Genomic DNA, 121,896 nt, shown 5'->3' with positions numbered 1-121,896 from the left:
TTTCTTTGTCTCAAGCATCTTCCCGATGAGTATTGTGCCCTCTCTTCACTTTCTCACAGGGACATATTTTGTTGTCTGGTTGACTTTTATTGGCCATTTCCATCTACCTGTTCTCTGATTCTGCTCCTACGTGTGCACATTTTTTTTCCAACTATACCCAGTGAAACTACTTATGTAATTTGGTTTCTGCGCTGACACATGTTTTATGCTTTGGGCAGTTCTTATGATTTTAGCTATTCCAAATTGAAGCTTAACTGCCTCTTGCCATTTATCTCAAATGAAAGGAATGGTCACCCCCATAAGTTTCAAGATTTAATCCACTCTGCTTAATGACAATGTTATATTAGTAGATGTGTATTAGTTAGGAAAAACAGATGTTGGCTGCGCAGCCACTTGCATCTTTCTTTCATCCTTTTCCACACCTAAATATGAAGTGGCAATCACTCTTGAGAGCAAAGTGTGAGTTCTAAAGTGTTTCAAATGCATCATTTCTGTCTTCCCATAAAATGGTATATTTTTAAGACCTTTACCAGTATTCCTCCCCACACTATTAGGGATGACCCTCACTCATGGCCAGTTGGAAGGACTTTAGTAAATAAAAACTTTGATTTTGGCCCTTCACAAAATCATTTGTAAAAAGTGCCATAATCAGAAGAGGTCTAAAGTGCTTAAATGAATTTCAGGTCAAACAAACAGAAGGTGGCTTTTTCTGTGGTTAGTTTAAAAAAAAGAATTACTCTACACAAAATGATAGCAATCCTCAGTAAAGGCACCATGTTGTGTTTCTAGTTCTATTTTTTTCCAAATTGCCCTTTGAATACTTGCAATCGAAAAATATTCATGTATTTAAGAACCCTTGACTTTCCTTTGTGTGCAACTATGTGTTAGCTGTTTTAACTTACAGAAGCAAGAGTACATTTAGAAAATGAATCATGTGGTCTTGTCAAGTAATTACCATAAATGATCTTTTAAGCAAGTGTAGAGAACAGCAACAAACACTGCATATGTTCCTTTAGGTTTTGCAGTAATTTAATGTGATTAAATACGTGACTTGTACAGAGACACCAAGGTTTCTTAACTATATGTATTTTAAATAGTCTTTTCAGAATATGTCAGTGTGACATTTCAGGTCCTTATCTTGCATCCTTTGTGGAAAAGGACAACAAAGATAATTAATGACCTGTATTACTTTGGTGGCAAGCTAACATTTAGCAACTGTCTTCCAGATTGTAACTGGAATAAATGGAATTCCACTTGTACATGTAGCTAGAATATAGCTAGGCTAGCACATTCATTCACAATCAAGTGCTCCCTTCATCCTTATGTTGTGGTTCTGGCCCTACTGACATGTTATTATTCGTCCCTGCAGATGTGAAAAGCAGTATGAAGTACTAAAAGAAAAAGCTAGCTTTTTTGCTTGTTGACCCACCCTTTACTTCATAAAGTCCAGTTCTTGAAAGCGGTTAAGCATGTGCTTAAGTCCCACTTAAATAAGGTTAAGCATGTGTTTATATACTGTGCTGAATGGGAACAGGCTCTTGTGAGGCCCGAGTTCTCTCAGTGCAAAAGTAGATTTCATAATCCTCTTCATGGTAACATGTCTCCTGCCTCAGAAACCAGGAAAATAAATAGCAGAGTACCAGCAAAATATAAATAATATTTGGTTTTCTGTAGAAAAAGCATCCACTGAAGAATGACATACAAATAAAATAAAAATGAAGTGAATACTCAAAAAATGTCAGGAAAGATATTATTATCTACGTGTAACATAGCAATTTTTTTCTTTTAAATAAGCTGTGTGTATCCAAGGGATGCTATTCTATCTTTTTATAATTTGCAAATTCACTGCTTACTAAAAGGTAGTATAATGGCAACCATCAGAATAGGAAGCTTTTATTTATCCAGAGAACAGACAAAGCAAGCTTCCTTACATAGTCTTTTCAAAAGGTGGGGAAATTAATTTTAATTAATTTTTAATTCTAGCATGAAAAACATGTCATTTTTTACCTGAACCAGTGACCAAGAGTTGAAAAGCCACATATTCCATTACCAGTCTGTGAGATCATGTATCTCTTTGCAGAATGGACCTAGTACTGATATATATTTTTTAATTCAGTACATTTCAAAAGCAAGCTGAAAACCCTCTATTCATTAGGTTTAAAATGTCTTTGGTTAATATTCAAAAGATTTAAAGATCTTATTATGACAATCTTTCACAGAAGGAACCTGTGATTAATGGGAATGTAACAAACTGAAAATTTTATTGCAGAGGCAGGGTGTGTTTTAAGGAATTCAGATTAAAGAACAATTTGTTAAATCAAAGTCTGATTCTTGACACATAATAAGTTATCCTTGCATTAAAACTTGAATATAACTGGATGTATCTACACGTGCACTGTTCCTGCGCAGTAACCCAAGTAACCGAAGTTACTGTACAATAACCGAAAATTACTACTCAGTATGAGTGTGCTTCTACATGTGTGTGCCTGTACTGCGTAGTAACTATGGTGACTTATGCTGACTTGGGAGTAAATTTGCTACCTGCATGAAGTCAACTTACTCCAACTTGGGAATAAATTTTCAACCTCCTGAGTAGTTACTGCGCAGTAAGGTATGTGTAGATGCCTTACTGCACAGTAACCTTATTTGTGTGGACTGACTTGGTCCCAAGTTAGTCCATACACAGCATTACTGCACTGTAAAGTCTGTATGCATAGATGCCAGTGTAAAAGCCACTTATTGTGCAGTAAATGGATGTGTAGACACACCCACAATGTATCATGTATTTCAAAATGTAATTCTATGCAAGTATTGTACTTTGTTTAAATGTCCATTCCCTATTCAAGTTTTCACACTTACCATGCACCTTAAAAAGAAGAAATGAGAATATATATTTGAGATCTCCCTTACCAGTGTTAAATCTTAAGGTGTTATTATTAGTTCTCCTAAGGGTGTCACAAGAGAATCTGAAGAAGACTAATGTCTTGACTTTCTGCATTTCTAGCTGATATTATGGTAGGCAGTGTCAGATGCATTATTCTTTTTTTAGGCCTGTATATCCTGAAAAAGAGAACAGGAATAATACTGAAAATCTGACATGGACATTTAACATTTTTTTAGGTGAATGTTTATGGAAACTTATTGAAAAATATATATTCCCTATATGTCCATGTTATCTTCTCTCCTAAGAATTGTCCTAACTAAACTGCATGAGATGAGATCACTCTTGTGCCTGAGAGCTGATGCTTTTAATTCTAACACGTTTATGCAAATTTGTAATCTACTGATTTTTGTGAGAGTATGTTAAACATATTAACCTTATCATCTAAAATTAGAATACACTTTTACTGGTATGCTAAACTGGATTCTGATCTCAGCTGGCACCTATTTTACAATGTTCTTTTGACTACAGTAGATTTACACTAGCATTTACATTGAAATGCTAGAGTCAGGCCATCTGTTTCAAATGCTAGAAATGATGAATTATTTTAAGTTTCATGGCCATGTAGCACATGTATCAGCTGTCCTTAATTTCACTTGGCATGTTTTATGTTAAGGTACAGGTTTTCATTTGAATTATATGATTACAGCAAAACAACAAGAATAAAGAAAGCAGAATGTCTTGTAAGTGTCCACTCAGGCACTTGAGAATTTTTCTTTAGCATCCTTGAAACAAGGACAAAGATTTATTAGTGCCCAGCACTTTGTAACTCATTGACAGAAGAATCTTATCTCAAAAATGATATGTCATAAAATCTTGCCTTCATAAAAAAAAGAATCCTTGCAAGATTTTTTTCACAAGTAAAGAGGTGAATTAAGTTCTTTGGTGCAAAAGAGAGACCGACTACTTTTATGAATGCCATAAAAATAAACTATTTTAATAGATACATAAATAAAAGGGTTTAAAGTAGACTTTCCCTCCCAAAAAACACATATAGGTGGTCTAGCTTCTATAAAGAAACTGAACAACATACTCCAAGTGACTACTAAGTAAAATAATCACTTTGATACATTCAAAATAACTGGAGGCAAATCCATAAAGAAAAAAGATGTACCCGAATCATTCTTCTTTTGCATTCTAGCAGTGTCTACAGTATTTTATGGTTTTACAGTTTACAGTACTCTGCAGATTTGGATACAATAGCTGAATAAAACTCTCCTAGTGACAGAGCTAAAATAAAACAAAAAAGGGTGACTTGCATCACCCACTGGTAAATGTTTCAATATGAATGAATTAACTAACTTGTGCTGTAAAAATAAATTATTTTTAGGTACTGCAGGATAATTATATTGAAGTATTTAAACATTACATTCATTTTGGTGGTGTGCTTAAAGACTCCATATCTGTCTAATCCTTTGGTAGGTAATATAAGGCACATGCTAGTTTTTTTCATGTGTATTTGGATACCAGCATTTTGATTTCACCAGAAAGAAGTATAGCCTAGCACACTGAAGGAAGAAAAAAATTCTTCCATTTATGTAGAACAGAGTAATGCAAGTTAAAGCAGCTTGTTCTTCTCCAATATTTGGGTTATTCTGGTAGCTTAATCTTCCGCTGCGCTCCATAAAAAATTCACAGCTCGATGATTATAACCCACTGTAAACTTCACTGATTGTCAGGGCCTTTTTAAAAATTTTTCCATATAAATGATGTTTATCAGCTTGAGAAAAATCTGTCATTAACTTTTCCATACCACTACCGAGATATTCAGTAGTTTAGTCGTGGAATTATTCCATTATGTGTGCTTCAAATATGGAATTACTGAAGTTGAGAGTCATTTCCATTGTTATCTGGAATGTAGCTGTGAAAGATAAACACTATTAGTAAAGGAGAGAAGAAAATGTTTTTATGTGGGTGTTTATATAATCTCCAGGTACAGTGTCAAGATAACTTGTGCTAGTGAAATGTGACAAGAAATCAGAAGAGGAGAGCTTTCACTCATAGTGCACATCTGGCATTTGTACTTTGGTGGAGTGTCAGAAGCTCAACAAAGAACAGCCAGACTTAGGTTTGAGCAAAGACAGTAGTCAAGCCTATCCACCAGCAAGCCAGGAGCGGCAGTTTAAGGACTGCCCTTTTTTCTGATTTGATTTTTTTTTGTTTTTCTTCTTCTTTTGTTTATTTTCTCCCTTTTTATTTTTCCCTGGTTTCTTTTTCTTCTCATCGTCCTTAAACCAGGGGCCCCAAACACCTCCATTGAGTTTAGGATTACTCCGAGGGTCTTTAGGTGGATATCGAACGGGAACTGCAGTCTTATTGAATTGTGAAAGTCTCCACAACAAATACTTTACTACCTCAGGATATTTTCCAGAAAGATCCACTCTTTCATATGGGTCAGCAGTTATGTTAAAAAGCCACACTGTTTTCCCAGCTGACCAAGAAACCCGTTCATTATGCCAGCGATTGGGACCAGCATTGCTAAAAGCCTGAGGGGGGACCCAGTCACTGTATCCTGGATTTCCTGTCAGTAGTTTCCAGTGGTTTACTCTAATGGCTGATTGAATAGCTGTGTTCCAGATCCCAAAGCCTGCTGCCCAGGAGCCGTTCTTGGCTTTGGTGTAAATAGGATCAATGTTGTGTAAGATATCCACCCTTGGGGAACGCCTACCTTCACTAATGGTCTCCCATATATCATAGCCGTCCAACTGGATATTCTCATCGATCTGTCCTTCTGCCAAGGTGATCAGGGTGGGGAACCAGTCTGTTATGTGCACGAGCTCCTTGCACACAGACCCCTTGTTTTTCAGAAGCGGGCTGTGAACAAAACCAACAGCACGGATTCCTCCTTCCCAATACGTCCCTTTGCTTCCTCTGAGGGGCCAATTACTTCCTCCAGCCATTGGCTGCCCACCATTATCTGAAGAGTAAATGATAATACTGTTGTCATAGTAACCATATCTCTTTAAAGCCAGGGTCACATTGTGGACAGCTTCATCCAAGCATGCCAGCATGGCGGCATATCTCCGCCTGTTTATATTATTTATTGATCTGTAATTTTCAAAATACTTGCCTGGTGCTTGTAGTGGGGAGTGAACAGCTTGATAAGCAATATATAAAAATATAGGTTTCTTGGGATTATGAGATTCTAAAATCTGTTGTACTTTTTGTGTGTACATCTGTGTTGAGTAGATGCCATTGTCATGATCCCATGCTGCATTGTCATTTTCATACAGGTCATAGCCACATATCCCTGGGCTATCACACTTGTAATGAGTATAATAGTCCCCACTGCCCAAAAGTGATCCAAAAAAGGAATCAAATCCTCTCTGTGTAGGCATGCATTCTTTACGGTAAAATCCCAAGTGCCACTTGCCAACCATGTGCGTTGAGTAGCCAACCTCCTTCAGCTTCTGAGGTAGTGTCATGTTATCCAGAGGTAAGCAGTTAGGCTGGGTAGGCCTTATAATAGAATGCTGAAGACCTGTGTGTATCTGGTACCTGAAGACAACAAGTAAAGGAGAAATACACATTAGAGGAGGAAAAGAAAGTGAGAGGGGAAAAAAAAGAAACCTATGACCACCCACTTTCAGAAAAGGAGACGTATAACAATAACAAAAGCTGTCTCTGCATAAAACAGTCTTTCCTATAAATGTTATGAAGTGTTATTCCCAAAGAATGATGAGGTCATGCCATGAAATTTACTGAAGCAAGAACTGTTATACTTCAAAGGTGTTTCTATGAAGCTACAAAAACCTGGGAGTCAGCCTTATCAAACTGACTTATTTTTTGACTATATTCTATGAATACTAAGAATGGTGAAAACAAAACATTTGACCATTTATGTTTGTTTATTTAACCACAAGCCTAGCTCATCAAACACTACCTCATCATAACAATAATTTGGCACAGGCTTTCAGAACACATCTTAGCAACCTTGCACAATGCTGGAACCTCAGTGAACTGATCATGGCTTCTGAGACAGGGCATATGGACAGTTAATAGGAGGAGAAAAAGAAGTTATTTTTCTTACATTAAGGGGAGTTATTTGAGATGTGTTAACCATATAATTCCCACAGTCCTCCTTCCATGCCCTGGTTGACAGAATCTTGTATACATGGGATTCTGCAGTAGACCCATTCTCTTCTGTTTCAATGTGAAGCATGAGGAGCAATAGGATACAAGTGTGTCATATAGATACTCTTGATCAAAAACTTTTCAAACTCAACTCATGAGATACCTGTTTATAAACAATCACTTGAAGGAGAATGATAATACCATCAAAAGATTTCTATTTGTCTTATTTCTATTCTGGTCATATACATGGCACTCAAAGCATCATGGCTCATCAGTAAGGCATGCAGTCTACACAAATGTTCAAACAAATATTTTCTCATGTCTATCATCTATAGATGAACAGATAGTTTACCAAGATGTTTATTCATCTGAAAAAGCTTTCCTTATGCCTGCCGTATCTGATTTATAGAACATTTTGTTGTTGAATACATGTTTATGTAAATTTGTTACAAATGTCTCTTATTTTACAAGTGGTAAACAAATCAATTGCGTGCAAGTACACTGGACTGTGAACATTAGCAGAATTTTATTTAAATGGTATAATGGTAAATTCTGAAATACAGCTGATTCCTATAGAAAGACATATTGAATCCATATGATTAGAAAATGAATTCACTATGATGAGTAGTTAATACTAAAAATTGAAGCCAAATTGGCTAATATCAGTTTGATACTATAACATTAAAAAACGGTAAATTAATGCTTTAAATCTAAATAAATCTCTTCCCTGAGGATAAGAGTATGTTAAGCTCCGGAAACTGGATGAGATCATTATCTCATATCTTACTCACTGGGCATGTCTACATGAGTACATTTACTGCTGAGCTGACTAACTTTGCAGTAAAGTTGCTGTGCTTACACATACAGCCTTATTAGGTTGCAGTGAAATAATAAATACTGCCATACATTAGTACTTGTAACTACAAGTACTATCCTGCTGCAGCATTATTTACTGCACAACAAGGCACATGTAGATGTTGATGGGGCTGGCTGGAGCACAAAGGTGCTTCACTGCAGGGGCTGCTGTCTGACCAGCCCCACACTGGAACATCCTCATGCCCCAGCCAGATGCTCTGCAGAACACTGAGCTGGGCTGGAGCTGTCCTGGGCTAGCAAGCTGATCCCCTAGGCCCCCTACCTGCTGGGGCTGCTCGACTCAGCTCAATGTGCTGCAGTTCTGGGCATGCACAAAAATGTGGTGACCAGGAGCAATAAGCTCTGGCATGATATGCAGAGCTTACTACATCCCATTGATTTCACATGTAGATGTGTCCAGTGATACCTTCCTTTTAACTCTTATAGTACGTATTGAGTCTAGTACCCTGTCACAGTGGGACTACTTGTTGTTTGCTTCCTAACCTCACAAGCTATGGCAATGATAGTTCTACCCTGCACTTGCACCTAACTTGGACAGTGAAGGATACAGACCAGGCAAAAATTAGCCTCTGGACCTCCAAATATGGAGATTCACTGTGAGGTTGAGAATTCCACCCTGCAAGAAATTTACTTTCCATGGAAACAGAAAAGATGTTGCCTATCTCAGATCCTGGGGTTAGTGGGGAGGATGAAGGAATCCACATTATAGGGGCTAATCAAATCTTGCCTTGGTACTAAGATGGTACCTTGAAGAATCCACAGCTTTGGGTTTGCTTTGAATTATGTATAGAAAGATTCTGGCATGTACATATAATGCTCCAAATTGAAAAATCAACTCGTATTACATGAAAGATGGAAAATTATGGCACTGACATTCTCAGCTCAAGTATATGGGGCTGGGGACAGACTATATTACACAGAACAAGAAAATGAACCCCAGGTGGAAGAAGAGAAGAAATTACTCTGATCATGAAGGCATTGCAAAGAGCCATGTAGAACTAGAAGTAACATAGCTATAAAATACAATATATGAGTCCAAATGCAATATATAAGAGAAAAAGTAATTTAATGCTTCATCCCTACAAATGAGCATAATGAGGATGGCAGTCGCAGATTTTACAACATCCTAGAGGACCTCAATAGCAGAGTCACACAACATGACACCCTCATTGTAGCTGCATATGATATGATACGACATTATCCGATCCAATATGATATAATTTGATATATAAATGTGCAAGTAGTGACAGGTGTCCGTGGACTAAGCAACATCATTGATACATATGGAATCGGTTTACATAATGAATCTCTGCCAGTGAACTCATCCTGTTGTGGCAGGATTATTTTTCCTATAACCTCACTCACATAAAAAAGGGTGAGCATCACAGCATGAAAAAACAGACTACTTTGGCCTGTATCTTCCCTTCAGTGTGCCAAAACATCCGGATAGATTAACAGAACTTTCTAGAGTTGCCACTGATCATCACCTGTGTATTGTGCTGCATTATAAAGAGTTTACTTGCGATAAAAAGTAATCAAGAAAAATTCCTCAAAACTCAAAAACCTCCAAACATGAATAGAGTTTGAACTTTAGCTCTCAAATGTGTCACGATTCTATCTTTGATGACAGATGAGGATGATTATGTAAGGAAGGGTATCAAAAATATGCCAGTATGACTGAGAATATATTGGGACTTTGAAGGGATAGGAGAGAAAACTGGTTGCTAAGACCACACAGAATGCCATTGCCAAAAGAAAACAGAAAATACTTCTTCCCTCCTCAGTGATAATGATAGGAAGAAATTAAAAAATGCAAAGAAGTAAGAAAACTAGATTGACTGCTAAAATGCTGAGGCAGAAAAAAAATAACATGTTAATAGGCAGACCCAGTAAGCTGAAGTGGCAGACAAAAAACTGCATACAAAGAGGATAATGGGTGACATGAGTTACAGCTACAACGAACCATAAAAAACAAATATAAAAATATTCTTTCAACCCTGAAGAACAAATTAAAAATGCTAAGGCACTTTCATTTTTATTGAACAGGTCTCTCTACCTGAAATAAAATTCACTTCTGACATTGTAGATAGGATAGAAGACCTTGATTTTAATTTTGAGGAAATTACCCTGGGGAAATTTAAATCTAATGCCAAAAACTACAATTCAGCAGGCCAGGATAAACTAACCATACATCTGCTCAAAGCAAGCAGTGAGCAAGCTCAGGAGAACTATTTGCGCAAGTGGGAATAGGATCTAAACATGTCACTTATGCTCCTGACAGACAGAGTAAAGGTGCAATGGGATCTGATGCAGGATCCCAACAATCATGCTTCCTGCCATGCCACATGCCCTGTATCAGATCATACAGTGCCATATTGCCAGTGCAAGGGGAGCCCAATCACATGCCCCATGCACTCCTGCAGCTGGGAGCTTTGATCAACTGAGCAGGGATTTCGGACCAGTCCGATGGGAACTCTGATCAGCTGATGGGGAGCATATGGTGCACCAGCAGCTCTCATCAGCTGAGGAACCCTATCAGCTTCTGGAGCACTGGGGAGTCCTGACAGTCTCCTTTTGCTCTAGATGGTGGGCACTGGCCACACCTTCAGTTAAAAGTGTGATGGGAACCAGCCACAAAGTTATTATATAACACATAACATATGTGTAATAACTTTATGACTTATTCCTCATTTTAGCATGCTATTAATTGAATAAGCATGTGCCAGGACACTACTGTAAGAGAGAGCCTGGGCAGGATACAGCAGCTGGGGCAACAGGCCAATGAGGCCTATTAGCAGGCACCTGCAGACAGCCCAGGCAGCCTGCTGACTGGAAGGGACCAGGGCCCTGGGAAGATATAAACCCAGAGCCTGAGCTGGAAAAATAGTCTCTCCTTGGCTGCCATAGGGCAAAGAACTCCAGGCAGCAGGGCTCTTCAAAGGACTGTGGTGCTGCACATGGATCCCCAGTAGGGTTGCCAACTCTGTTCGAATCTATTCCGGGAGGTTTCATCACATGATGTAATGACATGAATGACTTTATGTCGGGAAGGAAAATGCACATTACTATTACATTTTGAAAACCCTTTGGACAACTGTATAAATCAGGTACAACATCTAATATTTATTTTAATGAATGCCCTATCAGTCATCTCCCTGGGGACTCTCAGCAGTCTCCTGGAGATTTATTTCTAATTCCTGGAGACTCCAGGACAATCCTGGAGGGTTGGCAACCCTAATCCCCGTGTGTCCATGGGAGCTAACTAGCATATGGCCCAGGGCTCGGAGGCTATCCTAGCTAAGCGGTGAGGGAAAGTTTACCCTCTTAATGAGGCAGCGGGCTGTTTTCCCTTTGTGTTTCTGTTATAGCCCGGGGACTTATGTTTATGCTGTATTTACACCAGTAGTTTGGGGTGGGACTATAGGAGCAATATATAGAGGTCTCATTAGTGCCCAAGGGGCATGTGATCGTCTTGAGTCCTACTGAGGCAGGCTCAGGGCCCAAGTGACTATTGAGCCTGGAGTGGGCATAGAGCAAGGCCAGACGACCAGGCAGGGACCAGAGGCCCAGTGCCTGAGGAGGGTTGAAGCCACACAGGGACCAGAGGCCGGTGCCCGAGAGAGGTGCAGCCACACAGGGGCCTGAGGCATGGCAGACAGGGGTCACTGGCCACAGGCCCGGTGACTGAAAGGGAATAACCAGAGCTAGTGTCTCAAAGCCAGGTCTAATATAGTGGGCTCAGGAAAAACAGCCTAGCTAGATTAAAGGGGCAGAGGCCAAGGACGCCAAAGCCCCAAAGGAGGGAACAACGTGATGGTAACACCTGTGAGGCTTGCATAGCATAGAGAAGGATTGGAGCTATGCAATTAGCTCCTAAAGCTTTGAGTGCCCTGCAGGGCATGGTCAACCAGAGCAGCCCAACATGGGGCCTGGGGAATAGTAAGGACCAGTAGGGTGCCAGGGAACCCTAGCAAGGGTTTAGTTGAGCCAGGGCCATGTGAAGGCCTGTGGGCAGCCTCCCTATTATCACCGTTATACCATCAAGGCATGGCAGGTTAGAAGGGAAGGCACCCTAGGGATGGAGCAGGGCATGGTTGCAGAGCCACCAGGGGGTAGCATTGCCACACCTGGGATCCCAATGTGCTACATTACTTAAAGACATGATTAATCAATCTTAAGTGTAACATCTGTCAGGGGCTGAATAAATGCTACTTCCCTGCCTAAACAGGAGTTGGATTTGGACCAAATTCTTTGCACAGTATTTGAAAACACCATTGGTTCTTACTCAAAAGATAGGATAGATGGTTTAGGGACAATTAAACATCCTGAAGGCAAGTGCCCTTTCCATGACACTCCTTGTAAAGTCTACCTATGTTCAAGAAAGCCTGGTTTTCCCTGCCTCATTGGATACCTGCAGAAATGTTCACAAAAGCAGAACTCACCAGCCTTCTTATAACAGTCCAGCTCTGTCCACTCATTCCTGCCATGAGACCTTCTAATCAGCTCAAGAGCATTTCAGAATCTGTCCATGTAACTTGGTTCCTGGGTGGCTCTTCCACGATACCACTTTTCCTATTATTTAGCGTTTCCATTTGAATAGAAGAACATGGCCTTCTACTGTTGTCTCCTTACTATTAGCTTTTTGGAATTTAGATCTAACATGGAGCTAAAACGACAACAGAGAAGGCAAGCAAGCTCCACACTCAAAAAAAGTTTGCAGCTCTATCGAATTACATACAGAATTCATAAAGTAAACATAGATTCCTCAAATAAGGCATCTCAAACCTAGCATCATAATTTTAGTTTGAGAGAACCTGAGCCAACTAGTACCAGGAATTATCCTCAACCATATGATTTTATCCAATCTTTTCTTGAACACATTAAAGTATCCTGGTTCCCTCTCTCTCATTCAATCTGCTGGCTATTATTTTATATACAAAAAATTGCCTAAATTCTCTTCTGGTCTCTACTTTCACAATTTTAGGATATATTTCACATGTGTGGGTGGTCTTCACCTATTTATTGGACAGGTTTTACATTATTGTTACCTATGTTCTGGATTCACATGTGTGTGTTTGTATGTGTGCATATTTATATAATTCTGTAAAACCATTGACTGTACATGAAAATATTTCAATTGTAGAAATAGTTCAAAGGAAGAGCAGAGTATTCTTTGTTATTGCAGTAATAGCAGGATCTGCTCTTTCCCTTTCTTTACATCCCTAATTGATCCATTATGGGCAGTGTTTTCTTTTTAGTGAATGCATTCAATTTTCAAAGGGCATGCAGGCTGTTGAAGGAAATACAAAGCTGAGTAGGTAAAAGACACTGGTTATTGTGGAAGTCAAACAGAATCAATAGCAATGGGAAAGGCATCTCAACACTGCTGTTCTGCAATTGCACACAGATTGCACATGAGAACAAAACCACAGAGACTGTAAGTGACAGGTATTGATTTTCTGGTTCTCTGGAAGGCAACTTTGTGAACAGCTGTGACTGTGACTGTGACTGTCGTGGTAACTCTTGCCTAGCTCTGTACTGAAGGACTGAAAAATTTTTAAGAAGAAATAACTTGAATTTAATTCAGAGGTGGGCAAAATCTGACCTGTGGTCTGAATGCGGCCTGCTAGGCCATTCTATTCGGCCTGTGGGGCCCCTAAAAAATTTAGAAAATTAGTATTTATCCACACCGGCTGCTTATCATGCGGCCCTCAATGTCTTGGCAAAACTCAGTAAGTGGCCCTCTGCCCAAAATAATTGCCCACCCCTGAATTTTAATCCCATATACAAAACTAGAATTATTATGATGAATAGTCTGGAGTTAATCACAATTACACCATTAGTAACCAATTAAATGGTTACAGACTGGGGTGCAGAACCTAATGTTATAGTTTCTTTGACTTCGATCTCTACAAATTACATTTACATAAAGGTAATATTGTGATTTGTATTGTTTTGTTAGGTAATCTAGTCCATAGTGGGACATATACAGCATTCTTCCCAATCAATGCACCTAGGTTAAAGCTGACTCCATTTATTATGTCTAAAAACACCAAAGCAGTATTCTGCACTTGCAAAGGAAATACTTAAGCACAATTTGTAAATAAATACAACAAGAATGTGGTCATTGGAAATACAAATATAATGATTTTTATTTTACACTGTAGTTAATCATAGAATTATAGAAAGTTAGAGTTGGAAGTGACCCCAGGAGGTCATCTAGGCCAACCTACTGCTCAAAGCAGGATCATCCCCAACTAGATCATCCCATCTCAGACTATTCATTGTGTATTTTCAATTACTCTTTCTGTTTGACTAGCACAGAAGCTATTATGATGTTTACAGTTAGGCTACTCAAATGAAAAGGAAACCTCTTATAAACTTCCCAGCTAGGGACAGAAGTTACACATAAACTGGTTTAAAGTTCAATTTACATAAATTGCTTTCAAAATGGCCAAAACCAGTTTAAGATAAACCTAGATGGATGATTTAGGTCAAGCCAGTTTATGGAACTACTATCTCAGATTCTTTCCTGTTGAAGTTAACTCACAGTCCCCCAGAATCCCAAGATGCTTTGCAGCCTTGGGCTGTGCTATCTGCTCTAGCAAAACAGGGACTGCCCCACCCATCTTCTCCCTAGCCTGCTTCCTACTTGTGTCCATCAGCCCATAGTGATGAGGGGACAGGGGAACTAGACTTCCCTAGCCCAGGTGTACACAGCGCGTGGGGACTTTTCACCCCTCCACAGCCCTCCCCGTGCTGGGGGCACCCTGGGGAGTTGAGGCACATCACCCCCCACTCCCTCCCCTGCACAGCTGCTTGCCTTCGCCACTGCCACAGGAGGGAGGGGGAAGGAGTTCACAAGGTCCCAGGTGTGGGCACCAGGGAGCTCCCACCTCAGGAGGCTTTCCCCACCCCAGCCTGGGGGCCCTTAGCTGGGCACAGCTCTGGGGGGCTGATGAAAATTTCCCCCCTTCCCAGCGGCTAATTTGCTTTGGTTGCTTCCATAGGAGGGAGGGAGGGAGGGAGGGAGGAAGGGAGGAGTCCTGCAATCTGGCATGGGGGCACCAGGGAGCCCGTCTAGGGGGCTTCCCCCCACCCCAGCCCAGGGTCCACAAGCCCAGGGAAGCCCTAGGGAGCTGAGGGGAATTGCTCCCCTCCCCAAGCCCACAGATGCTTGCCTCAGCTGCTGAGAGCTTCATGGATAGCGTGGGGTAGCCTCAGGGAACAGAGGGAAATTCTCCCACTCCTCTGCAGCTGCTTCTGCCTTAGCTGCTGTGAGTCTGAGGCAAAAGCAGGTGTGGGGAAGTGGAAAAATTTCCCTCCACTCCCCGTGGCTGTTCCGGGCTATCTTTGAGACTCACAGCATCTGAGATAAGCAGCACTGGGGTTTGGGAAGCCAAGAATTTCCCTTAGATCCCTGGCACTGCCCCAGGCTGGGGTGGGGAGGAGCCCTCCAAGGAGAGGGCTCCCTGGTGCCCCCATGCTGGGCTGCACGGGTAGGCACCCAACTGGAGGACTCCTTCTCCCTCTCTCCTGTGGCAGCAGCAGAAACAATTGGAAATTGGGAAGGGGGAGGTGGGGAATTCCCCTCAGCTCCCCAGGGCTGTCTGAGCTGGGGAGCCCAGGCTGGGGAAATGTCTTAAGGGGGAGGTTCCCTCAAGGTTGGCCAGCACCTGGATGAGACTCCTCAACCCACTATGGGGGGACACAAGGGGGTTGGGGGCATGTACTGGGGAGCCAATCAGGGACAGCCTCACTTGGCTGGGCTGGAAATGGTCAGCAGGCTGGGAGATGTACTCTAGTGCCCCTGCCTACTGGCCTAGGTCAGTGCAGGTCTCCCCCTACCTCTCCCAGTTAAAAACAATGTCAGTTCAGTTGGTTATTGTTTCCATCTACTAAGCTTAGAGGACACTGCGGAGATTGAATCGATTCTGCCTCAGGCTTTTTGACTGTCCATACTGAACCCTATTCTCTAAACCTTGGCATCTGAAAAATAATTTCAGTTTTGTTTTGGACTGGAAAGTGAGTGATGCTTCCATTAAGGCAAGTCAACACTGATGCTACATCTTACTTCCTTTCTGAAAGTAGAGTGCATATTCTGCTGCTAAAAGTCAGTTTGTGAGTTAAGAGGCTAGGCCCTCAGCCAATTTAAATCAGCATACCAACACTGAAGTCAGTGTGAACCAAACTTTTATTGAATTTAATTCTTTTTTAAACTTTTGGATGTTTGATTTCCAAGTTTTAGTAAAACAAATTTGCCTATGGTAGTTTCCGGTCTTCATTTTATTGGGGGACAAACAAAGAAAAGGAAAAAAAAAATGAAAGTAGAAAATTGAGTTAGGCAACTTTTGGTGATTACAGAAATTCTACTTTGGAGATCAAAAGTTTCTTGAGTTAGTTCCATCTACTCAGTTTGAATTACAGCAAGACTGAAGTCATGTGTAATGTACGAGACTCAGCTAGAGTGCCCCAATGTCTCAGTTTATGTACTTTTGACCTATGCTATACAGATGCCTCCTTAACCACCTTTCTCAAATGCGAACCTTCCTCTTACCTTCAATGTCAGTTTTCAACTGGGAAAGTAAGAATCAGAAATGTTTCTAATTTTGTAACATGCATGCATGGAACTGCTGGCTTTATCCATTTATAGCTTTTAAAAATACTCCATTATTTTCTTCAAATTTGCATTCTTTTGAAGTCTTAATAAAAGCCAACAAATTGTAGTTTGAAGTTTCTAATTTTGGCTGCCAGTTACAACATGAATGGATAATGTATTTCCATCATGCTTGTATAACTCAGAAAGAGATGAATGAACTTTGGAATATGGTAGAGCATTATAAGTAGCACTGAAGCTTGAACACTACATTAATTGTAAAGATTAGTTGTGAAAATTGGGATAATAAAAAACACATTCCTTTGATAAAACTAAAAACTTTGTCACTTGAACATAATGCAAATTGCAAGGGGGAAAAACAGTGGTATTGCAGATTTTAAGTTTTGCCAAGGGCTGTGCCACTTCTACTCCTATTTCATTTACTCACTTGAGTTCTTACCTTATTTCTGGAGGAACTACATTAAAATAAAAGGAATTATTTAAAAAGTATGGTATATTCCATATGAGTAAGTGTAGACTGAGTTTCTAAACCTGGTCTCCAGCAGTTATAATGGGACAGCTGTTTTGAGTTTTATCCATGTCCCCAAAACTTTCTCAAATGGATTTTCTCTTTCAAGCTGTGCAAGACATTCTCAACTAAATCAGAAACCATGTAAAAACATTTCTGGTTTCAGTGCACATGACCAATGAAATGAGGCTGGTCAACAAGACTGCTCAGGTTTCCAAGTTCTTGATCAAACTTGGGCCCAGCTTTGAAAGAACCTCAGATTATATATGATTTTGCATTTAAAAAATGTCAAATTAATAGAAAAATAGATGTTACACACTGATTTTGTGCTGAATTTTTAAAATTATTTTTTACTCCAAGCTTCAGGTCAGGGAGAGTGATCATAGGCAGATCACTGCAGAAGACGTCGGGACAGACCAGTGGAGCCAAGGAGTCAATTTATACCAGACAAGGATCTCCCCATAAATTTAAATGAACCTATTAAAATTTCACACCAATCCTGGCAAAGTGAAGTATTACACAACACTAAGTCCTGTCAAGCTAATAGTAAGAATGACAACTGCAAATGGTACTAAAAATATAGCTTTTAAAAAGTGTTAAATAAGCTATTTACTGCATATGTAACTGCCAATAAAGTGTTTTGTTATTTAAAAGTCTTACTTTTCTAGTGGTGTTAGAGTGGTGGTGTAGCTGTGATGGTCCAGAAATTGCCAGAGGCAAGGATTTTTTGAGGTAATGTCTCTGACTGGACTAACTGTATAGTTGGGATTGTTATGCCAGGCTGTGGGCAGCCAGTTCTGGGGGTGACCCCAGGGTCAGGTGAAGCCAGCCGGTCAGAAGCCAGGAGATTTGTCCAGGGAACCAGTCAGAGATCCACAGCGTTAGGCAGAGTGCAAGGTCAGGAGGCTAGCCAGGTCAGGTAACCAAGGAATCCATCCTTGGAAGTAGCACAAGCCAGGGATGCAGCAGCGTAGGTACGAAGTTAAGCCATGTTGCCCAAACACTTCCTCTTCTGGGTCAGGGTTTTATATTGGAAGGGGAAAGAGGTCAACTGATCCCGTCTGGCCACTCTGGTGGCAGGGAGTGGGTATGTGGCTAGGCCCAGCTGGCAGCTTCTGGCCACCTGTCTGTCACAATACTCTGCTGAGAAGGTGGCAGACTAGGATGAGTAGCTGTGGGGGGCAAAATAAAACCCCAGGTTCAAGGCTACTGCCTAACAGGGATAAAGTTGGATAGGCTTGTGAATGCTTTGCATTTCAAAACTTATGTAACTTTATCCCAACTCCACAGTTGATCCAATAAAATACATCATCTCAAAAATCTCTTGCCTCTTACATTTTCATAAACACTCAACATTTCTCAAACAATAAAGGCTGTTGATCAGAAACAACCTTAAAAAATACCCACTTAGCACCTACACTTTAAAACACCTCTTTCTTTTGAAAGAGAGTGGATACCACAGCAACAGAGGGCAACTACTTATATTGTCCTGAGACCAAGACACCTTACTCCAAAATAGTATGTACAAATTTTAGCTTTGGTTCAACAAAGTTAAACACATGCAGCTTCACTGAATTCAATCAGGTTTTTGGCTGAATCAGGATCAAAGTGAGCAATCAAAGTTTGTCCCAAAACATGCCATTTTGTCCTAGTTTAAATTCTGAGAGGTTCCTAGGCAATCAAAGGAATACCTTATCCAGTAGGACAATATCTTAGAAGATACAGATAGAATAGAAAATAAAAGTAGAAGAGACATCTTTTCCTCCCAGGTCAAGATTGTGGGTAATATATTCTATCTACAAAATTCTTACTGTAGTTTGCATTAGATACAGATGACTTTTCATCAACACAAGAAAAATGGCATAACAACAAGTAGGCTAGGTTATCTGAAGTGACGGATAAATTCCCCGGTACTTATCAAGCCTGTCTGAGGGAATAGGGATTCACTTCTAAAGTCAGAACAGTTTTTCTACTACTGCCCTTCCCAAGGGTTTGCACAGGGAAGTGACAACTTTAGTGTATTCTGGAGCTCCATAGAGCCTTCTTGGAAAACACTGCAGGCAGAATTAGTCCAGCCAGGGCTGTTCCATTTTTGGGTACTTTTGCTCCCCTTTGTCTCCCACATGGGCTGCATCTGCTTGCAGTGGCATAAATAATACCGCAGTGCTTGCCCCTGCACATGTGTTTTGCTGTGGAACACATTGTCCTGCTGTGGGCAAACTGCCTGTGTCCAATTCCTCCTGGCTCCCAGTGTGCTGCTCCAACCATGCTCCATGTGCTGCAGCAGGGAGAGGGTGCTGGCTGTGGTACAGGGTGCCTCAGTGCAGGGCTAGCCAGCAGGCAGCCCCTGTGCTGAGGCACCCTGCACCCCAGCACCAGCTGGGAGAATAGCACATGGAGATGGGGGAACAGGCAGCCTATGGCTCCATGGGCCTCAGCCTAAGGGCCCTGCAGCACGAGGAGACGGAGAGGCAGCCAGCACAGAGTTGCCTCTCTAGGTACATTGCATCCCAGGTAGTTGTTCCATGGCTGGTGCGTAGTGTGCATGCGGGCTCCGTGGCATGCGGGGACTGAGGAACAGGCAGCCCTAGGCTGCCTGCTGCCATGTGTTGCTCCCCAACTGGCTGAGTTGCAGGGTGCCTCAAGGCGGGGGCTGCCTCTCAGGTAGCCCTGAACTGATGCTCCCTGTGCCACTGCCAGCCCCCCACCCCGCAATGGAACCAGGTCAGGACAGCACATTGGGAGCCAGGAAGAGCTGGGTACGGGCAGTTAGTCCACAACAAAGTATACATGCTGGGGTATGTGCTGCATGTACTACCGCGATCGGACTTTATGGACTGAGACGCTCACTCCGAGCCACTTCCTTCAACATCGCGGACCACTGTAACGGGTATGTGTGTATCTATCTTCTTTCCCTCTCAGCGTCGCGATCCCCCCCCTCCCCGCTCCCCCTTCCACCCCCCCCCCCACCCCCGGGCTTAGTTGGCTAACATTGTATGGTATGTAACCTAGTCGCGTTCCACTCCTCTCCCCCACCCTGGATTGTTAGTCCCTCGCTCGGGCGCTTTGTATTTCCATCTCAACATTGTCATCTTTTTCCTGGATTCCCCAACCAAAACATCTACTAATAAAAGTCAATCTGTGCTGCTGCAAGCACATGCTTCTGCTCATCTAGACATGACCCATATAGGAGACCAAGGGGAGCAAGAATACCCCAAAATGGAACAGCCATGGTTAGGCTAACTCTGTCGGCAGCCCTGGGCTGCCTGCTCCCCTGTCATCACATTCATCCTGGCACATGTTATTTTGGCATGCTTTGCACCACCTTTTTTCCCAAGGTTCTTTTTTTGCTACTGGGAAATCCTAGTAGTAAATTTTTCTCCAGGCTGAAAATTAGCAGCACTGTGCATTGTTTAACGTGCAATGCACGTGGTTTGTGACACAACAAAGAGGTTTGTGGCACCACAAACCGCACGTGCCCGCACATGTAGACATGGCCCCTTAGTGGTGTTTCCACTGAGCATAAGCCAGAATATATTTGGGGTGTATTTAGCCCAGGTTTTTGACATTTGTATCTTTTGATTTAGACCTACGCTGCTGAGCAGTTACCTTGAACAAAAGCAAGGCACAACACTGGAGAGTATTGTTACCATGGGATAGATTCAAATGTAATAATAATAATAATAATAATAATAAAAAAAAGGCAGCTCTCTACCAAAATAAAACAAAACTGTGGAGGTACTTAATGTACACATACACACACATTTTCATCTTTATTTTTAAATTTTTGTACGGCTTGAATAAAAAAGTCATTTTTTAAAATAATGTATACATTAAGACCTATCAAATATTATTAGCTGCTTTATCACTTAAGCAGCCTCACTGTTTGGTTTTTCATTTGAAAGATTTCATATTCTGCATTATTTCAGAACATTTTATTAAGTCTTTCAGAAAAATATGAGGAGGCCAGGGCTACTCCACCAAATACAGGAGAAAAAAAGCCAACAAATATAAAACAGCATATCCAAGGTATAATAATTTAGAAGTTTTCAATTAAGTGGGATTTTCCAAGGGGGGTGAGTGAGTTAAGGTGGCAAAATCCATTTGAAGTTTACTTGGGGTTGGAATCTTAACTCACTTAAGATGGCTGGCTACAAAACAAGATCCAGAGAAGAAAGGAAACATCTGCCTTTCCATAGGTGAATGTCCGAGGACACAGAGGGACACTGCTTACGCAGGGAGATGAAAATTAAAGTTCCCCATGAAACTTAGTAAATATGGTCCAAAATTTCCATTCCCTTCTAGCACCCATAGCTGCATTATGTATTTTTCATATGTTAGTTCTCATTTTAATAAACCATTACTAGCCTCTCATTATTTCACCTGATGGCCATTTCTGTCACTGAGACAATCTATTTAAAATGAAAGAAAGAGGACAATGGAGAATATGGGTGCACAAAACAGCTGGAATACGTGTGTATATGTGCCTATTGTTTTCTTTGTTTAGAATTCAGTGCAGCTGTGGAAACAGAGAGGTTTCCAATGTAATCATGACTATTTTTCATTAAAAAAAAATAAAAATAAATGATTGCATAATCAGTGTTCTTAGTTTCATGCTTCTGTATTAATAATATGAAAACAAGAAAAATCTGACAAAACTTTTGTTTGTCACAGATCCACCCACTTCTACAAACTCTTGAGTTCTGAGTGAAAGCAGACCCTTTTCTGAACTGAACAAATGTACTTTTGTAAACTTATTCAAACTGGGTAAGATTGTCATCCCTTTCCCACTCCCTGTACATCAGGAAGAAAAGGTATAGAGACATACAAAGGGTTTAAACTTCAAAATCCTCTGATGTAAGTGGGGCCTGAGGGGCGGGGGGAGAATTTTGGCTTAGCTCAGGAAGACAGTTGCAGACTCCCACACAAGCTTTAGCATAAAGGAATGTCAGGATGGATCTTAGACAAGCTGTGCATATTTGGGTAGATGGAAGGTGCTAACAATGATTTGTGGGACCTTGTTCAGGTTTAGGTGGCTTAATTTAAGCTGCCTAACCTGTGTCCAGATTGCCATGTGCAAACATCTGCTGCTTGCCAGAAGGAGGTGTGGGCAGCTGGAGGCAAGGAAGTCAGGAGAGAGAGGGTACTTACTAGTCTGGTGGGGGAGCTTGTTCGAGGAGTGTGGGGGACTAGCCTAGTCAGGGTCTAGGGGGTAACGAAAGCATAGCTCCAGCACTGTGGAGAGTGGCTGGGTTTTTTGAGTCATAGGTCTGTGCTGGGAACATGTGCAAGCATTCATTAGGTCAGGTTAACCCATTTTAGGTTGAGTTAACTCATGCAGATCTAAAGTTAGTTCTCATATGAGAAGAACTAATTTTAGATCTGATGCTGTTTTTAGAGTGACCTAGGCTCTGTGAACACTTGTGCACACAGCCATATAGATCATCTCAAGCTCAATTAGGGTAATCTAAATGTAATGCTTGTATGTATCCATAGGCCGGATCCAGACATGAAGGCATGTGCAGTTTATGGCACCACAAACCACACACCCAGCACGTTAAAACATGACCCACAGGATTTCTGTGTACCATGAACCAGTGTGTGGCTGAATCCAGTGCATCAGAAATCCCAGTAGCAAAAAACCCCAAAAACCGCTGTGAAAAAGAGCGGCATAGCGCACACTACTGTTAGGCCGCCGTTGGAGTATTGTGTCCAGTTTTGGGTGCCACGCTTCAAGAGAGATGCAGAGAATTTTGAGAGGGTTCGGAGGAGGGCCATTTGTATGGTCAGAGGCCTGCAGGCAAGGCCGTATGAGGAGAGACTGAGGGACCTAGATCTCTTCAGCCTTTGCAAGAGAAGGGTGAGAGGTGATCTTGTGGCTGCCTATAAATTCATCAGGAGAGGGCAGCAGAGGATAGGAGATGCTCTATTTTACTTGGGCACCCCTTGGAGTAACTAGGAACAACGGCCACAAATTGACAGAGAGCAGATTTAGGTTGGACATTAGAAAGAAGTTCTTCATGGTAAGAGTTACCAGAATCCGGAATGGGCTTCCAAGGGAGGTGGTGCTCTCCCTTACCTTGGGGGTCTTCAAGAGGAGACCAGACAAGCACCTAGCTGGGGTCGTCTGACCCCAGCGCTCTTTCCTGCCCAGGGCAGTGGTCAGACTCACTGACCTACTGAGGTCCCTTCTGACCCTAACATCTATGAATCTATGAACCACAGGAGTGTGTGCCAGCAGACACAGAGGCTTGGTCCTCCTGGCAGACACTCTGGCTGCCTGGCAGACACTCTGGCTGCCGGTCAGAACTTCTCCCCGCCTCTAGTGCTGTCCTGGTTCCTCCAGCATGCCTGGAGCTGGGAGAAATGGGGAAACTGGAGTTTCCCCAAAATGGGACACTCTGCCCTCCACCAAAGCGCACGTGTAGATGAATGCACAGTTGCCAAAAGTAGCAGCACAGATTTGCGCTGCTACTTTTTTTGCTGCTGCAAGCACACAACCCTGAATGTGGGGATGTGCTCATAGGCTGCATCCAGACAAGTGCAGCCATATGGACATGTCTGTGGTGCCACATTCTGCACATTCAGCTGTTGTCCATGCTTCAAGGTAGCAGTGTGGGGGAAGGGTTTGACTGTGGGAGATCCTGGGGTCAAAAAAACCCATGCAAAAAAAGCAGTGGAGTGCATATGGGGGAAGTGCACCGCCCTAAACTGGAGCCTGGCCAGCTGGAGCCACATTTCAGCTGACAGCCAGGCTCCGAGCAGCAGGATTGCCACTCCTGCAGCCCTAGGAGGTCCCCAGAGATGAGGGTGTGTGGCACACATGTTCCTCAGGGAGGAGTAGCAGCAGCAGCACACCTTGGGAAGCAAATGTCCACGCTTATGTGGATGTGGCCATAGAGAGCTATATGCCAAGTTACATGTCAAGCCTCCTGAGCTGAGAGGATGTAAATGTGACTTAAGGTTTGTATACACCACAGTCCCTGTGGGTTGCAAGTTCTGTGCTCCATTTCTCAGAGGATACCATACTAGGTGAGAAGGCTGTCAGTCTTCATATCCATTCAGTATTTTCCTTCTCTGCTGAGTCCTCCAGTGAGAACTAACAAAATAGCTTTTGTGATCCAGACACATCTTCTGGGAAATAAATACTGCTAATTTGTCCTACATACAGCCTTACAATGGTCAGTTCATGTTGACTATTGGTCATTGCCAAACAATACTGGATTTGATTCTTTAACCTAGAAATGGAGGGCTTTACTATCTCAAGTTACGACCGATATCTACAGCCAACAGCTTCTATTGGAAGAGTAAGTTCCAACATTTCAAGTGTTATCAGTCAGTATCTTTTTGTACCATTCAGCCTGAAGAAACACATTACTTAAGACATCTGAACTATCTACAGCCCAGAATAAAACTTATTGTGATACGCACTTGAAATTTATTCAGCTAAATTTTCTCAAGGTTGAATTCAAGGGAATTTTTTTTCCTGCAACCAAGAGTAATTTATTCAACAAATAGCTCAATTAGGTTTCAAAAATATAAAGCAAGGGCAGAATTGATCTTTGTCGATATATATATATTGAGACTTTCATTGAACAGTAGGTTATTTTCTTGTGTTTTTAGTCAAAGTACCATACTAAAGACACATCATATTATTACTGATTTAATTTCATCCATTGGTATAATTTATATCTCCTTAGATTCTATAACACTTTAAATACTATACGATGACTTTGACTTGATGGCAAGGACTGGCCACAAAAATGGCAAGAATCCAAAAAGCAAAAGCTGTAATATCGGATAATCAATACCATGTCATACTACAGTAAAAAACCTGTTATGTGGCATTTTACTGTCCAGAACACTCTACTAATGAGAATTGCCGGCTGGCTGGCTGAATACCGGGGATGGAGCTCGCATGTTGTGGCAGCTGCCACCACCACCTGCGAAACTGTTGTTCTGTGTGCGGCCTCCACTATCCCCCACGCCCTGCTCCATGTTTGGTCGCAGCAACTCTCACCTCTTCTGCCCTCTCCATTCCACATCTGTCTGGAAACCCGCGTTCCTCAGGTAACTGGCATTTTAGATATCCGGGACCCTTCATTCCCCACTCATGCTGGATAACAGGGACTTTACTGTAGTATATACAATAAGATTATAACTGCCTTGTTATTTCAGAAACTTAGAATTATTCTGAAATCTTCAGCTATAGCAGATATTTTATGAATCTTTACACCAAGTTTAGATTCTGTGAAGGATACTGTATCATCAGCAATGTCAAAATTACATAAACATTATACGTTTCTGAGATTGATTCTAAACCACACATACCTTCACAGTTTTATAGTGCTAAATCCAGAAACGTATCATGTATTTATGTAATTTTTACATTCATGTACATACAGCTGCAGCCTCTCTGGTATATTTATTACTTAATTACCTTAATGTGCAAGTGCCTAGGACTACCTTGTAAAGGCAGCAGTTACCGAAAACACTGGCCAGATTCTGTCACCTTTTTTATACTGAGTAATCACTTCATTAGACCCCTTGATTCCAATAGGACTATTTTAGCAACAAAGTACTACTCTTGAATCATAAAGATGGTAGAATTAGGTTCTAAGTTACAGAAAGGCAGCTTTTTCCTGGAATATACACAGGTGGTTATTTAATAGAATCATAGAAAATCAGGGTTGGAAGGGATCTCAGGAGTTCATCTAGTTCAACCCCTTGTTCAAAGCAGGAACATCCCAAACTAGATTATCCCAGCCTTTGTCTAACTGGGTCTTAAAAACCTCCAAGGATAGAAACTCCACAAGTTCTCTAGGTAACTTGTTTTGATACTTTCCAATCCTTCTCATGAAAAAGCTTTTCCTTATATCTAACCTAAACTTCCCTTGCTGCAACTCAAGACTGCTGCTCCTTGTTGTCATCTGCCACTACTAAAAAAGGCTACTTCCTTCCTCTTTGGAACCACCCTTCAGGTAGTTGAATGCTGCTATTAAATCCTCTCCGAGTCGTCTCTTCTCCAGATGAAATAAGTTCACTTCCCTCCACCCTGTCCTTAGAAGTCATGCACTCTAGCATTCACCATTTTCATTACCATCTGCTGGACTCTTTCCAATTTGTCCACATCCTTTCTGTAGTGGGGGGCCAAGACTGGGCACAGTATTCCAGATGTGGCCTCACCAGTGTCAAAGAAAAGGAAAGAATAACTTCCCTTGATCTGCTCGCAATGCTTCTACTAATACAGCCCAGTATGCTGTTAGCCTTCTTTGCAACAAGGGCACACTGTTGGCTCATATTCAACTTACTGTCTGCTGTAACCCCCAGGTCCTTTTAGATGCCATCTCATTTTTATCATGAGCTCTGTTCTGCCTAATTGGCACAATATAATGGCATTCTTGTGATGTACAGATTTTAACACATTATATATATTTTAAATAGAGGTGCACCGATAGAGATTTTTGTGGCCAATACTGATTTTTAAGGAAGCATATTGACCAATTGATCCGATTTCTGATATGCAGCTCTTCAGCTTGTGTTAAGCTGGTAAGTCTGGTGTGGTAGAAGGGGAGGGGAGGAGTTTGTGGGGGCAGATCAAGGCCCCTGCAGTGAGAGAGAGAATGGGGCTGGGGTAGTCACTGCCCAGCTGGGGCAGGGAGGGGCACGGGACAGAGCCACAAGCAGCTTGTCTGAGGGCTGGGGGGGGGTTAGCATGTGACCCCCAGATCTGTGTGGAGCAGGGCAGACTGCAGCTGAGGCCCAGGGCTGGGGCTGGGGTGGGAACAGGATGGATGTCGGGGGGGGGGGGCGCGGCTTCCGCCACTGAGTGTGGCTTGTCTAGTGCTCACCTGGAGGCTCCTGATGCTGTTCCTGCCACTTGTCCAAGAGGGTATAAGGGGGACGTGTGCCCCCAGATTTGTCCAGCCAGGAAGAGTCCAGCTCCAGCCTGCCCCACCCCACACAGATCCAAGGGCACCCCCCCGCCATGCTGTACCTGATGAGTGGCGGAAGCAGTGGTGGGAGCTACCAGATGAGTACCGGATAGGCTGCGAACAGCAGCAGAACCAGCCCTCCCTTCCCACGCCCATCCCAACCCCAACTCTGCAGCCCCTGCTCCAGCCCTGGCTTCAGCCCCAGCCCCAGCCCCAGCCCCAGCCCCAGCCCCAGCCCCACACAATCCCTTAATGTGGGGCCTTGATCTGCCCCACCATGCCCCTTCCCTTTCCACAACAACAGACTTACCAGTTGCACGCAGCACTCCACGCTGCTGGCTCTGCTCCTCACTGCCTATATGCTGTGCTGTGGCTGCATGCATGCACTGTAATTTATTGGACACATTATTGGCTGCATCAGGCCAATTTCCAATACAGAAAATTTTCTTTATATTGGTGCTGATCCAATATTGGACTGATGTATTGGTGCACCTCTAATTTTAAAATAAATAACTTATCTTTTATCTGCAAAAAATTATACAGCAGGAGTATCTACAAGTGCTCAAAATTACTGAGCAGTACAGGCGTGCACCTATACGCATGTGCCCTTACTGTGCAGTAAATATGGCAACTTATACCAACTTGAGAGTAAATATGATACTTGCATCATGGCATGTACAAAATTTACACCTGATTAGTTATTGTGCAGTAATGTATGTATAGATGTGTTACTGCATAGTAACTCAGGCGGTCTCTGGTCTGAGGGCTGGGAGCCATGTGGCTGGAGGCTGGAACTCCCCCTGGTGGCCCCTGATCTGGTTACCTGCATGTGTAGGCATCAGACTATTCCCACTTACTGCGCAGTAAATTTAAGACAGCATAAATGCACATGTAAATACATCTAGCAAAACATCTAAGTAGGGATATATAACTCAGTTAAGCATTTCTAGTTAAATTTTAATCTGCTGACACAAATTACATAGCTTAATACTAAACTGTGCAATAATCTTTCATTCAAAGCAATAAAGTAATATGATAGCATTAAACACAACATAAAAACACACATTACAGCTCGATTGTCTTCCCCCTGCTCCCCTCCATCCCCCCACACCAACTCCTCCTATTTAATCTTAAACCCTAGTTGTAGTTTTTGGCAATACAATATTATGCAAGTGTGTTATTGCAAATGGTGCCGTCTGATGGATACATGCCAGTAACTGGTTTGTGCTCTCTGATCTTCTGATGAAACTGAACTAAGTTTCCAAGAAAAGCTACAGCCTTGATATTTTAAAAAATAATTTTATCTGGATGATATTAAAATGTATTTTGCTTTCTAAATAATGTTGATAGTTTATGCCTTAAAATTTTGACTTAAAACACAGAACCAGGAGGCAGGAGTTCCAAGTTTTTTTCCTGGCTCTACTACAAACTTCCTGCAGAACTTGAATCACGACTTTTAGATCTTTTGATGATACTACTTCCCTTCTTCAGATCTGAGGTCAAGACAAGAGTTAGTAACACATTCCACGTGTTAAGTCTTGATGAACTTTTTACTTCTCAGCAAGAAAGCATCATAGAATGCAAAGGAATATATTATCATGATGACAATGTTAATTGGTGGCATGATCTAGATTTAAAAAATGGATTGAATCTGCAAAATAGTTTCTTTAAATAACTGAATTTTCTCCTCCTCAGAATTGTGCTTTCTCCTCCTAAGTCAATCCAATGCAACTGAAAACTGGCTACCTGAGTTTCGTTGCCTAAGCTAAAATTAAACCAGAGTTTGCTCCATCTTCATTCAAAGAACTGAGCTATGGAATTCTCTCTCTAAAGATGTTTATTCCATCATCGATTAGTGTAAAGCTTTTCAATTTGTTTTGACACATCTTTGGCCATCTTGGTCCATTTTCCCCATCTGCTGTTCCAGTTTCATTTATTTGCTTATTCTTTCTTATTTTTAATTAATTTAAAAATGTTTTTTGGGCACTGAATTCAATAAAAACAAAAAGAAAGGACAATATGTTCAGGTAATTGGTTACCCTAACAATCTGGTCCTTTTGCTTTTAATTAAAATGTCCACCTTAATGAAAGGTGACTGACAGCAAGGAAAACCAAAGTCCTTTGTTTAATCGTAGAATAGATTCACCAAAGAAGCTAAACAACTTCATTACTACCACCTGAACCAGTGTCTATATAGTTGGGTATGCCTTAGTGAGAACATTAAAGAATGAGTGGGTGGCAGTGTTTCAGTACTGTCACTCATTTACTTGACAAAGTGTAATTAACACATCAAAGATGCTACATGCTGTATTAAACAACATGAAAAGGGAAATCAAATTCATAGAATATCAACATTCAAAGCACTGTGTTTTATTATTTTTTAATTTCATGCACAACAATGAAAACTTGGAGGCACATTGGAATTTTTTGGCTGTATATATACATGGTGTGGACATTTGGCTCCCTGAGGACAGCTAGTAGCAGCATGCCTTCTGCCATCACTAATTGTGCCCGGGCAACACCCATGCCATGTGCACTATGGCAAACAGCAAGTTACCCTGGGGGTAAAAAACATACCCAGGGGTGGTAAGGGAGGATGGGGCTACCACTGGGCTAGCCCCAGAAGCCTTACTTGGGGTCCTAGGGGCCTCCCAGGGCTGCAGTAGCAGTGATTCTGCTGCGTGGAGCTTGGCTGGCATCTATAGTGTGGCTGTGGATGGCCTGGCTCTGCTTTTGAGCAGCTCATGGTGCCTGTGTGTATACTGTGCTGCTTTTGTTCTCCATGGGTTTTTTTAACCCCTGGATATCCAAGCATCAAAAAAAAATCCCTCTGCATTGCTCCCTTGCAGTGTGTAGAACAACTGTATGTGTGGTATGTGGTGCAGCAGACATGTCTGCTGCACCACATACCACACAGCTTCACTTGTCTGGACACAGTCTTTGGGCTCATTCAGACTTGTTCAAGTGCTTCTCTGGGGACAACTAGTAGCAGTACTTGGTTGTGCCATTGCTAGTCATCCCCAGGGAATGCCCCTACATGTGTGCTCTGGTGTGGGGCAAATTGTGGACGTGGGTAGGGGAGGCTGGCACCAGCACCTTCACAAAGAAATACCAGAAAGATGCTTCAGTAATGGTCTGAATGATAAGATACAGCAGACAAGCAGACTTCTCAGTCACCACCATAAAGCTTGTACTTCAGTCAGTACACAAAGTTTGTACTTTAGCTTGCAGGCTAACCTTTATGTGAATCAGAAAAGAATTTCCTCCCACTGAAATGGGCAGCTGTGCATGGCTGACCAAGTGTATTGAAGGTATTTTTTCTCTTTCCTCTGAAACACCAAATTTCACAGGAGGTAGGCTAGTGGATTTGAAATACCGATGGTCTCATCTATTAGTATGGGGACACTTGTGGTCCTACACAGACTGTTTACTAGAACATTAAAAGGGTTTTGGTTTTGCAAACCTAAGCTATAAAAGAAAGATTGTAACATATCATCCAAAGTGATTCTGTAAACCAAAAATAAAAAGCAAATGGCCAGTTGGCACTTTTGGTAGATGTGAAATACAAGGGAATGGGTCTCAGTCAAAACATTTTCCCTCCAATACCATGGATATGAAGTTACCTGAATTGAACAAACTGAAGTTAACACCACACCAATGTTTACCCATACATCAGAGTAATGGTATAATTTGGATATATGAATATTTCTTCCCAGTCTAAATTCTTGACTGTTAAGTGAACAATACAGTAGTATAGTGATAACTGCCTTCATATCCCACTTTCTATTCATAGAGTCATAGAAAGTCAGGGTTAGAAGTGACCTCAGGAGGTCACCTAGTGTAACTCCTTGTTCAAAACAGGATGATCCCCAACTATATTATCTCAGACAAAGCTTTGTCTAGCTGGGTCTTAAAAATTTCCAAGGATGGATATTCTACAGCCTCTCTGGGTAGCCTGTTCCAGTCCTTTTTTATCCTCCTAGTGGGAAAGGTTTTCCTAATATGTAACCTAAACTTCCCTTGCTGCAACTTGAGACCATTGCTTCTTGTTCTGTCATCTGCTGCTACTGAAAAGAGTCTAACTCCATTCTCTTTAGAACCACCCTTCAGTTGAAGGCTTTTATTAAATCCCCCTTCAGTCTTCTCTTCTTCAAACTAAATAAGCCCAGTTCTGTCAGCCTCTCCTCAGAAGTCATGTGCCCCAGCCCTTTAGCCATTTTCATTGCCCTCCACTGGACTCTCTCTGTGTCCACATACTTTTGGTAGGGAGGGTCCCAAAACCGGATACAGTACTCAAGATGTGAACCCACCAGTGCCAAATAGAGGGGAAAAATCACTTCTTTATCTGCTGGCAACACTCCTACTAATGGAGCCCTGTAAATTGTTAGCCTTCTTTGCAGCAACGGCACACAGTTTGTTCATATTCAGCCTATTGTCCACTGTAATCTCCAAGCCATTTTTTGCAGAGCTGCTGCTAAGGCAGTCAGTATCCAGCCCGTACTGGTGCATGGGATTGTTGAATCCTAAGTGCAGGACTTTGCACTTGTCCTTGTTGAACCTCATGAGATTTATTTTGGTCCAATCCTCCAATTTGTTGACATCTCTCCGAGTCCTAGCCCTACCCTCCATCATATCTAGTATCTACTATTCCTTACAACTTGGTATCATCTGCAAACTTGCTAAGGGTGCACTCCATCCTATCTTCCATATGATTGATGAAGATATTGAACAAAATCAGCCCTTGGGCCAAGCCCTGGGCCACTCTACTCAATACTGGCTGCCACCTAGATATTGAGCCATTGACTGCCCTTTGAGCCTGACAATCCAGGCAGTTTTCTATCCATCTTACAGTCCATTTATCCAACCCTTAATTCCTTATCTTGCTTGTGAGCACTTTGTGGGAAACCGTATCAAAAGCCTTGCTAAAGTCAAGGTACATCATGCCCACTGTTCTCTTCACATCCATTGAGCCAGTTATTTCATCACAGATGGCAATCAGATTGGTTAGACATGACTCGACCTTGGTGAATCCATGCCAACTGTTGCTAATCACCTTCTTTTCCACCAACTGCTTAGAAATGGATTCCTTGAGGACCTGCTTCATAATTTTTCCAGGGACTGAGGTAAGGCTTATCAGCCCGTAGCTCCCCAGATTCTCCTCCCTCCCTTTTTTAAAGATGGGCATTATATCTGCCCTTTTCCAATCATTCAGGACCTCTCCTGATCACAGTGAGTTTTCCAAGAAAATGGCCAGCAGCTATTATATATTATCATGTACCCATCCCTATTCTCCACCCATGCGGTTCCTCAAATTTTTCTTCTTTATTAAATATATTGCCATAGCACAAAATTGAGATCAAGGTCATATTGGATTGAGCTTGATATGAACACAGGGCAAGAGACGGTCTCTGCCCTATTGTATAGTCCAAAGTTAGAAAAAGGATACAAAGAGAAGCATCTTCTTACTTATGATGATAATGATGGGAGGTTAGTTTGAATAATGTCAGTGAACTATTTCTTTGAACCTAAGTGCTTATGTTGGAGTCACATCTTCTAATTCAGGATCTGATCCTTTGCCTATCTTGCCTCAGGCAGTGGCAGAATTATTAGAGAGCACCAGCTTACTAATAGATGGTACACTATTTGTTTCACACATTGACAATCCTCCTCTTTTCTCAAGGCAATATGAAGTTATTTCCATTTGCAGCCCTACTGGAAAGGTTTTCACAGGATGCCAGGGTTTCCAAGCTGCATTTTCCCCTCTAGAGAGATCTGAAGGACTATATGGTAGGAATGATCCAAGCCTGATTAAAGACATCAAGATTTAGTTTTACAGTACTGTTGCATATAAGTGATTTACCAGGCCTAAATGTAAATATTATTTGATAAGCATAATTTTTACATACTTATGAATAGGTATCATTATTACTTACATCAAAAATTTGCATGAAAATAATGCCTAGTATCTAGTATGTAGATATACCATACAATATCTATTTTCAATATTTAAATTAAAGTATACTTATTGAGGGGCTTGGGAGTTACCTTTTTTTCCATTACAAAAACAGATTCAGAATAGATCTTGTACTGAAGTCAAAATTAATGGAATCAGATACTTAAGAGTCTTTGTGGTAAACTGTCAATGCAATGAGAGTTAATCCTACATATCAATGAAGTTTTATACCGCTTGTGTTATCTGTCTGTTTTCTATAGAGACTTCTTTCAACTTAAAAGCATTTGTATAGTAGAATAATGCTAGTACTACACATGCTGTGTCAGATGCATTCAAGAGTAATGTCCTTTAGACAGTATAGACTGCTTCACATCAAGGTAGGCAATACATGACTCATGAAAGAGAATTTCAAGGCCACTATTTTTCAGTAAGTGGATGGGATTACTGGCCTGATTCAAAGACTGCTGAAGTAAAAAAAAAAGACTAATTGATTTCACTGGACTTTAGTTCAGGTCTCTTTCTTCCATATTCTACCATTTTTCAGATGCATTCATGTTCTTGGAGCATTTATTCTGTATTCAGAACCAAACCCAAACAAACAAGATGCTCATACATCCATATATATCTTTTTACAGTGTAAACTTTTCTGATTTACAAGGATTCCACTATTCACTGGTTATGTATACTGAAGAAAAAACATTGTGTAAAACATTTCAGATGATTAAGTAATGGTACATACTGCCAAGACCCAAACTTACTAAGAATATAAGTCAACTTCCACTGTTAAAAGTCATGAGTCAAGTCCAATATGTAATGAGATGGGACTAAAAATAATGAGATTTAAAACAAATAATAAACATTATTATGTTCATTTTATTTGTAACCTAGTGTTGGAACTAATAGTTTAGTAGTTTTGTATTTTTTTCTGCAACTTGCCAGATTTTTCAACAACCAGGAAGACTAGATCTTTTTTGTTAATGAAATCAATGATTTTTATAGAACAGTCATCAGATGAGGCTTTCACAAAGAAAGAAATCCCATTTATTGATGTATAGAAATGCATATTTCCTTACATTAACATAAGGCTCTGATTCAGAAAAGCACCTCTGTTCAGGATACTAATTTTGCACACACTTCCATGCTATTAACAACAAAGTTAAGCATACACTGAAGAGCTGTCTTGAATAGGGATGGATTTAAACATATACTTTGGATTTAAACATTGTGCTTTCCTATACTGATGCCTAGATGCACCTCTTGCTTCTTGAACACAATTAGGAACTCAGGACTAGGCTTTTAAAAGTATTTAGGCATCTAGAGCAGTGTTTCTCAACCTTTTTAGCTTCAAGACACCCCTCCATCATTTTTCTGAATGTAATGGCAACTCAAGCTGCTGACTAAGAATCATTGATTTAGCTGGTGCTAGGGAAGGTCATCAAGGCAAGACCTTACATCACTGTGCCCCGCTTTTTCCACCACCTGCTCTCCACCTCCCTGCCCCCAAGGCTCCTCCCTTAGGGTTGTGAATGTCAGCGAACAGAGCCATCTACCCCTATCTCCCCTCCCATTGGCCCTGCAAGCATGGGAATATCTTCAAGAGCCAACTGGGCCAGAAAACATGGCTCAGACCACACATCTACTTGCCAAGCCACAGCAAAGCATGCTGCTTCGAGTGTGAGGGCATGTAGCACTTGCAGGCTGGAAGGCAGGGGAGGGCAGTCATCAGAGGTGGCGGTGGGGGGGTCTACTGGTCTGGGAACTTGGGCAAAGGAGAGTGCACACTTCACAGAAGGGTCAAGGACTGGTAGCCTTAAATGCAGTTGTGCTTGCCCAACGTTTCTGAAACATCAGGTCTATAAACTCCTTATTTCTTAGTTTCTCCACCTGTAAAATGAAGGCAAGGCTGTTTACCGCACCAAAGTTCTGTGAGGCTTAACTAACGTTTGTCATGCTTCTTAAGATGCATGGTAACAGAGCAGTGCAAGATCCTTGGTAACAGAGCAGTGCAAGAGCCAAGTATAATTCTCATTCATCACTAATTCTGGTGGTGTTTCACAGCTACCTAATAGTTGTATTTAGTCAAACAAACATTAAAAGTTCATATTAAAAGCCTGTTAAACTTATTTCTTATAAATTAGCAAGCATTAATCAACCCACACCATATTTTACTGTTTGTAGTAGGTGTTCATGTTGGCTACAATTAGCCACCTGCATCAGTTTTTAAGATTAAAATTTGTTTCCAATGAATCATATTTTATCTAACTACTGTAAAGGTTATTCTGCCTCTTAAACTAATTTAACAACTATTCTCAACCAATAAGAAGCAAACCTTAATTTAAATTTTCACAAAGAGAAGTAGAAAATAGTATAACAGAATTATCAAACAAGACACATATCTAAATGTTATCCCTATGTAATCCATGAGGATCAATATGATTCTGCAAAAAGCCAGAAACTGCAACATTTTGTGGGGTGAGATTAGTGTAATTTGGGATTTGGATATAATTCACATATCCATGTGAAGCAAAAGTCTGAACATTTAATTTAATCTGTACTTACTAATTTAGAAAAGAAAAAGAGTACAAGTAAACACTACTCATATAGTACTGAATATTTCAACATGCAAACCACCATTGTCCCAAATATTTAGTGTTACATGTGAGAGGTAGGTAAACAGTACTTATTTTCCCTTTTCCCAGTTTTTAACCCTGTCTCCTCCATGGGATTATGTATTGTACTTTCAAAGTTTCAATTTTTGCAGAGTGGGGAAAAAGGAACCTTTTTATTTCCAAGTAACAGAGGTTTCCTCACTATTGGAAAGCAAAAACTGTCATCACTATAGTGAAAATAACTCTAGAACTTTTCATTCTCAATCTTAGAGCTTCTCTAGGTAGCCATGTATTTATTGAAATAGAAGACAGTATGGACTGAAATTCATTAAAGTCTTTTCACCCACCACACTGCAGTTTCAGTGAATTGATTATGCAGGTGTGACTACATCAGGGATAAATACCTTAGGGTTCCAGAACTACTTACGATTTTTCAGGGTCCATAAATGCAGTCTGTGGTTAGACTGAAACACTGATCACAGCAGTTCCAGTTGTACTGACTGAAATGATGCTAAATACATGGACTGGAACTACTGGGAGCCTTTTCTCATTCCCAGCTGTTACTGAGAGAGAGATAACTGAAAAAGGCAAAGAGAAAAAAATCCTCTTTCTCAGCAGTCAGGATGGGACATGGGAGAATGGAAACAAGAAATAATACTCATCTGTTGGAAAGATGAAGAGAAAAAAAGCATGTTCTCTCCCTCCCAGCAGCCAGGAGAGAAGGAGACCATAGATACAGTCACAAAAGCTATGTCAGGAAGACAATCAATTAATCATAAAGTAATATGCTAAGATAGCACTGCTGTGCCTGTGTTATGATGCTACTGTGATGCATGACACAACTGCATTGTTAAAACAGCACTAAGATACCTCTGTATTAGAGTATAAATATGTCAATAAAACAAGATCATGCTAAACCACCGAGTGTGGTTATTCATGTCTCTGAGATTTTAATTATTCTCCAAACCGTTCCCTATCTTTTCAGATTAATTATTCTAGGTCAATTTAACAGATTAATTAAAAATTAGTGAGTCAGGGGAATGTGAAAATTACTCAGTGACCTGGTAAGTAAACTGTAGGAGAAAACCCCTTTCTGCACTTATCTACTAGTTGTAGCAATACATAAGCAACTGGTGAAGGCAGAGATGAAGCAAATCATACAAGGTTACCAAGCACACACTTGACTGAACTGGAAATAGAACCCAGAACTCTTGTAGTGGTCCAGGCCACAGTGCCACAAAGGTACATATTACAGCAGTAGAGATTGTGATAAGTTTCAGTGAAGTTTGGACATAAAAAATAGATCACCTACACCAAAAAAAATAAAACTGATAACCATAATGAAGATGTACAAAAGCACAAAGGAGAATTATGTGCACAAAGTTACTAAACACCTTGTATGCCTTGGACAACTGCCTCTAAAACTTTCAGAGATGGTATTCTATTTTTCTGGTTTAATTAAATACCGAACTAATCAAGTCTCATACCCTGCTGTACAGGAAGAAACAGAGAGAGAGGGAAAATCTTTGCACACCAGTGGATGTATATTTGGTCAACGTTCAGTGAATTCTGTTTCTCACAGTTACATGTGAACTATGAAACAAAAACTCTTTCATGACCTGCTTTGACAAGGCCTCTTAGAATCTGCCTGTAGACCTTGGCTAGGGACAGGCATTACACATAAAGTGGTTTAAGTGATCAGAGACAGATGTTCAGTACACATAAACCAGTTTGAAAATGGCTGAAACTGGTTTGAGATAAAGTTGAATTTGGTATCAGACTCAACTGATTTGGCTCAAATGGGTTTATGCAATGTCTGTCCCAGACCCCTTGCTGGTTTAAGATAAATCACACACCCCCAGCATCCCAGCATGCTCTCTGAGCTGGGCACAGCTCTCTGCTCCACAGCCTTGGCTGCAGCTCCAGTAGAGACTGCCGACACAGCAGGGTCTGCCTTGCTTCCCTCTGCCCTAATTCCCCCTCACTGCTCACTGCATAAACAGGAATCCTGCCCCCCACCCCCACTTACTCTCTCCCAACTCCCACAGCATGGACCCCAGCCCCATGGACCTGAGGCACATGGTATGCTAGCTAGTGCTGAGATGTCTGTGCATCTTTCTCTACAATTTCACTGGGACAGGCAGACAGAACAGGGACCCCTTTACGGCTATTTGGAGATAACCAACAGGTTAGCTGGTAAGCTGTTTAAGAAGAGTTTGAAGTAATGAAGAGAGACTATTGTTTTGCTGATGAGGTGATAATCACTGTTATCAGCCCCCTGCTGGCTTGCTCACCTGTCAGTTTGTTGCAGACAGTATAAAGAAGCAGGGAGAGGGAGATTGAAAAGCTCTTATCATCAACAGATGCATACACTGCACATCCTCCCCTTACTTCAGAGTGCTACCCTGGGGCTGGGGTCTGGCAATACTCCCACCCCTTGAGCAGCCAGTGAGGAAAAGCCTGGGACTATGCAGGCAGACCTCCCTAATCAGAGGTCCTGTGGGGGCCTGCCCATGCCCCACCTCAGCTCAGCACTGTACAAGGGAAGGGAGGGCTGCTCTAGCACCCCCTGGCTTCTAGCTTGAGCCACAGCAAGCGTGTGCCTGAATTTCCTCAGTCCAGAGAGAATGTCTGTCCAGTTACAAACCGGTTCAGCCTAGCCAGGTTAGAGTAACCTGCAAAGATTGAATCAATTCAGGCTCAGGCTTTTTGAGTGTCTGTCCCTATCTCTTATGAACCTTATTGTTAAAATGAACTGGGTTTCCATTAGGGTCCCACATGATTATACTCTCTATATAAATTAGAACATTAACAGCTTTAACTTTTTGCATGCTAGATTTCTAATACCTTACATTGTATTCAGCTTTTCCTCAGCAGAGTCCCATAAATTGCATCACAGCTTCACTCTTAAAAAAACCCACATTTAAAAATGTGCCCGAGCAAGCACATTCTAAACCAAAATGCAATGGAGGTGGCTCAAAAAAATCTAGCAGCAGCACAATGAGATGCCACAAGAGAAATCTGAAACCTTAACTTAAGCCACTCCACCAGCAAGGAATGGAAAATGATATGAAGACATTATACACAGGCCTTACGAGAATGAAGATTCTTGTATAGCTCTGATGCAACTATCTGATGAATATAGCCCTAGCATTGGTGGTCTCTTAAGGAAACTGTGTCCAACTACCTAGAACAGTGGATGTTGCAACACCAAGGTAGGAGGAAAGGGTTGGGGAAAAAGATGGGGAAAAGTGCAGGTAGGATTCCTTGAACTCTAAGCTAAGGTCAGGAGTGACTAACAAATACAGTCAGGGCTTGAAGCAGCTCTCATCATCTTCAATGAGCATTAGATCATGACCAAAATTAATTCTCACATAGCTTTTATTGCGTTCTCCTGGATATGTCACGATAAATAATGTTTTTCTCCCAGAACATACATCAGTTTTTGGCTTTGCTAACAAAGCAGAGGTTTTTTTTATTTGCTCTTAAGCACTGTGCAGGTTTATGAGAGGCAAGAAGGAATGCTAATAACATTAATAAAGAAGTGATGACATGAAATGGTGATGTAAAGCATACTGTGAGCTGCATGATGGGGGAAATAATTACTTCTCAGTTCCATGAACCCTTGAAGGTATTTCTTTTTCTTAATTAGTGTCAGGAATCACATAGAAGTTTAGTCAAGCTAGGAGACTGGAAATTTTCTGTAGCTGCAGTCCCTTCTTTTGTCTTTGCAGACTACAGTATCAAAAATCAGTTTCACTCAGTATGTCAAATGCAGAGAATACTGGGTACCAAGCTATTTTAACATTGGCAGTCAGTGTGGCTTGGAATTAAGGGAGCTGCCTAGAAGCAACAAGAAAGTGGCACACCGAATTATTATGGTGAGAAACATCATACATCCTAAGACAATTAGAAAAAAGTCATGGTCAGACAGGCTTCCCCATGAAATATGTAAGTTAGATTTGGTTGTGGGATATGAAAGACAGAACATTCATGCTGACTCTTTAGTTCTCTGCTAAGCCACATAAGCTTCTTTTTCTCTTTATTTTTACAGCAGTATAGAAATGGTTTGTGAATTAAGAGTCTTTGAACTGTATTTCCCTGACCCATAAAATGAATTTCAGTTGTCTCCCTGCAGTTATACCCCATGTGTTATTGCAGACCCATTACCTTCTACTGTCAACAAACAGTAATCCCACAAGAAGAAAAGAAAAAGAGCCAACCCAAAACTCTCCTCTTGGTATTGTTAACATAAAGTTAGGATAAAAAAAAATCATTGCAGCTATACTGTATAAGCAGTAAACATGAAGTCAGGAGATCTTAGAACTAGTACAGTAAGAACAACCCATGAGGAATTCTCCCTCAAGATGCCTTGGTTCAGCTTCCTTTAAAGAGAGAGTTAAATAGGGATTTAGAAGAAAATGCTTATCCTCAAATATGAATTGGCTTATATCCTGATTCTACAACAGAAGCCATGAGGATGTATGCATTCATTAATTAAGATCTCTGTAGGAGACAGTGTTTCTGAGGTACTCAATCCTTCACTTGCCATACTTTTTTTCAAGTGGTGAAAATCCTACGATATTATTGGAAAACATGATTTGGAAAACATGATCTGGTCTACTTAAGGTATTCTATAAAGTCCCTTATCAGCAGGGATCTGGATTTTCTGTTCCCCATGAAATAATAGAGAAAAACATGGATTTGCTCCTTTACTCAAGGAAAACAGATGCTTCTCAAGCAAATCCTGGAATGTCATTCTCCCCTTGTACTCGGCCTTGGTGAGGCTGCAGCTGAAGCACTGCATCCCGTTTTGGGCTCCACAATTCAAAAAAGGATGTGGAGAAGCTTCAGAGAGTCCAGAGAAGAGCCATGCGCATGATCAGAGGTCAGGAAAAAGGCCTTACGACGACAGGCTGAGCGCCATGGGGCTCTTTAGCCTGGAAAAGAGCAGGCTCAGGGGTGACCTGATGACCACCTATACGTTTATCAGGGGTGACCACCAGTATCTGGGGGGACGTTTGTTCACCAGAGTGCCCCAAGGGATGATGAGTTTGAACGGTCATAAACTACTACAAGACCATTTCAGGCTGGACATAAGGAAGAATTTTTTTACTGTCCAAGCCCCCAAGGTCTGGAACAGCCTCCCATCAGAGGTGGTTCAAGCACCTACACTGAACACCTCCAACAGCAAACTGGATGCTTATCTTGCTGGGATCCTATGACCCCAGCTGACTTCCTGCCCTTTGGGCGGGGGGCTGGACTCGATGATCTTCCGAGGTCCCTTCCAGCCCTAATGTCTATGAAATCTATGAAACACAGATTTTTCATTTTAATGGAGAAACCCATGGATTTTGCACTTTTGCAAAGAGCTCTCTGCAGGCTGGCAGAGTTGCAGGATGCAAGGGGCTGGGTGGGGGGAGCAGGAAGAGGATGGTTAGGCAGGGGGGCACCATGTGCATGTATATGCACATGGCCAACAGGCAGCCTGGAAAGCAGCTTCCGCACTAAGTGGTCAGGGGCAGAAATTGAGGCCTCCATAGAGATGGAGGGCAGGGCTGGGGCTGGAGCTACTGCCCAGCTGGAGGGTGTGGGGGGCTTGGGGCTGGAATGTGTGGCCACAGGGCCCAGGCAGGGAGTGGGATGGGGCCACAGGTGGCTTGTCTGGGAAGTGGGAGGTGAAGCTGGTTCCCTGGTGCTGCACGCACCCATGTCCCCCAGATTTGTGCGGGGGACAGAGGCGGGTGGGGGCACAGGCTTCCTGCTGTAAGCTCAGGCTCCCCACCCTTCTGCCCTCTGCCAGAACTTCTGCAGCCCAAGCAGGTGTGACCTGGCACTGCAGGAGTAGGGCCATGTGGGGAAGCTCGGTGCCACTATGAGCTCTGTGCTGCCCTAATAAAGTGTCCCCTGCCTGCCCAGCAACAGTGAGGGGACAACCCCTTCCAGGCAGGGGACACCTTGCCAGGGCAGTGCAGAGCTCACAGTGGCAATGAGTTTCCCTACATGGTCCCACTCTGTCCTGCAGAGCTGGATCATACCTGCTGGGCTGCAGAGGCCCTGGGAGAGGGCAGTAGGCCAGGGAGCCCACAGTGGGCAGCCTGAACCTACCCCACGCACAGATTTGGGTGGCAGATATCTCCCATGACCTTCCAGGAGTGCATGCAGCACTAGGGAGCCTCCCCCAACCTCCCCGGCCTGTGCCTGCAGTGGGCAGGCAGTCAAGGCGGAGCCAGACTTTATGCTCCATGCTTTGCTCTGCTGCTGCTGCAGCTGCTGCCTCCCATGGGCAGCAGCCAGGGCTTGGACACTGCTGCTGGGGGCAGGAAGCTGTGGACCCAGGTCACTGGCCCCATAGCCCTGGCAGGTGGTATCCCTCTCTGGCAGGACTGTGGGCCAGAGGTCTGGGGAGGGAGTGAGCGGCACCAGCACTAGTTGCCATTTTTCAATGGAGGGTTGGGGGGCTGACTTGGGAGTGAGAGGCCTGGACCTGTGTTCTGTAAGCCAAGGGGGCAGGGGGAGCTCTGATCTTCCATGATAAAAAAACCCAAAAATCAAATACCAAAATGTATTTTTTTATTGTGACTGAGCCACTGGTAGGCTTACAAATTGCTTTAAAATTGTAAATATATCAAGAAAACCATTGTGTTCAACTGATACCTATCTATATGTGGTCTTTCATTTTAAGCACAGATTTTGGAGTTTTAATTGGAGAATTTGCCATTTTTTATCAGAGAATTTGCAATTTTTTATCAGGGAAAAACAGGACCCCTGCTCATCACAGTGTTTGAACACAGCATATATAGATTAGATCTGCATTGACTAAACTTTATGGACTACTTTTCTAGGGCTCCTATACATGTCAGGAAGGCTGCTCTGATGTGCTGCAATTCCAGCTTAATTAGCAGAGTCTGCTGGAGCGTGGACAGCAGAGAGTCCAGAGGAGAGCCACGCGCATGATCAGAGGTCAGGAAAACAGATCTTTTTTCCTGATGACAGGCTGAGAGCTACGGGACTCTTTAGCCTGGAAAAGCGCAGGCTCAGGGGTGATCTGATGGCCACCTATAAGTTTATCAGGGGTGAACGCCAGGATCTGGGGGAACGTCTGTTCACCAGAGCTCCCCAAGGGATGACGAGGTCGAACGGTCACAAACTCCTGCAAGACCGTTTCAGGCTGGACATAAGGAAGAATTTCTTTACTGTCCGAGCCCCCAAGGTCTGGAACAATAGTCTGCCAGTGGAGGTGGTTCAAGCACCTACATTGAACACCTTCAAAAGTAAATTGGATGCTTATCTTGCTGGGATCCTATGACTCCAGCTGACTTCTTGCCCTTTGGGCAGGGGGCTGGACTCAATGATCTCCCGAGGTCCCTTCCAGCCCTAATGTCTATGAAATCTATGAAATCTATGAAATATGAAAGTCATGCGTATGTGTCCCCATGCTGAAAAATGGTGGTGGGGTGCTTTAAACTAAAGCTTGTTTGATGAACTTTAGTTCAAAGCACCTGACTAGTTGCCATTTTTCAATGCAGGGCTGCTTATACATGTGATGCTCTGGATGCTTTTAATTAGCGTGGCTCTTGGAGCTGCGCTAATTAAAGCACCCTGCCCCCAGCTTAGCAGAGCATATTTATACATGCCCCTCTTGCCCCTTCTGAAGTTCTAAAAAGCACCATTTTCCCATCTGTCTCATTGTATCTTCATCTTGTTATAGTGGGAAAACTTTTTTAGAGTCGCATCTTAAAGTTACCACCAGATGCATTCATAGGGCCTCTTAAACCAGTAACAATGGTTTAGCCTGAAACTTCCCAGTTTTATTTGGAAACCAAATAGATTCTGTCTATAAAATGTGAATATCACGTCAAAATAGTTTTGAATTATTAGCTCAATATTAAAAAGTTAAGCATTCACCTGTTTGAAATGTTGACTTGTGTCCAGGCTTGCTTTACCCTTCTTGCCCCAAAAGGGCTTGTTACTACTTTTCAGGCTCCTGCAAACTTCTAGAACATCTATATTTTACAGGTTTATGAACTGGAAAGCAATGGCAGCCCCTCTTTATCAGAAACAAGGGTACTAACCTAGTGGATCTAGAGGTAACTATGGATGTCATGGAGTTAACTGTGGTCTTTCCTCTGGTGGCCTTCCATGATGACCTAGACTTTTTTCCTTATGTAAGCAGAGTCCCAGCCACTGTTCTGCCCATGTTCATCAACTTGGCTTTTCTGTAAAGCTTAACAGATGCAGTGGTTCTGGCACTGACTCTCCACAATCCAGGTAATTTAATCTATAATGACCTGCTCTAAGGCTATGGCTACATGGCACAATGCCAAACCATGATGAGAGAACCCAGCTAACTGGGGTACCAGAAGCAGCACAGACATAGCCATAGAGGGCTACACCCTGCACACAAGGGACCAAGCAGGGACAAAAAGGCAGAGAGGTAGCTGTCTATGTGAGGGAGCAGTACACCTCTTTGGAGGCTGACATTGGCTCCAAAAATAAACAGCTTGAAACCCTCTGGGTCAAGCTTTGGGGGAGTGGGGCAAGGTGAGAAAGACCTCGATCTGGAGTTCTTTCGAGAACTGACAGAGACCGCACATACTAGGGACTGGGTTGTCTTGGTCAACTTCAATTACCTGGACATAGATTGGGAGGAACACTAGGCTAGGTCAGATTGGTCATGTAGCTTCTTAACTGTAATTGAGGAGTTCTTTCTGACTCAGGAAGTGCAAGGGCCAACCAGAGGTACCGTTCTCCTAGACTTTGTCTTGGCCAAAGGAGATGATCTGGGGTGCGGCTTGAACTTTGAGGGTAGCCTGGGTGACAGTGACCATGAGCTCCTTAGGTTCACTATCTGCTGCAAAGTTGATAAATCAACTAGCAGGACTGAAGTTCTGGACTTCAAAAATGCTGACATCAACAGGCTCAGTGCATTAATGGGGGAGGTGATGTGGGACCAGGGATGGAAGGTGAATGGGGTACATGAAGAGTGGTTGTTCCTCAAGGACACCATCCTTGAAGCACAAAAGAAAACCGTTTCCATGAAAAGGGAAAGTAGCAGAAGAGCTGGCAAGCCCTCTGGCAAGAAAAAGGAGGCATACCACAGTGGAAGCTAGGAACAGTCCTCAAGGAGGACTATGAAACAGTGGTCTGCACTTGTAGGGAAATGGTTAGGAAAGCCAAGGCGGTGATTGAGTTTAAGTTAGCTAAGAGAGTCAAGGACAATAAGAAGTTCTTCTTCTAGTATGTAGGGAGCAGAAGGAAAATAAACAGAAGCATGGAGCCCCCTGCTTAACACATCGGGACAGCTGGTAATGGACACTCAGGAAAAAAAACTGAACTCCTGAATGCCCACTTTGCTTCGGTATTTCACCGGACCAAGGGGAAAGACAAGCAAGATAAGGATGCCTTCCCACTGTGGATGCTGAGCTGGTGCACAACCAACTAGAAAAGTTAGACATTTATAAGTCAGGAGAACCAGATGGACTCCACCCAAGAGTGCTGATGGAGCTGGCCGAGGTCATTGCAGAACCCCTGGCAAAACTCTTTCAGAAATCATGGCACACAGGGGAGATCCCTGAGGAATCGAAAAGGGCCAACACTGTGCCCATCTTCAAGAAGGGGGACAGGGAGGACCCAGGCAACTATAGGCCAATCAGCCTAACCTCCATCGCAAGGAAAATCCTGGAAAAACTCCTTAAAGAATCTACATGCAATATGCTCATTGAGAGTAAGATTATGAATGACAGCCAGCATGGCTTCATTGTGGGTAGGTCTTATCTTATCAATCTTATCTCCTTCTAGGAACAGGTCTCTTGCCACCTGGACACGGGAGAGATGGTCAACATTATATACCTAGACTTCCAAAAGGCTTTTGGTATTTAGTATTTAGTGGAAAAATTGGAAGATTGTAGGCTTAACTGCTTAACAGTCCAGTGGGTGGAAAACTGGCTGCATGGTAGGACCCAGAGAGTTCTCATGAACAGATCTGTGTTATCTCGAAAAGAAGTGGCCAGTGGTGTCCCTCAGGGGTCTGTGCTTGGATTGGTACTTTTCATCATCTTAGTGATTTGGATGTGGCGGTGAAATGCTCACTGGCCAAGTTTGCAGATGACACCAAGTTATGGAGGAGTGTGGTCACGCCAGAAGATAGGTTGCAGATACAGGTGGACCTGAACGGGCTAGAGAGCTGGGCAGACCGGAACCAGATGAAATTCAACACTCAGAAGTGCAAGGTGCTCCATCTGGGGGCAAACAATACCCAACATACCTACAGGCTCAGTGGCAACAATTTGACTTGCACAACAGCCAAAAGCACCTAGGGGTAGTGATTGACTGTCACATGAAGTTGAGTTGGCAGTGTGATGCTGTGGCCAGCAGGGCAAACAACATGCTGGTATGCATTAATCACTGCATCTCATGCAAAACTAAGGAAGTGATACTCCCACTGTACTCCACATTGGTGAGACTGCAGCTGGAGTATTGCATCCAGTTTTGGGTGCTGTACTTCAACAAGGACGTGGAAAAACTTGAGAGGATCTAGAGAAAAGCCACTTGTATGATCAGGGACTTGCAAGATAAGCCATATAAGGAGAGATCGAGGGACTTGGGCCTCTTCAGCCTACAGAAGGGAATGGTTAAGAGGAGACTTGGTAGTGGCTTAGTGCTACATCATGGGTGTACATCAAGAATTCAGTGAACAGATGTTCACCAGGACACCCCTGGGAAGACCAGGAGCAATAGATACAGACTCCTGGAAGGCTGCTTCAGGCTCAATTCCAGGAAAAACTCCTTCACAGTGTCCAAACTGTGGAATAAACTCCCTCCAGTGGAGATGCAGTCACCTACCCTGGAAATCTTCAAAAGGAGACTGAACAGTCACCTTGCTGGGGTCACTTGACCCCAGTTGTCTTTTCCTGCCTAGTGCAAGGGGACTGGACCCAATGATCTACAAGGTACCTTCCAGCTCCTAACAATCTATGAGTCTATCCAAGATCACTAGGTTTGATAATGCAGGTACTTGGAAACAATATAGCTATATTTGCTCATTCAGAATGAGACTGGATATCTAAAGTGCATGATTGTACTGCCTAAATATACCCTAACATAGGCACTGACTTATTTTTGCTGGGGTGGGGGCTAAGATGATGCCCCTTTCCATGCCCCTCTAGTGGTACATTGGGAGCAAAACCAAACAGAACCCATGGGAGGGCAGGGGTGGATGCAGGCTACCTGCTCGGGGCTCAGGGCTCTCCACCCTGCTGTACTCCCCCTGGGAGTCCCACATCAGCTGTACTGCCATGGCAAGGTGCACTCTGCCCACCCAGCAGCAGCAGGGAGCAAAGCTCCATGCCATCACTCCCTCTACTGCCAGATGGGCAGGGGGAAACTTGCCATGGTGGTGTGGGGCTCCTGGAAGAGGGGGAGGACAGTGGGGTGGGAAGCAGTGAGGCCACAGCAGGTAGCCTGCATCTGCCTCTGCCCTATGCGCAAATCTGGGGGGCATGTACTCCCCATGGCCCTTGTTCCTGGCAGGGTGCACAGTGGCAGGGAGCTGCTCCCCTCCCCCCCTGCAAAAAACTCGCCTGCAGGCAGGTGGGGGAGCTGTTCTCTACCGCTGCCTGGGGCTGTATTCTTGGCTGCGTGCATGTGTGCACATGCACACAGCATCCCCCGCATCCCGTTCCCCACAGCCTCTTGCAGGCTGGAACTCTGCCGGCATGCAAGGGGAAACTTGCTGTTTCCCACTTTTTTCTGCAGTGAATGGAAAACCCAGTTCCCTGCATGATACTGGGAATCTGGGGTAAGTGCTGTCCTGGAGTTATGCAGCCCAGAACCAGGACCTGATGCTCCCATTTCAGGACTGACCCACCCTGGGGGGCGGGCAGTGTCCTTGGGCTGCCATGTATTTGGTGCCTATGTACCCCAACAAAGTAGCCTATCGATGGGTTGTAGATTGCAACTAGTATCTACTTAATGGTCTTTTTATTGTCACGCGGTAGACCTCAGTGAGAAAAAAAGCACTTTTTAGAAAGTCATAGTCACTAGAACCAGTCAGCAAATATCCACTGAAACAATTTTCCACCAGAAAAATGCCAACTCATTAAATTCAGCGCTCGTTTTGTCAAGACTGTGTGCTTTCACAAGTTTAATTGGAAAAAGCTTGTTAGATACAGGGTGGAATTTCTGGTCAAAACCCAGAGACAGACACACAGATAACTTGGTTGTTAGGATACTGACATGAGAGTCACCTGCTCTGTAATCTAACAACATCCCAGGTAAATGCCCTAATGCTTATTGTGTAAATCATTTGTAAAAAGTTGTAATTAATAAACATAGGACCAGGTTACACACCTAGGTGCCCAAACCTTAAGTTTTTTTTGCTGCTTGGCTCAATGGACATTTATACAAAAAGGAAAAGCCTGAACAGGATATACCAAGAGAGACCCTTTCCAGAATAGCCAATAGCATGGTCAGAGATGTGGGATGTTCAAGTGTCTATTTGTCTCAGGACACATTAAGGAATTGAATCTGGGTCTCCAACACTGCAGATAAGACTACCAAACAACTTTTTTTTGTGAAAAGCTTTGAAAGTTCTTGGTTTCATCTCCAGAAAGAATAGGGACATTTGAAAAAAAAATGTTAAGCATCAGCAGTACAATCTCATCCATGGAAGCTGCACTACAGACATTTATGCAGTCACAATACATATATATTTTGGAATTATGAAAGTATTAATATCAGAAAATTACTACAGCCAACAAAATACATCTCCTGTTCCCCTTCCCCTCCTTTTCTTGCTCTGCTGTTTTAAGATTTTTAAAATGCTTCAGACAGTCATTCTTTGGGATGAAAAGAGTGTAGCTTTTTATATTAAATTTGAAGTGAGAACAAAAGATGACCTGGGTTGAAAGCAGATGATCAAAAGTAAGTGGCTATTGTAGAGCTTCTTGCTAATCATCTTAGGCAGCATCTCTGGAAAGAAGTGTTTTAAATCAGTTTGCTAATGACAGAAAACACTTATCCTTTAATAACAGACACAAATATGTATATGGTATCTCACCCAGTTGCCAGACAAAATGTAGTCAGAGCTCCCACTCAGCCCATAAGGCATGTGTTAATACAATTTCACTTTTCCTGACTTAGAAACTCCCACATCAAAATTTTTCCCAATTATGGAGATATCATCTTGCTGCTGCTGTAAACAGTATCCAATGGCTTAGTATTACCTGCAAATAGTTTATTTCCTGGAGACTACAAGAAACAAAACTACATCTGTAGGCTGCTGTTTTCCATCTCAAGTTATTCTGGCAGTTACAAAAACCAGAGGGATTTAGGAAATGTGGGGTCTGTTGATCCATCACAAACTTCCTGAGTAACCAGGACATGTTACTTAATTCCTCTTAGTTCCCCAACACAGAAGTGGAAATGATACATCTTTGTTTTTTCTGTAGAGGCTTGAGAAGCTTAGTTTATTAATTTGTAATGCTGTGCAGCATCCTTAGATGGCAGGCAGTACAGAAGGCCAAAACATCATTAGTAACATCTGCTCCAAGGTCAAAGGAGCTGTAATTTAGAGGGGGGTGCTGAACCTACAGCACATGTACCACAAGTGGTATCAGCAGCCTGTGTGTGTGACATGTGGCAGAATGGGGAGAGGACTAGCAGCACAGCAACAGAAAAGGCAGGGAGCAGAAAGTAGAGCACCAGATTGGGCAGGAAGCAGAATAGGAAATCACACAGGGGAAGAGCATTGGAGTGGCACTTGGAGCAGCGCTAATTTGTGGCATGCATGCCAAAGACTGCCCCCATTGATTTAGATAATTCAGATGACATTCTGAACATGTCCAAGCAGACAGCCATGTATATGATACCTTGTCTCCACCCTTCACAAAAAAACACTTCAGAGTTATTGCTTGCTTACATCAAGTTTGTGACCCCACTTAAGAACAACAAAGCCTTCCCACCACTTCTTCATTTTTATCCTTGACTTATTACTTTAGATGTACTGGAGGACAGCAGGCTTATGGAATTGGTATCTGTGTCAGTAGGTATAGAGTTGTTGGTTGACCATTGCTCTGTTCCCTAACATGCTGATTAATGCAGCTGAGCCCATGGGAATGATTCCAGGAATGAGTTTAAAGGTTAGTTATCCCTTTATTAAGCCTTTCCTTTTATGAATATTAAACTTGTTGCCCTTCAGACTTACTAGATGTCCTTTTGTTCTTGCAATAGTTTCAAGACTAATTAAAAAAGCTTACTCAAAGTCCAACACATACACAGAGTTATACAAAAAGTGCCATCTGCCACTGGTTTCACAAGCAGTGCTTTGTTTATAGACAGGGTTTAGTATTTTTTATATTGCTTTTAATTAAACTAAACAGTTGAAGCAGGAAAAAAAGCATTGTTTATAGAAAAAGAAACAAATTGAAAAGCTTTGATAAAATATGGCATAAGTGGCATGACTGTATCCTTTTAATTTTATTTTGTAATAGCAGTCAAGCTCCAGTATAAATAATTGTGTTCATTAATTAACTATCGCAATATTAAACATGTCCATACTAGGTTAAATCTTCCAAGCAATCATTTAATTGGCTGTTAAATTTTGGTTTGTCTAGCTAGCAAAATAAAGAGGAATGCAGTGACAGCAAGAAGCAACAAAGTTTTTGAAATGTTATTAACTAGGGGGGAAAGTATAACCTTTAACATTTTTGTGGCATACAGAGAATTATTAAGATAGCTTAAATCCACTAGGAATTCAGTTACAAATCTTGGTGTCGGGTCAGCTACTATTCGTCTGGACCAGTATTTCCATTTACTTCCCCACCACCCTTCATATACCATCCAAGAGACACACAACTATAGTTGACACTGCTGATTGACAGGCAATCTGGTTTAGGTCTTGGGCTTTCTGGCCAGCTGTCTATTGTTGCTGAGCACTGGAAAGTCATCATGACTAGCTTTCCTCTATCTGGGTATAGGGGTCATTGCGAAGGTAGAAGTGAATGTAGTTAAATGTGCTGTCCTCAATCAATTCTCAGTTTGCAGAATGGTGTTTAGGGACTGGCTATAATTCTCTTTTTAATAAAAGGTCACCTTCCTCTCACATAAAAAGTAACAGAGGATCAAAATCTGAATAATTTGACTTCAGTTAGACTAGCATGAAGTGAAACACTCCAGATTTACACAGACCTAACTCAGGCCAGGGAGGATCACTGGCTACTTTAAGCTGGGAAGTATTCAGACTCTGACTGTTTTATACCCAGAGCCTAAATACATCTTCAAATAACACTTCATATCCTAACACAAATACATCAACGTATTTCACAAAATGCTCCCAAACACTGCAGCATTACTACTGCAAATAGTAGCGTTTTAATCATTGTTGGAAATTATAGTAGTTTCTTTTTTAAAAGAGAAAATGAACTGAACTGCTGGCCAGCTGTCTGTTGGTGGAAGCAGCATGGTAGCCTAGTGCTGGGAAAGGTGGGGAGGACAGGCTGTTACCCCCTGCTTGTGATGCTCAGGGGGCTGGGGGCTGTAGTACCTGGGGTGCATAGTAAGGAGGCTAAATTCACAAGGTGGCTTTCCAGGGCAGGGGTTGACAAGCCATGGAGTTCTTATGGGCCGCCCCCAGAGCATCCAGCCCCCTGGGAACCATAAGCAGGACATCACCCCCACCCTTCACTTGGCTATCTATCCCCTATGGCAAATGGGCATGGGACCACTGCCCAGGGTCTCTAGCAGGGAAGTGAAACTGATGGAGATGGTGGAGTCCGGGCTGTATTCCAGCCCCTTGCCCTGCATGTGTTGAGGGGGTGGGGGTGAGGAATGGTACAGTTTTGTATGCCTGGAAGACTGACTCAGGCCATAGGCACAAAATGCTCTGTGTATGCACATAACTTTAAGCCAATTTGTGGGGGACTGGTAAGAAATCATTCTGTTTTCCCAGTTCCAGGAAGTTCATACTCGTCTTAAGTGGTGTGCATACCTAGACTGTTGGGCTATAAAGTAGAATTAGAATGTATTAAGCATTACATCTGTCCACACTGAAAGGGAAGCTGTTTCATCCTTTTGGACATAGAGCAAGTGGAGGGGAATACAGTATTTCATTATCATGCCCTCTGGTGTGGTCCTCTAAACAATGTAGATATGTCCTTAGCAGCTAAGCCTAAAATGATGGCACTATTCCTTTAAAAAAATGGTTAACAACTTTGACTTTGGTTCACTCTCTCTTTGATCTTCAATTAGTTTCTGGGTGATAAGAAGGTAATTCCAATTAAAATGAGAATTTTAAAAACACAAACTGCCAAAAGATCACTTCAGAAATAAATGATTGATACAAGAATATGTTTTCAGTTTGGCTTAGCATAACACTGACAGACACAATTATCTGTATGGCATTACTAGCAGTTGATAAGACCTCAGCAGAAGGCTTAGAAATACTTCCACTCCACTGCTTTCTGGCCAGTGTTGTATCAGCGACAACTGTTTTAGACAGTTTTGTAGTGTGGTAATGTTTGCAGGTCTCTCCTTCAAAATCCTGCACATTTAACTTACAAGTATGCAGAACAATTTTGACACAATGTATCAGCTGCTAGCAAGCTTAGCAGGACTCAGGCCACACATATTCCATTTGCTAATTCAAAATTTCCCACATGCAAGCCAGGGAACCAGGCTAGACATGATTTTTTTTTTTTTTTTTGAGGTCAGTGGTATGGACATGCACATTTCTTGCCAGCACTTTAAAAATACCAATGAGACAGCACATTTAGTTTCCATACAAGAACAGTAATACAAAAAATTAAACACGAATGTCTCCCTGATTATTCTTTATCCCTGATACAAAAACTTTACTTGACAATATGCTATTGTTTTTCCTTTTAAATTGGACACAAGATAACTCTTTTAAAAAATTAAATTGTATGCTTAATAATTTGATATTAAACTTATTAAAATAAATGCGAGTATTCTGCCACATTACCCATTTGGCTGTTCATTCTAATACAGTAACCTTGCTTTAGAAAACTTAGGTTATATAATACATCCTTATTCCTGGAAAATTTAATATTTAAACGACTGTAATGTTAGCTTATAACCTCTTTCAGGTGGGAAAGTAGCTTTCTTCTGTTTGTTAAGCTCTATTTACATATAGCTATAAGTGTTTTTGAATAATATGTTCTAAACTCTCCTCTCAACTCGAATCCAAATAAAACTGGAGGAGCACCCCAGAATTTCAGGATAACTGGGTGTGTCTACATTAGGCACTTTACTGTACAGTAGAGCTAATTAATCCCTAGTAAGCATCTCCATCTACAAGTGCTGACCCTTACTGCGCAGTAATTTTCTCTACTCAGCAGTTAATTTACTACCTGAAAATGCAAGTAGCAAATCCATTACAGCTCAGTATAGCATGTGCAGATGGCTGACCAGGAGCAAATTTGCTCTTGGTCAGCTGGGCAGCAGGGGGCAGGAGATTTCTCCCTGCCCTCAGAAGCTGACTACTGCTAGGGAAGGCTCCGCCACCAGAGCCCAGCTGGAGACAGTGTCTCTCTGCCGAGCAGCAGGGAGATGCCAGTCCTTGCTCCCCTATCACATGATTGTGGAGTTGGGGCTGGGAGCTTGTTTCAGCCGCAGCTCCATGAGTGCAGAGCTGAAGCTTGGAACAGGCAGGGACAAGAGCAAGAGGAGCTTTGAGATCTGAGCCCAGTTGTAGAACTGGGTTGTCAAGTCAAGGACCTAGAGCCAGAGACTAGAAACCACAAGGCAAGTCAAGAGCAAAAGCTGGAGTCAGGAAGCTGGGAGAGAAGCTGAGGTCAGAAAGTTTCATAGTTTCTAGGGTCATAAGGGACCTGAGCAGATCATCTAGGAAAGAGTACTGGGGTCAAACAACCCCAGCAAGATGTGCATCTAACCTCCTCTTAAAAACCCCCAGGGTAGAAGCCTGCACCATTTCTCTTGGAAGTTGGTTCCAGACCCTAGCTGCCCTGACTGTGAAGTAGCGCCTCATGATATCTAGCCTAAACCTACCCTCTGCCAGCTTGTGACCATTATTCCTGGTCACTCCTGGTGGTGCTTGGGGGAACAGTGACTCACCCAATGCCTGCTGATCCCCCCTGACTAGTTTATAACAGGCCACAAGATCCCCCCTCAGCCTTCTCTTTTGGAGGCTGAACAGGTTCAGGTTCCATAGCCTCTCCTCATAAGGCCTGCCCCGTTGTCCCCTGATCATATGACTGGCCCTCCTCTGGACCCTCTCCATGCTGTCGACATCCCTCTTGAAGTGCGGCGCCCAGAACTGGACGCAGTACTCCAGCTGCGGCCTGACCAGTGTCACATAGAGGGGGAAGATCACCTCTTTGGACCTGTTCAAGATGCATCTGTGGATGCATGACAAGGTGTGGCTGGCCTTCCTAACTGCCTTCCCACACTGCCGGCCCATGTTCATCTTGGAGTCAATGATGACCCCCAGATCCTTTTCTGCCTCTGTGCTGACAAGAGGGGAATTCCCTAACCTGTAGGTATGGTGCTGATTATTCCTCCCAAGGTGCATCACCTTGCACTTGTCTGTGTTGAAACCCGTCCTATTCTCATCCACCCACCCTTGTAACCTGTCTAGGTCTGATTGTAGCCTGTTGCATCCTTCCAGTGTGCCCACGTCCCCCCACATCTTAGTGTCATCAGCAAATTTGAACAGGGTGCCTTTTACCCCGTCGTCCAAATCACTGATGAATATAGTCTAGGAACTAGAGACCAAAGAACTAGGGCAGGGAGCAGGAGAGAAGGGTCAGCCCATCCCATGATAAGCCCAAGGAAGGAATTTAGATTCAAAGGGTATACACAGATGTCACCATATGAAGTGGACCAGCTTTGCTTGGATATAGCTTAGCACAGCTGATCTGCTTCACTGGACAAATCACACATCACCCATTGCGCTGTCTGTTGATCCTGAGGGACAATGGGCAATGTGTTCCCTGTTTGCAGAGCTGCACCCAAAGAGGCATGCCCAGGGTGCTGCCATGGCTTAAGGGGTCTGATTCTGGATTGGAATGTCCTGAGTGTGCAAGATCAGGCCCCTCACAACCCAGAAGTGCCAACCCAGGGTGGCTAGAGAGTATGGGCAGCTCCAGGCTGCCATGCTCTTCTGCCATAAAGCTAATAGATGTCTGTTGCAATAAAGCTGCAGAAATTATTATTACCTTTTGTTGGTGCCACCAGTTTGAACATTTGTGGAGTGACAAATGGCATAGATGTGTTTGCAAACCATAAAAATTGTCACGGTGGCACTAAGGCAATACGTGTTTGCACCCAAAGTCATAAATCCTTACCTGATGACTAAAAGAAGTAGGTGACTGCAGCCCTGAAAAAGGTGAAACTCCTTCCCCACCCTGTGCCAATCTGGCTTTGTTGGATGGAACAGTGCCCAATCCATGGTCTTCTTTATCACCCCGCCTCTGACTTGCTTGAACAGAATGAAGAGAATAAGGGTGAAGTTGTATGTTACACTTAGCTCAAACAACTGACACTTAAAACAAGAGTGCCTACCCATTAAAGCTCTTTACTTGTGCTAAGCATGTTCTATCTCAAAGTTATACCATTTAAAGCAATGCAGGGCCATGCTACCTACATCATTTTAGGGTAACTTTAGTCTACTTATCATAGAATCATAGAATAATATAAGTAGGGTCGGAAGGGACCTTGTAGATCTTCAAGCCTGACCCCCTGCCTGGGCAGGAGAAAAAGACTGGACTCAAATGAGTCCAGCCAGCTAGGCATCAAGCCTCTTCTTAAAGATCCCCAGGGTAGGAGCCAGCACCACTTCCCTAGGAAGTTGGTTCCAGCTCCTAGCCACCCTGACTGTGAAGTAGTTCTTGCGGATGTCTAATCTAAATCTACTCTCTAATAACTTGTGTCCATTGTTCCTTGTCATGCCAGGGGGCGCTAGGGGAAACAGCGTCTCCCCTAAACCCTTCTGGTCCCCCCTAGTGAGTTTATGGACAGTCACCATGCCCCCCCTCAGCCTTCTCTTGTGAAGGCTGAACAGGTTTAGGTCCCGCAGTCTTTCAATGTAGGGTCTGCCCTGTAGTCCCCAGATCATGCGTGTGGCTCTCCACTGGACCCTTTCAATATTGTCCACATCCCTCCTGAAATGGGGCACACAGAAGTGGACACAGTACTCCAGCTGTGGCCTGACCAGCGTTACATAGAGGGGGAGGATCACCTCCCTGGCTCTACTTGAGATGCACCTGTGGATGCACGACAAGGTCCGGTTAGCCCTGCCAACCGTGACCTCGCATTGTCGGCCCATGTTCATCTTGGAGTCAATAATGGCTCCAAGATCCCTTTCTGCCTCTGTGCTCTCAAGAAGGGAGTTTCCCATTCTATAAGTGTGCTGCTGGTTTCTACTGCTTAAGTGCAGCACCCTGCACTTGTCAGTATTGAAACGCATCTTGTTTATGTCAGCCCACTCATGTAACCTATCCAGGTCTTGTTGCAGTCTTTCCCTCCCTATTAGCGTGCTCACCTCACCCCAAGCAATTTGCAGTCCTCCATCATCCCACAGTGCACTTCTTTCTGTCCCCCTTCCCCCTTCATGCCCCACCCCAAGTATGGATAAAACCCAGCTGTCCTGGCTTCTAGCCACATCCCTGCATGCCAACCCCCTAGTGGCAAGTCAGAGCTTTGTATGACTGCTTAGAGCATGTTCTATTAACACTGCTTAATATTCCATGGATTTTGTATGGTCTAAGTGTAACTTGTAACTTCACACCATGTCAGTCATGTAACCAATTCCCACACCCACTTCATGTCCACATCCAAGATTCAGAGATCTTTACTGGAGCTAAAATGGTGGGAGGGGAGGAAAGAGGAGTGTGGAGAGAAGAGTATAGGAAAAAGCCTAACTCTGCTATTCCCTTTACTGTGGCCACACGGAGTCACAAACCGGTCTTGAGTCAATAAGGTGGGTTTTGTGTATGCTCAAAATGAAGGAAGTTTAGTCTATGGCCTCACAGTTTTCTTGATGATATGAGCTGAGATGATAGCATACTTATTGCTCTGCTTGCAAAAGAAGACCCCTATATAGTGCATAACAAAACCAAAAACTAAATACCCATAAATACCCTTTCAACCCTAAAGTTGGGAAGGAAACATGAAATCCTTTCAAGTTTTGCTTTCTTTATTCTGAAAATATTTTAAGAAATGAAGCTTAAAAGGGTTATCAACACAAAGAACCTTGCTTGAAAATATTTTTCCTAAAGGTTCTTTCAGCCTTAAAATGACTGTAGTTTAAAAGGTAAAATACAAAGCAAGATGCCTCCATTCATTCTTCCTTCTTTAGCATTGTTCATTTAGCTGAGCAATGAAAATGACACGGATATAGATTGCAATGGAGGAACAGGCAAGCTAAGTAGCAGGATGTTTTAAAGGTTCCCTTACCATAAAAATGACAAACTCCACCCTGCTAGTGGAACACTGGATTTCTCTGCATGAGCTAAGTCCAACAAACCTAGTCATTGTTTAGAGGGATTGGAATCTAAGAGACTGTAGATGTGAATCAAACATCTGCTACACTGAAAACATCAGGTTCTCATATCAGGTTGCAAACCAAAAGTGTAATAGATTTCTTTAGGTAGTGAAGACAAGCCAGCAGTAACACTAACTGAATTCCATGATTTGTAGTAAATCAATGAAGCAGAGATCGGTTTGAAGAAAAAGTGAACTAAACTTTCCTACATTTCAGTGCAACTTTTTATATTGTGTGCGTGTATTTATAAAATTAGAAACTTCTAAACTCTTTCCAATGCCTTGTGTTTTTTTTCTTTTTCAAGGACTATTAGGTCAAGGGCAACCTTCTTTAATATGTTAACTTCTCTGCTCTGTTCTTACTGTCTTCTCATTGCAAGTTCACATGCTGCACTGAGAGAAATAAACATTTCTAATATATATTTCATAGAAGATTGTAAACATAGTGTTGCAGTAGATTTTTCACAGTAGAGTATTGATTTTCCCTAGTGTAGTGATTAAAGGTCCATGTTTATTAAGCTTTAAAATACTCCTGCAAGGTAAGCATCATTTATTTTACAGATGCTGTGGTGGGTTACATAAACCACCAACCAAAAAGCATTAATGGGGACCTGAGGGGCCAGTTGCTCTCTTCATTAGCTCACTTCAGCTAAAGGACACATTCTGCTTAATTCAAAATCATACCCTACTGAGAAGGAGCTAATTTGTTGCCCAAATGGAAGAAATGCATAGCACTAGGGAGAGAGGACCTGAGGTGATGAGGGCTTCTTCTTCTGAAGAGAGCTGAAAGACATCTAGCTGTTCAGGAGCTTCCTCTTCTTGAGAAAAGGTACGATGAGTAAGCATCGGGACTGCAGGGGTTGGCCTTTGAAGTAGGGAGACAGTTCTGTGCACCTTGAAGGAATAGGGAGATATTCTCAAAACAAGCCTGGGTCATGCTGAAATGGCTACACTGTTTTATTTAGCTTTGAGTTCTAGTGGAAGATTCCAATAGAAATTTGGAACTGTTGCTTTGAAAGAAAAGATGATTTAAAGAAGAGCTGAGGGGGTGGAAATTTTGTACAAAGGAAGAATATTGTTCTAGGCATAGGTTTCTTGCTAATAAGAAAGACAGAGGTGGTCTAAGATGATGAGTGACAGGAATATCACTATGGTGAAGTCTGTTACATGTGGGTAAACTGAAGATCAGAAAGGTTAGACCAGGGGTTGGCAATTATTTTAGTTGGAAGGCCACTTAATGAGCTTTGGTGAGCTGTTGAGGACTGCATCAGTAGCCCCCTGGTCGTCAACTTGGAACTAGAAGTCCCACCCCCTAGCCTGTGACTTTTGACACCAAAAGTGCCACCCCCCCCCAAACCCCTTAAGTACCCCTTTGGGGTGGGAGTACCTGGTGTCTAGAGCGAGTGCTGCAGCAAGGACATGAGGAGAAGCTGTTCAGGAGCTTCCTCTTCTTGAGAAAAGGTACGATGAGTAAGCATCGGGACTGCAGGGGTTGGCAGCAAAAGGAGAAAAGGAGCAGGTCCCCCAGTGGCTGCAGCAGTGGCAACAGCAGCTGCACCCAGAATCTGTGCGTGCTGACCAACCCACAAAAAGGTGGTAGCAAAGTGCATGGGCTGAATGGGGTACAGTTAATTGGTGGGTACCTGCGGGCTGAATGAAATCACCTGGTGGGCTGGATCTAACCAGCGGGCCATATTTTGCCCACCCCTGGGTTAAACCATTTGCCTAAGGACACGTAGTGAGCCAGCAGCAAAATCAGCTTCAATGATCCTCAAAATACACCCTATCAAGGACCTCCATAAATAATCCCACTGTTGTCTTAGGTGAAGGTATTTTGTATAACAAAATAGTGTAGTAGGACTTTTTCCACTTGTTAAAGCATGGCGTTATACTGTATCACAGTTCTGACACGCTGACTTCATTCATTAGCAAGCATGCTCAAAGAACCAAATTCAGGCTATTTTACAGAAGGGCTGAATCTTTGTGAGAACTTTTTCTTCAGTACGAACCATATTTTTTCTATTTCCATATTCCTTAAATATACAAAGCTTACTATTATGAATACTGTAAGAAAGCCTTATGCTTTCCATAAAATGTCCCTGTTCATCCATGCTTTCCTAGTACAGTGCTCAGCCCACTCTCTTCCCTTTGTATTCTCAGATATATGCACAAGCACAGAAGGATCATGAAACAAAAAATTAAACCTGCTTCTCACTGTCAGAGAAGCAAGATAATGATTAGGGTATTTTCCCTGCCTTCTCTGTTGAGATGGGCACTCTGTCATTACTATAAGTGCCAATGTAAGAACTTCAGCATCAATGTAGTTTCAAGATCCCATCTCACTTCTTAATCCCCAAATGAGAAAGTAACTCCTCCTTCATGGTGATAGACTGCATCTTTTGCATCTGCTTCTGGATGCAAAATTAGTCTGTTTTAAAGATCAGTAATTTGATATGCAATAGAAGTGGCAGCAATAGGTGGATAAATATAGCACCAACCCATTTAACACACACACACCCCAGGATACCAAAAGAAAAATCAAATGGTACAAAAATCTCAATTATTAGCAAAAGAACTTCAGCTTCACTTTCTCTTAAACTATGCTGGCTCCACAGGGTTGGCAGTAGACTGGCCTGGTAACCCTGTGCTCAGCTGGGTGGATGGGACAGGGCTGTGGGTAGGTGGGGAGTGGCATCCGGGAGCAGGATGGGCAGGCAGGGCCAGGATCATGGGGCAGTGACAGCATGGGGCCAGGGCCCAGAGCAGAACTGTGATCCACTCCCTCCATGCCCCTGCCTGAAGAACTGGTGCCTGTCACAGAGTTCTGGGTCAGCCTCCATTGAGACCCCACCTGCCTGCTCAATCTGGTGCCCCCAGTAGTGGATGCGGAACGGACAGGCCAGGGTGCCTGAGCAGTGGGGCTGGGTCCAGCAGTAATGGCACTGGGAGCAGCAGCCATAAGGAGCTACTGTCAATCTCAAGCAAAGCTACGGATGTCATTCTCCCTCTCTGCTTGGCCTTGGTGAGACTGCAGCTGGAGTTCTGCATTGAGGTCCAGGTGCCGCATTTCAGGAAGCATGTGGAGAAGCTTGAGAGAGTCCAATGGAGGGTGACACACATGATTAGAGCCCTAGAAACCAGCTCATATGAGGAAAGGCTAAAAGACTTGTGATTCCACAGCCTGCAGAAGGGGACTTGGTCGCAGCCTATAAGTATATCAAGGGTGTACATCAGGGCCTGGAGGAGCATCTATTCACCAAACCCCCAAGAGGAGGACAAGAAATAATGGGCACAAGCTGACTGAGGATCGCTGCAGGGTAGACATAAGGAAAAACTTCTTTACAAGTTGAGTACCAAGGGTTTGGAACAGGCTCCCCACAGAGGTGGTAGTCATCCACCCTGGTGATTTTCAAAAAGCATCTTGATGCCCATTTCGCTGGGGTCATCTGATCCCAGCAATCTTTATTGTTCAAGTGCAAGGGGGCTGGACCTGATGTAAGGTCCCTTCCAGCCCCTAACAACTATGAAGCTATGAAATAATGGAGCTGCCAGGAAGTGGAGTCCGGCCACTGTGCCACCCCAGCCCTGCTGTGCATTCAGAGGCCATGGGACCAACCCACAAGCACCATAGCCTGGGCTGCCCCCAAGCCATGGGACCTGCCACAGCTTGGATAAAATTCCTTGGCAGGCTGGATATGGCCCACAGGCTGTATTTTGCCCATCTCTGCTTTAGAGAAAACTGGTTGGCTTCTAACGGCAACATGGATAAGAAAAGTCTTGGGTTTACTTGTGCTATGTTTTCCTGAAGGAAAAAAATGCACCAAGCTTTTCTATACAAGAAACAAGTTTGATTTGGTAGTATTTTTTATTGGACCACTTATCTAGTGTGTCGTGATGGTATACAAGATTTGGGGCACAAGGGGTCCTTCCTCAGGTTTGGAAGGACACAGCAGATATAGCCTGAATTAAATGTTGGAGTATGTTTCTATGGCAGGAACATATTTTAACTCAGACATCTAGACAACAGTCCAACGTGAGCTGATGCATTCCTAGAAGAATCAGCTCACCAAGATAGTTGACCCATCAAAATACATTCCTTTCCACTGTTGCCATGTGCCTGTCTATTGCAGTTCAAACTTGGCTAGATTCAAGTAGGGCCTGGATTCAAGAAGCCCTTTAAAACCACATTTCAGACAGACAGACAGCAAAATAAGAGAAGGTGATAGAAGGGATAAGAAAATTTAAGTTGAATTCTCCTGATGATGGAAACCCAACCTGCGGCATGATTATTGGATCAAATGGGAACAAAGACATTGAAATGTATCAAAGCCAAAACAGAACCTCAGGACCTTGAGAGCTACTGCGTAGAGCCTTGGGTAAACAGAGGGGGATAGGGACTGGAGAGACGATGCTCAAGGTTATAAGATGAAACATCCGAGAAAATCAACGTTCAAATTAAGCCAAATAATATGGCCCAGATTCTTAATCATTATGTAGGATCGTATCTTTTGCAGGATTAAAGCACATATATAGCTAATACTACCAAGATGTTCAAGAAAACTTGGTCAAATCATTTTTTCACAGTACATCATAAAGACTCATATAAATTTTAAATGAAAACTCCCACTTTCAGTAAGAAAAATAAAATAAAAGTAATAAAGAGAGATAAATACATAAATCAATGAAAATAACAAATCAAAGAAAAATGGCTTTCCTTGCACATATAAAATAAATAAGACTTTTTCCAGAAATCAGTAGTTTTTACAGCATTCTTTTGAATACAGTATGTGTGGGGGGTGTATCTATCATGAAAAATGTAATCAAAATGAGTTTTGTTTCCCTAATATAAGGGGAAAATAGGAATTCTCTAGATGTGTGTAAAATTCCCACGTTATTTATTTAACTGTCACAGATCAGCATACTGCTGGACTTATACTGTCCACCAAGGGGAAGAACCAAATGTACCTCATGTCTTTATTTCATAAAATAATGTTAAGAATAGTCACGTGATTATCTCACGGAGGTGCTGACATTTGTAGCAACATGCTACATCTTCCCTGTTGATATTTTCCATTTATGCTAACCACAATCAAGCAAAATGTAATCAGAAAAATGATTGGTGACACTTAAAGTGGTAGCATAGAACTCAAGAGAATGTGTGCTTAACTGTTCTGTGCCGTAGTTTCCGCAACAGTAAAACAGGGATAAATGGACGTCTAGGGACTCTGTGGAATATTTCATTCGATATTTAGGAACAGTGAATTGTTTGTGTGTGTGTGTGTAAGCGAGGGGGGAGGGGGGGACAGGGAGGCAGAATTGAACCATATACCAGATGGCCCTTGAGGTCTCTTCCAACTCTCTGATTCTTGACTCTACAGCACCAGGCTGACTGTCTTAAGAGCTCTTTCACTGCAGGCAATTAGAACTTCCTTATGATCACCATATGGGTGATTAGGGGGAGAATAATCTTTCCTTTTAAAACATTCCAAAAAGCCCCAAGTAAATTGTACAACAAAGGGCAGACCATAAACTGAAAACAAGAACACAACCCATTAACCTTTCTCTTTATAAAAACCATGAAAAGCTTCAGTTTGAAAAGTATTTATTTAATATGTCATCTTAACTATCTAAAAGATCAAACAAACTAAGCTTTACCTCCAAACAGATAATCTACTTTCCAAATAAAATATTTGTAACTAGGTGAAGCTGTAATTGTTATATAGGACACAAAGATCTTGGAATGATCTTCTGTTATAGTAAAATGCGATTCACTGGACTACAGTTGATGAAATCATAAGCCATACATGCCAAATAGCATTATTCTCTGCAGCGAGAACAGAAGGGTGAGTCACTGAGTCTTTCTGGATTTTTTCCCCTCTACTGTCTCCATTCAGAAACACTCATTTTTCCTGCTGCTATTTACTGGATTCAGAACAAACCTCTGGACAGTTTCCAGTGCAAAAATTAGATTCAGTGATCAAGAATAAGACAGACATGTGACTCAGGAATCCCTACAATCTTGCCACCTTGGAGAGTGCATTAGATGGCTGCTACAGAGTGCACTGGAAGGGAAAAGGAAGGCAGGAAATAGAGAAAAATTAGATTGATTCAAAAGGAGCTCCTGAAAGTAAAGTAAAAATGCTGGCTAATATCTACAGAAGCAGTTTCATTATGATCATATATTTATTTGGTACAATGCAATTCAAGTATTACTATGAGGTAACAGAAATTCTGGAATTCAAAAGCTGGACAGTTTTAATTATGAGCAGGAAGAAATCTGACACTTTTCAGCATATGACTGTCCCCCTTGATGCTCTACAGAATATTTCAGGAATCCCTTTAAAATTAAAGTTGTGATTCTCTGGTTTTCAGATATGCATCATGGGACTGAGATGAGTGGCTACACAAAATGAACACTAATGCAACACAACACTTAACTGACAAAACTTGATAACATTAATGAGCTATATTTTTCAAGTGTCTCCTTAAGCATGTGTATCTATTTAAATGCACAAAATGATTGTCTGTGCCTGCAAATAAGTACAAAAAAAGCCAAATCTGCTGACTTCCCAGACACAACGCAAAGTCCGCCTGTTTTTCTAAGGATGTGGGATGGGTTGTAGTGCAGAAGAGGCTGGGCCTGAAAATGGTTTTTGCTGACTTGTCCCTTTCTGTGTGAGGTACAATGTTCAGTAACTTTTTGAAGGGGGAGGGTATCTGGTCATCAGATCAAAAATGTGGACATATATAAGACAACAAAGGCATTCATAAACTCTATTTTCTTAATATTCATCATCCAACACAGTTGCTTCAAATAATTGTAAGAAAGGATCATATTATACCTAAGGAATTAATAGGAACTCAAATAGTGTAGGTTGTTTCTAGCGTTGCCAATGACTTTGACCCTGAGTCAGATGCTATATTGATGACAGTCATATATTTACCCACAATAATAAAAATGCAGGTAATTACTTTAAACAATTAATCTACATGGGTGCGTGTAGGCAAAACAGGGACCCTAAATTGAAGTGGTGGGTTTTAAAAAACACTGTTTCAATTTAGGGCTGATTAAACCCCAGTGTTGTGCACACACCCCACTTACCTGCCTCTCTGGGGGGAGGGGAGGGTGAGCTGCTGGTGGGTGCAGCGGTCTCTGGGTTATGGAGCAGGGGGGGCTGGTGCTTCCCTCCATGGCAGCAGTGGCCCTCCCCGCCAGGCAGCACCCACCTACAGGCACCCAGCTCCGGCAGTTCCACGGGGCACCACGGCCATGGAGGAAAGCACCAGGTCCCTGTGCAGCTCAGGTAGGCAGGCAGGCTCTGGAATGGCAAGGGGGGTGGAGATCAGGCTTGTTGCTTTTCTTGGGCGGAGCCCGCTTTCCCAAGCTGCTGCCAGGGTTTCCTACAGAGATGCCTGGTGCTTCACTGTGTGGCTCTGGGGCAACAAACTAAAACTCCTCGAAGGAGTTTTAGTTTGCTGCTCCCAAAGTCATTTAAGGTGCATTACGCTGCTAAATTTCCTACAGCAGCTGGAATTAATGTGCAATACACTGCCAAGGTGTGCAAACACCAACACAGTTAAAGCAGTGCAAAAGCATTCAGCCCACTTTAAAGTGTCATGAACACACACCTCTCATTTAATCTACACACCGCTTATATTCCCAATGAATTAGAAAGTTTATTCATGATGAACAACTGGTCGCATCTACATGACACTAACTGCACAGTCATTAAGTACCCATTAGCAAGTACTAAATGACTGTGCAGCAGCGCCACCGAACAGGTTTTTTGTAATGCTACTGTGCAGTAGCCTAATACTACTGTGCAAGTGTTGCATCACAGTTTCTGCCACATGGCACTACTGTGCTGTCATATTGGGCTATGTAGACGCTGACATTGAGAATAGAAAAGATCCCAAATTCAAAATTAGCCAGTTCCATCACATACCAAAAGTCCTTTTTCTCAGTTTAAGTAATTTATCTTTCTTTTATGATCATAAACAGGTAACAGTTTATAGATATTATATTCATCTCTTTCTAAAGTCTTCATATGGAGTAGAAGGCCACTAAATATCGAAAAACAGAATTAATACAAGCAGATTATCTTAATCTCCTATGGTTTAATGCACAAAAAAAAGGCAATAAATTTGCTAGGTAATTATTGGTAGAAAATGATGCATTTGCTTATAGGAAATTGTTAGTTGCAAGGAGACATGTCTAAACATCGTATTAAAATATCAATAGCAAAGTAATGCTTTAAAGATTATAGGTATAAAGAAAGCGAGCGCATCCTGCACACACCAGGCGTGCCTACATGTTCATTAATGTGCTTTTGCTACTGCGCATTAAATATAGTACCTCTGGGTGTGTCTACATGTTGATTGATGCACTTTTACTGACACACATTTAAATGTAGTACCTCCATTATGAGGTACTAAGAAAAGGCGTATTAGCCTATTTTAATGCACGTTAGCGAACGTGCATTTTTTTGTGATGCTTTAATTCACATTACAATAGGCTAACACATATTAAAGCACGCATGTAAATGTACACTGTAATATGAGGTACTAAACAAATGTGCATTAGGCTGCCCTACTGTGCAGTAGCAATAGTGTATGCTTTTTTAGTGATGCTTAATGTACCGTAGCCTATTTTTACTGTGCATTAGCGTATTAGCAGTTTTTAACATGATGCTTTAAGGTGCAGTAAAATAGGCTATGGCACATTAAAGTGAATGTATAGATGCACTTAGCTATCATAGCAGTAACATAGCTTTTAAAATAGGTACAAACTGGGATGCAGTCTTGAGGTTCTAACATTACTGCAATATTTCATGTCTGCTGAAATTACTTCATTCTTTTTTATCATTATAAAAACACAAGCAGGGTTACATAGATACTGAGAATGTGCATGCTGAATGAATACAAATGGTGAAAAAACATTCGCACATTGAAAATAAAGGGAAATTTAGTGGCATTACAATTAAGAAAATAATAAGAACTAGCAAAAGTATGGCAGGTGCCAATACAGAGTGAAAATGTAAAAAAATTTGGGACTAGGTGATGAAGGAAGCCATATAACACTGCATGCTTTGAAGATTAAACTGCTGATATACATCAGGTTGTATTTCATGCAATTTTAATATTTAAAACTTTTGGTGGAAATTATCAAATCCCACCAAATCTTTTTTTACCTGGACTCTTAAGAGCCTCTATTGCTAGAACAGGGAAATGTCTGTATGCCTTTGGAGGACAATCCTATTCCTATAAAGAGGGGCACTTATGTGCTCAAAGTGGTAAATAGAGTGACTCCTACACAATAGCTGGGTAACTCAGAATTATTTTGAAGGTTCACTTTGGTCATGTACTAGGTGAAATAGGACTCTGCCCTTAATTTTCAGCAAAACACCTATTTCTCATAGTATGTGGACATACAGCATAAGATTACCTTTTTATCATAGTCTGTTTATGGATTTATTGTATGGTCATACAGCATATATTAATAAAACAGTACTATAAAATTTGTCTTAATTCACTTCTGTTCAACAAACAGCAGGAAACAAAAAGCAGAAACAAATTTCAACTGAATGTTTAAAATAATTATCATCAAGTGCCAAGACCTCTGCGCACCTTCAATCATCAACATGACCAAAAGCCAACAACTATCTGAAGTTTTCTGAGAGCTCTGCATTCTGAGGCTGTACCTGGGTTCCCCATAGGCACCTTTAAACAGGGCTTCAACCTCAAATTGAAATATTGGTCCCAAATTGTCACTAGAGTCTATTCTGCTGTGTCACCTGAGAGAAGGTAGTAAAGCCCCACCTGGTACCACAGGAACTTGGCTATTTTGCTTCAGGTCAAGAAATAGCTGCAGCTATACTGGAAGCAATAAGGCTACATACAGACAGCACTGCACCACAAGCCAGCTACTTAGCTCTCCCTTTCAACTCTCTGTAAACTTGACCACATCACTCAGGTCTTCCTCACAGCCTGTCTTCAGTGCAGCTACAGTAGTCGTTACTGTAACGTTACAGTTGTTACTGTAATGGTGAAAACTACTTGTGGGTCCCTAGAATTATGAAATGTCCAGGACTATGCATCAGATGTCACCTTCTGACAGTTGGTGTAATGCAACCAGGAGACCCAACTATGTAACTATACAAACTGGAAGCATAAACTATTAAAAACAACTGAACAGAATAACTCAAAATTAAAATAAAAACAACACACATAATCAAAGCAAAAGTCTACACCTGGAATCTTGATTAAGATCACTATTTCAAAGGCAAGAGATAATAAAGGCTTATTTCTTTTCCCCCCTCTCAACCTGCACTAAAGTAAGTTGACTGGCATTTCTACCATGTGAAAAGTACTCTAATGGGCATTTGAGTTTTGTTTCCCAAATGTTAAGCCCCATGCTAGCTGTGATTATTCTGGAGATAGTTTGAATGTTACAATGAATGTCGACATCCCTGTGCACCTCAATAAACACTGTCTTATACAGCACATTCCACCCCCCCCAAAAAAAAAATTACTAAATGACCTATGCACTGATTCTCTTCAAAGAATGTCTTTTAGGGAAGAGCCATTCACATATGAGAGTTTTGATCATGAGAGCCCACCTATGGTTTATTCATGTATAAGTTTACTAGCAAGGAGAGAAATATGCATAGAGAAGGGTAGTTAGCCATATTAATCTGAAGTCATTCAGAAAGCAGGGTAGATGCATCTTTCAAAACCTGGATAACCCCTTCGGAGTAGTTAGCCTTCAACTACCTGATGGGTGGTTCTAAAGAGGATGGAGCTAGACTGTTCTCAGTGGTGGTAGATAACAGAACAAGAAGCAATGGTCTCAAGATGCAGCAAGGAAAGCTTAGGTTAGATATTAGGAAAAAACTCTCTCACTAAGAGGGTAGTTACCTAGAGAGGTTGTGGACTCTCTACCCTTATAGGTTTTTAAGACCCAGCTAGACAAAGCCTTGGCTGGGATAATCTAGTTGGGGATGGCCCTGCTTTAAGCAGGGGATTGAAGTAGAAGACCTCTTGAGGTCCCTTCCAACCCTAATTTTCTATGTGTCTATGATTCTATATGCACCCTTATAGATTAACTAAATAAGATATATAGAGGAGGCACAAGTTTTCATGGGCTGAGGTTCACTTCATCAGATGTACAATGAAATATGTATAATCATTACCAAACAGACACATTCCAGAGAAGTTGAAAATCTTTTACTCATGTTATATTCCATACACCCTGTCTACATTACACTTTTTCTTTGATAATTGTCCTAAAGAAGAACATTCTTGTTTAGCAGAATGCATGAAACAGGCTTAAATAAAGTCAGGTTAAAAAAAATATAAACTTCTTACCATCATTAAGAATGATACCTTTATTTAAGGTTAGAAATTTTCTAAAGAGTGTATACTTTTGATCATTTATAGTGCTAGGTATATATGTATGCTTCATTGCCAATGAAAATAAATGATAGTGTACTCCCTTCAAGTGCATAGCTTCAGAAGTGAAACAGGCAATGGCCTTACCCAAAGTATATACTTCTTGGAATTGAATATAAACAAAGCTCATTAACCACAGGAACAGCTTTTTCTTAGCTCATTAAGGTTGGTAATTTTTTCAGATGCCCGTATACAGCTAATAACAATCCTGAAATTGACAAGACCTTGTCAGTTCAGGCCTGCTTTAGAAGCCTTTAAATTGATGTCTCTTAGGCATTTTTACCAATTTTGTAGTAAAATAGAGTCCTGTTATATTACAAAGTACCCAGTGGGGCCAACAAGTTTCCATGGACTTAAGCAGTTTATGCACATAAGTAATATGCAGATAACTGAAGATTGCTGTAATGTAAACAGATAAAAATATAAAACAACATTGTACTATGTATTTAAATGAATTGTATACCTATCAGATATGCATATAAACAATGTAAATTGTCACCAGTTTTAAGTAGATTTGGGGGCCTGTACAAAGCTCCAAGCTTTAGGCCTAACCTACCCAAGTCTATCCCTGTAAGTTTAAAAATATAATTAAAATTGCCAAGAACTAGTGTATGGAAAATATGAGGCCATACCAAAATCTATTCTACTTTCCACCCTTTCCCTATCATTATTTTTAGTTTTTTTAATATTAATGTGTTGTCTCCTTCCCCACTGTTTTGCTCCGTTATGCTTTTTTTAATGGTGCATTAAAAGTCATTTGATACTTAGATCCCTGCTGTGTTAAAAGTATACCTGCCAGTGTTAATTAACTAGATACTACTTTCAGAAGAGATACCAAAATAGAGCAGAGGGGAAGCATACTACGTGACTAAGAATTCTTCAACAATTTATCTCCTCCTTCCCACATATATACACATTTTCTGGAGCCTTTACATACTGCATGTATATGATCATCAGATGATGAGCGTGTGGAAAATGATAACTCACCATATTTTGCTTTGGAGAGCTCTACCTATTGATCAAAAGAAGTTAATAGAAAAGGAGCACATACTACCCCATCATGTAAAGTTTCTATGGTTTGCAGGCATTCCATTTTTTTCTTGGTTTTCTTTAGTGATCTGTGACCTTTATAATGTAACATGATCTACTAGGTAACTAGTCCTACAGATATTCAACAGGTTCTCAAGGGCACCAAACCAGCAGACTCTAATGCATGGTTGAGGCCTAAGATTGCAAGCATGATGGCCATAACTAATTTATAATTGTACAACCTAGGAAATGCAGCTAATACCTTTACTCCCCAAAAGCACAAGTGTGTATATCTTTATGATGATGAATACATATTTTTTCTAATTATAAGTATGCTTTACATTTTGTGGTTTTTTTCAAATTAAATTAGATACTGACAAAACATACAATGACATTCTGCCATACTCATACTAAAATATGGACCTGTATGTTTGCTTGGCTATTCATTACACTTATCATCTGTGAGAGCTTCATACCTCAACAATATTTTACCCAAAGAAATGCTTCTTCTCTTAACTTTAATCCTTTGACATTTCTCAACAAGATTCTATGGGCAAACTGTCCATATTCTGAATATGCATCAGTAATCCTTACTTGTTATAGGAAATCAGTCAATGTAACGTTGTATCTTACAAAATCTGTCTAAATGAGCAATACCTCACCTGACAAACCAAGAGCTACATATTGTGCTCTCACTGTAATTTATTCTCCTACCTAACTCATATGTACACAAAAACATGCAGATATTTTCAATCTGTTACTATTCTGTAAATCAAGGCCTACCCGCATACCATAACCAAGGGTGGCCAACCTGTGGCACAGCTAGCATCTGTGCACATGGCAGATCAAGCAGGGAACACAGTGGCAGAAAGGGAAAGCAGCAGAAAGCAAAGCAGCAGACAGAGCAGAAGCACAGGGAAGGAAGCAGAAAGAAGAGCAGCATATCAGGAAAGGGAAGGGGATTGGAGTAACACACAGGAAGCATGCAGGGCTAATTTGTGACATGACTGTCAAAAAGGTTGACCCCCACTACCATAAACCATGTTCTATTAACCACTTACTTCCTTAAAAGTAAAAAATTAACAGTTTTTTTAAACTGTCAAAGTTCATTTACTAGGTGTAGTGTTTACATAAGGGGTTCCATTTCTTTTTACATGTAGTAACCCACCAAATGGTAGTCCTTCGTTGCATTCCAGTATTTTAAATTGATACGATCACACATGGGATGAATACACCCTTCGGATTTCTTCTCAACCATTTGATCAGAACAAGACAATCAACATCCATGCAAGAAAACTTCTGTCTTAGCTGCAGTTCTGCAAGCCCCATGTTCTGAATTATTCCTGTTTCAAGGAGAATTCTCAAGACTTCCATTTATTTTTAAAGAAAAAGTAAAAACAAAACAAATACACTACACTATCTAATGCAACAGAAAAAGGTATTTAGATTTGTTAGTCTGAGGGTAGGCAAAAGGTAAGGCAGATGGCAGTCTATAGACTAACTCATAGACTACAACCTACTTTTGCCAGATGCTTCATCATGGCATCTGGCAAAGTAGGCTATAACTTATGAAACCTCTTGACTCACTGAATGAGTTAGTCTGTCAGGAGCTGTCCTGCCATGCCTTCTACATAATGAATTAGGTTTGGAGGATCCAGAGTTGTTTGCATGTTATGCTTATTCATATAAGTGCATGGGCAGGGGGGAAAGGGGACAGGGGACAACTTTGCTGTGAAGTTATAGTCAATAATTCATTAAGTATACCCAAGCCACTGTTCAGCTCAACCCAATGCTACCTGAAAGTAGAAAGTCAATACAGGAAAGACGAAAACCTATAAACCCCTTTCCTTAGAAAATATTCTTGATCAATATGAAATTTCTGAATTAGCTATGGAAACCCAGAGAGAAATAAATCTCAGGATGTAGAGCCCAGGAAAAGAGCACAGCAAGCCTGAAAATGAGCCTTAGATCCAACCAGTTCTCTGTTGCAATCAGAATTCCACAGCTGCAGATCCCAGGGCAAGCTGCTTCCTGAAAGCTGCCTGCCCTTACCTCCCTGTTTTGGCCTCTATTAGACGAGTAGATCACACATGGCATCAAGCCCATTGGCTCAAATTTCTCTTCTCTACTCCCAAGATTCAAGTTTAGCTGCTAAAAACACATGAAGCCCAATCTCAGAACTGGACTATCTCCCTAAATGCAGCAGGTTTCTCGTAAGTTAATAAGCAAGTAGGAAAAAAGATGGTGGAAAGAACTAGAAATTCAGAAAGGAAAGGAAAAATCAAACCCCAAAGACAATAGACATAAAACAGAGGGAAGAGAAAACAGACAAAACAGGGGTAGCAGTTACAATGCCATGCTATGGCATGAGTAAGCCTAGCAGTCCAAATAATCTATGGATTACCACCACCCCTCACTCCACACAAAGTTGAGAACTACCAAGAGAAGATAATTTTGTCTCCTATGTCAAGGGAAATTATATACATGATTTAAGAGAAAAAATACATTATTAGGAAGACTTTTGAAAACATTATAAGAGCATGCTTTATTTACAAATAAACATATTTTGCTGTTGTCAACATAAATCTCACTGGGACAATTTAGAATTTGCAGTTTCTTTGCCTGAATCTTATATTAGATGACAATTAGCACTTCTTCATGAACATGGTTTATAGTAGTCCCTCCATTTTTTCCCCTCGTTGATTAGTCAGATAGATCTGGGAGAGAAGTTCATAAACTGGTTTAACTTATATCAGTTGTTTGATACTACAACCAATCAGGTTATCTTAAACTAGGTTCGGCCATTTTGAAAGTGGTTTATATGCACTGAATTTCTGTTCTGTTATAGGTTTAAACTAGTTTCAAGATCACTTAAACCAGTTTGCATGCAACTTCTGTCCCTAGCTGGAAAGTTTGGGACAGGTCAAGCCAAGTTTATGTTGTAAGGAATGGGGAACAGATGTTTGAATGAAGCATAAGAAAATCTTGGGGATTTCATCTCAAGATTTCACCCAATAAAAGGTTCTAAAAGCCAGCAGTCATTTTCAGCTATTTTCTCCTAGTGGCCTGATGAAAACAGCTGGGTTCCTAAGAACATGCCCATGAGTTTTCTCTGTTTTTATTAGTATAAAAAGTTATCAAATATAATGCTTTATATGTAACGGAAGGGTAAACTCAGTTTTTTTCTTCTTGCATTTTGTTTTTGTTCCTTTCGGAGTCCTGCTAATGCCTGTATTTCTTCTGTAGCATCCCTTGATCTCAAGAAAGACAGCACAACACACTGGTTCTTTTGGAACCCAATAATGTCATTCTTTAAACCACTGAATGAGTCACTGTTCTGCAGCATGATATTCCCTCTGTAGGCAATGGCTCTGAAACTGCGGTCTGTGGAGTACTAGCTGGTGGTCCACAGAGAGCTGGCTCTGATCCCAATTACCCCTGCTACACTGAAAAAAAGATAAGCAAAAATGCACTGTGTACTACCTCAAATTTCCTATATAATCTGTTGCTTTACTTGCCACAGAGATGCTATATGATTGTGAGTTAGGGAATGAATGCCTACAAGACACTCTTTCTTTTGCTATATAGTCTTCAGTATGAGGGAGTTTGAGAACTCTTGCTCCAGATAATGAGTAAGCTGTCTGTGCTGAACTCCCTTCCCCAGCAAGCCTGGACAATGGGAAACTGAGAACAGGAATCAACTCTGATTTTATCAGATAGTAATGTGAGACGCTGGGATATTTGTTTTAAAAAAAATGTTTCTTTTATATCCAGTGATATCAACAATATCCTGTCAAAGTAGGTTAGGCTGAATGGAAACTACGTGGACCAGATTACAACTGTCCGTACTTGGAGTTATTGAGGAACAGCTACAGCATTTCAAATTCACATCCTTACATAATATGCATTAACCCTTACACTGGATACATTAGTGACTCAATAGATTGTTTTAAAACGACCATGAAGAACAAGGTAGAATATCTTCAGTCCCATGTTTGTGACATGCATTTGTGGAAGTTCTTCTATTAGCACTGGAAATAGGTTTTTAACTGTTGGCAGGATGGCAATTACATTATAAGAAATACCCCAGTTCATAAAGTCCTGCAGAATTCTTAGCTCATCCCAAGCTGAAATTCAATGGAGTCGCCTTAAAAGTCCTAATTTCATAGAAAGACTTCACATTAAAGCAAGACTCAGTGTAACCAGAGTTGTGATTTGCATAGTGTTAGGTAAAGAAAAACTCATTCTACTTTACTAACATGGGATTTTACTTTGGGTCAGCCTATCTGCTAATTGTAAAAGCACACCACAGATCTCAGCAAGCACTGCTCAGTAATACCAACACATGAAGTTACAGCTCGTCTTTAGATTAATAAATGTTAATCCGCTTCTAAAAGGTTGCAAAATGGGTAGTTCACAGTGCTGAACTCTTACTGTGTGACAGGATAACAGAGTGCAATTCCTGTCATTAGTTTTAAAAAAATGACAGTTTTAGCCAAGGGGGAAATGTAGAACCAAGGACTTCACACTGATATTAGTTTCATGGCACATCATAACTTAATTTGATCCCTGAATCCTTCTCACACTGGAAGAGTGAGTCTGACCCTCTGCTCGTTTTGAAAGGTCCTGTTCTCCCAGGAAATGAGGACTGGAATGGACCCCAGGAGGTCAGCCAGCCTAACCGCCTTCTCAAAGCAGGATGATCCCTGACTCTCTCATCCCAGCCAAGGCTTTGTCTACTCAGGTCTCTAAGGATGGAGATTCCACCACCTCTCTGGGTGGTGGCATAACTCCTTTCCCCTTCCCTGATTTTCTTAACTGTACTGCATTGGCTTAAACTGCCCAGACCTGAGGAAGCTCACCTCGCATTGGAACAGCACATTTAAAGGCCGTGTTACAACTTACACTGTGAGCCAAACAACTGCTGGCCGGTATTAGTGCCAGCTTGGAGTTAGGATCAATTACACCCTTAGTTTAGAAACCTTCTCTGACTGTCCCCCACCTGCACAGCTGTGACAGGCCATGAGGCCTGGGAAACAGGGGCAGGACTTGGAGCTGTAGCTGGGAGCTGCAACTGCAGCGTTGGTGAACCAAGACAGGCTTCTCTCCCTCTCTAAGGGTCGGGGTGAGACAGACTTGGGATCCTGGAGGCATTCCACTTGGGCAGCACATCGTGGGGAGTGGCTGCACCTGAACAAAAGTGGAGACGGGCAGTTCTTATCAGAGATCATCCTGCCCTGGAGCAGCGTAACTTTGAGCCATATAACGAGCGCTTAAAACTACTTTGGGTGCACCTACATGTCACCATATGGTGATGTTGCTACAGTGCTTTTGGAAGTATTAAAGTGCAGCACAGTATGGGCAGGTACTGCGCCATGTGCGTGGCGCACGGTTAGATTTCCTCGCTACACTCCCCATACTCGAGGAGTGCAGTGGTATGGCTGACGTAGCTGGCGACTACGTGCAGACATATGATCGCTATGTTGCTGAAGTGGCGCCAATATAACCAAGGAGTGTGCTGCTATGGCAATGTAGCTGGTGATCATGTGCAGACACACATAATTGCTACACCGCTAAAGTGGCGCCAATATAGCCAGGGAGCATGCTGGTACAGGGATGTAGCTAGCGATCACATGCAGACACATGTGATTGCTACGCGCTGAAGGCCAATATAGCCAGGGAGAGTGCTGCTATGGTGATGTAGCTAGTGATCTTGTATACACACACGTGGTCACTACAGTGCGAAGTAGTGCTAATACAGCCAGGTAGTGTGCTGCTACGGTGACATAGCTAGCAATCACATAATAGACACACGTGATCCCTATGGTGCCAGTATAACCAGGGAGGTGCTGCTACAGCAACGTAGCTAGCGATCATGTAGTAGGCGCGTGTGATCGCTACGGTGCCGAAGTGGCGCCAATATAGCCAGGGAGCGTGCTGCTATAGCCATGTGGCCGGCGATCCCGTGCAGACACAAGTGACTGCTGCACATCTCTGTTGTGCACCATGCAGCCACCTAGGGCATGTGTAGACGCGCCCCCGTAAGGGCTCTCCAGGGGTGAAGAGCACCAAACTCCCTGTGCGTGGCAAGGGGGCCCTCGCCCTCAGCCAACCGGGCAGTGGGTCCAGCAAGCGCTCCCCCCAGATGCCCCTGGGGCTCCCTCCTCCCCGGGGCCGGGGCCGGGGCCGGGGCCGCACTCACTTGCCGGTGATGAGCTGGCTGCGGGACGGCGTGCACATGGGCTGCACGTAGTAGTTCTCCAGCTTCACGCCCTCGGCCGCCAGGCGGTCCAGCGCGGGCGTGCGGATCTCGGAGCCGTGGTAGCCCACATCTCGGAAGCCCTGGTCGTCGGCCAGGATGAAGACGAGGTGGGGCTGCGAGCCGGGCTCCGCGCCGCCCCACGACAGGTAGCCGTAGGCGAGCAGGCTGAGCGCGGAGAAGCCGGCCAGCACGCCCGCCGCCAGCATCTTCCCCGGCCCGGGCGCGCGGCTCACAGCATCCCGGCTCAGCCCGCGCCCAGGCCGCCGCCCGCGGGGAGGCTGCGGCTCATGGCGGGACGAGGATGCTGCGGGCTGCCTCCGCCGCCCGCTCCGGGCACGGGGAGGAGGCGGCTGGCCCCGCGGCAGCGCCTCCGCCTCCGCCTCCACCGCCGCCGCCGCCTCCCTCTTCCTCCGGCCGCCCGGCCCCAGCTGCTCGTCCTCCGCCGGGAGCTGCTGCCCAGCCCCGCCCCGCCCCGTCCCGCCCCGAGCCGCGCTGGGCTGGCCGCCTCCGGGGCACGGGCAGGGCGGGCGGGATGCCCCGCTCGCAGCTCAGCCCGCTCCCCTTCCCCCGGTGCCGGCAGCTCCCTCCTCTCCCTTCCTCCCCTTCTTCCCTGGCAGTCCCTGCTCCCTCAGCTCCTGTCTCCGGCCCGGGCGGGGGAGTCTCGGCAGCGCTTTCCCCCGCCCCGCCTCGTCTCTCTCCCGGCACACAGGGGCAGGTTCCCCCCCACTTGTCCCCAGCTCTGAGGGGAAGAGAGAAAGGGATTAGGGGCCTGCTCCTAACTAGGGCCGGATGAATGTGCAGGCACACGAGGCACATGCCTAGGGCCCTAAGTGAAGAAGGAGCCCGTCTGTGCTTATTTTACATGTTGTTTTACATGGCGGTCTTCAAAAAGCACCAGACCCAAGCAGTCTTTCTGGCCCAAGGGCAGGCGGGCTGGACCCACCGATCTGTAAGGTCCCCTCCAGATCCTAACAACTATGAAATTAAGTATTCAGTGATACATATATATATTTCACTCAAACTTGTGGGACCCTACGTAATACTGATATCTAGATATAGCTACACATCAATATGTAGATCAAGAGCTCGATATCTATAGATATCTAGATAGCTATAGCTATAGCTATAGCTATAGATACGTACCAAGCAGGGTCCGATATATAGCTATAGATATATAGCAATATGTAGATCAAGAGAGAGCTCGATATCTAGATATCTATAGCTATAGCTATAGATATGTATCTATAGCTATAGATATGTATTAAGTAGGGTCCCACAAATTTGTTTGCCTGGGGCCCACTAAAGGGTTAATCCGGCCTTGCTCCCAATGCTGACGGGGCAGATACAAGTTACAGAAGATGGTTTCTTTTTGAAACGTCTTCATCTGAACCCTCATGCAATGAGGCATTCGTGATGTGTAGGGGGTGCACGTGGGTGCATGTGCACCCCATGAGCATGGTGGTATACTGCCTACGAAAAAGTGCCTGGGGGTGGTCGCTGCTCGCTACTCTCTCCCTCTCCCCTCCAACACTGCTGGTGGCGTCTGTGGGCGGTCAACACAACGGCGTCCATGGGTGGTCGCTGACCACTGGGTGGTGCTCCCCGCCACCCCCAACCCTGCCGCTGACAGCACTGCAGCTGCCTGCAGGAGCTCCCTGCTTAGCACTGCCACACTCCCACCACCGACAGCCCCGTTGCTGCCTGCTGGAGCTTGCCCTGGCCCCCCAGCCTCCAGAAGCATGTGGCGTTCTTGCAATGAGGGTTCAGATTTTCATCCCATCAGCCATTTTGAAGTGGTCTGCAGCTGTGCACTTGCGTTTGGCAACTGCTGTTATAGACCGCTTTCTGTGGCCAGAGCGAGTAAAAAAAAAATTGTTCTTTCTGTGCACACCCTCAAACAGCAACTGATCATGAGGATCCCCCCTCCCTGCCAGCTCCTGTCCGGCCTTGCTGCTCTCTTGCTCTTCTCAGCAGTCCTGGTGCCAGCTCTCTGGGCAGGACATTCCTGGCAGCCAACTCAGCGTGGCATCTTTTGTTGTGATTCCTTCCCCCACCACTCTTCCCGCTTTGAAAACAAGCCTAAGCAAATCTGGTGGGTTTGATCTGATCCCAACTCCACTTTTCCAGAGGTTTCATAGTCATTTTTCTTCCCCCGCCCCCCAATATTGATTGTTTGCAGTACTTCAGGAACCACCATGGGGGAAAAAATAACCTTGGAAACTATGAACATGCAGGCTTTCTTTTAAACCACAAACCAGCCCCATTTATTACTACCCCTTTTAATTCTGGTGCCAGTAGAACAAATTCCTGGAATATACATTTTTTTACGTATTAGAAATGTTTGAAAAGTTGGTTTCAAATCTATGTGTGCAGCAGTTTATGTCACATAAAACATCACGTTTCCCCCTTTTTTGGGTGATATACTGTGCTCTAAAACCTTTAAAAACAGTGAAGCATGCTGAAACTGAACATTCATGCATGGATAAGTTAAATTGAAGCAAATGTGGTGGTTTGACTTATCTAACATGAGTCACCAGGACATGAACAAGGTTATTGAAACTAAATTACTTATTAACTCTTAACGACCCAAAAGGAATACCACCTAAAATCCATCACCCTTCTGAAGCACTGCTGTAGCCTTTCTTTGCGCTGCGCACAAGCTCAAAGCAGCAGCACTAGGAGCTAGAGGTACAACATTCTTCCCAGAGAAATATTTCAACTAACAGGAATGTTCCCACCATATTTTGAAGAAAAAGAGGCTTTTTCTCCCATGAGTGTTGAAAACCCAACCTATTCTATGAAGCATTCCTTCTACATTAGACCACAAACTGCTCTTTTGACCTAATATTATATACTGAACATCTTTTTAGAGAATGTTGGAGCAATATTTTCCCTATGTGTTTGGCACATCTTCTCTACTGTAAAACTATATAATATTATACAATGTATGTAATATTATACACGGAACTTGATCTATTATAATCATATTGTTTATGGCTTTAAGGATCACCCTATTGATTGTACTCTTCTGGCATCTGTCTTTTCTACTGCCCAGTACCAGGAACTTCAGGGGAAGGTGCAAAGAAAGCCAGAAATTAACAGTCCTTGTAATCATACAAAGTTTCTTCCTACCCAATAGATGTGTCTACATGTTCATTAACATGCCTTAGTTACTGTGCATTTAGTTTAGTACCTATAATAAAGTACCTCTAACAGAATGCACAGTAACTAAAGTTACTGCGCAGTATTGTTGGCACATGGTTTTTTAGTGATGCTTACTGCGCATTAGCCTAAAAACTCTGCGCAGTAGGCTCTTGGCATGGTTAATAACCACTATATTACTGTGCAGTTTTATTAGGCTAATGCACAGTAACCATCTCATGTACACATACCCGTTATTAATTTATGTTTGTATTAAATTTAGATGCATGTGGGCTTAAGCCCTTAATTTGGTAATTAGAAAATTAGATAATTGCTTCTAATTATCTAAGAGTATAGACAAATAACTGTTATAGGAAGGATTAAAAGGGACAAAAAATTGTCACTTGGCTAAATAGGATTTATAGTTCATGATACAATGACCAGGCCTAACAGCACTATATTCAGAAACTTTTCATAGATTGTAAGGCTGGAAGGGACCTCGGAAGATCATAGTGTCCATCCCCTTGCACCAAGCAGGAAAGATAACTGGGGGTCAGAGACCCCATTAAGGTGATCCTCTTGAAGATTTCCAGGGTAGGTGATTGTACCACCTCTGGAGGGAGCTTATTCCACAGTCTGGACACTCTGACTGTGAAGTTTTTCCTAATGTTGAGCCTGAATCAATCTTCCAGGAGTTTGTGGCCATTACTCCTGGTTTTCCTCTTGGGTGCCCTGGTGAACAGTTGCTCACCAAGCCCTTGATGTACTCGCCTAGTGTAGGGGTAAGCTGCTACCAGGTCCCCTCTCAGCCTTCTTTTCCTCAGATCCCAGATCCATCAGCCTTTCCTCGTATAGCTTGCCATGTGTTGCCCAAGTACACCCAGGGGGTATGCCTTGTCCTCTGATGACAGTGGTGGTGGTCAGGCAGAGTGCTGAGGAAAGGGTCAGCTACTAGAGCGGCTTCTTCCCCTCTCTATAGAGCTAGGCCGAAACCAAGTGCTTAACTATGTACAATTTATTACAAGAGTAAATATAGACACTTAATATAAAACATAGAATGTTTACAAGGCTTAACATATAATACTATATATAATATTACACAATTCACATAATGCCAAATATGAACCAAATAACTTACAACCTATACAACGCAATTAACACATAGGGATATTAACCTATATAACCCAAGTAAATTCACAATAATAATTCTTTAAACCTTCACAAATAATGATACCAATATACACATTGAGTCATTAAAACACATAAACTATATAAATCCCCTTAAATGATACCCCTAGCCTATATAGCCCTTAACACAACAGCAGCCTCAAAATAGGGAGTGCACTCAGCACCTCCCCAAGGGGTTCCCTTGAAGCCCCTCCCCTTTAGGGCTCTGGGATGTGGACATGCCCCTCCCGCAATGGAGGGTGGAGGTGGCAGACCCTCCTCACCCATGTCAGCCTCCACTGCGGGGCCCACTACAGGGGTCCGGTCACTCAGCTTAGGGACAGTTTCTCCATGCACCAGGTGTGGCCCAAGCAGCCACGAGCTGCTCCCAGAGCAGATTCTCCATGCGCTGACCTGTGCACCAGGTGAGGCCTGAGTAGCCGCAAGCTGCATCCAGAGCAGACTCTCCGTGTGCCAACCTGCACACTTTGTGTAGCCTGAGCAGCCTCGAGCCGCTCCCAGGGCCAGCTCCCCAAGTGCCGACCCACGCACTGTTGAAGTTCAGGCAGGGTCCCGATGTTGGCTGTCTCTGGAACTCTCTTTCCTCACTGTCGTCTCTTCCCAGCCTGCCAAGCACACTCCCCTTTTATATTCTTCAGGGGCTCCAGCCCCAAGTTCTCTGGACCTGGCTGGCATAGTTCTGATTCAGGTCCAGCTGCTCTTTCCCCCCTCCATTCAGTAAAAGGGCATGGTATTGCTTCTCTTTGCTGTCTCCGGATTGGTAGATGAGCTCCACCAATCAAACAGCAGACCCTCAAGCCTGGGACCCTACCCAAGCCCTGAAAAGGTAAGCCTGCTACATCTGTAAGACTCTGATCATACAGGTGGCTTTTTTTTGGACTCTCTCAAGCTTGTCCATGTCCTTGTTAAAGCGTGGTGCTCAGAACTGGATTCAGTACTCCAGCTGCAGTCTCACCAGCACTGAATAGAGTGGAAGAATCACTTCCTTGGTATTGCTGGCAATGAATCAATTGATGCATGCCAGAGTATTATTGGCCCTGCTGGTACAGCATTGCATTGCCAGCTCATATTCATACTGTGGTCTATTATTACCCCCAGGTCCCTTTCATTCATGGCACTAACCAGTTTGGTGCCACCAAGCCTGAAGGTGTGTTGGAGGTTGCTCGTCCCGAGCACTTTACATTTCTCGCCATTGAACTTCATCAGATTCCGATCCGCCCAAGTTGCTAGCTATACATGATACATGCAAATTTAAGAGTAGTTTGAGAGTAGGCAAAGATCAGAATCAAATTCTATTTCTTACGTTTTATCATAGTTTAAGCAAAACACAGTGTCACATGTCCATCTTTTTACAGCCTTTTTTGAAAGGCTGTCTTCTGTCAGGGAGCTCTTAATGACACAGCCTTCCTTCCCTAAAGTAGTAAAGGGAGTAATTGTGGGGGAAAATGGGATATAGCTGCAATAACATAACTAGGCAGCAGCCCCAGGGAACCAACTTAGGGGGCATGGAAAAATAAACAGCTTCAGCCACACCTTTGCAGGTGTGCTAGCATCATGGCAGCAGTCACTGTTACACCTATGCTTCCTATTACTCCAAATCCCTGGCTGCCTTGTTACACCTTTGTGCGACTGTGTACCTGACTTCATGATAATCATTGTACCTGTTGTGGCTTCTTTCTTGACAGTGCAGAGACATGGCTCTACCCAAAATAGGACCAAGAAAAAAGAATTAAGTCACAATTGCAATTTTCTTGCCACTGGACTTCTGCTGAACTAGCACTATTAACAGCTTGGTCACCCTGTGCACAATATATTGTAAAACATATCCACAGCTAGGTAATCTTTTTTTTTTTTTCATAACAAACATTTACTACTACATATTATTTTTAAGTACAGTTGTATAATATTGTTGCTGTTACAAGACTAATAATGTAAATTACTACAAGTACTATCACTACTCATATAACAGTAATACTAGTTAGATAAATTGCTAGTATGGGCTATTCGCCCAATTCTGAATGGTTAAAACTGACTGCATGTAACAGAGCCAAAAAAGCAGGTGGGCTGAGAATTCAGTCTGTGCTTCACTGATTGTGGGCTGAACAATAGGTTTGGCCAGTCTGCTATCTAACCTCTTCGTTCCTGAGACATACCTTTGACACACATGCAAACTCTGCAGAAAATGGCTTCACAAAATGCAAGCAAACCTAAAAAATATCAAAATTGTTAGATCAAAGCCTATTATACCATGCAGGCCTCTATGTTAAGACAGAGAGCAAGAATAATATAGTAAGGCTAGATTCTGATTTTAGATTCCAAAGGAAGGCCAGTCTATTAACAGCAGCAACTCAGGCATAACCCTGGGAAACCTTACAACTCAAAGACATTCCCCTGGCTTACAGTCCCTCTTCAGTTTCCTCCATGGTCCCAGGGGCTAATTATTTGCTGCTGAGGGAGATAAGAGGGAGTTTGTGATTTTAAAATGTTTCCACAAATGGCTTTATTCTTTTGTGCAGACACAATAGAACATTCAAAGTTTGGAGTTACATGTAAGCCTGTTTCCCCAACAGGTAGGCTAGGGACAGACATTACACATAAACTCATTTAAGTGATCAGAACCTGATTTAAACCTTTAACAGAACAGATATTCAGTGCACATAAACCAGTTTCAAAGTGGCTGAAACTGGTTTAAGAAAAACCTGGTTGAATGTAGTATTAGACTTAACTGATTTGGGTCAAACCAGTTTATGCAATGTCTGTCCCAGACCCCTTCTTGGTTTAAGTTAAACCACAGTCCCACAGCATCCCAGATGCTTTGCAGCCCTGCCCCTCTGCCCCCTACCCAGAGCTCCAGTTGAGACTGCAGGTACAGCTGCACCCCTCCCCTCACTGCTCAAGCAGGGATTCCCCCCCACCTACCTCCCATCTCTCACAGCATGGACTCCAGCCACACCTTACTTATGTGGTGTGCTAGCTAATGTTGAGAGGTGTGTGTGTGTGTGTGTGTGTGTCTAATTTCACTGGTACAGGCAGACAGAACAGTGTCTGCTTAGGGTGTTTTGGAGCTAATCAGCAGGTCAACTGGTAATGTCCCTCTATTCCTTCTTTGGAAAAAGCTGTTAAAGAAGATCTTGAACTAATGAGAGATGCTTTTGTTTTCTTGATCATCTGATAAATGCTGTGTTACCAGCTCCCTGCTGGTGCCCTTACCTGTCATGTTTGCAGGCAATAAAGAAGCAGGGACAGGGAGATTGAAAAGCTCAGTATCATCAACAGATGCATGCGCGGCACCCCTTTACCCCCTGCCTCAGTGTGCTAGACAGGGGCTAGGGTGTGGCAACACTCTCTTCCCTTGAGCAGTGAGCAAGGAAAAGCCTAGGACTGTGCAGGGAGGGTGGGGGTTTTAAACCCCTCCCTAATCAGAATGTCCTGTGGGTGCTCAGCCACACCCTGCCTCAGCTCAGTAGTGTGCAAGGGAAGGGAGGGTTGCTCTAGCACCCCTCAGCTTTTAGCCTGAGCCACTGCAGGCATGTGCCTGAATTTCCTTTGTCCAGAGGGAATGTCTGTACAGTTGACTGGTTCAACCTAGGCAGGTTAGAGTAACCTGCAAAGATTGAATCAATTTAGGTTTAGGCTTTTTGAATGTCTGTCCTTAGCTGGCAAGAACACACCTTCATATTTTCTTGTCCTGCATTACCATTACTACACTGGCCAGCTGGTCAAGATGGGAAGCCAAACCTCACCTCTTCTGGTTAGGGAGTAAGCAGGAATGCAGCTCTGCATACTGTTATTTACAGAGACCTATTATCTATGGAGGGGTGCATTAATGAGATTTCCTGTGTGAACACACAGTCCAAATGAGATACAAGGTAGTGGTAACAAAAATAGGAACTGAAAACTATATACAGAGAATGCTGGAATAAATGTGAATTAATTCATTAAGAAAAAATTAAAATGATGTAATTATAAGAGTTCTTGTAAACTTTTCGCTCAGCTTTAGAGAGGAAGAAAGAGGTTTTGTTTTTCCACCTTTAGGTCAAAGCTGTCTTAGTATCTCAGAATTATTAGAATTTAGAATGAGCATTTCACTGGGTTTCGCAGTTTTGCTTGAATCTAGAAAGCTGCTTCTTGGAACAGATATACTGGGCTTTTCTGCCTAGTTTAATAATTACAATTGTAGTGGGAACAAAAATAACTTTGCCATACACACATATCATTTTTAAGGTTTCCAAGAGCAAGAAATGTAATTTTAATGTTTCCTACTAATACTGCCTTATTGCTCATTTAAATCTTGCACATCACTATCCTCAGTGTACCTTTATACTAGGGCAAAAATTGGACTTATCCATTGCAATATGAGGCAATCTTTTGTTTCCCGAGTGGATGTTGTACTTTTGCCAGGAACTCACTGCTGGAAACAACATATTATAAACATGAATAAAAATATGGTGGTTCATTGGAGTGACATCATTCCCTTTGCTTTCATTGGTAGAACCTGATAATTAATTCACAGATGTGATACCCAGGAATTATCAGATTCCACAAGTGAGTTGCTTCTTGGCTTATGACATAACCAGAACCTTGCTATTAACTTATTCTATATTTAATGCACATTTTCCTCCAATCCCTGAAGGATTTCACAGGCAAAGGTCCAGATTCTGATCTCAGCTGCCTGCAATGATGTAAATCTGGATATTCTACTGATGCCAATAAAGTTACTTTGGGAAGTTCAGGATTTAGCCTTATAAATGCCCCTTGTGGCAGCTCCAGCAATGATTCAGACTTTCAGACTTGTAAGGATCTGTAGTATTTCTAGTTTGCCATTCTGGAAAGTCCTGTTCCACCATTTTCCATTTATACAGAACCATTCTCCCCAAACCAAACAAAAGATATTAAATTATGTATATGCCATGCAGTGCTGCTGAAATACACCTACTTCTGGAAATAACAACAAGCTGATGCATTTCACACTGTGCATCAATGTGAGAAGGTGATACTTTGAATGCAGACACCATAACAGTCCTTTGCTAACCTAGAAAGTCACAGGGGTCACTGATGACTATCAGATCAGAGGAGATATGTATACCTATCCCTCTGCTAACCAACTGCTTCCGTGGTAGAGTTCAGAGGAACAGTTGGATTCTCTTACCCACAAGAAGCCAAATTTACAAAGGGGTGGTCTTCAGCTCCATTGTATCTAAGCTGTACCCGTATTTTATTTTTAGCATCTCTAACCCAATCACTGCCTACCTACCAACCCAGAAATCTCCAAACCAGTCTCTTACTCTGATTTCTGCCTGTCTTTTTTTTTTTTGTGCTTGCCCTATTTTTTTCTGTCCCGTCCATTGCCTCTTTTGGGCATGTCCAGATGAGCACACATGTGCCTCTTGCGGCATCTCAAGCCAGTTTGTGACCTGGATTTCCAGGTATCATATAAAAACACCACGGAGAAAAGTGGCGCAGGGCAAAGTTCCCTACCATGCCCAGTGGCAAGCCAGGACTTGGACCTCCAGAGATGTTCTGGCATACAGCCACAGCATCTCTATGGTGCCCCCTGCTGCCCTAGTGTGCTGCAGGAGTGGTGCAAGGTTGTGACCCGGGAGTTGTCCCTGGTAAGTAGGGCCTGGGGGGGGTGGCATTGTGGGGGGAGGGGGCTGTGAATGTGTGGGGGTTGTATGGGGGAGGAGGAATAGTCAGGGGATGTGGGTCCCTCACAGGGACACCCCCACAGCAGCTGAAGCCTTGGGGCGCTCAGGGCCTGCTGCAGCTAGAGTCCCCAGTCACCTTCGAGTTGGTGCTCCTTGTGCCACCGGTTGCGGGACTGGCCCAGCTTGGTGAGGTGCTGTGCAGGGCCATGCAGCTTCACGCAGCACCAGGGCCATCAGGCTGTCACCCGAGGGCTAGTGCTGCTCACGGGGACTGCATGTCATGTCATGCCAGGCCAGGTCCTGCCTCCATGGAACCAGCTCAGCCCAATGGCATGCAGGGCCCATGGAAGCAGGACCTGGAGCGGTGTGACACATGGTCCACATGAGTGTCGCTAGCCCCCAGGTGACAGCTTGAGTGGCTCTGGTGCTGCCGGAAGCCACATGGCCCTGTGTCATGCCATGCTGGCCCAGACTGGTCCTGTGATAGGCAGCACAAGTGGTGCCAGCTCAGGGGCAATCAGGGTCACACCGTGTCACTTAGGGGTCTGGCTGCAGCAGGCCCTGAGCACATCCCACAGCTGCTGCTGCTGTGTGGGTGAGCTGTGGGCCCTCTGGGGGTGCCTGGGGCCCTGTGGGGGGTGCATGAGGGCTCTGTGGGGGCATGTGTACGCCATGGAGGTGGGGAGCATGTGCCCTGTGGGGCAAAGCTGTGGGCCCTGTGGGGGAAGGGGCAGTCAGTGTGCTGTGCAGGGAGGCTGCACCCTGTGGCGAGGGGCAGGGGACTCACTCCTCCTGAACAGCTCCTCCACATACCCACAGTCCCCGGAAAAATTCGTCAACTCCGGGTCCCTCACAGGGGAGCACACTCTGAAGGTTCAGGACCAGCCCCTGCACTTGGATCCAGTGGTGCACCAGGCAGCTCAGCACCACCTCAACATCCTGGAGAACTTGGACCCAGAGCACAGGTGCTGGCCCCAGCCTCTAGCTCCCCTTGGCTGCAGATCCTGGAGGATCTGGGCAGGGTTATTTTGCCCCAAGTGGTATAACTTGCCCCACACCAAAGTGCATGTCCAGACATGTGCACAGAGGCAAAAAACCCCGGCTCAGATTTGTACCATTCCTGTTTCTACTGGTGCAAGTGCATGTTCCTGCATGTGTGGGTGTACCCTTTGAGTCTTTGAAGTGTTATCAGCAAGCTACAGTAAGCGTCTAATCAGATTTCTGGAGACAGCACTTGAGGGATTAATGCAGTTCTTGTATGCATACATTTTGGAGCCCAGTTACTATGGTAAGTATCTCCATTCCCATTCAAGATACTGTTTAGGTGCCTAAGCATGGTCAGAAGACTCCCACTATAATTATTTCAGTGCCTGTTGAAATTCTACTTGGAGGCAAGCTGTAAACTGATTTGAATACCTACCTAGGTTTAGCATATCATTTAGTTGTAAGTGTGCTGCTCCGGAGTTTTACTGAGCTTTATTCAACTTTTTAAAAAAGCCATTTGAACCTAAATGGTTGCCATGTGCCATGGTAAGATGCTTGGGCCAATTAGTTTCCTTTAAAAAACTTAGCCCAAGATGGCTAAAATGCATTTCTTTCCTATATGACAGGATGCCAAAATGTTCAGCTCATTTTTGTTATCATACATGCCACAGCACAGGCATCTTCATATATTTGTTCTAGATTATAAGTTTTAAATAGTTACCTTGTTTAAAACTTATGCAGTGAGAAGGAGAAGAGCTGGAGACCCTAGCCAAGGCAATGTATCTTAAAGAAACATATCTAGAAAATTTAGGGAATATATTTTCAGAGAGACTTGTCATTCTACAGCTGTGACTTGTGTCAGTTTGTAAAGAAAGGAATTTTTAGTTTATGAAGGCATAGCCTTCTTTAGGGATTTCAGCAATAACCAACATCACCACAGTCTATTGTTCACAAAGCAGTACATTTTTTCAATAAAACTGAAAATGCCTGCTTTGATTGGTCAGGAGGGTGCATTTGTAGCATAAAATAAGTTTTAAGCCTTGCATTTTGTCTCTTAGGAAGTATTTGATTTCAAGGTTGTGAGAGCACAGTTGCAATAGAGCTGTCCTGTACTGCTGGCATTAAGGGAGGGATGTGTTAAGACTGGAATGATGTACGTTCTCAAAAAAGAAGAATGCTATTTCACTGCTTCTAAAGCTGGGAATGTTTTAAATAGCTGTTAAATATTAGAAACACTGTATGGATGATTATATACCATACAAAACATGAACCTTGTGCCATATGTTGAAATCTTTACGCAGATTACATCGTTTACTGAATTTTAATGATGCTTTATAGTACCTGCCAAAAAAAATATATAACTGAATTTTCAGAAGGTCCACCACTCAGCCAACTGTGCCTTCCCAAAAGGGGGGCCACTCTTGAAAATTTAGGATATGATGTTTAAATATACAGAACATTACATAGGCACATGTTTATACATTTAGTATTTCCTATAGCTGTTGCCCCGTGCTCACCTGGATGACTACCAGGAAAGATTTTTCACAGATGTGTCCATTGTGGCTTTTACTCTTCTCTGCCATGGAATCTAATGTTAAACTTATGTCAGTGATTTTTCCTAGTTCTGTTGGAAATATAGAAATATAGTTTCATCCTCTCAGCTGTACTTAAAAATGATGACAGATAATCCAACACAAGGTACATTTGCTTTGTTATTTATAGCTCTGTCCTCTTCCCAAGTGTTTCAATAGTTTCTGGCCTGTGGAGTATTTATAACTCCCTCCTTCCTTCCATATAATAACAATTATTTACTTTATGTAGCTATTCCATTTTACCTTCACCCCAGGAGGTAGGCACTGACTCCAAATAGTTCATTTCCTGTAGGGCTGTGTACACACATTCAAATAACCTATGAAATTCTCCTGGGTTTGTTTTCAAAGTAGAAAAACTTACCTAGAGGTGGCCAAATTAACATTTAAATGCTGAACCCTTGAAGAGCAGAAAGTTAGCAGTGCTGATCCTGTAAACACATCACACAGGGGGCCCTGTGCACACATCGCAGTGGGGGGCCCTGTGCACATATCTCAGTATGCTCTGCAGGCTTCCTCAGTCTGCCTGGTGACAGGTGGCAGCAGTGCACAGGGCAGACTGCTCAGGGTCAGTCCGTATCTCCCTGCAGCATAGTGGAAGTGATGGGGGCATATTTTTCTCCCTTCTTGGCTGAAGTAGTAGAGTCCAGCCTGAATGACACACTTGTCTCTGGGAGTAGGGGGGAAGACAAGGTGAGAGGTGGGAACAAAGCATGCTAGGATGCTGGAGGATTGTGCTGTGTCTTCTTTTAGAAGGGTAAGTTGTATAGACATTTGCTCTCCCAGAAGTGCTTTAAGCCTGGTTGTTTCCAGGGTTTTTCACTTTCAGAGTGGCCATTTTTGCTCTGAGAAAATTTCTCAACATCTGTACACTTGTGGATTCTCTTGGGAGAGCAACGAATCTCCTAAGAGAAATTGAAAGTCTGTACATGTCCTATATGACACCAATTAGGATCATGTCCACTGCAGCCTCTGATATTCTGATGTGAGCTGGGGTGATCTCTTTCCCCTGGCTATCAGCCTTTGAAGGAAGCTGGGATCTTTCTATGCCTGGAAAAGGATCTTTCTGTGGGATCTTTCTATGCATGGAAAAGTCTCAAATTCTACATTATATAGTAGAAAGACCAAAGGGTTTGGAAACAGTTTGATCTTATCTCAATAGTAGCTTAAAATACAGAGACTAGGACCTTGAAGAAGAACTAGCACTAACTGAGGAAGCCAGTGGAGCCTTTAGATCAGTTGTGCTATATGTCACATTTTGTCTCTCAGTTTTAGGTTGGCTTTTGTACGTTAAGTCCAGTGAAGCTTTTACACAATCTTCACAGTCAGCCCCAGGGAAATTGTACAGTATTAATTATGAACTGTTAGGGATGAATTTGTGGATTACTGAGGCTGGGGGAAAAGCAGATGAAGAAGTCTCCATTTTCAGATGTGTGGACACGTTAGCTACTAACTAGGGTAGTCCAAAACTACAATTCTACAACTATGAAAAAATTACACTTAGCTATTAGCCATCTTGAATAAAAGAAATTGGAAAAGAAAATAAGGCATACATAATTAACACAAAAGGGATGGAAAAAAGGGGAAAATAAATAGCAAGAGATATAAAATATATAGGTAAATGACAAAGGTAACCAAAGGGGCAACTCAAATATGTGTAACCAAAAATAGTAAAGATAACAGAGCTTTTATAAAACATACTAGCAAATTTCCCATCAAGAATGACTGCAGGGTGGGAACAAATGGCTGCATCCAGCCCTATCCCCCCGCCTCAGTCTGAAGCCATGGCCATTCCCCACCTCCCCCCTGCCACTTCGGGCTGAGGCCAGGGCTGCTCACAGCTTCCCTCATGTTGTTTTGGGCTGGGGCTGCTCCTCCCCTCCCCCGTGTTAGTTTGGAGCAGGACCAGGGCCCATAGCAGCGGTCATGGTGGAGGTCATGCTTGCAGTGGCAGTTGCAGTGGGGTGCAGCTACCAGTCACTGCCCTCCTCCCCTTCCTGCTCCCCTTCTTTCCTCCCCTTTGCCTCCTCCTCCCTCCCCTCTGGCTGTTATTGTGGGAGGGGGGTGCTCCAGCCTCTGGCTCCAAGGAGCAGGGTGGGGAGGAGGTAGGAGCAAGGGCAGCACCACTGGTCTTGCCCCCCAGCTCCGGCCCCAGTCTTCAGTGTTATGGCAGTGCTCTGCTGTGTGGGGCGGGGTGAGGGCAGTGCTGCGCAGCCAGTACCCTATGCCTCCCACCACCTCCAAGGAGTGTGTGTATGTGTGTGGGGGTGGGGTTTGAGGGCAGCACCACTGGCCTTCCTCCTCCCCACTCCACCCCTCAGTCTCCACCGTCATGGCAGCACTCTGCTATGTGTCTCTGTCCGTCCAGAGCACTCTGATTGACTGCCAAGGCAACCAATCAGAGTGGGAATAAAGCGTTACAGACAGAAGGCTAAGGCTTTTATAATATTATAATATTAAAACTATGGAACACTCTAGAAGAGTTAAAGATCCATTGTTAGAGGCAGAGGGTAAAAGTAAACAGTGGTGCAGGAAAATTTTGTAGCTATTTTTGTTTATTTGGAATGAAGCTACATCTAATATTGTGGATAAAGTTAAATGAGAATAAAAGGCCACATCTGCTAAAATTAAACATTTTTAAAACAATAGTCTCTAATACTATATACCCAAGAATCTTAAAAGGAACTAGCTAAGAAGGTCTCTGAAACAAGACAAGAAATGCAAGATGATACATCTGGGAAATAAAACCTCAGAATGGGAGATAGAAAGCAGTGACTCAGAGAAGGAGCTCATCATAGATAACTGACTCAGCATGAGCTCTCTGCAATGCTGCAACAAAAACAGCTAATGTGATCCTTCAGCATACAGACTGGCAAATATTAAAGAGAATTTGGAAAGTGGTCTTGCTCCTATACAGGTCTTGTCTCTACAAAGTAAGACTGCTACTTCATGAAGTGTGAACATGTTTTCTAATATGTGAAAATACTAGAGATAGGTCAAGAAAGGGTTACCAAAATGATCCAGGGGCTGAAAAGCAAGCTGTAAGCTGAGTTCCCTAAAACCCACATTACCTTCAATTTGTTGACGACATGGAGAGGTAACATGATCATTCAGTGGAGGTATTTGCACTGCACATGGAAAGGATTTCTGATACTCCTGAGTTTTTCAGTCTTGCTGTCAGAGGCATAACCAGAATAAATGGCTTGAAGATGAAATAAAATACAACTTTCTAGATAGGAGGGTTATTTAACATTGGCAAAGTTTAATCATGGAAGATGGTGAACTCAAAGCTTGTACACTTCATGATAAGATTGGATATCTTCAAAAAAGGTATGTTTTAGTTCAACTTCTGGACCCCAGCCAGCCGGGTCAGTGTCTACATGTGTGCTACTGCACACAAAAAAAGCTCCAAAGCATAGTTTATTAGTTTTCTGCACCCTAACAGGGATGCATGTGTATACGCTGAGATGTGTACTGCAGAGCTAATTAGTCAGTTTAGCAGTAAACGTCTTATATAGATGTGTCCAGTAATACACAGTTTAGTCTCCTGAGGACTTAAAAGCTTTAATCTAATTAATATCTTCAGACTTAATATAAGGGTATCTGAATAAAAATTAACAGCCTGTAACACAACATGACTGAGTACATGATCAACTAGTCCCTTCTGATCTTAAACTCTCTATGATACTAAGTTTTACCTGAGACCAATAAGAGCAATTTCTTTCCTAGCCAAACATAGAAAAAGGAATTTCTCATCACTGTTCCCAGTTGTGCATCTAGTAATAATTCACAATACTGAACACTATAGCACTTTAAAAATTGAAATGCAAAAGGCCTCATTAAAGGGATATTTCACTATTTCCCTCTTCTACCAGTTTGCTTCACTCTGGGCATGTTTATACTTTCATTAATGTGCAGTGGTTACTGCACATGTAATTTAGTTCTTGTATAATGAAGTACTAGACTGGAGAAACAACATTCACTCATGCACTTTTACTAATAACAATTATTTGTACTAATAACAACAGTAACATGAATTTAATTCCCTTTCACAAACCTTTTGCAAAGACTGGTGAAACTGTCCAGCTGTCATTTCAATAAGGAAGGAAAATAAATTAAAAATATTTCTTCCACAGCTTATATTTAAGTGAAAAATGATGCCTAGAGGAACAAACTTTTAGGGACTCTTCTTTCCACCTCCCAGAAGTCTGTTGATCATTACCATTGCCCTTAATCCATCCTAAAAGAAACTGGACTGCCAGACTTATAATTTATTGCTCCTATTATTCCAGGTTGTGACTCTCCCATCATTTATACTTACAATATTTAAGCAAATGTCCATAAAGAACACTGTACCTGAATTTTAGTGATTGGAAGAGAGAATATATTTAAAACAAACAATCAAAAAATTAAAGAGCCTACAAAAATGAAATACAAAAGTCACACAGTTAGAGATCAAGATATTTTACCTTGGGACTAATATGGTTTTGTGTAAATCTATATGCATATTTCCAACAACTAACTTTCAAAAGAGCAAGTCCCTATTCTCTGAATTAAAATCATGTTGCAACACAGAACATAATGTTCCCATGCAGTTTCATAGGAGTTGATTTAAGTTCCTTCATGCTGAAGCCTTCCATGCCCTGAATTCTGCAATTTTCCTCATTCCTATATCCACACGTTGTTCCTTCCTGCATGCAAATGTTGGCATACTGTTTTACTGATTCTGACCTGCTGCTCACCAGATTCAAATCCTTTCCCCCTGTTCATAAAGTATTTTCCCTCTCAAATTTAATGGAAAACGCTCTTTCAGTTATGCTTAATTTTTTAAAATGTTTTAAACTGATAAAGTGGCATGAGGTCCCTACTACAAGAATGTTGTAGTACTAGTCTCCTCTATTAAACCAAGGGAGGCTAAGTTCAAGTGCCTCCACTTCTTGCAGCTAGCCAAAAGTTAGGTTGTGACGGTTGTTATAACAGAAAACAGTTTTCTTCCTTGTCCTTTTTATTCTTTTATCCTGTACCCACTGCCAAACCCCCTCTGTCGACTGCTTTCAGGGATACATACTCATACCATGCTCATCCAGGTGTTCCATGGAAATACTTCTATTTTTTTCCGAGTGCTTCTGGTTGCTTTTCTCTTTCTGAAACACATACATTTTACTTACCCAGTACCATATGTCTACTTCTGCTTTCAGTTCTAATTTCTGAATGCACAAGAATATGTCTTATACACAGTGACATGTATGCATGTTTTGGTTTGGATCCTCTTATTGTTCCTCATGTTCAGCCCAGCTGCATGGTGGTTGTTACATTTAACATTTTCAACAAGATTTAATCCAACCTGCAACAGAATATTCTAGCTCCATATTTCACCCTAAAAGAATTAATTATCAGACCATAACAGAAGACTATCACATATATGAGAACTAGTCATAACTCATATGTGCATAAGGGCTGCCAACTGCCTATAAATTTATGGGCAGTCCCTACAAAAAGGTTAGGAACACTTGTCCATAACGTCCACAAAAAACAAAAAAAGTGATTTGTTAGGGAAAAAACCAGGAAACCATGAACTTGATTGAAGATCTGTTGTTGGAATGAGGCTAGAGGCAAGTGCTGATAGACAGACAAAGCAAACAGTGCCAGCCTGGGTCTGAGTAGGAACACAATTCAGTGCCCTGCAGTTAGCTCTCCATTAGGGCTTTGCGACTCTCAGAAGTCTCCTTTGCCCCGTTTCCCTTACCCCCTGGTCACATGCCATCACTTGCCTGTAATAGCTGCTCACCTCAAAGATAGGCAACGCTGGATGGCCTTAGGCTGTTTGAGGCACTGGGTAGGATGGGGAAGAGGACAGGGCAGCTGGGACAGAGCCATAGGGCCAAGAAGGGTAAGAGGTTGGGGGATAGCAGTTCATGCTGGGACAGGGGGAGCAGGGGTGACAGGGGTTAGATTTAACCAAATTAATGGATCCTGATGAGCAAATAAAGAAACAGAAAAGCCCATGAAAAATATAAATATGAATATCAAGAACTTACATTGATTTGGTTCTGCAGGAGTAAGAATGTATGACCTGAGACAACCTCCTGAAATCTTTCCATTGCATTCAGTGGCCTTTTGAGTAAACTCTTTGCTGATGTTGAAAGAAAGTCCCAAGCTCTGTTTAAATGACAAGGATCAGGACTTGAGTATGAACATCTGCTCCATAAAATGTCACACTGTACAGGGTTTACCAAGTTACCATCAGGTGAATGCTCGAGTAGGAAATTCAAAATTACAAAATTTGTTGAGGGTGAAATTATAATCTGTGGGTAAGATATGTGCAATACCTTTTATGCCAAAATTGAGGGGAAAAAACTAGTCATTTTGTAGTTGGCTGCAGATTTAAGTAAAGCAAAGAACTGAACAGATTGTAAATCATTTCTCACATAAGTTATGAATACAGCAAGGTTAGCCAATTTCTGATAGACATCTGCATGTAGTTGAATATATGTACCCTAAAAGCACACAATTGTCTACATTTTAAGATGAACATTGTTAATAAGCTTGTGATTACTACAGCAGTTTCTGGTGATACTATACTATACTATACTAGCCTTTTTATTTTAATGTGTTTTACTGAATCAAACTTAGACCAGGTCAAATGTGGTTAGATTCACACAAGCTCTTGAATGTGGTCTCCCACTGCTGCCTTCATTGGTCTTCATCACAAATCCGTCAAAAGGAAATGCCTGAAATGTCTGGAATGAATGTTATACAGTCTCAACATACTGAAAGGCAACACAAGGAAATTTTAATTGGTCAGACCTGAAGCTTGTTTCTCAAAAAAATAGCATGGTTAGAGTGGTATGCTTGCAGCTTATTTTTCTTTTTCTTTAAACAAAACAAAACAAAATAAAACAACATCACCCAAGCTGAGTAAATAAATATGAAGTTATTTTTTTAGGATATAACCATTTTCAGTAACTTCGTGGAAGTCTGCTCATCATTTCAACTGCCATTATTGGAAAAAGTATGACAATTAATACCATCAAAAGTATTTTAATTCTGGAACGTCTCAGTTTTCAAGTTATTTCTAAACTTCAAATAAAATAAGAAGGGATGTCAGTTTTCATGATCAGGATGCATCTCCCTATAATGGCCAGAATTCATGCAGCAAGGAAATGATGCATTTTGACTCTTTCTGTAGTGGAGTAGGAAGCGCACAAGGAAAATGTGATCCAGTGTACTGTTCAGGGTGTATGGTGAACATAAACAAACCCTATTAGCTGTTGATTAATGGTTTCTGTGAAATAATTACACACAGGGTGGACTCATTTCCCTTAGCTCTCAACAAATGTTATGGCATTTCCTGTTGAAATATTAATTATACTCACAAACTCCAACTCAGTGAAAAGAAAAGTGCTTCCCTTACAAGTAATGGTAATACTCAGCACAGGGAAACAGGGCAGCTCACAAAATCAGCAAAAAGATACAGAGCTTCTCCCCTTTAATTCACTGATTTAAACCTGATGGATAATAGTAATATTTTTCTGGGGGTGAGCTGTGCTCAGAAGGTAATTATTACGGTCATTGTTTCTTTCGAATTCCTAGTACCTGTAGAGATAGTTTATAGTTACAGAACTATTATATGATATGTGCAAAAAGGCTTTCACATCCATTAAATCAGTGGTTGTCAGCAATGTGTACACTTAGGGGTACTAAAAAGGTCGTAGGGGGTACTCAGAACTCAGTGTGCATGTGCGCAGCTGCGATGCAAAATATGGGCGGCCAGGAGCACGGCTTGGCCACATGGAGGCAGCCAGGTTCAGCTGGTAAGTTTGTTGTCGGGAGAGGGACTGGGGCTGGGCAGGGGCTGCCCAGCTGGGATGGGGTCCAGGACTGAGTTGCTCAGGGAGGGTGGCTCCCACTGCTATGTGCACCCAGGGAGGGCATGGGAGGGAGTGCCCTGGATCTGTGCGCAAAGTGGAACAGGCTGGGGCTAGGGCCATGCCTAGTGTGGGGCTGAGATCTTCCTGGTGGGAGGCTGAACTGGGCAGCACCAGGCTGTTCCTGGTGGGGGTGTTGGGTCATGCTGTGCTGGGAGGGGGTTGGGGGGCTACAGTTAATTCTGGGGTGGCCGCAGGCCCTCTCATAGCCCCCTCCTAGCACTGCTGCCACACACCCTGAGTGCAGCCTGGTGCAACCCCGGGACCAGCCCCCTGTGCACAGATCCGGGGGCATGTGCCCCCCATGCCCTCCCAGGGTGTGTGCAGCAGTGGGAACTGCCACCCCCCCATGCTCCCCAGATGAGCTGCTCGTGGCTCTGTCCCATGCTCTGCCCCAGCTGGTCAGCCTTAGCTCCAGCCCCACTCTATCCCTCACCATGAGGCCCTACAGGACCAGGGCTTTGGCGGGGGCAGTCACTACAGAATTCTCTGTAGCCCCCACAACACTTCTTCTGCCCTGAGCGCTGCTGCCTGCCCCAAGTGCAGCCTGTCCCAGCCCTGCTGGCAACAGCTGAGTACCCCAGTCCACAGTGGCAGCCCAGCAGCCTCCTGTGTGCAGATCTGAATGCACATACCCCCCATGCCCTCCTGGGGTGCATGTAGTGGTGGCAGCCTCCCATGCCCCACAACAGCTGGGCAGCCCCTGCTCCTCAGTCTGCCCCTCCACACACAGATCTGGGAGAACATCCCCCCATGTCCTCCTGGGGCGTGTGCAGCAGCAGGAACCATCCCCTCCCTGCACCCCCTGGACGAACTGCTCATGGCTCCATCCCATGCTCTGCCCTGCCCCTGCTGAGTGGTTCCTGCCCCTGCCCCACTCCCTCCCTTACTGCAGGACCTTGATCTACTGCCTCCCCACCTTTAAAACAAAAAAAAATATAAAGAGATATATGAACTGAAGCTTTGAGACAGAAGGGGTACACTTGTTAAAAAAGGTTGAAAACCCCTGTATTAAATTATAAGTTTCCCTGGTCTAACTTTGCTTTCTGAAGGTTTTAGAAACTCTGTACAGTATTTAATCTTTTTGGCACATTTCTTCAGACCTGAGGTATAAGAAAATCTTAATTCCACCTGCTCTTCTTAGAACAATGAAGACAATGGAGTGAACATTCTCAGCATGAAGCATCTCAAATGGAAACTGGCTGTGGAACTGTAATATGAATAAGGCAAGATGTAACTTCCTCCATAATTATCTGTTCCTGAGGGTCTCTAGAAGGCTAGAAGTGTATGATTTAATTCCACAGAATTTCTCTTCACTCTACCTTATACCCCTTCCACATTTTTTCTAGCACCACCCTTTTGTCCAGTCATCAGTCACCAGATGTAAGAATAATTGCAGCTCTGATCATGGAGCTGGGGCTGGGGGACATTGTCCTAGCTGGCTCCATGCTTGCATGTGCATGTTGCCATGCACAGGGAGAAATGTTCCAGCCCCCACTAACTGGGGAGTTGGAACCAGGAGCTCCTTCCACCGGGAGAGTTCCCTGACCAGCCCAGGGCTGGCTGGGACCTGACGCAGAACAGGGCAGGTTGTGGCCAGCCGCAGGCTTCATGTGGAAGCCCTGCTGGTCACAGGGCTAGTTCCCATGTGCATGGGCCAGGAATGCTGTGCAGCAGCAACTCTCCTGCCCCATGCACATTAGGACCCCTCCTGTTGTGTACAGAGCCTGGAGAGCGCCGTCTCTTGGCTCTGTGGTCCCTGCCAGCTCCTGGGCTAGTACACAGAAAGAGCCTGGAGTTTGGGGTGGGGGGTGTTGCAATATACCCACCCCACCCTCCAGGGGGGCTGAAAAACCCACAGGCTGAACTCCCTCTTCTCCCTCCCCCTTCCCATTCTGAAAACAGTGACAGGCTGGGAGCTCCACAGACACAAGTTACAAATGATACTGCATTTTGTAACATCTTTACCTGATACCTCATGCAATGAGGGGTCAGACTTTCACCCAATAAGCCATTTTTTAAGCTGTTTCCAGCTGTGCATGTGTATTTGGTCACAGCTATAAACTGCTTTTTGTGGCCAGCTCAGGCAAAAATTGTCACTTCTTTCCCCACATTGTTGTCCTTTGGTGGGGGCTGAGATGGTGACAGGTGGGTTTTTTTTGTTTTAATTGAATAAAGTTTTTTCCTGTAGTGAAGGGGGCGGGTGACAAATGGGTTTGTAGACAGCCATACTCCACTTTGAGAGAGAAGCAGGTTTGGCTTGGAAGGGGCAGAAGGGAAGTGGGAGGAAGTAGTTCCCTGCATGTGAAGGAGTGGAAATGGATAGGGATGAAAGGGAATTTGTTGTTTTATTTTATAAGAGGTATTACATGTAGATTGGGAAGCACAGTGGAGTTAGGCAGGAGGGATGTTCTCCTTGGTCAGGAGTTATCCTGCTTGGACCATATTTCATTTTTTTGTTTTTTTTAAATGAATTTATTGTCTGTAACTTCACATCTATTCTTCCTAATATATGTGTTTTGATGCCCTCTACTATACTCTGACAAAGGGATTGTTTGCCCTTAGATAGACACTTTGATAGAACAAAACTGATCAAAGGTGAATTAGAAATACATTGTGAAAAAAATTTTATTTCTTGCCAATTCTTATCACATTCATCTTTCTATTCAACTGCTCAGGAAACAATAATCCTGTCATACTCATGCCTGGGAATTGTCTCAAAATGGGATTGGGGTGGGGTGGAGGTATGTATATGTAGGAAGCCACAGTATGCTGTAATACTACTGGAGAAGTGTAGAAGAGTGATGAAGCACATTTAATACTAAGACAACACAAAGTATGACATTAAGTTAAAAATCATTATGTGAACAATGTGCAGTTTGAGCTAAATCCTGAAGTCTTCACTTAAGGAAAAATTCCACTGAGTACTTTTTCACTGGTTTCAAGTCCAGGGGGCCTTGGTGGGGCATGTGAATTTTTAGGGGTATAGAGAGGAGATAGATGCTGCTCTCAAAAATAATAATGGGAGCTACAACAATAAATTACATTTAAATGGAACTTGCTAAAAATCTGCAATAACCTTGCAACAAAATATTTCTTTTTCTCTTCATACTCAGCCTCACACCTACCATTCTTACTGTCCCATAGCCACCCTAAAAGACAACACCCCCTGAATTACCACATTAATCATGCAGAGCTGAGTTTTTCCTTTTTTTTCCCTTTTTGATGTCAAAACTATTGAAGAGAGGAATTTCAAGTTGAGTCCTTGCTTGCTCTTAAATCCCTCTGCTGAGTAATTAGTGTCATTTTGATATAGGAAAATGTTTTGTGCTTAAGTTAGTGCACCTGCTTCCATACCAATATACATACAGGAAGCAGGTGTCTTCTAGAAGTTTTTATAGATGTTATGTTTTGATCTACCTTTTGCATGGAGAATGCATTAAGCAAAAAATTTGCAGAAAGCATGTTGTAAAAAAAGCATAAAGGAGCACCTGCTGATCTCTTGTTCTAATATTGTAATTTTCACATTTGTAATGCTTGATCATGCACTTCCTTTTCCATGTACTGTTGCTTCTTAATATGCCTGTTCTAATACAAAGAAGAACTAGCTGCAGTGTCACAGGTTGGGATTCAGAAGGATTAATAGGGCAATATTATGACAACTCTTTCTGTGCTATGAACCCCAAGCTCTAAATTAAGAACAAAGCAATTTCAGTTTATTTTTAACCATGAAGCTTACTTTATAGTGGGCAATGATGATTCAGATAAAAATGCATCCAACACACATGCTGGTCATCAACATACAAGGGTAGGTGTCCTGATTTTGGTGCCACATTGGCAATTTATATTAGCAATCTACTTTGTTAGAATAAAGCTGCTCAAAGGTGAATTAGAAATAAAATAATAAATAAGTTGAGAAAAAGATTTAATATATCACTAATTCTTATGCCATCTATTTTTCTATTCAACTGTTCAGGAAATAATAATCTCACCACACTCTTGTCTGGGAATTGTCTCCTAATGGAATTGAGGATAGAAGTGCGTACAACAGAATATTTAAGCGGGACGTACTTTTGACCATATCATAACTAGCAGCTAGGCTAAAGTACAAAACAGATGTACTGTACAGAGCAAGAGCTGTGAGTTTGTCAGGTGGTTATTTGTATGTTTTGGTTTAAACAGCCTAATGTCAAAAGCATCAATATTAAAAATATGGCAAAGATTTTAGTGAAAAGGTCACAAGTCTTAGAGGCAAATAACTTTGGACTTGCTGCTGATTCTTCCCTTCTTTCTATTTAATAAAAATATACATTTAACTTATTCTTCTGGTTCTAATCGGGCTGCTTGATTCAGCTGGTTTCTAGTTCAGAATTATATTAACTGCTAGAATGTCAATCCTGTAGCAAAATGCTAGCAAAAATGCCATAAATGCCTTCTATATTTCCTACAACGAAAATTAATCAAACACCAGATATTGTGACTATTTTAAATAGTGAAGCAAGGTAGATGGATTTAAACAATAACTCAAATTTCATAGACATTAGGGCTGGAAGGGACCTCGGGAGATCATCGAGTCCAGCCCCCTGCCCAAAGGGCAGGAAAAATTATTCTTTTAATAATCTGTTTACTAACATAAAAAAATCATCTCATGCACACATATACTACCTGATTACTGCAAATATTGAAATGTAAAATTTATTAGGATTTATAATACCAAAGCTAGAGCAATTTCACTTGTGGAAATACTTCAGTACTCCATAGTTTAATGGATTAAAATGCTAGAAGGGACAGCTGTGATTACTTAGTTTAAGTTGTTATATAACAAAGCCTGTAGGGTCTCCCTGAATTAATTCTTGTTTGCTCTAGAGCAGATCATTAGGAAAGGCGACTAACCTTGATTTAAAAAGTTTTGAGTAGCTGAGAATCCACTACAGTGGGCACATCTGCACATGCAAATTTACTGTGCAGTAACTGAAATTACTGCACAGTACAGGTGAACATCTACCTGTGCATTAAATATGGTGACTTATATCTACTTGAGCATAAATTTGCATCATGCAGGTATCAAATTTATGCCCGTTTAGTTACTGCACAGGAATGCACATGTAGACATCTTACTGCACACTAGCACTGTGTATATGAACTAACTTGAGACTAACTTTAGTCAGTCCACAAACAGCATTAATGTGCTTTAATGCTTGCATGTGTAGATGCTGGCCTATTCTCATTTAGAGGCATAAATGCATGTGTAGACAAGTCCAGTGACTGCCAAGTTGTTCAAGTAGTTAAATATTCTTGCAGTTTGCAAGAATTACCCTAGCTCCAAGTTTCTATAGTTTAAGTTTGTCATATCTTTATGTTCTGGACTGTAGAGCACAGAATTAAAAAGTTGTTCCTATATAGGTTAGACTAGTGAGCAATTTTGAAAACTCACTCATACTATTTATGGATGTTTTACACACACATACACACATACTTTACAAAACTAATAGCTATTTTAAAATTAACTTGAAACTTCTTTTATTTTGGTTTCTTCAAAATTCCACTAAAACTACTATCATAGATTGAGATGTGGCATAGGATATTTTAGAGGCCTAAACTTTTGGGGAAAGTTAGCTGCAAGGGGGAAAGTGGTAAAAACTGTTCTTTGTAATCCAAAAGGAGCCTCAATCATATCTATGAATCAACAACCCAATTCCCAGTATTCATCTGTACAAAGAAAAAACATAACACAGTGCATAGCTTTGGACAGAAAACAGAAGTGAGAAAGTCCACAGCTTGAAGTGAAATACAGTGCAATTCTTCTTCTGATATTTAGAAACAAAGAAGCACATTAAGAAAAGTTAGTTAATTGCTTAAGTATTGGGGAATGCAATATGCATCACATACAGTCCTGACTGTATTCCTCCAAAAAAGAACAGTAGAGCGATGGTGCTCAAGCTGTTGGTACTATCCCTATTTACTTTCTCTTCACCATTTAGTTATTTTGTAAACCCTTATCATGTTCCTTAGCTGGGTTCCTTTCCTGGTTCAGAAAAGAACCCAATTACAGATTCTGTTATGTGCCCTTAGCAAGTCACCTAATCTTCCCATCTGTATAACAACAGTGATAATACTTCCTTTGTCTATCTGTACTCTGTAATCCATTTAGGGCAGAAACTGTCCCTTGGTCCATGTCTACAATATACATATATGCTATATGGCCACATACAGACATTCAAAAAGCCAGGGAAGGTGGTTATGTAAAGTTGTGGTTTTCTGTGAGCAATGTAGTTTAGAACAGGAGTGAAGGTATATATGTTCACCCTTGGGGGTTAGGGCATGCAGGCAGCCTATGCTGGCCAAGGCCCACAAGCAGGAGGGTACCCTTGCACACCTCCCAACATGTCCTGCGTGCTCCCTGGGCTGCCAGAGACAAATGAGCTCAGCCAAGTTCCTGGGAACCCGATTGGCTGCTGGGTATGGGACGTATGCCCCCAACCCCCCCACTCTCACTGAAGACTCCCTCACACCCTGCCTTGAGGCTTGAGAAAAGCCCCAGAGCAGGTGCCATTTTTCATGAATTTCATGTACCTCTGTGTCCTGGCCTGCCTGCACCCTGCCATGACATCCCACCACTCGTGCCCAAGCACACAGATCTAGGACCTGCAGCATGTCCTGCTCGTTGCCCTGTGTGATTTTTGAAGGAGGCTGTGGGGTATCTCATGCAGCCATCTGGAGATGATCTGGCAGCTGCTTGCTATGGGATGCAGCTTCCTGCACCCAATTCAGCAGCTGGCTATCCCATGTGAGGCCACCTATGGCATCCTGAGCCTGCCAAGCATCCTGTGCTGGGCCAATGACTTCCAAGTAGCCAATGAGGACAAGGCCACCCAGGATGCCAAGGGCACTGGGGTGCTCTGTCACCACCTCCAGACCATCAAGTGCTGGTTCTGGGCCCACACCACCAGCAGCATCTATTGGAAGTGGATCATCCATTCACTCCAGCTGGGTGTGGCCCCTGATCCAGGGTGACTGGGGCTCCACTGGCCAGGCCAATCCCATGACCTCAAACTTCCAGGGGCTTCCAGAAGACTCCCCATAATGCTGGTGACACCCCACTCCCCAACCCAGAAATTTCCAGTGTTCTCTACCTGCAACATGAAGGTAGTTGGCCATGCCCACATGCGCCTGAAGTTTTCAGGGGCATCCACCTCCTTGACCTGGCGTGGATGCTCAGTGTCCCCTCCTCCCCCAGCTCTAGTACTTGGGGATCCTGCAGCTGTGGACCAGAAAACCCTTGCAGCACCCCAGGTGCACATGGCCTAGGTACCCGCTGGCAAGACCAAGTCATGGAGGTCACAGAGTCACCCTCATATAGACCTAGTCCCAATGTTCTTGCTCCTACCTCTCTGACCCAGTAGAGGCAAGCCACCTACACCAGCTCCTGCTCAGGAGTGGAGGTGTCTATGCTGGGGTCCAGGTTACAGTACGCCTGGCTCTGGCTCCTGAGATACGATGTGTGAGTGCTAGGGTCAAAGTCTCTGGGGCTATGCATGAGTGCAAGGGTTCTCCTGGGCTCAGTGCTGGGGTCTGTGGAGGTTGTGGCATGCTTTATGATGGGGTGTTGGGGTTGCAAGGGCATGGCTTGGGGGCTTGGATGTCCAGGTCCCAGGGCTCATGTTTGGGACACAGACACATTTCCCCCTGCTGTCTACCTGCAGGTGACAGGTGGCTGGAGGCAGGAGGTGAGGCTGAGGAGAGGGGCTGTGCTTGATCGGTGCTGGGAGAGTCTGTGAGCAGGGCCTCCTGGGCCCTTGGTTGGAGCAGCTGAATGTGGGCTGAGTGCTAGCATGCCTCCCTGTGACAAGGAAGGGGAGCTGCAAACCAGGTGGGGATGCCAGAGGCCAGAGGTCTAACTTGAATTAATTGGGAAACAGCACAGAAGTCAATGCATCTGTCTAACTCAAATTGATCTGAACTGAATGCATGTTGCGCCAGGTCTGCCTTAGACTGTGTACACCATTTTTAGAATGGTCTATGTGCACTGAATTTCTGTACGGTGATGGGTTTAGACTGATCTCCATTCACTTAGACTGGTCTGTCTGTGTCCTATATGTAGTAGAGAGAGAGAGACCAAGAGTGACAGTTCATATGCACAATGGGCCCCAGTTTTGATTGGGTTCTACTCAATATAAATACTAAATTTAAATTCCTCAAGTAATAGATTTCCATGACTTCTCTGTTGATATATTAAATAAAACTTCAATTTAAACTGGATGACTGCCAGCAATTCGTGACATTTCTTTTTCATACTGAAAAGGTGAAAAAGTAGTGAAGAGACTCTTCTAATTTTCTTTGTGAAAGAAAAGTACTGTATTTTGGGGGGTAATTTTACTCATGCTTCTGGATGGATTATATAACTGTAAACTTGACATAGTCCCCTGCTCTGATGATTGTCTCTCCTTGGAGTATTTCGCAAGCACTCTCCTGTCAAGAATTTTTTTTAGAGGCATGTCAAGCTGTCTTTTCAATTAGACTCAAGCATTTTAAAGTGTCTCAACAAGTAATCAAATACTGTGGGGAAAGGGGGATTTTGATCCCACTGCAGGAAGGTCACTGTGAAAGACTTCCTTTCCTATACAAACAAATTTGAGACTCATCAATAGTGGTCTGTTATCTTGCCCTCTGACCCCAGCATAGATCACTTCTTATCAATTGCTCATTAAAGCTTTTTTTTCCAGGCATGTAGCATTGCATAATAGTCATTTATGTACCAGCCAATTCCTGTGAGAGGAGTTTAGATAGACGCGGTCGTGCAATAAAATCAAGCTGCTCTCCCAGGTGGGTTAGTGTTTCCTCCACTACAGATAGGCAGTAATTGAAATGAAAACCTCATGTCTCCCTGCCTCCCCATTTGGGATGAATTACCTATGTAGATACTTCATTGCCAACTTTGTGCTACTGACAGTATCATTAAGCTTAGTGCCACCAGGGACAAATCTTTTTATACACTGAACAGTAATACGTTTATACTGCTAAATGAGTTTTGCAGTGCTCCTAACACTACATGTTATGTAGGGAGGTGGGTACCTATCCTGTGCTGAAACATTCAAAGCATATATTGTTAGACGGCTGCTTATGTTTGCATAGAGAAATAGTTTCTTTTTCTTTTACTAGGACCCACAAGCTAGAACAAAGCTCTTTTACTACTTTACTATTTTTTTACAGCTAATAGTGAAGGGTTTGGGTCTTTGCCATTAATTTTAAGATGAGTTAAAGTATTGTGCAAATATTCAAGGGTGTGCATACGTTGGGGTGGTGGTAGCATAAAGCAGCTGCCAAGAAACAATCTCTGGGAAGATAATTTACTTTGCAGTCAGTGACTGAGCATGCCCTTTTGTAGAATGCCTGCTGTAACAAGAGGCATTTTTACATAAGGAAAGGTTAAATAATCCAATTCACTATTTAGGATTCAAAGGCTCTTGAAGCATTGGAAAGGCTCCCTTTAACTTTGGTTAGCTTTGGATCATGCCCTAAGAGTAGGGATGACTTGCAAGCCATTTTTTAAAAGTACTCCATACTATTCAATAATAGCCCAGAACATTCCAGTTTAGGGTCATGATACCTCAGTTGTTAAGGTCATTACCATGGAATACTGTGGGTTTCATTTTACTTTATTTTTTACCAGGGCTGTCTCTTTGGTATAACAGAACATTATTTAACTCACTCTTCAATATTTTCTCAATTCCCCAGTGTTCAGTGATAGACTGGTTGGATTTCCTCCATACATGTTCTATGAAACAAAAACTATTCACATTTGTGACAAAGAAAAAAAAGAAGAAAAACACAATTTTTCAGCTGTTCTGATTTTGTCATTCTATATCTGAGTGTAAATGACTCAAGCATGAACTGTATATATATAAAAACCTTCCACGCTAAACTATTTAATCAACAAGCTATGGTACTTTTCTGGGAGGCAGTGTGTTTACCATATATATGCTTGATAAAACATAGGTTCAAAACCTTACACAGCTGTCAGCAAGTCAACACATTTTTTAAAAAGTTGTTTCCATTGATCTTTGATACTCTTTATCCCTAAGGGGCGTACTGCCGGAACTGCGCCAGCAATTGAAGGCCAATAACTCATGGCATGCTACCTTCAGCATCTTAGAACTCTAGACACTGTGGTATGTGTGGTCTCTGCCTCCTTTGCATAGCCTGCATAGATCACAGTGGGCAGATTTACTCTGATTTACACTCGATATAATACTACTATGCTTAACAGGACTGCATGAAATGTAAGAATCAAGACCAAGAATTTGACCAAGGATGTTTTCTTTTCTGACCTTCAGAAAAGTGGAGAAAGGTAATTGTATGTATTAAATTACATGCACAGACACACGCACACATGCACATACATAAGCTTACACATTTGGGGAACTGTATTAAACAACCTACTGTATCCGTCTGCCAGTGTAGGAATTCTTTGTCTGATACACAATCTAGCATGTGTAGGCAAATGATACAAGAAATATATAATACAATTCACAATATTGCTAACCTATATGTTCTAAAATCAGAAATTATCATAAGTTTAGTTTAAAAATATTATGTCTTTCTCTCCCTCTCCCTCTTGTTTTTTTGTTTTGGAGCTTTTTTACCTTTTGGAGTTGAGTCTTGTAGGGTCTGCTTGACTTGCATTTTCCAGCTTTTTCTGCAGTTGTAAAAGCCCCAGACATGCTACTTTTTAAAATGAAAAGGTGAGATTATTCTCTATTCATACATCTTCAGTAGCTGTCCTTTAAGTAAAACATGAAAGTCTTATAATAAAATCAAGACAATTGGCAACATTGCATTCAGTCACATTTTAACCTTTTGTTTGCTTGTGCTACAGATTTGTAAGAGTGAAAGGCTGCAATACTCCTTATAAAAAATCTGATCTATTTGATACTTTTAATCTAGTTTTAAATTATGTTAAGGGAAATGTTCAATAACATATTTCAGTTTACTGGTTTACAGAAAGTGAGGCTGAAGCTATTGATTCAACTATCCAGTATATGATTAAAAATAAAGGTTAAATTTTCTGCTCTAACATCAGAAAAATAAACAAACCAATAAACTTAAAAAAACCAAACAAACCAAGCACTGATTTCCACTCTTTGCAAACTCTAATTTCACTATTAGAGGGGATTTTGGGATATTGCAACATGCTTGCCTGACACAAAATATTACTACATAAATACTTCCCTGAATATGGTCTAGCTTTGTGAAAATATGCATTCCAGTTAATAAGCATGATGTGCTACTGTGATATTGGTTAATAGGGCATTTTGAATGAATAAGGGTTCATCATTTGACACAATACAGAGAGACATAGTTAGTCTTGCTAGTCTGAAATCAAGCAGAAGGCATGTAGGTTTGCCCCTTATTGACTAACCAAATTTTACATATAGCATAAGGTTTTGTGAGCTGAAGCTCAGTTCATCATACGCTATGAAAGGACATGCAACAAGCAGGAATGAGGAAAGACAAAAGGCAAGGTGGGGTAGTAGAGAGAGAGAGAAAGGTTGGAGGGAGTGTTCTGGGAGAAAAAAACAAACAAGTAGTAAACCCACAGAAACAAAGGAATCACCAAAGCTAACCCAGGTAATGGGATAAAAAATCCATAGCCCTTTTTAAAACCATTCTTAACACAATCAATCCAGTCTGCGGCTGATTTCTTGTTCTGCATTTTCCTGTTCAAACTGGTTTTTAAAAATTTGATGTCTGAAAACATCAACCCTCAGATCAGCAATGGAGTGTAGGGATTGCCTAGTCCAGGGGTTTTCAATCTTTATTAACAAATGTACACTTTGTGTCTCAAAGCTTTGGCTCATGTACCCGTTTATACTTTTTATTATTTTTGAGGTGGGGAGGAGGCAGATCAAGGCAAGGGAGGGAGTAGGGTAGGTGCTGCTCAGCTGGGGAGGGGTGCGGGACAAAGCCATGAGAAAGCTTGTCGGGGGGGGGGGGGGAGGGAGGGAGGGGCAGCTCCCGCTGCTGTGTGCAACCCAGGATAGCATGGGGGTGTGTACCCACATATCTGAGTGCAGGTCAAGGTGGGCTGCCACTGCAGTGGGGAGGGCAGATTGAGTCCCTAACGGTGAGGGGGGGAGCGGGACTGCGGCAGGGGCTGCCCAGTCACTGCAGGTCACAGGAATGAGCCATGTGGGGGGTGGGGGAAGTGTGGCTCCTGCCACTACGTACAACCTGGGAGGGCATGGGGGGCATATGTCCCCAGATCTGCATTTGAGGGGTGGGTGGGCTGCTGCAGTGGGTTGGAGCACTGGGCTCTTCCAGGTGGAGGGCTGGGCTGGGCTGTGCTCAGGCCAGTTGGCGGTGGTGCTGGGTGGGGGACTGGGGAAGCTATGGAAAATTCTGGAGTGGCTGCACCCCCCCCACCATAACCCTGCTCCTGTAGGTCCCTATAGTGAGGGAGGGAGTGGGGTTGGGACTGCGGCTGGGGCTTGGGCTGGAGCAGGAGCAGGAGCAGGAGCAGGTGCTCCCCAGCCAGGGCAGAACACAGGACAGAGCCACCAGCAGCTTGTCTGACAACGGCTCCTGCCACTGCATGCACCCTGGGAGGACATGGAGGTGTGTGTCCCCAGATCTGTGCACAGGGGGTGTGGGCAGGCTGGGGCTGGGGCTGCGCTGGGCTACTCCCAGCAGGGGCTGGACCAGGCAGGTGGTGGCAGCACTGGGATGGGGGCCATGGGAGTGGTTGCTGCCACTCCAGAATTTGCCATAGCCCCCCCAACTCCGCCCTCCCAGCACAGCCTGGTCAAACAACCCTGCTGGGAACAGCCCAGCACTACTCCAGCCCCAGCCTACTGTGATCTGGAGGCACATGCCCCACCCATGCCCTCCTGGGGTGCGTGCAGTGGTGGGAACTGCTACTCCCTGGATGAGCCACTCATGGCTCTGTCAGCACCTGCCCCTGCTCCAGTCCCAGCCCCACTCAATCCCTCACCACAGGGGCCTACAGGAGTGGGGCTAGGGGATAGGGGGACTGCAGCCAGACCAGAATTTGCTGTAGGCCTCCAACCTCCCTCCCAGTGCCTCCGTTGCCTGCTTTGAGTACAGCTCAGCTCAGCGCCCCTCCAAGAAGAGCCCAGCATGGCCCTGGTTCCAGCCTACACTGCACTGTCCCACACACAGATCTGGGGGCACACAGCCCCCATGCTCTCCTGGAGTGTGTGTTGTGGTGGAAACCCTCCCCCAACATGGCTCAGTCCCACACCATGCCCTGGCTGGGCAGCCCCTGCCCCAGCCCCACACCTTCCCCCCACAGCAAACTTACCAGTCAGACCTGGCTTCTCTCCATGTGGCCGGGTTGTGCTCCTGACCACTCGCATGCTGCGCTGTGGCTGCACGCACGCTGCATGCACGCATGTGGAGTTCTGTGTACCGGCTATGAACCTTTTAAGTACTCCTAGTTGTATGCATACTCCTGGGTGACAACCACTGGCCTAGTCTGTCCGATACAGACAGCAGAGGGACACTGTAAGCAGGTACTAGCATATATGACATTGGTGGAGTTGCAAGTGAATAAACCTTGAAAATTATAATCCGTGTTATTCAGTCTACTGAATTCAGTCTGTATTGATTTGGGGGAACAGAAGACATTTGGGTCTCTTGCAAGACCTGGTGCCTCTGTGAGACTGTGAGTTAAATAGCCTGTTGCTTGAGAGATAGCATTTGTTTGTGGGGGGATCTGGTTGTAAGCCAGGACAGGTTTGTCCCACATGCCTACCTTGAGATAATCCTTTTCCAGGAGGGTTTGAAGATCATTAATGATAAAGTGTTCAAGCTATGGGCTGTAGGTGACAACCCAAGAGACTGTGTTGTCCTTGTACTGTGGTCATGTAGAAGGGCAGAGTGGAATCTGAATCTGACTTTGTTGATTGGAGTAGCTACAGTTTTGGGGTTGTGCTGTAATTGGAGGAATTCCTGCTCCAGATCCTTAAGGAATGGGTGGTGGGATCAGAGCACATCAGAGCTTGGCTATAGACGGTGGATTTTGTAGTGTACTTATGATGAAAGCTGATGGTGTAAAGGTAGCTGTGGCTATCACCTGGTTTTCAGTACAGTGGGGTAGCAATATGGCCATTGCAAACCTTCACTGTAGTGTCTAAGAAATAAATTTTCTGGGTGGAGTATTCCAGAATTAGTGATAAAAATGCTCAAATACTGGGCGCTATATATGTGCCCATGCTTATGCCATTCTTTTGCAGGTACAGGGATTCCCCAAACCTGAAACAGTTGTGTGTGAGGACAAAGTGGGACAGTGTAATGGAAACAGAAGCAATTTGCTTATTGGGGATAGTATTTTTTATTGCTTGTAATGGGCCCATCTTAATGGGCAGTGTTAGTGTCCAGAGACCTGACATCTATGGTAGTTAATATGGTGTTAGCAGGAAGCTTGTCAATGGAGGCCAGTTTCTGGATGCAATCTATGGTGTCTTTCAATTAGCTGGCAGCTCTCATGGGATATCAGAATAGGATAGAGTCCACAAAACCAAAAATTCCCTCCGTGATTGTGCCAGTGCCAGAAACAATGGGGTATCCTGGGCTGCCAATACACAAAAACACGGACACCAGTAGCAACAAACCCTGTGATTTTAGTGCAAGAAGCCTGGGGCCTAAAGTGCAGACCAGAGTCAGGAGAAACATACCTGCCATTTTGATGCAAAATTGGTGGAATTTATATATATATTGAGGAATTTCATTTAGTAATTTCCAAATTGCAGTCTTCACTCCACCCAGTCGTTGCAGGTGGCTTCTCATATCTTGTACTGGGCACTCAGGAAAGTCAATTTGAATTAATGGAAGGTGTGAATTGCAAGTAGATGTATTAAATGACAGGAACCAGAGTAGACAGCCTGAATTAAAATTAGATCGGCTTTAATGTAGCTAACTAGTTTTTGGGTTTTTTTATTGCCACAGCGCCACTGGCATTACTTACTTGTAACCAGGTCCCCAACAGAATAGTTATAGTTTATTCTCTATTTTTCCTCCTACATTGCTAGACTAACTATATGGGAATCCCAGAGCACTGCCCTTCCTTTCCCCATGCTCTCAAAAGTTGGCAGGCGTGGGGCTGTGTGTCAGGCAGGTAGCAGTGCTTGGTGCATCTGCCAGGTGCTCCACCCTGCTCTGACTCCTGGCCAGACTGTGTCCTGCTTCCTGTGCCCCTGTGTTTCCAGGACATAATTCCCAATAGCAGGTTAGGACCAGCCTGAAATATGGGACTGTCCCAGCTAAAATGGTACATATGGTCACCCTATACATAGCAAGCTTACAACACGTTATGCTGACCTTTTCTACTGATGTGTTTTGAGCAAGGAAGAATTTAACAGCTTACTTAAAACAGAGGGGTGACTAAGCTTTCAAGAAAAAAATGGTCTCTGTGTTATTTGTGTCGCAGAGCAGCAGCTCCCTCTCTTTGCACATCTCTTTTCTGTCTCCTCACCCCTTTGTCCCAAACCTTCAGTTAACACAATTTAAAACAAAGTCTGTAAGACAGGCGTTGTGGATGCAGAACATTTTCTATGGCAAAGGTTGTGAAGAGGCCAAGTAATTTGGGCTGTCCTAGAATTTCGCTTCTTTTTTACTTGGAATTTTCTGAAAGTTCACTTAACTGGGCATGTCTACATGTTCATTAATGCACAGTGGTTACTGTGTATTTAATTTGGTACTTGTACAATCAAGTACTAATAAAGTGTGCAGTAACCAGAGTTACTGTGCAGTAGCACTGGTGAATGGCTTTTTAGTGACACAACTGTGCATTAGCCTAATAATAACTGCACAATTGCACATCAGCGCTGTCTGTGATGTGACACTGTACTGCACAGTGTTATTAGACTACTGCATAGTCACCATCTCACGTAGACACACCCATTATGACTTAGATGTTACCACATCACACTTTTTTACAGTGTACATCAGAGGTGCACAATATGACCTGTTATGAGGACATTTCCAGTGGATCTCCATAATTCTTTATTAACTCATGTTATTACATGAAAAGGATTTCATTTCTACATGAAAACAAAAAACAAAGCAACAAAACAAACAAACAAAACCTCTCCTGCGCTCTCAGTGTATGGCAGTTTGTTAATTTGCACTTATGCCTACATATGCAATCCAATTTCCCACTTTCAAACAGGTTGAGGGCTTAAATCTGATCAGAGCAGAGCCCACTAGTAGCAGTTCTCCACTAGGGCATGGGCGGCCAACCCCTGGTGTGCACAGGCACTTCATGTGATATGCAACAGGCCTGGCAGGGAGCAGGGAAAAGGAAAAGGACACCCCTGTGGCACACCAGCAAAAAAAGGTTGCCCCCACTGCACTAAAGTTTTCTTTGCAAGTGGCCCTCAAAGTTTTAGTTGTTTCCCTGCTGTACGTCTTACATACCTTTCTCAGGATATGGGAAATAAAAAAAAACAATCAAATCAAATTGTTGGAGGCTATAGGATTATTGATCGCAAATTCCAGGGAAAAATAGTCTTCAGTAGACTCTCACTAAAAATTAATTTGTTCTACTGATTTGCACAGTGATTCATAATGTGTTCACAGACTCAGAACTAAATTGCTCTAGTGACCCTTTTAAAAGTTTGTTCTTTGCAGAGTGTGGTGAGATCATTTCCAAGAGTCTAGCAAGTGAAGCATTGCTACATTTCTGCCATATGTTGCTATGTTTACACTGCTTATTCTGCAGTGGTCATCCCCCTCCACACTCCCCCGATATACATCTGCAAGTTGTCTAGAAGGATATAAATCCATTTCAAATTGTAGACCACTTTCTAATTATACAAAATTAAGGGAGCAGTAGGGACAGTAGCACTCAGTAAAAGAAACCTAGTTAAGGTAAAATTGGCAAAAAATTTTCCTTGGTTAACATGGTTAACCCCTTGTACATTACCTGCATGCAACATTGTGCTTTTCAAATCTTGCATGCAATTCTCTGTTTCCCTCGATTTTGCTGCTATTTATCATGGTGAATTCCTTGGCTACAGTATCATTTGCTGTAACAATTTGATGCAATTTAACATTAGTTATAATTCATTGCTGTAAATAGTATCACACTCAGTTATTTTTAATAAGAATATCATTGTTTCCATGGCAATTTACAATTAAACCTCAGATTATGGATACAAAAGTGAACCAAGCATGCATACACACTGCTTGCTTTGAGAATCTATGCAGGGGATTATATTTTCCTTTAATACAATTATTGTGTACTTTGAATTCATGAAACACTACGAGTACTCAGCACATTTTACCAGCTGAACTACAACCACTGGAAGTTCTTTATGCCAAAAAGGAATAGTTAGCCAAAAAGGAAAGGGGAAGGAAAAACCCCTCAGATTCGTGATTTAAAGAGCAATATTCTTGTTTGTAAAGGGGAAAAAATAATATAAATAACTGCTTTTCTTGGAGAGAAGATGGAATATGAAATCACAAGCTAAAAAAAAAAATAATTCTCTTAAGTTAGGCCTAGATTAGAAACTTGCCATACCAGAGATGTCAGTGATTTGCTGTCACATTTCTAAATCTACAACTGCTCTAGTATAAGTGGTGTTACAACAACAGAAATACTTCTGCCAATGTAGCCTATTTTCTCACTGAACCTGTATAGGCTGTATATACATTGTTCCCTTCTGAAATAAGCTGTGGCTACACACTTAGAACTATTTTACTAGTATAGCTTTTAAGTATACATCAGCTTTTACTGACACATGTATGGGAAAAGCTGTTGCTGATAACAGGCAGAAAAGACAATTTTGGCCTTAAAACTCTTGGGTGCCCATACACGTTCACCGAGGCTGCACTGACGTGCTGTAATGAATCGTGTCTGCTGGAGCATGGTAATTACTGTGCTCCAGCAGACTCCAATGTCACATGCATCAGTGTCCCCTTGTTGAAAAATGGTGGTGGGGGCACTTTAACTAAAGCTGGTTTGACAAGCTTTAGTTAAAACACCCCCGCTGCCATTTTTCAGTGTGGGGATGCTGATACACGTGACCTTCTGGGCGTTTTAATCAGAGTGGCTCTCAGAGCTGTTCTATTAAAGCACCTCCCTCCCTCCCTCCTCCCTCAGAGCATGTGTATAAACACCCCTTGATTTTAAATATCTGTATTTGTAAGACAGAAGAAGTGTTGTGTGTGCATCATGTTTAGGACCATGTATTATATGGTTCACAACTGCAGCACATCTTAGTTCATTAGTCATTAGTATGGCAAACCCATTATTTAAAAATTATTGCTGTGACTAATGCAATTGCTAAATTATTAATCTATGCTATGGGTAGTGCACAGAAAATTTACTCCACTCTCTTAGTCTATTTGAACTTAACTTCTAGCAAATGGTTATCAGTCTAATTCTGCTTGGCTTTAGTTGAAGCAAAATATTTTAAGACAACTGTTAAGATAATAGTCTGTGACTTCTATACATACATCTTTTTATAACAATATAAAATGGATGCAGCAATTTATGAAACATAAAATTCAAAGTTCCAATTACTGCTCTGTTACTGTCACCTAAGATGAGAGAAGGAGGGGTCTGGCTTCTCTGATGCTCCCGTCTTTGTCTTCTCAGTCCTCAAAACATAAACATGAAAAGGAAGATGGCTTTGTGGCTAAGGTACTGAAATAGGATTTCATGTGTCAGTCAGTCTGTGGGTTGGACCAGACCCAGCCAGTCTGTGGGTTGGATCACATTCCAGTGCATATCCTAGAGTGGCCAGAGTGGGCTTAGGCTACTCTAGGGCTGTGTTGCATGGTCCTCAAGCCACTGCCACTAGGCTACCCTGGATAGTCCTGGAGCTGCTGGTGCTGGGTTGCACTTCATGGCCCCAAAACTGCCACCACCACTGGGCTGCACTGCAACGCCCTGAAACTGCTGCTGCTGCCGGGCTGCACTGCATGGTCCCAGAGCTGCTGCTGCATGCAACACGGCCCTGGAGCAGCATGTAGTCACTCAGAGGCTGTGCTGCATGCAGCTGCTACTCCACGTACTCTGTGGGTCACACTGAGTGCCACGGGCAGCACTGGGGGCCATGTCTTTGAATCTTTGATACCCCTGCTCTAAGCATTATGCGAGTACTGATAAATAATCATCATGTTGTGCCTTTCTGCATGAGCCCCTAACAATGAAAATCTATGATGGGAATCTTTGAACATCTCCTGAAACTTTGTAAAAATGGAATGTCATTTGCAAGAACTGAGTGCAGATACCAGAAGTAGGCACAAAAAAGCTACCACTGCTCCTGGTGTCCAAACAGTTGACATAGGAGGAAAAATTGTGTCAGGCTAAAAGGGATTTTGTTTTGTTTTAATATAAGGAAAGCAAGATTCCACTTTATCCAAATAAGGTTTTATACTTATAGAAGAACAAATGGAAGGTTTGTGGTAACTCTCTGGCTAATGAGAATAAAGACACACACATTGCAGAGCTGCTTAAGAAAGTAAATATGGCAAAGATAAGAAAAACAAACAACCCTCCCCTGCCCAAAAATAGGCTAAATGACTGTTTCCAAATAAAAAGCAGATCAGTTCATAAAACAAGGAAGTTCTTAGTCATATAGTTCAATTTCTAGGGAAAAAAAGAAGGATTTTAGCTTCACCAAATGAATCAGAAAGATGAATAAAGAATTATAAAGCATCTCAGACCACTGGAAAGGAGTTAGTGTTACTGGCTGGTATTAACATTTGTAAAGTACTGTTTGGGATTCTGCTAGAAATAAACTAAAGTGTGTTGCACTTTCAAACAACAGAAGAGGCAAACCAAACTGGAATAGAATGCATCCAAAAAGGTCAGGCACTGTTTTGGGTATAACAACAGGATGAGGGCCACATCAATGAGTCATAGAATAAAGATATTTGCCATTGTGTAGGCAGCAGGACTAAAGAGTTTGGGGACCTTTTAATTAAGTTGGGTTCTCCAAAGGCTTTCATAAGACAAACACAGGGATTGTGGACCAGAAATACCATGCCAGTCTCACTATAAGACTTTGCAGCATGAACTCTGTGGAGACGTCTACACATGCATTTGATCCAGGCTTATAGATTCATAGATTCATAGATGCTAGGGTCGGAAGGGACCTCAATAGATCATCGAGTCCGACCCCCTGCATAAGCAGGAAAGAGTGCTGGGCCTACATTACCCCAGCTAGATACACATCCAACCTTCTCTTGAATACCCCCAGGGTAGGGGAGAGCACCACCTCCCTTGGGAGCCTGTTCCAGACCTTGGCCACTCGAACTGTGAAGAAGTTCCTCCTAATATCCAATCTAAATCTGCTCTCCTCTAGCTTGTGGCCATTATTTCTTGTAACCCCCGGGGGCGCCTTGGTGAATAAATACTCACCAATTCCCTTCTGTGCCCCCCTGACGAACTTATAGGCAGCCACCAGGTCGCCTCTCAACCTTCTCTTGCGGAGGCTGAAAAGGTCCAGTTTCTCTAATCTCTCCTCGTAGGGCTTGGCCTGCAGGCCCTTAACCATACGAGTGGCCCTTCTCTGGACCCTCTCCAGGTTATCCGCATCCTTCTTGAAGTGCGGCGCCCAGAATTGCACGCAGTACTCCAGCTGCGGTCTGACCAGCGCCCGATAGAGGGGAAGTATCACCTCCTTGGACCTATTTGTCATGCATCTGCTGATGCACGATAAAGTGCCATTGGCTTTTCTGATGGTTTCGTCACACTGCCGACTCATGTTCATCTTGGAGTCCACTAGGACTCCAAGATCCCTTTCCACTTCCGTGCCACCCAGCAGGTCATTTCCTAGGCTGTAGGTGTGCTGGACATTTTTCCTCCCTAGATGCAGCACTTTGCATTTCTCCTTGTTGAACTGCATTCTGTTGTTTTCTGCCCACTTGTCTAACCTGTCCAGGTCTGCTTGCAGCTGTTCCCTGCCCTCCGGCGTGTCCACTTCGCCCCATAGCTTAGTGTCATCTGCAAACTTGGACAGAGTACATTTCACCCCCTCGTCCAAGTCGCTGATGAAGACATTAAAGAGTATCGGACCAAGCACCGAGCCCTGCGGGACCCCACTGCCCACACTCTTCCAGGTTGAAACCGACCCATCCACCACAACTCTCTGGGTTCGACCCTCCAGCCAATTCTCCACCCACCGGACTGTGCAGTAATCCAAGTCACAGCCCCTTAACTTGTTCACCAGTATGGGGTGGGATACCGTATCAAAGGCCTTCCTGAAGTCCAAGTATACGACATCCACCCCTCCTCCTGCGTCGAGGCGTTTTGTGACCTGGTCATAAAAAGAGACTAGATTGGTCAGGCACGATCTACCTGCCACGAACCCGTGCTGGTTTCCCCTCAGCATAATTTGTCCTGCCGGGCTCTCACAAATGTGAGCCTTGATGATTTTCTCAAAGATTTTGCCAAGGATGGAGGTGAGACTGACTGGCCTATAGTTACCCGGGTCCTCCTTCCTCCCCTTCTTGAAAATGGGAACCACATTGGCCCTTTTCCAGTCCTCCGGGACTTGACCCGTGCGCCACGAGCATTCAAATATTCCCGCCAGTGGCTCTGCAATGATGTCGGCCAGTGCCTTCAGTACCCTTGGATGGAGCTCATCCGGGCCTGCCGACTTAAAGGCATCCAGTTCCTCCAAGTGACCCTGCACCACCTCAGGGTCCACGCATGGAAGTCTGGTGCCTTGCTGCTGCCTCCCTACACTCCCAGTGAGAGACTTGTCATGCCTCTCACTTAGGAACACTGAGGCGAAGAACTCGTTGAGGAGTTCAGCCTTGTCCCCTCTGTCCGTCACCAATTGTTTCTGCCCATTTAGCAGGGGTCCTATTCCTCCCTGGGCCTTCCTTTTACTCCCTATATATCTAAAAAACAATTTCTTATTGTCTTTTACTTGGGTTGCCATCCTCAGCTCCATGGTAGCTTTGGCCTGTCTAACTGCCTCCCTACAAGCACGAGCAGAAGAGGTATATTCCTCTTTGGTGATCTCTCCCTGTTTCCACTTTTTATGTGCTCCCCTTTTGGCCCTTAGTCTGCCCTGGATTTCTCTGGTCAGCCAGGGAAGCCTCCTGGCCCCTTTCCCTCTTTTACCTCGCACGGGGATCGTCTCGCTTTGTGCGAGAAGGATAGCTTCCTTAAGGCACAGCCACCCTTCTTGGGCTCCCATCATTTCAAAACTACTACTCTGCAGTGCATCCTTCACTAATCGCCTGAGTTCGCTGAAATCAGCTTTCCTAAAGTCCAGCACGTTCACCCTACTGGTTACCTTACCCACTCGACGCCTTATGTTGAATTGTACTTTTAGGTGATCACTGTCCCCCAGATGGCTACCGATCTGTAGGTCCCCTACTATGTCATCCCCCGTTGCCAATACCAGATCCAGTAAGGCATTCCCCCTAGTGGGACCATGTACCTCCTGCGTCAGGTGGAGGTCCTGTACACAGGTTAGAAACCTGCGTGAGCGGTGGGACTTTGCTGTCTGTGTCTCCCAGCAGATGTCCGGGTAGTTTAGGTCCCCCATGACCACCGCCTCTTTAGCTTTTATGGTCTCTGAGAGTTGCCTCAGGAGCCCCAAATCTATTTCTTCCCCTTGATGTGGGGGTCTGTAGCAGACCCCTACCACCAAATCCTTTTCTCCTTGCCCTCCATGTAGCCTAACCCACAGTCCTTCTACTTCCTCATCCTTTGATTCTGTCTTGATGAGGGTTGATGTATATTGCTCCTTAACATAGAGCGCAACCCCTCCCCCCCTTTTCCCCACTCTGTCCTTTCTGTACAATCTATAGCCCTCAATATGTACCGCCCAGTCGTGGGATGGATCCCACCAGGTTTCCGTCAGCCCCACTAAGTCGTAGTCATTTAGTGCAACCAGGAGCGCTAGTTCATCCTGCTTGTTCCCCATGCTCCTAGCATTAGTATATAGGCACTTGAGCCCTGTGACTGGTGCTTTTGCTACCCCCTCGCTCCAAGTCCTAAAGGGCTTTTTGTCTCTAACCTTCCCGTTCCTTACCTGTGCCGTATTGCTGTCCACCCCCTGTCTTTCACGTTCCCAAAGCTCTCTTTCTTCAGGCTGGGCTGTCCTTGTGGGTGCCACCTGGTTTGGTGGTCCACAGCCTCCCCCACCCTCATCTTCCCCTCCCCCCGACGAGCCTAGTTTAAAGCCCGCCGGAGGAGATCCGCCAACCTGGAAGAAAACACACGCTTACCTTTGGGGGACAGGTGAAGCCCATCCCAGCTGAGCATGTCCCTCGTTGTAATGTGTGCTTCAGTTTACTCTGGAGTAAACGTCCATGGATGAAGTGCAGAAGCAGGTATTTACACATGTAGGGACTAGGTAGCAGACTTGTTGCTCTTAGCACCAATTTTCTTGCAGCCCTGCAATGTGCCCCTGCCACCACTGCGGGGAACTCAAGGCTTCCCCTGGGTGCTAGGTCAGGGGCTGGCAGGGAGCACCAGGCTACGAGTCACCCATCTCCTGGCCCTGGGGGGCTGCCTGCTGCCAGGTCAGGGGCAATGTCCCCCTGCCCCAGGAGCAGGGAGCTCCTGGCCCTGGGTCCCTGATCAGGGGCAGGGGACTTGAAAATGGCTGCAGGCATGGGGCAGGGACCTACCCCATCCTTGCAGCTCTTTCCAAGCCCCATGCCTCAATCACCTGATTGGGACACAGGGTTAGGACCTGCCCCTGACCAGGACAGTTCCCAGCTCCTGCCCTGTACACCAGGCAGAGGCTGGGTAGCTTGTTTCCACTCAGCTCCGTGGGTCTGCAGCGGGGGGAGGGCAGGAAGACAGGCTGGGGGGCTTGTTCCCTGCCTAGCTCTGTAAGTGTGGAGCTGGGGGAGGAGGTTGCGGGGTTTGTTTCCCACCCAGCAACTTGAACATTGGGAACTGCATTATATGAAGTTATAAAACAGAGAACTTCAATGCCACTTAACATTAACACAATAATTATCTTCCAGTGATGGTTCCAAAGAGCCCAAGTCAGGGCCATGTTGTGAATTATACTTAGTATGTGTTAAGAGCACTTAAAATGCAAGTGACTGTGCATTCAAGTAGTAAAACATGGGCTAAGTGGAATATGCATGAGCTAAACCTAATATGAAGTTTATGTTTTATAACTGCATATTGTGAGCAGTTGCATAGTAAAGATTAATACAAATTTCTTGCTTGCTCAGCTTTGACCCATCACCAGAGGGCTAGTGGTGAGTGGGGGTGTGGCTAAGAGCTAGGACACTTGGGGCACTGACAGCTGTGAAGAAAAAAGAATTCCAAGAAAACATGCTTTGCTGGAAGAGGAAGCGTGTTAGTTTGACCCAGCTCTGCAGTGTCTGTATAGGTTAGGTGCTTCAGCAGGGCACTTTTATCTAACGCTGATCCAATCAAACTATTAGATAAAAAAGTGCCATAAAAGGCCCAGTGTAGCGCCCAAGTTATACAGACATTGGGTGAGCTGAGACCAACTAATGCAATGCTTCTTCTGGGTATGTGCTGGGCTTGGTGCGGGGGAGTGCCAAGTAAAATAAAATGCCATTTTTTTTCTTGTTTTTTTTACACCTGTAAGCAGCTTTGGACTCTTGTTCTGCTCTGAGGTGGTTGAGGGCTGGAAGCAGTGCCTCCTGGGATGTTGGTGGACTACAAGTTGCTCATTTTATCTCTGTGGACCAGACTAAAGTTAAACTAACACAAGTGAGGTAGTATAGCCCAGAGTTAAACTTTGCCTAAAGTGGCATAAGTTTCAGATGTTCAGAGGACATTTAGCACAAGTTAGTAAGCTTTAATGTGCAGAAACTCATGTTTTAGGTACCCTGAGTATGGTCTATGTGCAACGTGTAATTTCATCATAAGAGATAATGCACTAACTTAACTTTGCACCTGATAGCATCTTGTTCACTTGGGTTTCTCATGTTCCCATTCATGTCTCACTATTAGTCAGCCTGAGCAAAATAATGTACTTTTGGCCATCTGGTGTTCAATCAGGTGAGCAGGAAGCCACAGGTACTGAGACTGAAAAATCTTTCCTCCTTTAAAAACATCGCTCCATGTACTGAATTTCTCCACGTCGAAAGAAAGTAGAAGGTTTCAGTCTTTAACTAGTGTTCTCAAAATATAAAAAGAAAACAGAAAAACACACAAATGTACAAAAACTTAGTAGGAAGAATAACCAGTAATTACATTATACTCTATAGTACATATTAAAGAGTTGATGGCTACATATTTTCCACAACATTATTAAGTTGAAGGGGTAAATGCCTTTAATCTACTTTTCAGAGCAGTATTAGATGAGTTTTTCCCTGGGTTTCTTTCTTCCTGCTATCACTGGTGTGCGTGTGTGTGTGTGTGTGTGTGTGTGTGTGTGTGTGTGGGGCGAGGGGGAGTGACAGTATATGCACACATGGGTTACATTATGACATCACTTGAGTATACACTGCAATTACTAAGGAAACACAGACAAGGTTTCAACTAAGCTGGAGAAAAGGGTCTATGCAAGAGAAGAAGTCAAAAAGCAGATTTGGATTTTGTGCAATTAGCTAAATGCAACTCACCTTGATAAAATTTAAGGTCTTGGGTGTGTCTTTTACATGACTGTTAGAAGTAATTGCAATAATTTAGAAGGAAGGCTCTCTTGGGGG

At 43.1% G+C, this 121,896-nt stretch overlaps 1 protein-coding gene across 1 annotated transcript; it reads right to left on the bottom strand.

The window, feature by feature from the left end:
* Positions 1–930: 930 nt before the first annotated feature.
* On the bottom strand, positions 931–76,316 carry ARSJ (arylsulfatase family member J). The gene is made up of 2 exons (XM_090036656.1): positions 75,718–76,316; positions 931–6,439 (listed from the first exon to the last, which is right to left on the bottom strand). Exons 1-2 carry the CDS (start codon positions 75,981–75,983, stop codon positions 5,035–5,037), a joined length of 1,671 nt encoding a protein of 556 aa, XP_089892782.1. The 5' UTR covers positions 75,984–76,316; the 3' UTR covers positions 931–5,034.
* Positions 76,317–121,896: the final 45,580 nt, after the last annotated feature.

This window comes from Crocodylus siamensis, chromosome 2 (genome assembly GCF_052110815.1).
Source record: "Crocodylus siamensis isolate JL-2025a chromosome 2, ASM5211081v1, whole genome shotgun sequence".
In the NCBI taxonomy this organism is placed as follows: domain Eukaryota; kingdom Metazoa; phylum Chordata; order Crocodylia; family Crocodylidae; genus Crocodylus; species Crocodylus siamensis.
The sequence above is the reverse complement of the archived record's forward strand: the minus strand, read 5'-3'. Positions and strand labels throughout refer to the sequence as shown.

Excerpts from the sequence above, each read along its gene's own strand:
- ARSJ (XM_090036656.1), bottom strand. The coding sequence starts at position 75,983 with ATGCTGGCGGCGGGCGTGCTGGCCGGCTTCTCCGCGCTCAGCCTGCTC. Across the intron at positions 6,440-75,717 it reads AGCCAGCTCATCACCGGCAA|GTACCAGATACACACAGGTC; the intron begins GTGAGTGCGGCC and ends TGTTGTCTTCAG.